The sequence below is a fragment of the Diospyros lotus genome, chromosome 5 (assembly GCF_014633365.1).
Source record: "Diospyros lotus cultivar Yz01 chromosome 5, ASM1463336v1, whole genome shotgun sequence".
In the NCBI taxonomy this organism is placed as follows: Eukaryota; Viridiplantae; Streptophyta; class Magnoliopsida; order Ericales; family Ebenaceae; genus Diospyros; species Diospyros lotus.
In genome coordinates, this window is record NC_068342.1 from 29733528 (window position 1) to 29877706 (window position 144179).

Genomic DNA, 144179 nt, shown 5'->3' on the forward strand with positions numbered 1-144179 from the left:
AGGTGTGTTCATCGGGGTTTGGGTCCAGACCGTCAAGTCATGGTAGCCAGTGCAGAGCTCTCCCAAAACTAGATCCTGGGTGTCATCGTGTCTTAATAAGGTTAATGTTTATGTTTTCAGAGTTTGTCGCATGTTATGTAAGCCCAAGTGGGGCCCAAGTGATGAATGGTTGTAAAGATTATGATGAGATGTTATAATAAAGAAAAATTATGATTTCAAAAAGGGTTATGTGTGTGTTGTAGGTGCGTCATTGTTCGATATCATTTTTATAATGACCCTTTCACGGATCCTCTATCCGCGGTAGGGGCTCCGGGAGGCGGGCCGTTACACTTTCCCTCAAAGAGAGATGCTACAAACCCACTTCTCCAAAAGGACAAAATTAACTTAAAGAAACCAAGTTTGTCAAATTTGGGACAAATATGACAGATTTCTCTTATACAAAATTTAAAATTTATTTTTTTAGGGAACGTTTGTTAAAATGAGTAAAATAAGAGATATTAAGATAAACTTAAAATATTTTCTGGAACAAAATAAGATTAGGAAACATACTAACATTTTTATTAAATTGTTTGTTATTTTTTTAAAAATTTACTGATAATTGTACTTTTTCTTTTTATGTGTTTGTTAATGCATATGATAAGTATCAAAATAATTTTTTTATCAAAATATCCCTATTACTAAATTTATTTAAAATTATTTTTTAACATCAGTAACAAATTTATAATTAAAATAATATTTTATGATTAATATGAATTGTCAAAAAAATAAAAATAATGTTTTATTTTCTAAATTCATGTTCAAAATTAGATTTAAAAAGAGTTGAAAAATAGAAATAATTATTGTTGGAATTAAAATAATTTCATTAGATAATTAAAAATGGCTAAAATATATTTTCATAATAAATAATAAAATATAAAATTAAATAAAATAATTTAAAAATTAGTAAAAGAAATTGTATTAGTTAATAAAACATATATATAGAGAGAGAAATTTAAATTTTAAAAATTAGTGAAAGGATTAATGTCATTTAAATTTTAAAAATTGTCAAAACATATGATAATTTAAAAATGTATTAAATAATATTAATTATAAGACTTAAATGAATAATTTGACATTAACTATTCTATAAATGGCATATAGGTAATTAAGACTTATATGCAAAATGTCAGATAAATTTATCTGATAGAGGAAGTCAGATAAATTTATCTTGAAAAAGAGAGATAAGAGGTCACGTGAGGGATTTTTCGAAAATAGTCAAATAAGTTTAACAAATACGTTGAAAATGCTAAACATCCGGCATGTTTTTCATATTTGACATTTTTTCCCTCTTATCTTTGTTAACAAACATCCCCTTAATAATAAATGGATATCTCAAAATGGGGTTAAGTGCTTAAAACTAGGGGAAGATCTATTCCCCACCCTATTTTGGGGTTCAAGTACAAGTGGAGAGAGTGAGCTAAGAGGTAGAGTTGGAGGGATTTTAGAGTTTTGACATAGAATTAGATTGTTTCCTAATGTAATGAGCATTACTCAATTTTTTAAAGCTAAGTTTACTCTCATAAATGAACCAAGAAGATAGTCGAAGCATTTTGGTCAGGTTTTTAATATTGTTTAAACTATCTTGGTAGGATAACTAACTTCTAATATCATCTTTGGTAAATACTTTGAAGGAATTCATGTATGCTTGTGCAGGTAAAATTTAAAATTTTAATGTGTATTAGACATACGTAGTGAAAGTTATAAATACACTTACTATACACAATTTAGATATTTAAGAAATATGTTATTTTATCATATGAAATACAATAAATAAATATCTGATATCTGATGTCAGGTTGGATAGAGAAACTATTTTTGTATCGAGATCGAATCCATCTCACATTGTGGTGGTCCTAATATGTCCATACCTAGCGCGCTTTTTGGTATCACTCCAAGCATCTCTTGCCATGTTAGCCTGAGAATTCTGTACCACCAGCACATTTGTGTCTCTTCTTCGCATGACTCTCATGCCCAATTAATTTTCTTGTAGTAGAATAGAAACAAAAAAAAACAAAAGCAGAGAATTGTGAAGCAAAAGCCAACAGAAGCTCCAATTTATGCTCCTTAAACCCCATCCAATTTCACTTCACCGCCACCCCATCTCTACCTTTCCAATTACTTGCCATGTGGAATGCACAGAAAAGGCTGAGACGGCACCGGGAGTCAACTCCTATCCACTGCCACCCAGACATGAGGCACTCGACTCTCGATGCTCCAACAAGTCAACCTTTGATCCATTAATCGTTATTAACAATTAATGACATACTTGAGACATATTAGGTACATAGTGCTGACACTGATGCAACACTCTATGGTGTGCGACTTTCTAAGTTCACTGCCCACTAGAAAATATATATCACCAAAACCCATTTGACACTAGTCCATATCTTGACCCATCATAGGAATCTCTCCATATCCCGGAAATGATCTTAAAGGTCCTAAAAAACACCTAACAGCAGTTTAGGACAATATAGAAGACATTGAAGTCTCACTTTAAGTGAACATATTATAATTGACAATTATCTTGTACTATAATCCTTCAATCACCTAATGTCCCGACTGAGCGAGAATTATAGAATGATAAACTCACAAATTCAATAAATATGTGTAAGATCTTATTAGAGTGACTATATGACATCTCAGAAAACAAATTTCCTGATAATTAATCTGCACTGGACATGAATTATCATGTCACACTAACAATAGACCACATAAGATGTTCACACTATCAATAACAACAAGGGTGGCAGATTCTATCCCTGAACACTTATCTCTATATACTAGTAATGCATAACCACATAGATAAACCTTTCTATTTCGCAATTGGATGGTTTGGCCTATTAACAAATCTCGCACACCAATACACAAAACAACCGTGTTAGTTCAAGTCTAAGGATCAACTACACTATCACAATTAAATGACATGACCATTATCCACAATGCTATATAGTTAGTCATCGACATCACATTCAGTGTGTTGTTTTCCAATAACCACCCACGAATTTACTAGAGACATCCCCATGTCAAATGACACGTGACTCACCATCTTACGATCAGTAACTCATATTGATCGAGATAGTAAACTCTGTGCAAGTCCACACTCAACTAATTAGAGTCTCCATCCGATTAATTTAAAGACCAAGAATAATTTAAAAAGTCTTATCACCAGATAATCTTATCACATATTCTTAATAACTTAAGAATAAAACTCACAAATAGAAGATCTAAGGACTCATTCATATAGAAAACTAGAGTTTATGAATGAAGATAAACTCGCCTTTTATTAATATATAAAAAGATATGACAAATTTATTTATTACAAGCCTGCTAGACGTAATCTAAATCTAGCATTAGAGCACACTGCATTAATAATCTCCTACTTACATTAGTGTTAATCTACAACAGATCTACAACTAGTGCTTCACCATTGGCAGGTATCAGATGCCTATTTTCTTAAGATACCAATCCAGTTGTGATTGAATCATAGTCTTGGTGAGTGGGTCATCTATATTATTCGTTGAATATATTTTTTTGCAACTGCATGTCTCTATGTGCTATAATTAATCTCTCGAATAAGGTGAAACTGACGCTTAATATGTTTAGACTTTTGATGAGACTTAGGTTCCTTTGCCTGTGCAATAACTCTATTATTGTCACAATACAAGGGGAGTGGTGACAGAATGGACGGAACCACACCAACTTGAAATAAATTTCTGAATCCAAACAACTTCCATAGCAATATCACATGTCGTTACATATTTGGTTTCTATGGTTGAATCCGTTGTGATTTCCTGTGTAAGAAATAAAAGACACCCAAGAGGGGGTGAATTGGGTTTTCAAAAACTTTTCTTAATTTTAAAGACTTTTTAAATAAATCAATTTGGAATTTTCAAACTATAAACATTAATGCTTTAAATATATCCTTGACAGAAAATGATATGAAATAAGTGCAAGATAAATTCAATATAAGAAAACTTATCATTTTTAAGTTTTAGAAAGCTTTTGTTGAAAGTAAAATATGAATGTTGAAATAAATAAGAATGAACAATGCAACACACACAAAATTTTAAAAGAGAACAATTTTTGCAACCATTTAAAATGGGAAAACAAGATTATTTGAGAAATTTCATACCTTGTTTAGATATTTCTGCCTCCTTGAATGTGAGTAACTTGGCAAAAAATTACAAAGATTAATTGAGAGCAATCCAACACAACAGATGGGTTTTTCAATTCAGAGTATTATGTCTAAAAGTCGATTGGAGTTCAATTAAGAGGTGGGTTCTTGAATCAAGAGCATTGTAGTTGCAAATCAAATTAATAGAGAAGGAATTTTTGTGAGATGTTGATGGAAGAGATTGTGGGTAGTGGTATTGAATAAGAAGGAAGACGAAATTGAATGAGAAGAGAAGATGAAGATATGACTTTTCTCTTGTTAATTGCATAATGAATTTTAGAAGAAGAACGTTTTCTGCTATTAGTTTGTGATAATCACTATTTGGTGATGTGTATTAATTTGGTGACATGGCTTATTTTTGTTGGAGAGATAACTAAGGGGACAAGAAATAGGGACAACAGATCTAGATTCGTTCTCGACTATCATTAAAAGTTAACGAGGTTAAATATTGTTAAGAGTTAACAAAGGATCAAATTGTTGTTAAGAGTTAACAAAGGGTCAAAGTGCCATTAAGAGTTAATAGGGATGTCGTTAAGGAGTTAATATGGGGTTTAAGTTCCATTAAGAGTTAATGAAAGTGCTGCTAAGAGTTAATAATGGGCCTAAGTGCAATTAGATAGAAGTTTTAGTAGGAGACACTAAACTATTGGTTGGTTCTTCAAATCAATCGATTGAATCAAACATTTTGAGAAAATTGTCAACCAATCCTTAAATACAGTCGACAATTTTGTTTGGCAAAGTTTTCAAAAAATGAGGCTAGTGTTCCATCTTTTCTGTCATGAGAGCATTTAATGTTCTAAGACCTTCATTAAGTGAACTGAGCAGTGCAGTTAATAAAGAGAGAACAAAAAAAAAAAAAAGTAAAAAAAGAGGGAAAGGAGAATAATTCTCCATGCTTTTGAACTCTCTTGATAGATTTTTCTCAAAGATTCCCAACTTTTTCTCTTTTTGTTGTTTTCTTCTTTTTTCTTCTTGACCTTTTCTCATGAGATAAGCAAATCTTCTTGAAAGAAACTAATAGCTGGCTTAGTATCATCTTTGTCTCGGTCTCGTTTCATAAGTGACTAGAAAAAGGTTTCAGATAGCTTGTTTGGCGTGGACTGACTTAGTCCTTTACACATGTGGAGGAAGCTTGTTGAACCAAAGAAAAATCAAGTACAAAAATGATCATGAAGAAGGCGTGAAGTTGTTTGTGAAGGAAATCCAAAGGGTTTAGAACCATGTACAAAAGGGACAACCAGCAACAACTTTTTCTCGATTAGGAAACCATTACTGTTTGACTTTCATTGTGAATGCAAAATATACACATTGTAGAAATATTTGAGTTTGCAAGAGATTTTTGTTCCATTTCTATTTCATTTTATGTTTTTAAAAAATATTGTTGAAAACTCCATTGAATCTCTTACGATGCATACCTAGTGTAAGCGTACCTTTCAATTAAAAACCCATATCCCTAAAATGAGAGGGGTCGATCCCTATTTATACCCCAAGATAAGGGTACAAGAATAAGTGGCATGGCATGTGGTACAATCTCCCTTGCCATGCACATAGAGTGATTCAGTCTAGTGGGTTAAGCATGGATTAGGTCAAAGTTGCCTATTGAGGCATCATTCTAATATAAGAGATGTTTTCTCGGAGGATTGCCTTTTGGTCCCTTGTGTGAGGGAGATTGTCCTTTTGCTGAGACATGGCATAAGGATATCCACGACTCGACACCTTGTGTTGGATGAGGAGGCTATGGCCCCACTTTTGGTATTGGATCATCTAACTCGGAGATGAGACTATAATTAAGCTGGGACCTTGTCTTGCACAAGTTGTTAGCATCTTATCTCTCCCACACAATGTATCGGGATCTTGTCTCGCATGGGGTCTTATCTCACACAAGGTGTGACCTTGTCCCGGATAAGGCTTTCAAACCACACAAGGCTAGTTTATTTGCCTAGTGAGCATTCTAGCCCTAGAGAACGTTGTACAAGACATAACACTACCATAATACTTAAAGTCTTGAGTAGGGGCAACAAGAGTCTTGGTAACCTGACCCTTGGTTTCTCTCCTCTTAAGTGTCAAAGCAAAATCTCCCGAGTTAGTAACACAATTCATGGCACCTTCACCTCCTCTCTACTAGGATGATCTTCGAGAAATAAGGAAACAACAAGATGTTTAAGCATAGAGGAAAAAAGAACAATTGTAAATAGGGAAGATGAAATCTTACCTCCCTAGGGGCCTAAGCACATCCAAAGTCCTCTTAGTGACAAAGGTGACAGCTATCACAAGAGGCTTGTGAACCTCCAAGTCACCTATGTGGAGGAAAAAACAAATACCTCAAAAGAATATAAACACCAAATTCTTACTCTAAATACTTTCTTTTATTAACTATAAAATTGAATTCTTTATAATACAATGATTAAAACTGAAAATAACTAGTCTTTTTATAAACTAAAATAATCTAAAACTAAGTCTAGGATTCCGCAACTATATATAATTATGATCCAATTACAATTACCACATACTAAACAGTTATTATCTTTAACTACAATTACCAAAATCAACTTGATAATTTTAAATACTCACCCTTCAAGTATTTTTTGAAAACTAGATCATGTTGGGATATCTTCCCATAGTAGGCTCTTGAAACTTGCATTTCCCCAAATAGTCTTTCTGAATTTCCACCCATAATCAAGATGCTTATATGGAAATACATCTAGGTAGTTGGTCCATATAGATGCCCCTACCAAGTTTTCCACCTTGAAAGAATCCCGTACATTCAATTACCACAGTTTCCAACCTTTAAAAGTTGTCAAGGCATTCATTGTACAGATTTTGAAATTGGCCACGTTTTTATTTGCCTTCCACTTGCATAAGACCAGTTGTATGTCCTTGGGTTTGAAAGAGTTAAACCCTTTCAGTTGCAACGTGCGGGCAGAATTTTGGTGGTATGGAATCCGACCAAGGTTAGTCTTGAACTAATCAGCATGTCTCCCTAAACTATTCATTGTCGTGTCACATGCTAGGTATCCTGTGTTTCCTTTCATATAAGTTTTGTGTATGCATATCATTCCATTATTAGCAGGAGGTCCCTATGGGATGATCTCTCTAGTTTTGGCTTGACCTTTTTATCTCTACGGCTTCTTCTTGGTGACTTTAATAATGTCTTGTTGAATAGTGAGAAATGCAATGGCCTGGCAGTCACCTCCTACGAGCTTAAAGATTTTCAAGACTGTTGTTCTGCTTTAGGCTTGTCCGATCTTCCCTCGGTAGGCTGTTTCTTCACTTGGAGCAACAACTTTGTATAGTCGAAATTGGATATAGCCTTGGCCAACTGCCAATTGTTCCTGGCCAGCTTCTTCAGCCAGGTTAATTTCCTCCCTTCAGGATGCCTCTCGAACCACTCACTTTGCATTCTATCTCTCCTGCATCATGACAAGCCCAATCATTGTCCATTTAAATTTTTTAATGTGGTCCAACCATGAATCCTTCTATAGCCTAGTAGATGAGGTTTGGAGTCAGGATGTCACCGGCACTGCTCAGTTTATTCTGTGTAAGAAACTCCAAGGATTAAAGAGCCCCCTCAAGAGGCTTAATTCCATGCATTACTCCCATATCTCTGTTAGAGCCGAGAGGGCAAATGCCGCGCTCAAGGAAGCTCAGCTTGCTCTTCATGATTCTTCGCATAATTCTAATCTTCAAGTCAGTGTTCTGAGCTCAAGAAGGAGGCTCTTATGCTTAGTGAAGCTGAGCTTCATTTTTATTATCAGAAGGCCAAGTGCTCGTATCTTAAAGTTGGGGATAAATGCACCATTTTTTTTATCATTTGGTTAAGCGTAATGCTAAGAAGAACTTCATTGCTTCTATTTCCTTGGACAATGGCAGTTCTACTACTTCTTATTAGCAAGTGGCAGGTGAATTTGTCCGGTTCTATGAGCATTTGTTGGGCACTGAGTCTCCTTGCGAGCCTGTTGTCAATGACATCATCTGTAATGGTCCGTTGGTTTCGGAGGATCAGTCTTCTATTTTCACCAGGAATATTTCTCAGCAGAAGATTGAGGTTGCGCTTTTCAACATCAAAGACGAGAAGGTGCCTGGTCCAGATGGTTTCACTTCTCATTTCTTCAAAAAGGCCTGGCATTTGGTTAGTCCCCAGTTCTCCCAAGTAGTTTAAGATTTTTTTGCCTCATCTACCTTACTCAAGCAGATGAACCACACTCTTATTGCCTTCATTCTGAAGTCCTCCCATGCTTTGAGTGTTAGAGATTTTCGTCCCATATCATGTTGTAATGTCTCTTATAAGGTTATCTTTAAAATCCTTACTAACAGACTTGCCCCTATGCTCAGTTCCTTGGTTGATTAGGCTCAAGCGGCGTTTATTGAGGGCAGGAGTTTGTCTGACAATGTCCATCTCGCCTAAGAATTGCTTAAGAGTTACTCTATGAAGCATATATCTCCTAGATACGCCATCAAGATGGACCTGTGTAAGGCTTTTGGCTCAGTTAATTGGAACTTTTTGAAGCACATTCTGCTTGGTCTTGGCTTCCCAATTCAGTTCACTCGGTGGATCATGGCCTGTGTTATAATTACCTTGTTTTCCCTTTCCATCAATGGTAATACTCACGGTTTTTTCAAAGGTAAAAAGGGGCTCCAGTAGGGAGATCCTCTCTCGCCATTCCTTTTTGTGCTTTGTATGGAGTATCTTTCCAGGTTGCTTAAGGCTGCTACGGCTAACTCTGACTTTAATTTCCACTCGAAGTGTGGGGGCCTTGCTATTTCTCACATTACCTTTGTTGATGATCTCGTGCTCTTCACTAGAGGGCACTTCACCTTGGTTAAGATCGCCATGGATTGTCTTTCACAGTTTGGTTCAGTTTCTGGTCTAAGAGCTAATGGTTTGAAGTCTACCTTATTCACTGCTGGGATATTTGGCCAATAGCTTGCTGATATTCAGGGTTTGGTGAACTTTCCTCTTGGTTTCATGCCCTTTCGTTATCTTGGTATTCCGTTTGCAACTGCAAAGTTTAAAGTGACCCACTTTGCTCCTCTCATTGTTAGGATTTTTTGTCTCATCTCGGCCTAGCCGACTGCCTCTCTGTCTTTTGCTAGGAGAGTCGAGCTTATCCGTTCTATCTTGCAGGGCGTGGATTATTTCTGGATTTCAATGTTTCCTACCTCGGCCGCTGTCATTGACCATATCACCCGCCTTTACAGGGTTTTCTTCTAGCAATCTAAATCCCCCCTTGTGGCTTGGAAGGATGTTTGTTTGCCGAGGGCGCCGAGGGCTGAGGGAGAGCTAGGGTTCAAAGACCTTAAAATGTGGAATATTGCTTTGCTTTCCAAAGTCCTATGGAATATCCATAATAAGCAAGATTCCCATTGGGTGCGATGGGTTCATCATTTCTACCTGCATGGCTCTTCCATCTGGGAGTGAAGTCTTATGAGGGATGATTCCGCTCTTATTAAAAGGCTGGTGGCTATCAGAGAGCACATCTGCCAATCGAATGGCTCATTTCTAGGGGCTATCAGACTATAATCTAGTTGGGTCGTGCAAGGGCGAATCAAACTCTCCAAAGCCTATGATTACTTCTGACCTAGGTGTTTAAGGTAATCTGGGTTTCGGTTGTCTAGGCCCCTTGCAACACACTGAAGCACTGCTTCATTCTTTGGCTTGGCATTAAAGGCAAGCTTTGCACAAAGGACAAGCTTCTTTTTCTCAACATTGACAGATCGTGCAGCCTTTGTGGGGCAGTAGAGGAGTCAACCAATCACCTGTTTTTTCAGTGCCCAGTTAGCGTCATTGTATGGTCCAATACCAGGGGTTGATTGGGTATCTCACGTGCTATGTCCACCATCTCGAGTGCGCTAAAATAGATTAAAAAGGAAGCCAAGGGATCCTCTTAACTAAGTAAAGCTAAGAAGATTGCTTTGGGAAGTTCTATTTACCATTTATGGACGACTAGGAATCACATGATTTTTGAAGGCCTAAGGCCGTGTATTTTGAGCATCATCTTCAGCATTAAAACTCATGTATACAAAATTATTTACACTTTGTATTATCAAGTTTTAGTCCATTGAAACTCTTTTGTCTTGGGCCATGAGTCTTGGCCCTCCTTGTATGTTTCTCCTGGATATGCTCAAGAGTACTTTGAATATTCTCTCTTGATTTATCTAATTTTTACCGTTCAATCAAAAAAAAAATTAACTACTATAATTTAAAAATGATCAAATAAATTAGTGTACTTTTATATAAGAAATCTCATTAGACATCATGGTAAATGTCATCATAACGTCAACAACATTTTAATTCCATTAACCTTAGTTACAAGCAAATCTACCTTAACTGCAATCGAGATTCTAAGAACAATTGCAAATGCCCAAGTCAAACCCCAATCCAAAATTTGAAAGGCCCTCGCAAAACTACAAACACCTCATAACACAAGAAATCTATATTACAATCGCTTAACACTTTTCTATCTAGTTATTTGGAATCTGATATTGGATCTAGCTTTCAAATTAGGGTTGGATTTGGAATAGAGTTGATGCCATTAATAGAATTAAAATGCTACATATGACGTAATGATGGCAGATATCAAACAGAGAGAGAGAGAGAGAGAGAGTGGGACCCACCAAACTCTTGAGTCAGAGGGCAGGCCTTATTATTATTGAATTATTAATATCACAACTCAAACGGTGATATTAATTTGTAAAACTGGGAAGAAAGAATATCACATTCTAATTCTCTGATATGACAATACTAAATCGTATGGGATGGGAGAAACGAAATTAATTATTATCTTACCACATTTGTCTCACAAGACAAGAGTCAGCAAGTGACTAGTAAGCAGTACGTATTAGAGTGGTGGTTGTTAGTAGTAGTAGTCATTTTAAGCAAGCAAGCAGAATCAGTGAGTCAGTGAGTCAGGCAGGCAGTCAGTCGAGATTGGCGATCACAGCATCAACAACCTCTTGTGTGGTGCTGTCCCCGCCAAGATCTTTGGTCCGGCATCTGCCCTCCCGGATCACCCGTTTCACTGCAGTCTCCAGCCGATCCGCAAACGAAGGAAACTGGAGATGTCTCAGCATCATAGCAGATGACAGAAGTAGAGCAACCGGGTTGGCCTTCTTTTGTTCCACTATCTTCTCCTTCCCCACATTTCCTGCCGACGCCCCTTGCTCAAACACTGCATGATCTGCTCCAACATTACCTGCATCCATCCATCCATCCATCCATCCCCAAATCTCATCAATTAAGCTCTGTGTGTGCGTGTGTTGTGTGTTATTCCCCTATCATCAGCTACCAGATATATATATATATATATATGCATGTAAGTCATGGTCGAGAATAGGTTAGGAAATATTTTGAAAATTCACGAATTCTTTGGAAAATGATGACTACCTCCTGGCATGACACCCGTGCCTCCAGCAATACCGGCGGCTGTATTGGCCACTAGATTGCCATAAAGATTAGGCGTCACCTACAAGACATGATAATGGTCAGTCAAAAGGCTGGTGGGAAGGAAATATTCAGAATTATGCACCAGACAATGATTGAGATAAGAAAGTAACTGCTAAAATCAATAAGGCTCCTCAATCTACTATACAAGAGTTCAGTGAATACGCTCCAGTCCAATACTCGTTATTTATCATTAACTGAGATTTCTAGAGAAGATTACTGTAACCTGAACTAAAACAACTTAACATACAGTCTTTTCAACTTCAAAAATCTCTTTGATAATATGGCAAGGTTGCCTTAAAATTACTGAAGAGAACACATAGGTACTGGATTGCAATAAAGAAAGAATAAGAAACAGAGAAAGGAACTCAGAATAGACATTAATCCTGCTTGGAAAGCTTCATTATGCTACAGGTATTATTCCTCCTGATTGAAGACTCGAAATTTCGCTAGTGCATATGAGAGTATTACACGCACCTACTCAGAAGCAAACAGACAAAAGGAAGAATATGGTAGAAAATAAAACTAAATGAATCATGGATACACTCTCTTAAAACATCAATTGCAACTTGGTCTAATAAAAAGGAAAACAAAAAATTTCATGTGATTTGAGTCACTTAATTCATCAGTTAAGACTAGAAACAAGCAATGAGAGCCAAACAAAAACAACATATTAATGAATGGTTTCTGTGTGCCAGATAACATTTTAGATCAATTACCATAACATCAAATTGCTCAGGCTTTGAAACGAGTTGCATGCAACAGTTGTCTACGATAATCTCATTATACTTGATACTGGGATACTTGCTTGCAACCTCCCGGCAGGATTCCAAAAATAGACCATCAGCTAGTTTCATAATGTTGGCTTTATGCACTGCTGTCACTTTCTTCCTATTGTTAAGGTATGCATACTCAAAGGCATATTTGGCAATACGTTCTGAACAGAACTTTGTCATCACCTGCAGCATAGCTGAGTGAGAAACTGGAGAATTTGCAGTAACTAAGAAAAAAAATTTGGAAAAAATTACTATTGATATTATCAAGATCAAAACTTTAACAAAGGATAAGAATAGCTTGCTGTCTGTAGAAAGTCAGCCCACAGGACTAGCATCAACTTGAGCAAAATTAAGAGCAAACATAGTGAGTGATATATAGTAAATGACAAGAACCAAAACAACATTTTTAGATGAGCATAGGCCAAATGAATAGCTGTGGTACAAGAACTTATGTCAATATTTGGAAGAAAAAATTCAGCAAGAGTAATGACAATTTGTTTGGGCCACATGGATAGACTCAAATATACATACAATAAGTGTTCCCATATGACAGGTTTACATGTTAGGATTGAACAACAAAGCTATAAACATAAATAGAAATCAAATGAGAAAAATAATGACACAGACGATTAACGTGGTTCGGCTCAACAACCTACGCCCTCGATACCACCACAAGAGGATAATCCACTAATCAAAACCAAACAAACAAACCTCACGGCTTCAGATAACTAGTCACACCATACACCATGACTTTAGAGTGTCGCCTGCTTTAGCAGCGAGCAAGCAATGTTGGTTTCTTCTCTGGCACAACTGGATAATGGCAAATGGTGCAACGACAAATGGCGATTACAACTCCTCATTCTCCATCCATTGGCTCCTCTTGCTCAAGAGGCAATCAATGGGTCCTCAGCTCTCGACAACAGTGACAAGTTATGTTTCTTCTCTGGTGGTTGAGCTCTCAATCTCTAGCAAAGTCCTCCCTTATAAGCAACGGTGGCTTACGACTCTCTCTAGATCGCAATAGTGATCCTTTTACCATGGCTAGCAAACATGGGCTTCTTTCTCAAACTATTAGGCAACGATGGGTCTCTTCAGATCTCCTTCTCTCTCATATTTGAATGGCAGTGACCAAACAGCGAACAACCCTGCAACTCAATGCTTCAATCATCTTCTTCCTCAGATCTAATTGGCGATTTGGGCAACGATGGATCTCTTTAGCACAACCTCAACCAGTGGCAACAACGACTTAACAACTCTTTTCGAGCAGTGACAATGTGGGCCGCTTGAACCCTTCTCTACTCTAACAACAGACAATCTCCTTCTAGCCACAAAACGATGGTGGCAACTCAATAACTAGCTACTTCTAGGTGATCAATGGTGAGTGGCAACCAACTCCCTAATCCCTTTCAACAATCTGGCTCTTCTAGTAGCGGTGGCATCTCCTTTCAAACCATGGAAGCTGGTGATCCTCCTCCGGTGGTTGCCCTTGCTTCAATGATCATGGCAGTCATGAACAAATTTGGCAGCGGCAAGCTCCAACAATGGACAAGCACTCTCACACCTAATAGTGCATGGAGCTTCTAGTGCACACCCACATACAACAGAACTTTCTTTTTTCTTTTTCTATGCCCCTAATTTTCTTAGACCCCCAAAGATTTGTGATAAATCATGATGTCACAACCAAATCTTTAATAAAACTTGCTAGGATCGAATCGCATAAACCATAAACATAAACAAAAATCAAACCAAAAAAAAAAAAAAATGATAGACAATTAACGTGGTTAAGCTCAATACCTACATCCACAATCCCACCATAAGGGGATAATCCACTAATTAAAACTGTTTCGAATTTGGATCGAAAATAAACTACAATCAAACTATCAACCACACAAACAAATACATAATTTAACGTGAAAAACCTAAATAAGGAAAAACTATAGGCAAAAAGAACAAAATATCACTATTGAATATTACTATAACAAAAGTGATATTGTTACGACTAATTCCAAGGTATTGGGCACATATTTATAAACCTAAATCTTCTATAAATATACACACAAAATTCAATTTTGATAAGAAGATAATTCAAAAGGATATTTCTGCAAATGAAATAAATCCCAATCAAAATCGAATTTGACAACATCCTAATCACAACCAAATTCGAAATCCTAATCACGATTAAATTAGGAATCCCAATCACAATCAAATTTAAATTCCGGGTCACAATTATAACAAGCTCCACCTTGACACGAAATTCAAATATGGAATAATTCATAATTTTTTCTTTCAATAAAATCACAGAAAATTAATCTCCTGATAAATACCAACGAAATCCACACAACAGGGAATACTAAACAAATCCATATAACGGCTACTACAGTGGATATCTTTAACCACACTCAAAGCATAGGCAACAAAATCAGTCTCAACATATCTTAATGACTCCACATTCACCAATATAAATCCACCTTCATCTAAATCCATCCATCCAAAATTGCACGCATCTTAATTTGCTATAGCGAAAATCTAATATTCCGATCCAACAAGGAAATATCGTACTTCAAAATAGCCATCATATAACCCCGAATAATATCAAATAATTGATAAATAAGAGACCCAAATGAATACAGATCAAAATACCGGATCTGGGCAGCAAATCTGGGCAAAAACATATCTAGATATGTTTGGCGGATTTGTCGAATCTGGACTAACAAGTCAACTCGGGGCTGACTAGATCTGAAGTGGGCCGTACCTTATGGGTTGGGTCGAACCAAATCTAGGCAAGATCTGGGTTTGCTTTGGAACAGCCAACAATGGCTGAAGTACTTGGCAGTTGCAACAACGAGCAGCGAGGAAGGCTAGTGAAGGACAAAGGTGGTGGTCGATCATGGAGACAGAATCGGCCAACGAAAAAGACGATGACTAGAAAGGAGCTGTTAATGGCGAATGGCAAGGTCCGTCGGTCATGTGTTGCAAGAAGAAGACAAGGCATCTGATGGTAGATGCGGCCAATAGTGGTGGACGAACGACGATCAAATCGACGACAGTCGGCGGTCAAGGGGGTGATGTCGATTGTCAACAAGGCAAAACGCAAACGGTTGTGATCGACCAATGGCTGCTCCAAAAGTTGAAATTGACAGCAAGAAAAGAGAGAGCTCGTCAATGATTGGCGACGAGTAAGACCGGGCCGTCTGTGGTGGCAACGAAGGCGGCCATCAGCTACAGCAACGATGGCAGCAACAAAAGCTTGAAAACCATAGCCAAGATGATGAAGATGTGTAGATCTAACAATTGAGATCTGTCAAATGTTGATGGTTTGATCCAACAGCTCTAATACCAGTCTGTTACGAATTTGGATTGAAAACAAATTACAATCAAACCATGAACCACACAAACAAACACAAAATTTAACATGAAAAACCTAAATCGGGAAAAACATGGATAGAAATAACAAAATATCACTATTGGATATTGCTACAATAAAAGTGATATTGTTGCGACTAATTCCAAGGTATTGGACAACTATTTATAGACCTAAATCATTTATCGATGTACACAAGAAATTCTATCCTGATCAGAAGATGATTCAAGAAGATATTTCTCCAGATAAGATAAATTCCCATCAAAATCGAATTTGACAACATTCTAATCATAATCAAATTCGAAATTCTAATCACGATCAAATTAGGAATCCCAATCACAATTAAATTTGAATTCTGGGTCACAATTATAACAAAAACCAAACAAACATAACTCACAACTTTAGATAACTAGTTACACCACACACCGAAACTCTAGTTATCAGGCTATGCAAAACATGACATGCAACTGCAATAATCTGGATATTTCAGCACAAATTATTGGGAGCAGTCCATCAAGACAAGAAGTGAACCAAGGCTGCCTATTTATAGACCCCAAATCATAGCCATAGTGAGATTAGGTCTCCCAAGCCTATTTTAATTCCCTAATTAGAATGACTATCTAATAAGGATTATCTAAGAGGCCTTTCCTCTATCAGATTAATCTTATAAAACAATCCTAATCAAATTAGAATTTGAGAAGTTATCTCAACATTAGGTTCCGTTACCTAGTAAAGTCACAATAACATTCTAAAAATAGGATTGTTACGATAAAATCATTAGTATTTTCCATCATAAAAGAAGTTATTTAGTTGCAAGATGATTGTAATATGTTAGGGAAATCAATAGCATGGATCTATAGGGTTGCTTCAATATAATGAGCAAGAGACGGTATTTTTACCCATTTTAATTCCTTTATCTTCCTTTTTCTCTACCATGAAAACCATCTCTAGATGACTTGTTTAACATTCAATAAGTCTTGGCTAACAACGAAGTGGGCTGCATATAAATTGAATAATCCTTTCTTTTATAGTTGGATTATTTAGTTTCAAATCAAATGATTGACGCTGAAGTTCTATATGCAATTTGATTGTTTGCTATATATATGACAGATGAATTTGAGCCTTCTCAGAGGTTTTACACCAGTACCATGCCAATCAAACAGATAGCAAGTACTGAAGCCTGTGAAAGACATCGATCAAAGGGAAAAAACAGGAAACAAGAAATTCACTGGTTACAATATCTGCAATCATACTTTATTAAAAGTCTCTTATTCACCCTGAATTTTCTAAATCTAATCAGAAAGTCAATTCATCTTGTTTCAGTAACATGTACCTGAATTCCGAGTTCATTTCATATAAGACTAACAAATTCAAAACGATCTCCATCTGCGGAATTACCAGAGTATAGCATACCAAGATGGGCCCGTAATAAGGAATGTATACATATATATAGATACACATATATATTATTTATACCTTAAGGCTTTCGACGACGCCGGGGACGACTTCGTGCTCGAGGCCGGAGTACTCGCCCTCCGTGTTCTCCCTAACGACCACAATATCAACGTTCTCGTGGCGAGTAGGAAGACCGGGCAAGTTGAAGCAATTGACAAGGGAAGCGTAGAGATCGAGCTCTTTTCTGAGCTGAACGTTGAGAGAACTCACCCCACCGCCGACGGGAGTCCGGAGGCCTCCCTTCAAGCACACCTTATTCTTGCGAATAGACTCGATTACCTCCGGCGGCACGCTCTTCATGTCGCCGTGGACGTCGTAGCGCTCGAAGTAGACCGGCGCGTGCATTGCCTCCATCACCTGTTCCACCGCACCCGTCACCAGAGGCCCGATTCCGTCACCGGGAATTAGGGTGACGGCACGCGGAGCGCCGTCGCCGGGGCGGGGCATGTAGGTGACGGGTCGGGCTGAACCAGAAGCCAACCCTAATCTGAGAAGGTTGGGAAAAAGGTCAGAAGACGCCGAGCGAGCGCATAGCTGTTTGAGGACTGGGAGGCTTCGTCGGGCCATCGACGACGTGACTTGAATCCGTTGATTTTGCCCTTCGCGAAGTGTTGAAGACAGAAAGCGAGAAGAATCTTACCGAACCCCATCAAAACCGGGTAATTGATGGGACTGAGCCACTACGCTGCCCGCTCTGGGCAGAGAATATATTTGTTTGCAGGCGTACCCTCTTCCTTTGGGCTTATTCCATTTTAACCCTCCATCTTTTGGTATTCTTGAATCTGGATTGGTTTATAGATTTTCTTTCTCTTGTTCGAATATGATTTGATTTTTCTTTTTGAGAATTTTGGCTAATTTGTAATGTGTACAATACATTAGTATTTATTTATTTTAGTGCTTATTTTTAAAATTGTATCGACTTAGTATTTGTCCTTAATAGGACCTAAAGTACTAAATTGACCAATATTTTAAAATTTTAATTATTAAAATAATTCCATTCTTACCTATTATAAAATTTACATTATTTAATGCTAAATTTTATCAAATTATTTTATTTTACTTCTTTTTCACAATTAAGTAACGAAAACATGTCAAATTTAAATTATAAAGTCGTAAAATTAAACCTAAATCTAAATTAGGCAATAACTTTGATGAGAACTGCCATATAAATTAGAATATGATTAATTTATAGCCATTTTGTAGTCATTATTTTGCTAAAATAATAAATTAATTCAGATATACAATGTATTTGATTTGAATTTTAAGGTAAAAGTTATTTTAGAGTTGTGAATATATTATAATTTAAAAATAATAAAATAACACAAATTAACAGCCAACAAACATAACCTTGTCGGATTGGATCAACACGTAAGTTATAAGTTCATTTGAGTTAGGCTAAGCCAATTTATTTAAAATATTTAGTGAAGAGTAAATAGGTGGTGGTTATTGAATATCAACGTGAGCAAACATTGAATAAAATGAAAAAGAAAAAATAAAAAGAGAAAAAAAGTCAAATTTATGTGTATTCAAATAAAAATATAAAGATACGGATCATAAACTTTAAATGGTGATATTATATGAACAAAATAAACCTTTTATTCTTTATTCTTTCAATCACATGATTTTATAGAAGGTGAATGAATAGCAATGGAAAAACACAATACATTTTTACCTCTCAATTGAATTTGTCACCTCAAACGTGCATTTTACTCGTCACAAATCACAATCCATCGTAGTAAATAAGTCATAGCAACAATTCATCTATATTATTGAGTCAAATATTTATATCTACACATTTTCAATAATTATAAAGTCACCCAAAACTAAAAAATAAAAGTAAGAAATTGAACTATAAAAAGACAAAATATGAAATTTCATAGTCCTAATGATGGAAAATATATCCCAAGATGGGGTGAATTGGAATTCGTATAAATTTTTCGATAATTAAAATAATGGTTGATGGAAAAATACTATGTTTCGAAACCTACTATGTTTCGAAATATACCTCACTATTTTGCTAGTTTCGAAATATAGATTGTATGTTTCGAAATACACTTTTCTGTTTTGCTTAATTTGAAATCTTTTTACTTGTATTTCAAAACAATGATTTATATAAGTAAGAGTATACCAAAAATATTTGTATATCAAATATATGTTTTATGTGAATATGTATAAGTTTATACTTAAGAAAACAATGTATTAGAATTTGAAGGCAATTCTTTTGAAAGCATGTGCAATAAGTAATAATGATAAGTGAAAACTAAAGAACACTTGCACACAAAATATATAGTAGTTCAGCATCCCGCCTAGTCCACTACTTTAAAGTTTACTCACTTGAAGGATTTTTCAATCCCAATAACTTTTTATTAGTGATTACCACAAAAAGGGTTTTACCACGGTTCACCATAAAATCTTACAAAGTGAGTTTTTATGAGCTCAACTCAAACCTACTATCAAGTGAGTTTTTACGGGCTTAACTCAAACCTTACACCAAATGAGTTTTAAGGCTAAACTCAAACCTTTGGCACAATGAGTTTTAGGCTAAACTCAAACCTTTGGCACAATGAGTTTTAGGCTAAACTCAAACCTTACAATATTTACAAGATAAATAAAGTTTATCTCTTACAACCAAATGAGCAATAAATGCCTTACCGGATGATGTACAAACCTTTGTACCGGCTTAATTAAGATAAGGAGAGCTAGAGATGATGAACTTCTTGTTTTAGCTTGCTTCTCCTTCTCACTTTCAATGCATAAGAGAAAATATGTGTGTGGATCTTCTTTGAAAGCTCAAACAAACATTTTAACAATCATTTGTGCTTGAGTGTGTGTCTCTAGTGTGTGTTCTCTTGTTGTATCTTGTTCTTCTTAGTCTTGTCTTCAAACACCTGCTATTTATATCAAGAGATAGAAATCTAATCGTTTCATAGCCGTTAGAGACAAGACAGAAATATAGATTTCGAAACATACATAATAGGTTTCGAAACATCACAATTTTACACATAAGTTTCGAAACATACTTCACATGTTTCAAAACATACATAATTTCCAGTTGTATTTGCACTTAGAGACAATAATGAGTGGGAGACATAATCTATTCCCCACTAACATATAATAATGATTTCCACTTCAAATTTGAATTTGAATTTTGCAAATCATGGATAATGCATTAAAAAATGTGATTGAGAAGATTTTAGATAGATACAAAAATGCAAAGCAAAAGCATCTCGATTTTGAATAATCTACTGACAGAAATGTCAGAGGTTTCGAAATATGATATGTATATGTTTCAAAACATACCTTTCTGGAAATAAGGTTTCGAAACATGACATATAGGTTTCGAAACATAGTCCATAACCTGAAACAAATGCTAATACATAGATGTTTGAAAAGGGCATGCACACTTTAGAAAACATGAAAATCTTTTCAAAGGGGTTTCGAAACATGCATATAAACATGATAGATTTTCAGAAGGATATACTTGAAAGTACAATCCACAGCATGTATGCATCACAATATATTTACATTTTCTTTTATTTATATTTTACCTTCCATTTACTTTAATACATAAATGTAAATAACAAAGTACCACTTATTTTGATTCAATAAAAATATCTAGAAAATCAAAATCAATAAGAATAAGAAAGTAGAATTTGAGTTTTAGTACAAATTTAGGATTTTGTAATTTTACCATCTCCAAAATATATACTTTCTATTTAATAAAAAATTTATTAAAAATCATTTTAGCCTTAATGAATGTTAGATATCAAAATATCGGGATATAGTTTTTCAAAATAAAAACATTTTCTTATATGTCTCCTTATAAGGTGCTAACCTTCCAAACTTAGTCAAAACAGGGTTTTGAAATCTTGAGACTTGAAATTCTTTTGGTTTCATTTTTACAAAATAATACTTGATATTGAAATTGATATATATTGAAAACCATAGTCTTGACTCATGACTTAGGGATTAAACTAATATATGTTTTTCATCATTAAAATTAATATACAAAAAGTGCAACAACAAAATTTACTCTATGGCGATCATATGATATAGGTCATTCTAAATAATTATATCAACCTTATTGAAGTTTAGGAAAAATCTCTCAAAGAACATGAATTCATTAATTTTTAATTAGTTTATTTGAAGAGTGTAGTTTTAACCTATTGTATGCATTTGAAATTTAATTTCTGCACACCCATATAGTATGGTTATAGGTTTTTCATCATTACGGTTTTGTTGTACAAAACCAATGTGTTAAGATTAAATTGACTGATGTTACAATTCATAATTGAAGGTAGATCGAATGAGAGAGAAAAAGAAGGGGATGCGATGTGAGATAAGAAAAAAACCCAAAAATTAGATATAAAAAGTTCACTTAAATTCATCAACCAAATGGCTGTGTAATAACTTGAAAAGATTGAGAGAAAATATGCATGAAGGCTTTGATTTTAGATGAAAAAATGATAAGGGTTTGTGATGATTGTTTTTCAATCTTTCTTTTCTCCCATTGTAAAACCCCCTCCCCCAAGCTACTTTATTTTAGGGGCACAAACTAGAAGAGAGAGCGCTATGAATCATGAAAGGATTAATAACTAGATACAAGCATACATACACGAGGCATCCGTGACAAAACTCACATCAATATAACAGACCTCAAGGATTACAAGCATAACTATACTTAGGTTACATAAAACAAAATAAGTTATGTACAATTACAACATCACCTCCCAAGACCTTTGATTTGAGAGTAGACCCGAGCACACATTTTACTACCCATCCTTCTTGCTCGACTGCTTGCCAGCTATTTATTTACTTTTACCTGAAATGGTGAAGAGTACAAGGTGAGTTACAAAGCCCAATAAATATAAAAAACATCAAGGAAAACCATGGCAGATAATAATGTGACAAAGGTCAGGTGAGTGGTGTCTGATAAGCATATAGATGTGGATGACAGACTACAGCACATGGACCACCCACCCACGAGGATAATGCCATGCATAGCATGCATAAAAGTTGATAAACACATAATTGGCTAGTGGCCTCACATAACAATATAAAATGCACCATAATACATACCAGCCTCTAGCTGATACCTGTAACTAGAGAAACTGTGATAATCTGTTAACTGTAGGTTATATCTCATATACTCGGCTATAGCTATACATGTATATATATATATAATCTCACCCAGGGTCGTCATCTCTGGGTGCGCCACTCAGTCGTTATCACAGGAACATAACCCCAGTCAGGCTAGTGCCTACTGGTTTTGAGGGATATATCTCGGCGGTACATAACCGTAGCGCGTATCATCTCTGTCCATGTCTTTTCAATGCACATACAACACATAGAGTGACCACATACAAATTGCACGTGTGACAAAAATAATAGTCTATGCTCTTGCTCACCCATGAGGTATCTTGATATGTTGCCAAATGGTTATGATTGATTCGATCAGTTGGAACATATTGGAAAAGCAAGTTAATTAAAAATTTAGAGAATCGAGAAAAGAGGAAAAATCATTTCAAGTCATCATATTTTTTGTATTCATTGGTCTACCAATTATATTTATCTTAGTGATTAAATATAATTATGAATACAAGACATGAGATCAAAGAGGGTTGGATATGATAAATGATTTGGGGTACTACATACTTATCTACTCAATTTCAAGATGTTATATACTCCTAACCGTTATATAGCAATTAAGCTCTTGAAGCATGCACGGTCGCACGACCTATCTGCCTGTATGAAAGCTATAAGAGGAATGAGAAATTATGGGAATGTTGAGCTCATTATGTGTGAGTAGGAGATGTTGGAGAACTGGACCAAGATCCGGGTCTAGGATTCGGGTCGGGTTGCTCATAAAGGGTTTTGTATCCAAATAACTAGATCTATTTATGGATCTAGCGATAACTACAGAAAACTGCCCACTTCCTCCATATGTGGAGAAGATGGAATAATGACGATTTCTCTCAAAAACTGCATATAAAATAGTTTTTTCTCATAATTGTAAAAAACGAACGTTGGAGTTGGTTGGCAAAGAGTTTTTCTTCTCAGATTTTCTTTAAAAGTTTTTAGGCTGTGACTCAAGGGTGATTTCCATTTTGTGATTTCACTTGTGACCAGTGATACAATTATTGTGATTAAACTTTTACTATGCAAGTAACATGTATGTTATTATTGTTATGATTCCTGTTTCTTTTTCTATCATCTTTTATAGAGAGGTACATTTATTTTACACCAAACTCATTTAACTACCAAACTACTTCTCGTATCATTACATCTATAGTTTGCTAGCTAATCTATTGCAAGTTCTATACATTTCCCAAATCACTTCATTTAATATTCAAAAACTTCCATTCATCTTCCACACAATTGCACCATTCAATGCCTTATATAATTATGTGACCAACAATCTCGTATGTTAATCAATGACCAATTAAATTCTTCTACCCGAAGTGATTTACACTAGGTGAATTTAAATCTTCTGCATTGTAACACTCCGCTTTTCTCTTACCGAACGTGTCACTATGCTGGGGCCCAAAATATGCATAAATTATTTTTTTCTTTTTTTCTCGGTACATAACTTAAACCTTAAGTATCGAATTCCAAACAAAACCCCCAATAAATCATTCATAATGAGGAAGCGATAATCGAAACCTGATATGATAGATACTTGAATTCACCTTATATTATATCATAAATAATCCGTACCATATATTACATCATATTCTCAAATATAAAATACATGGAGATTCCATAAACATTCTAACAAGATTAATCATCAATAAAGCATAAGCTAAAACATATCTGAATCAGCTCGTTGAATCTATCGGCCACGCCATAATGTGCCGTCTCTTCTCAACCTGCTCCTTGCCTAAGCTGCAAGTCTAAACTGGAACGTTGAATGTTCCAGGGGTATAACCCATTAGAAGATAAAACTTCTAGTGAGGGTCCAAAAACATATATATACGAATGCATGATGTAATAACATGAACAACATTTGCCCTTGATGTAACTTCCCAGGCTCACCAGCCCGGCACGGAATCCTAAGCAAATCTTGAACCTCTATAGGATAAGCCTAACGTTATTCCATCATTGCCCTAGGAGAATTATGGTTACACTCTGGGGCGACATTCCATTCCCATGCACAAATATCAATGTGACAATAATATTGTGCCATGCAATTATCACGACTTTCCATACAATATGACAAAATGAATATTGCACTCATAAGTAGCATACATATATAACAATCATATCATAAATATAAGTTCTTGTGAGAAAACCACTCACAAAATCATGTTTAGGATAAAATTACTCACATTTACCCAAAGATCAAGACACCTCAAAAAGCGTGCGACACCTCAAAAAGCGTGCATCACCTCAATATGTGTGCCTGACCTCAATTTTCGTGCCAACTCTCAAAAGTTGCACCCATCACATCTCCTCGATCACCTCAATCATAAAAATGATATTTCATTACTAAATATCTCAATATTCCATTTTCTTCTTATTTTCCTTCATTTTCATTCGAAAAATTCCAATAAATACCATCGAGACTATTTTATCAAATCTAACTCTACAACAATTCATAATATCATATGAAATTCAAAAGAAAAATACTAAACTCACCTGGATGTTGCGTTTTCACACAAAATGAGGATTTTTATGCTAAAATCGAGACATCAGAATCCCAACTTCAAAACTTTTTGCACGGACATCGATAAAATATTTTTCTAGATTTTTCAAGATTTTTTTTCAGATTTTTCAGAGGCCCCACGTGCCTGCACACGCCTAGGGCGAGTGGTGCGCGTGAAGGACTAGCGTGTGATCGGCACGCGCCGGTCGTCTTCTCCGGCGCCGGAACACCGGCGTTTCTAGTTTTCTCCACCACTTGCAAACCCTTTTCTAGTCGATCCCTTTGGCATGTCTTGGAACTTGAAAGAACAACTGGAAGGCTTCCGATTTGCCGACTAAAGGCTTGGGTCGGCCACCTACCTCCATCTCCGGCGAAGCCTCGAAACCCCTACAAACTTGCACCAAAATGCTTCAAACTTACCAGAATTCATCCTCAGGGCGTGGGCAACAAAAGCCCCTTATTTTGGAGCGCCAATTTGTTCAATTTCGTGGCCGATTTGAAGCCTCAATCCCTGCCATTTTTGGCCTTCACGAAAGCCTATTTATAGGCAAAATCGAGCTTCCAAAAGCTCTTACTCAGCCAACCCATTGTCCTAGGAGCATTTGCCTACCCTAGATCAACCTGAAATCACCCTCACCCGACTGCAAAAGCAAGTTGTAGGTGTGCGACAAATCGGTCGTGGCCGAAATCGGCCGTGGCCGAAATCGGCCATGGCCGACTGGCCATGTGCTGGTCAGTTTTCCCCATGCTGCCATTTTCGAGTTTCTGCACTTTTACCCCACGGATTTTGTTTTTCTCATTTTGGCCCTCTTTCACCAAGCCCCTCGACTTTTGATAACTGCCTATAAGTCCCTCAAGTCCTAAAATGTCCATTTGACCCCTGAAGATTCTGAAAAAATATCGTTTTAACCTTCATCTGGCAATTTCAGAAAACTGCACTTAGGCTCGAATCTTTGTTTTGGCCTTAAACTCTTTCGTTTCTTCCTGAAACCACTGAAGGGTTGTTTCTTATGAAAAATCGAAACCCCTTCAAGCTTCTGTTGATTTCCTGAAAGTTGTGTATAATAATTCGGTATTGCAGGCTAATTAGCAGCTGCATTTTAGCTGTACTGAAGATTGTTCCTGATTTCATTTTTTTTATGCCATAAATCATGTCTTGAAATACTCATCATGGATATATCATTTTCCCTTGACATCTCGGCTCCAGGGCATTCCCTACAAGTCGATTTGGTTAATTTTTCGGACTATTTAGATACCAATCTTTCCTGAAATTTCATTTTTCTAATAAAACGCTTATTTTCAAGTAATCCAAATTTCTTGGGTATTACATGCATGCTGCTCAACTATAGACCTATAAACGTCTTTACTACCTACTAAGCTCAACCAGTTCCTCTGTTCGTTCCATAATCAAATCGCACGCTGTGTTGGGCACTTAAATAGTAACCTCAAACCTGGAAGTATATATTTAAATTCTAAGTCTCCAGTAGTTTCAAGCCATTAAATCTATGTTTAACTCCTCACTTTGATAATTCGTCTAGGTTTCCTTCCGTACATATCCATAAGATTCATTTTATAAATCCCTATCAAGTATATTTAGGTTGAGACGATACAAAACTTTCCTCTTGTTCTTTTATAAATACGTTATGTCACATCAACTTGTGGTCACGAGATAAGTAAGATTACGGTCATTCTAACTATGGAAACTAATTGTCCTGTAACCCATCTTCATTTTCAGTATCACAGCTTAACTCAGACTTATCGTAATTGCACTATCATAGCCAGGGACACACTTATAAGATACCATAATTCCAAAAAAATCAATAACTAATAGCTTAAACCACAAATTAATGTCAATATTAAGCCCCTTTCTACAAATTATCATTTTCCCATTTCTTGTTAAACACAAGGCTTTTCCCACTGTGTCGATTTACTTTCCAATTCGGGGAGCCCTCTTCTCGGTTCTAACTTCACATTACCAAATTTCATAATTCATTTACTAAACCATCTAAGGGAGGGTCTTGACATAACGTATACTTCTTTTGAGAATTTATGAATCAAAAATTTCCCCCTAACTCTTATAATCACAGATATCTTACATATTCCATCTTTGCCTAACTCTCAAAAATGCTCCCTAGGAATTTATTTACTGTACACCGTATAATCGCAACAAGACTAGCGCAGCATAAAATTCCCATTTCGACCATAATTATGCACGTTATACATCTTTATCCCTTCCATATATACATGCATTCTCTTACATACACGGGCCACATCTCCACTTTAAACTCGTGTTTTAGTACCATTCAACCTACAAGTTCTTCCTTTGGAGTATTCTGGGGCATTTCACACCACTATACTTCTTTACTAACTATCCTATCTACATACTTTTTGACATCATAATTCTCTGTCTATATCATGTGCACACTAATCAATATGTTCCTTTGTCACACTTGAAATATCACAACTCAAAACTTTTATCTTTGTTATACCCGCTTATACCATGTATACTCCCCCATTTGGGTACATATACTCCTTATAAACATATGCTCAACACATAATAACATCCTCACACCACCCCGGACAGGTAGTACGATTCAACCTTGTTAGACAACATCCTTCCAATTTTCCTTAATATAAATTATCTCTTGCCTTTGGGGAAATTCTCAAATTTTTAACTCTTTAATTCCATATTTTAAGTGAAGATACTCGTATATATATGTGTTTTAATTGCACACTCGTCCGAACCATACTGGAAATAGATTATCCCTATTTCGCATGTTACATCACAATGGCATGGTTAAACCTTTCAAATCTATTTCATCTATTGCCAATGGTGTAATACGCTAACACATATTTTTCTCAAGAAGATCTTCAGTCGGTTAGACCTCCTTTCCAATTCTTTTATCCTTTCATGCACCATTAATGCATTGGGGAAATCAAGTTCCACAGTCGAACGATTGACAGATTGGAAGGAAACGGGCAATCGTTGGCCACCGATTGACTGTTCCTTACTGCCAACCGACCGCTAGTCTACGGTCACTCGATTCTTTTTTTTTTTTTTTAAATCCTTTTTACCCTTCAAATTCTGTGAATTCTCATATGTGGGGGCATGTACTCGGCTTTCCACGCATCTGTCCACCATGCTAGAATTTTAAGTCATCATTTAATCTTACCCTAGATTGCCAGATAAACACTTAACTCTACCCAACTATCCTATGCGTGCGGGGTCACTTCTCAAACTTGCTTTGATACCACCTTTGTAACTCCCCCTCCCCCAAGTTACCCTATTCTCGGGGCAACTTAGAAGAAAGAACGCTATGGATCATGAAAAGATCAATAACCAGCTACAAGCATACATACACAAGGCATCCACTACAAAACTCACATTAATATAACAAACCTCAAGGATTTCAAGCATAGCTATACTTATGTTACATAAAACAAAATAGGTTTTGTACAATCACAACATCATCTCCCAAGACCTTTGATTTGAGAGTAGACCCGAGCACACATTTTACTACCCATCATTCTTGCTCGACTCATCGTTAGCTATTTCTTTACTTTTACCTGGAATGATGAAGAGTACAAGGTGAGCTACAAAGCCTAGCAAGTATAAGAAACAAAAAGAAAAATCATGGCAGATAATAATGTGACAAAGCTTAGGTGAGTGGTGTATGATAAGCATATAGATGTGGATGACAGACTACAGCACATGGACCACATACCCACCTATGAGGATAATGCCATGCATAACACACATAAAAGTCGATAAACACATAACTGGTCAGTGGCCTCACATAACAATATAAAATGCACCATACCATAATACATACCGGCTTGTATCTGATACCTAAAATAAGAGAAACTATGATAATTTGTGAACCATAGGTCCTATCTCATATACTCGGCTATAGCCATACATGTATATATATATATAATCTTGCTAGGGTCGTCACCTCTAGGCGCGCCCCTCAATCATGACTGCATGAGCGTAACCCTAGTCAGGCTAGTGCCTACTAGTTTTGGGGGATATATCCCAGTGGTACATAACCGCAGTGCGCATCATCTATGTCCATATCTTTTCAATACACATGCAACACATAGAGTGACCACATACAAATTGCATGTGTGATAGAAATAATAGTCTATGCTCGTGCTCACCCATGAGGTATGATGCTAGAGATCAAGCCAAGACGTGCTCATGATGCACAATTACCATACATTCAAGACATGGCATGGCAAGAAGTAACATACCAAATTAAGAAATTGTTCTCAATTCATATTCATGGCCGTCAGTTATTGAAAAGTACCAAAATTATAGAGGAACTTCATGCTCAAGTCTCAAGGTAAGATAAAACATTTTTAGGCATACGAAGCGATAATAGGGCATGGGGAAGAGACAAGCTTCCCATGCAAAATTTCCAATAACATCACCATTCCTTAAGAATAGAAGTGAAGGACAAGCCCCTCCTAGCTATCAAAACATTTACGGAGGCTGAACCGAAAGTATTTAAATGACAGTCGTGTGAAACCCACAACCTAACGAGAATAATAGTGTCTTTCTCTCATGTTATACAACCTCAACTACTCTCTCATGGTCCTAAACCAATCATATAGAATTTCCCTCGTCACCCCTACTCCCCCAAGATTAACTAGGGTGTTTATGCCAAAGCCCCAAAAGCCTGAACCAATCTTGTAGAGAAATAAACTTCAGGAAAAGGAAAGGAAAGGGAAAGAACTTGCCTACTTTAGCCTTCTGTGACACTTGACAAAGGCTAGAGATCCCTTGAGAAGTAGATTTTGGCTTGGTGCTGAAGAAGGGAAAGAGGATTTGAAGAGTTGTAGAATCTTATGAGAGAGAGAAAAAGATGCTCTGATCAAGTGATATTTTCTCACAATTTCCCTGTTTTATATTTTTCTCATAAGTTATGCTTATCCATTCATTTACTTCCTCAAATCTAGAATTTTCTATGTGTTTCCCCAGTCAATGGCGGTTCAGATGATATATATATACACACACATGCATTCATGTTATGTGAGATATTTGGATGCAACAGTGAACCATTCGGATATATCATAGGTCATTCGGATGAAAGACTCAAGCATTGTGAGAGCCATTCGCATGAAACAATGAGCTATTCGAATGGCTCACTTGATTTTACACTTGGCCTATCCGAATAGAAAGATGGCTATTTGGATGAATTTGAAACAGTTGGATGAAATGCTGAAAAAGAGAGAAGGCCATTCGGATGCTACAATTGCCTCATTCGGATGCATTTCTTAATTTTCACTTGGCTCATTCTGATGGAAGGGTGGCTATTCGGATATAAGGGTTTAATTTGCTGAAAACTGAATTCTGGAAAGTTTTGACACCTCTTCGAATTTTTGGCATAACTCTCTCATCCGAACTCCGATTAAAGTGATTCAAGATGACATGGAACGAAAAAGGAAAGATCTACAACTTTCATATTTTTAGTTTTGAGAGATTCAGACTACAACTTGGTCAAAATTAGGCCTTAATGTAAAAACCGCTCAGAGGCATCATAGGCTATCGAGATAACTTAGCTCATATCCAGATGCTACTCACAAAAATTCAAAGAAGTCATCCGGATAAGCTACTATAGCATCCGGATGACACTTACAAACCATAACTAAATCTTAATTATTATTATTATTCCTAAGTCCCCAAAACACTAACATACATACTTATTCACCCACCTGAATCCCAAGCTTACTTAACAAATAATTCTACCTATGAAACACAAAATAATACCAAATTATTTATTACTATCGGCCCCCATCTTCAGGATGTTACACCCAATATGCTTGTCCTCTCTTATCTTTCTTTCTTTTATCTCTCCAGGGGTGAGCTTTTGAAAGAATTCACAAATTTTGGTTTAATAATTTGAAGTAAAGCCTTTGAAATAATCAAAATGTCGTCAATATTTTTACCCTTTTTTCAACCATGCTAATTAGTAACTTAGATAGGTTAACTTAACCAACAAGACCAAAGGTTTTTTAATTTTTATTTTAAAAACAAAAGTAAAAAAAGAAGTTGTTGCTTCTATGCCCTTTTTTTTTTTTAGTTATTGCTAATTATTATTATTGAAACCATTTAAATCACTAAACTATGCTTTGTGATTTCAAGTATATGCTGGTTTTATTTAAAAAATACATTTCAAATTACCTAAATTAACCATTACACACCTCAACCACTTTCTTATTTTCTTTTACTCTTGCGAACAAAAGTTCAATGAACTTCGCCACCATTGTGATCACAATTGAATAGGATTTACTTGTAGAGTCCTATTGCCTTTGTGATTGACATTCCAATGGGTCCATTGAGCCTTCATTAGTGGGTGACAAGAATAGGGTTCAACTTCATAACTCCATTGGCATCGTGATTGTGATTGTGATGAGGTTCGTCAAACTCTCGTTGGTGGGTGACAAACAACCATCGCTAGTTTATTTATTTATTTCCTTAGGTAGCTTTTGTTAAAACGAGTGAAATAAAAATGTAAGACTGCGTTCTCTTTGTTGTTTTCAAGATATTTTTAGTTTTCAATTTTCTAAACCAATGAAAATTCGTTTAATTTTTCATTTTTAAAAATACATTTTCGAAAATAAGAAAAAAAATTGTAAAAAAAACCCAAAACAACAAAGTGGTTGTTTTCAGTCAAAACAATCTCTAAGTCCAAAACATGGAAAACACAATCCATTTTTCATATTTTTCCTCTAAAAAAGAAAAAGGAAAAGAAGGAAAAAAAGTATTCTTACATTTTAAAAATAAAAAAAAATATTTATTTATAATTTAAAAAATATAGTATATCTATATTATAATTAAAATATATAGGATAACATATAGTATACTATTAAGTATATTATGCATATTATGTATAATAATATTTAATATAAATTATCATTAGATGTTAGCAATTTATTAATCAAATTTATTATTTTATTTTAATAGTAAAATTTTATTAAAAAGAATTAATTTTATCATTTAATAATCAAATTCATTGAATAAAATATTATAAAATAATTTTTCTCAAAATTCTAAAGGGAACGAGTTGTCTAATTTTTTGTTTTAAAAAACAATTTTTTAAAATGACAAAATAACACGTTTTCAGTTTTCTGAAAATAGACTATCAAAATAGAAAATGAATTTAAAATTTAAAACTAAAGATTAAAAATGTAAAGAGAACGTACCCTTATACTTTCCGGACCAAAATATGAAATTGTCAATATAGGATGGGAAACATTTTAAGATTTTTATCATAATACTTGTTAAATTTTTTGGAATACATTGAGAGTCATATGGGTTATTTTTTCTAATCTATAAGTTCTAAAATAAATTTATCTAAATGAAGGAGATAGGTAAATTTATCTAAAAAAATTCAAATAAAAAATCATGTGACTTATTTTTCTAAAAATTGCTAGATAAATTTAACAAATATAATAAAAATCATTTTTGTCTGGAATATTTTCAATATATTACTTTTTTCATTCCATATCTTGATTAACAAATACTACCTTAAAGGGTAAATTTTACATACAATCCTTAAGATTATACTAAATTGAATAATTAACCTTTGTTTTTTAAAAATTACATAGATTTTTCTTAAGTTTTATAAGTGTGGATCACTTAACCCTTTATCTTAAATAACACATTATTTTTTCTAAATTTTCAAAATACCATTATCCCACAATTATTATAAAAACAAAAAATTCAAAAAAATAAAGAGAAGTTACAAGAGATTGGTGATACCATCAACCTCTTATGAATTTGGGTTTGACAAACCTAGATAACGAATCTAGAAATCTAGGTTCAACAACTCAGATTTTTAGATTTGAACAAGTCATTTTGTAATTGGGATTTTTGATGAGAACTTATGTAATATCCCATGTGTGTATGAGGTTTCCAGATAATTTCGATAAGTTTAGAATACTGAAAAATTGGATTGATAGCAGTTATAAGTACCAAATTGACTGTCGGGAGTGCTTTGGAGTGAAATTGTCTAAGAAAAATGATACGACATTGATGAATATCTCGAGATAGGATTTATGGTACCGAAAGAAATCGGATCAAAAATAGTTTTCGGTACAGTTAAAATACACCTGCTTTTTAGGCTGCAAAATCGAATTGTCATAAGGGACTTTCGAGAAGTCAACGGAAGCCTGAGGGGGCTCCAATTTTTCGTAATGAGCAACCCTTCAGTAGTTTCGAGATGAAACAGTAGCCTGGTGAGGACACTAGGGCGAAATTGTCATTTTCAACTAAGTCTTGAATTATTAATTTTGGATTTTCAGTATCGGAATGAAATCTAATTCAGTGTTTGAGGCTGTAATTGCAATTAAGGAATTGTCCTAATGAATTTAGGATGAAATGTGAGGTTTAAATGTATAAATTAGTGTAATAGATAATTATATATATATATGTATACACGTATATGAGGCCATTCACAGCCATTCCTCTGTAACTTCAAACGCATGCTTTGCATCTTCAAGCCACACCCTGCAAGATTGAAGCCACGCCTCTGCAAGTTTTGGAAGACTTTGCACGCAATAGGTGATGGCCAAAGCAGGCGTGACAGGCCGTGGTGGAGTCTATAAATAGAGATAAAGTTGGAGAAGAAATGGAAGCAAGGCGGCATCAAGCTTGGCCGAGAGAGGGAAGAGAGATTGATGGAGATCGAGAAAGAGTTGGGAGTTGATGTTGGTCAGCCGAAGGCAGCCGCAACAAAGTCGAAAATCGATGCTAGAAGCGCTGATGGTCAGTGATGGCAGCTCGATCGTGAGCTTTCAACAAGCAGCGAACGGGCAGCCAATAGCTTCAGCGACGACCCAGTATGGTTCGCGGTGACCGACAGCATCGGTGGAGGCCTGAGAGGTGGCCGGCGGAAGCTGGCGCGACCATGGAAGCCATGGCCGCAACCAGCCGTGAGCAGCAGCTCAGCAGTCGCAGCAGTAGTTGGGGAGGCCAGCGACAAGCGGTGAGGGCAACGGTAGGCCGAAAGGCGGGTGGGCTCATGCTCTGTTCGCGCGTAGGCGAGAAGAAGAAGAAGAAGAAGAAGAAGAAAGGGAAAATAAAACGAGAAAAATATCAAAAAATCTTGGAAAAATCCCAAAAAATAGGATTTAGATATTTATTAATATTCTGGATATTTTGGGTGAGGAAATGGTTCGGGCACGCATTTCGAGGATATGACACGCATACAGAGAAAGCCTAAAAGGCTAAGTTAATGTAAGTAAAAATTCTCTAGAAAATTTCAAAAATTCGGGAATATTATTTTATGAATTTTTGTAGTGAAATATTTGAGAAATATTTAGTTTGGATTTATTGAGGAAAAATAGGAAGAAATAGAGAGAGAAAAAAAAGAAAATGCAAGAAATTATGAAAAAGAGGTTTTAATGCTGTTGAATTTTGACTTAGTAGTTGCTGATGTGGTTTGAAGGAGTCAAAATAAATTAGGATTATCCATAACCAATAAATTAGTAACTATCTAATATTGTTTGTTAGCTTTTTTGGCTAGATGTTATGCAATATTATTTTCCATTTTATGCTCATTTCAGTTTACATTTTAGCTGTATAAATTGAAGTTTATGATTGAATAAAATATATGACTTTTGTTTTGCTGTTTTTTCCCTTCTCTTTTCTTCTTTCTTCATAAAATACCAACAAATGGTATTAGGGTGTTTTTCTTGAGGGACTTGTTAGTTGAGAGAAAACCAACACCGACGACCTACCATGCTACACCTTCAACAGTAGCCCAGCAACATGCCATCCTACTATGCTAGTATTAGCCGAAATTCCCCGAATACAAGAACTTCAATGGATACCAATAACTGGAGTTTTGCTCAAGATGCTATTAAATCTATGATGGATATTGGAAGTTCTGGTGCTGCTTCGAAGACCCAGTTGCCACCCAATGAACGACAAGAGGTTGCTAACAAAATTGTGGACACTTTGAAGAGGCACATTCCTTTTTCTAGACAAGAGGGACTTCAAGAACTCAAGCAAATTGCAAATAGGTTTGAGGAGAAGATCTACACCTCTGCAAGAAGCTAGTCAGATTATCTGATAAAATTATCTCTGAATATGCTGACAATAGAGTCCAAATCTCAAAATACCATGGCCACTTCTCTACCAGACAACTCTTCCATTAATAGTAAAATACCCAAGATGAAGCCAAAGTAGCAATGAATAGCTAACCAGATGAGGAGGAGTTATTCTAACTCTACTCAAAATCATATTCATGCCCATGCCCCATAACCATACATATGCCTCATAACTATAAACCATAAAATGCCCCCATAACCATACCTATGCCTCATAACCATAAACCATAAAATGCCCATATGCCTATATCTAAGACATGCCAAAATTTAAAATTTGCATTTGCAACCTCAAAGTCAAGGAGGAGTGTTGAATTTTGACTTAGTAGCTGCTGATGTTGTTTGAAGGAGTCAAAATAAATTAGGATTACCCATAACCAATAAATTAACAACTATTTGATATTGTTTGTTAGATGTTTTGGCTGAATGTTATGCCATACTATTCTCCACTTTATGCTCATTTCAGTTTCCATTTTAGTTGTATAAATTGGAGTTTATGATTGAATAAAATATATGACTTTTGCTTTGCTGTTTTCTCCCTTCCCTTTTCTTATTTCTTCATAAAATACCAACAATGCTTATTTAATCAAATATGGTGATTAGGATGCTTTGAGGCTTAAAGTTGAATTGACTTGTGCGAATTTTGAGATTGATATGCAAATTAAGGCGATGCATATATTTCGAGACAATACACGAATATTGAGGTAGCCCGATAAGCTTGAGAAGGTAAGTGGTACTTCCCAACTTGATTTAGTTTTATGGAAAATGCTTGATTTGTAAGTGGTTCAACCCAAAACCCGATTTTAAGTAAATGATTTTATCATGTTATCATACCTTGATATGAATATATCATGTAGATTGCATTTACATGTATTGATGATGAAATGTGCATATGTTCACGATGATATTATTGATCATGCATCGCATAAGGGTTTGAGATATGGACTGGCACTGCTGCTCTGTCAAGGGTGCACCCATACACCTCGGCTTGGGCTGTAAAAATGGGGAGCAGCAGTTGGGTGCGGTCGACTCAAACCGAAATAATATGGAAATGACATCTTGCATTCATGCATGAAATGTGTTTATTGTTCCCTTACTTAGATGATTCATCATCTAACTTGGGTTTTGTCCCTAGAATATTCAAACGTTTCAGTTGGAGATTGTAGCAGAATCGAGGATGAATGGGGCATGAAATGGCACTTAGTAGAGTGCATGATGAAATGGCACTTAGCAGAGTGTATGTTATATAGCCCATGTATTTAAGTTCTGTTATTTTGAAATCTGAACGTTTTAAGAAATAATGATGTAAAACCCTATTTAGGGTTAATGTTAGTTGAGAACTTATGCTATGTATTAAGTTATGTTGAGGAACGATGATGTAAGAACTGATTTATGATTAATGTTAAGATGTTAGGTTCGATCTTTACTTTCGCATTTGATGTGTATAATGATTCTTTTTCGAGAAAATGTATGGAAATTTTGGGATAGATATGAGGTATGATGCGATTTAGCTTTAAGTTTGAAAGAAAAAAATTATTATCCCAGAATTATCCGAATTTATAACGTTCTCGAGAAAACGGGGCGTTACAACTTATTGACAAAACAGAGAAAGCCTTTGAAAAACAGATAGAAACATCTATATAAATAAAGCACAATGGTTTTTGAAAATGTATACATTTTAATGGCTCAGATTCATTTTTCTTAGATGAATGGTTCAAATCAAATTTTTTCATTTTTTTCCCGGCCAGTGCAATTACTTCCTCTCTCTCTCTCTCGCTCGCCTAGTCACTTCCCCTCTGTTTCTCTCTTTCTATCCCACTCTCCCTCTCTCTTTCTCCCACCCACCCGCCTTCCTCAATCACTACATTTCTCTCTCTCCCCTTTAGTTTCCCTCCCACAACACTCCATCGCGGCCGGCCGCTTGAAGCTCTCCATCGTCGCCTCCTCATTGCTCCACCATCTCCAACTCCATCGCCTCCGTATTTTGTGTGTGCGCGCGTGTGTATGTCTATGTGTGCGTGTGTATGTATATGTGTGTGTATTTACATTCTGCTATGTGTGTGTGTGTGTTTATTTACATTTTGCTATGTGCGTATCTATATGCGTAAGATGGTGTATATCTTCATGAAAACTCCCTTAAGAAGCTTAAAGAATGAGGATTTTGTCGTGCTTGCATATATAATAACTATATATTATAAAAATTAAAAAAGCAAGGAAGCACTCTGCCGTGAGTGCCCAAAAAGCGCATAGTGTGCGTCTTCTTCTTCCTCTAATTTCAGAAGTGCGCTGTGCGCAAATAGGGCTCTCTCTCCCTTGAGGCAATGAGCCTAGGCAAAACATTCTGTGTGTGTGTGTGTGTATTTACATGCTGTGTGTACGCATAACTGCTATATATTATAAAATGTGTATACATGTATAAAATGCTGTAACTGCTGTATAGATGTGTATATATTATACACATTATAATTTTAACAAAAGAAATTTTATATGCGTTGTAGCAAAATTTTTAGTGTATGTATACGCGTTGTGTGTCTGTGTGTGTTTCTAATGCAAAATTTTATACCCATTCTGTGTGTCTGTGTATACACGTTGTAGCAACATTACTTGCATTAGATATTTATTTCTGTGTGTGTGTGTATACGCGCTGTATATTTTTAGTCATTCAACTCATTAGAAACAAAGATTGGGACCAAAAGCATAACAGTCTATTATTAAGCATAGGGAATTATGTCCCATTCAGATCAGCATTCATATATGTAATATCTATCATCATCATGGTGATGGTATTACAAGTCCCATGTATATGTGTGTATTTTGTAGTCATTTTGTGTCTTGTAGTCATTTTATATGTATTTTGTGCATTTTTTAGAATGGGCGTATTGTACTCTAAAAGGAAGTTTGTATGTATTTTAATATTTTGTAATATAGTTATACAGAAGCCCAACATAGAGCCTGTCACTGCTTCGGCAGCCCAACTCGCTTGGGCTTGGCGTGGCCCAACACAATCATGTAAAATAATTATGAATACGAATTCATAATGTAAAATAATAAATATGAATTCATAATAATTTAGTAATAATTTATAATAATTTGTAAAATCAAATTAACAATTTAGGTAATGGGCCATTTGATTTAATTCAATTAAAATGAATGAAAATTGTTTAATTAAGTACCTTGGTCAAGGTATTAAATTTCATCTCACCCATTCATATATATTTCCATGTAATATAGCTTTAGTTTTAATTGATATTTTTTTATATTAATTTTAATAATAAATTAAATTTAAATTATAAATTAGTGTAGTGTCTATGTGTATTAATTTTAATAATAAATTAAATTTAAATTGTAAATTAGTGTTATGTGTATGTGTATCCATATAAAAATTGTAAATTGTAATTTTTGTCATCTTTCTAGAGAAAGAAATTTAGTATTGGAAGCACCAAAAAATATAAGAAAAGAAAAAAAAATTATGACATTGGGTACACTTTTATTCAAACATTTATTCAAAAATTTTAATTTTAACAATTTCTAACATTGGGTACAATTGAGTTGGATCCAAATATACAATTTTATTTTTTAAAAATTTTATGGGACGAAAATGAGTTGGATCCAATTATATAATTTTGTTTTTTATTTTTTTCATATGTGTTTATGTAGGTCCACTCAAATAAAATTATGTGTTTATACAATTTTATTTTTTTCATAAGTTGGACCCAAATATGTGTTTATTTTTTTTTATATAATTATAACTTATTTAAGTTTCTCTCAAAAAAATTATAACTCATTTGAGAAAACCCATACTTAAAATAAAAAATTATAACTTATAGGAGTAGTGTACGTAAATTAAATTAAACAACTAAAAACAGTCTCTTCATGGAATAAAGGTGAAAACTTCAAGGCAAAAACCAAATAAGTCCTTTATCAGGACTCAATTTGCGTGAAAGCCCATTTAACCCAACATCAATAGTAATTTCATGTACTTGAACATAATAAATGCTATTTTATTTTTAATTTTATAAAAAAATATTGGGTGTAAAAAATCAGGGTCGTCATTTTTCTTAATTTTACTTTCCAATTATTCCTCTTAGACTTTTCAAGTGATAATTATTCATACCAGGTTTTGATTTTGGTTTTAATTTTATTTATATAAAATTGTGCTCCAATTTCAATTTTATCATTTTAATGTGATTGTTAAAATACATCTATTCTAAACATTAGCTTGGCCTTTTATCATTTTTATTTACATTTTTTTTCTTCTTCTCATCATCTATTCTATCAATGGTAGTTATTTATTTAAATAAAATATTTAATTTTATTATCTGATTTGATAGTAACTGATTTGTTTTTTAGGTTAAAGTGTAACAGTTATGGACAATATTACTATATTTGGTTAAGTAAGTTTTTTTTTTTCTTCATATAAATTTAATAATGTAAGGCCTATTTTTTAAAAAAAAAATACTTATCATATCTAATTTTTTTCCTCATACTTTACAGGTGGATGGAGATTTACATCGAACCGTAATATCAACTTCATTTACTAAATTTTTTATTTATGTATATAAAATTTTATTTATCACTCTAAAGTATTTACATGTATAGGTTCGATTTCTTCAAGAAAGAAATGTTAATGTTGTTATTCGCGATGAACGTGACTTTAATACTATTCACATTCGTGAGGTAAGCCTAAAAGTCACTTCAACATTGGACATGCATTTTCTTATCATTTAAAAAGAAATTATAAATATAGTCTACTTATTTTTTATTATTATAGACAAAGGCAAAGGAAAAAGAAAAGCCTACCTTTTCTGGCAAATGGAAGAAAAATGCCCATCCCATGGTATGGTTTCTCAACAATTTTTTAAAAATTTCTTTTTTAATATTGTCATATAAAGTTTTTAAGGAATTTAGTGTCATATACTCTTTCTTATGTATATTTTTAAAATGTGTCTTTTTCAAATATTTAATTTGAATTTTATTTTTCTGAAGCATGTTAAATTAAGCATTAAAAATATGAGAAGAAAACGAATATATGATGAAAAAGAAACTACATTTTTTTAATTTTTTTTTTATAAGAAGTTCTTAAGGAAATAATAAGAAAAGTGAACAGAAAAGTAGAAAATATTACACGCTAAAGAGATGGGTAGTAAGTTTGCAGTTTTGTGTGCTTAATGTTTATGTGAGTTTTCATTAATATATGTATTGGTTCTTATGTGACTAACAACTCAACGGAGTGAAGAAGAAAAGTTAGTTAAAAGGAAGAAAAAATACAATCTTCACATTTTATTCTTATTTTAGGCATACAATGATAATGTGTTATCAAAAGCTGCATTGGCCCAATGCCTGCGACTAGAACGAGAAATATCAAAGGAATGTATTAACCCAAGACAATCTTCTTTAACACGAAATATTGGTGTGATAATTCGTGATGAGCATGACCTTAATGTTATATGTGTTCATACGGTAAGTACAAACATTGTGTTCGTGCGGTAAGTACAGATGGCTCCTTTTGACAAGAGAATGACAAATGTATGTCAAATGATATTAGTGCATAAAATAAATTTGTTGTTTTGTGTTATTTTTGTGGAATGATTGTAATATATTTTCCTGTAACTTGCTATTATTTATATGTGTTTTTCAAATTTATTTATTTTTATCTTGCATGGATACATGTGCATTATAATATAATGCACCATCCATAAGTTGTTACTTATATGAAAAGAATAGCAAAAAACAAAATGCACGAAGAAAGAAAGAAACAAAGAAGATAGTTTCATTTTGCACCAATGATAAAATATTTTCATTTTAGGCACAAAATGATAATATAATATCAAAAGCTACATTGGCCCAATGTGCATGGTGAAAGCGTGAAAAAAAATCATAAGTCATACTTTGAAATTCAATGCTTGCAACGAGAACAAGAGGGAATAGAAGAATGTGTTCAATTAAGACAACATTCTTTAACACCAATTTGTCGCGATCGCACTCGCTTGGAGTTGGAAACAATAACTAATGATTCTCATTCAGCACAAAAACGAACAATGGTTACCCATCAGTTTACACGTTCGTTTTCTATGCCAAGCACATCTTTGGCTCCACAAAGGAACCGGTAAACTACTGTGTATAATCTTGAAATACATATTTTTACTCATACCGTTTTGTTTTACAAATTTTTATTTATACACAAATATTCATAGGTTTACTTCTATAAATCGATTTCTTCAAGAAGATCTATGTACTGATGATGAATTAGAAGATATGCCTATGAGTACATCAATTGATGCCCGAGCACACAAAGATTCTTGCCGCCATTATCTTGGCAAAATGGATGTATTATGTCCTTATTGTTCAGTCTTACATTGGATGGATGAAAAATTGACAAAATCATCTATGAAGCGTCCATTATTCAGAACTTGCTGTTTGGAAGGAAATATTAGGCTTTCTTTATTTTTTACACCTCCTCCACTACTTCAAGCGTTGTATGATGGGAATAATGAGCAATCAAAATCCTTTCGAAGTTATCCTCGAGTGTACAATGCGGCCAATACTTTTACGAGTCTTGGTGCTACATTGGATCCTAGAGTACTTAGTGGAAGGGGCCCTACATCATTCACAATTCATGGGGAATTACGACATCAAACAGGATTACTACAACCACAACCAGGGTAGGATGCGAGTTATGCTCAACTGTATATCTATGACTCTAATTCAGCTTTAGAAATTCGTAATCATAGAAATCCTAACTTGAGAATGGATATTTTCAAAACTATTCGGAATAGTTTGTTGCAAGTCAATGCATTTGTAGATAAATTTCACCAGACTCATGCCATTTTACATCAATTGGACTCGGCATGACACAATCTACCTGCTCATCTTCATTACAATTCAAGAACTGATCGACGTCGATATAACCTTCCAACCACAGATGAGATTGCGATTGTAATACCAGGTGATAGAACAAAGGCAAGTGGAATGAGAGATATTATCTTACATTTTCGAGGAAATAATGAGTTGATGCAAATTAATGAATGTCACCCAGCATACTTGCCATTACATTATGTTCTATTATTTCCATATGGTGAGCTTGGATGGGAACCTGAGTTGAAATTGTGAAATGTTCAGCATGATTGACCTTCAACTGTTCGACTTACTGAAATGAATTTTTATAGTTATCCTTTGTTTGAACGACCCACAGAGTATTCAACAATTTTGAGAGGTGGGAAACTATTTCAAGAGTTTTTGGTAGATGCTTGGGCTGCAACTGAGCAAAATCGATTGACATGCTATAAGCTTAATCAAGGAAAATTCCGAGCTGAACTTTACAAAGAGTTGTAAGATATGGATCCAGATTATGTGCGACCTGGTCAAATTAGTCAAATGTTTGTTTTACCATCTTCATTTACTAGTAGTCCTAGACATATGTTTGAAATCTTTTAAGATTCAATGGCTATCATGCGATACAACTAACACCCAGATATTTTTCTTACCATGACTGCAAATCCCCATTGGCCATAAATTACTTCAGCATTACTATCACTTCAAAAACCAATTGATCGTCCTAATTTAATTGCCTGTGTTTTTGAGTTGAAGAGAAAATATTTGATAAAGGTGATAGAAACAAATAAAGTGTTTGGGTATAAAGTTACATATGTTTTTACAATTGAATTTCAAAAACAAGGCCTCCCTTATATGCATGCACTTTTATTTCTTAAGGGCCCAGACAAAATTTGGACATGTGCTCAAGTAGACAAATTGGTCTGTGTAGAATTTCCAGACCCAAAAGATGATCTTATGCTTTTTGAAACTATCAAATGTTGTATGATACATGGACCGTGTGGTGCTCGAAATCCGCAAGCACCATGTATGAAAAATGGTAGATGTACTGAGAGATACCCTCGAGTTTTCACAGAAACAACAACTATGGATCAAGATGGATACCTTATCTATCGTTATTGCAATAATGGTCAAGTACATACTGTGAGGGGGCAAAAATTTGATAACAGGAATGTTGTACCATACAATGCATATATTTCTAAACTTTTCAACTGTTATATAAATGTGGAAGTTTGTGCCGGGATGAGATGTGTCAAGTATATACATAAGTACATTTATAAGGGTTATGATCATACAACGATGGTGTTAGGAATGATAAATAAGATTCAACAATATCTCGATACAAGGTATATTGGACCTCCAGAAGCTGCTTGGCAAATATTTGGTCATCCTTTGCATGCAGAGATGCCAACAGTTGTACGATTGGTACTTCATTTACCTGAAATGCATCACGTTGTTTTTAACCTAGAAGAGTCATTAAAAACGATTCAATCCAGAGCTAGTCAACAAATGTTAACTCTTACTGGCCTTTTTGCATATTGTGCTGACAGTGAAGAGGAATGTCCTTTCACTTATCAAGAATTTCCATAATATTATGTTTGGCTCAAATCGAAAAAGAAATGAAAATCAAAAGAAAGGGGATATGCAATTGGTAGAATGTATTTTGCTAACCCTAATTGTGGTGAAAGATTTTATCTGCATTTGTTACTAACCGTTGTCAAAGGACCAAAGTCGTTTCAGTCTTTACGCACGGTCAATAATGTTGTGCATGATACATTTAAATTAGCATGTGTTGCAATTGGGCTTTTAGAAGATGATGAAGAATGGATATAATGTTTGAAAGAGGCTACAGTTATGAAAACTGGATATCAATTGAAGAGATTGTTTAGTATTATTCTCACTCAGTGCTCTCCACTAAATCCATGCGCATTATAGAATCAATTCTCAACACATATATGTGATGACCTTGCACATAAGATTCATACATTATTTGCCATTTCTAACCCAACTAAGGCTCAAATTAAAGATTATGGTCTCTATCTTTTGAATCAAATGCTTCAAGAATCAAGCAAAAGTTTAATTGACTTCCCACCCATGCCACAATCTACTGCAAATTAGAGTACAGTAGTTGATAATCGATTGATATTTGAACATCAACAACTGCAGAGTGAGGCACAACAGACAGATCCACAAATTACTATTGATTGTTTCAACAATGGATAACATAATGCTTATAACACAATCACTTCTTCAGTTTTTCAAAATAAAGGAACTATTTTCTTTCTGAATGGGGGTGCTGGAACAGGGAAAACATTTCTGTACAATACGATTACATTAAAATGTCGCAACCTTGGGCATATCGTTGTTATTATGGCTTCATCTGGAATTGTATCATTGTTACTGGTAGGAGGTTGCACTGCACATTCAACATTTTTCATTCCGTTAGATGTCTTGGACAATTCGAATTGTGGTCTTAGCAAACAATCATTACAAGCTGAGTTATTTAGAGAAACAAAACTTATAATTTGAAATGAAGTTCTTATGCAACATAGATATTGTGTGTGAGGCGGTTGATCGTACATTGAGGGATATTTGTGATAGTGAAAAGCCATTTGGGGGTATTACTATTGTTCTTGATGGAGACTTTCGACAAATCTTACCAATTATACCCAAAGGAGTTAATGAGCAAATTGTGAATGCATCATTAAGACACTCTGTTCTATGGAAACATATACATATCTTAACTTTGAATTTGAATATACGCTTGAATCATGAAGGTCATGAAAATGCTAATTTTGTAAATTTCTTGAAGGAGGTAACACTACTTTAACTTTTTTCCTTATTATATAGATTATTTTAAATTAATAAATTGTGTTTACACTCTTAATTTTTTATTGATTTCACTTTTTTTATATTGGGACAAATTCTCAAGAAATCGTTAACCTCCTATCAACAATACACAAATGTTAAGATTTGAATGAATTACTCTCTACAGTTTACCCACAGTTGAATATGATAGAAACGTCAACTCCAACATTTTTAACTAAACGCACAATTCTGTTTGCGCGTAATGATGATGTCAGTGAGATTAATACTATTGCGTTGAATATCTTTCTAGGGAGATTATGTACTTATCTTACAACAGATAAAATGTCTGAAGATAATGAAATTGATCCTACCATTACAAATAGATATCCTAATGAATATTTAAATTCATTAGATCCTCCTAGGCTTCCAATTTTTGAGTTAGAGTTGAAAATGGATTGTCTTATAATATTGTTGAGAAACATTGCATCGAAAGATGGACTATGTAATGGTACAAGATTGATGGTTACTAGGTGCAACACTCGCATAATTGAAGCTCAAATTTTAACTGGAGAAAAGTTTGGTAATTTGGCATTCATACCAAGGATATCTTTGACACCATCTTCTTCAGAAATGCCTTTTCAAATGACAAGACGTCAATTTTCAGTTCAATTGGCATATGCCTTGACCATTAATAAATCTCAAGGACAATCTGTTCAATTTGTTGGGGTTGATTTGTGCATGTCAGTGTTTAGCCATGGGCAATTATATGTGGCATTGTCCAGATGTACATCATTTGATCGTATAAGTATTCTCCTCCCTAAAAATAATTTGGATTCTACTACAAATATTGTTTATCCTAAAGTGTTGTTATAGTGTTCTATATAAATTAAATCACATTTTATCAAAAGGTAACCATGTGCATTTATTTCTATTGATTATATAATTTTTTATAAAATTTTAATTTAATAATAATTTGAAATATTGACTTTTGTAGGATTGGATTGAAAAATTTATAGAGCTTAAAAGGATAAATACGACTAGCTTGCTTCAATGGGAATGTAATAAAGTAATTTCAATATCAAAGTATTTTGATATATGTATATTTTCAATAAATGTACTAATCTATATTTTTTTTGTTTCCACAAATTACCAGATTATTGTGCATGTTCCTCATTGGGGATACATACAAGTTGATACAAAGACTTTTTAGAAAGTAATGAGGAGAAAGTTTGGGCAAACACATGTTTGAAGACATGTTATTGAATTTTTTTTTGTAAATCATACATATTTTGGAAAGGTTTAACCCATTTTTTGTAAGGTTTTAACCCATTATTTTAGTGTATGACAATATAATGTTTGTTTTTCTTATGTAGTTATAATTTGATGTCAATAGTACTAATTGGTGTGCATTTTAATTTTAATTTCTTTTAGATTGAATAGTACTGATTGTTGTGCATTATTTAATATTTAATTTTTTATATTTGATTTGTTTGAAATTGTATAATATAACCTGGTATTTAATTGTAGAATACAGGCTGATATTATTATATTTAAATTTATTACAAGTTCTTCACAAATTTCAACAGAATACAAGCTGAGTATCCACTTTTTGACATTTTTTATTTCACTAAAGTCATGACATTAAAAATGAGCAAACGATTTTCAATTTAATGTATACAAGGCAACATGAGTTTATATGTGTCTAAATTCAGTGTTTGATTATTTCGTGTTCAAATTTAATGTTCAATTCTTTTTAGTTGCACCGTGCCTGAAGGCACGGGTTATTCCTAGTTGAACTTATAAATCATGATACAAAATTATTTGAAGAAAGGTTCAACTTAAAAACTTGGATTCGTTGAACCCAAAAATCTATGTTCGTTAATTTTGAAAATGAGACTAGTGAATGAGAAATCCACTACTTGAAAAATCATTGATAAGAGACATACACACATAGAGGGAACACGAACTTACAATTGAAACTATTGTCAAAAGAGATGTATGCATGTACACAAAAGAGATAAGAGACTATCATTGATATAGAGGAAGAAGAAGAGATGATGGGCGATGAGTTAGTGATGTAGAAGAAGAAATATGATGTAGAAGAAAGAAATTCCATGAAAGTGAAAAATGGAGATGAGTTTTAAATTAGGGACAAAATGGTCAATTTGCATCATCAATTAGGGAAGTGCATGTTATTCCTACAAATATAGGAATGGTCAAAGCAATTTCACTAAATCTCATGGAGTCATTTCATAAAAATATATATATATCTTATATTTGTAAATAGATTTGAGAATATATTTTAAATATTTTAGTAATTTGAAAATGTAATTTATATTATTAGTTTTTATATATTTGGTAGTTAAAATATTTAAAAAATATATATATCTATAATTAAAAATTATATTTTCATTCATATATATATTGTTTAGAAAATATAAATATATGTTTATCAAAAAAAGAACATATAAATATATATATTTAGTTTATATTTTTTGGTCATATATATGTTTTAGATAATATATATTTATTTTTAGTTTATATATGTATTTAAGAAAACATGTATCTGGTTCAATGTAATTAAAATGTGTTTTTTTATAAGAAATATATATTCCATGTAAAAAAGTCGAGTGAGGGAGAGAAAGAAAAGATAAGAGGACAAAAAATTAAGAGCAAAATGATTAATTTACATGATTTATTAAGCAACATGGGAGGTTTCTATAATTTACAGAAACACAAGTGTTTATATGTAATTTCACTCAACCTCAAGGAAGTTTGGTGTAATTATACGTAGGTTGTTTAATAAAAGGATAAATTTGTCATATCACTCCTAGAGTTTAGCTAAATTTCACTAACCATCTTATATTTTTAAAAATAGCACCGATCGTCCTTTAAATTAATTATTGTGCAACACGTATCCTTGATTATTAAGTGACAATAGTTAATTTTGTTAAAGGCCCCAAAATGCCTTTACTAACAAAGAAAAAAATAAAATACTTGTAAAAAGTCAAAAAAACGATATAGAATAGAAAACTCTAAAAATCAAATGAAATCATTGACATGCCTTGAACAAAATTAAAAAATCTATGTAGATGATCTTATTTGGTTTTGAAGATCTTCAAATACTTGATGATTTAGAAACCCAATTGGCATTTGAATTTCTAGATTTTCAAGAGTTTGAAGATCTAGAAACCTAGATCTTCATATGGGTTTTCAGATCTTGAACCTAAATCAATGCAAATTTGGGTTTGAAGATCTTTAAGCATTATACAAGAGAGAGAGATGGGGGGAGAAGAGAGAGAAAAATAATAAAGAAAGAAATACTTATTGTCGCTGCCATCATGTGGTCCTTGAACTAGTAAGGTCTCAACAAACTTTATCATGAAATAGTGATGGTATTTTTAGCAATTGATTCAATAGTGATCGAAGTCAATAAACCTTGGTTATTGTTGAACCAAAAAGAGAGATAGAGAAATAGTTGTTTCATTTACAAACTATTTAAGATTTGGAACAATTTGGTCTCGATTGCTCTAGATTTGGAATGACACGAGCAAGAGAGAAAGAGATGGGGAACCATCGCTAGATGGTTGCTGAAAGACTTATTGGATCAATATGTTGACTTTTAGTGACAGAGGTAAGAAAAGAAAGATATGGAAAAAATGAGATAAGAATAGAAAAAGAAATATAAATACAGGCTCGACTCAAAGCATAGGTCTTACTGGCCTATGCCTAGGGCATCCAAAAAAGTGGGGTTCCAAAATTAATAATTAATTAATTTTTTTAATATTTTAAAATACAAAATTACTAATTTTATTTTATGATGGTTTTATTCGAATTCATGTTCTATTTATTTTGTTATTTTATTTGAAGAAGGAGACCCTCCAACTCCTCAAATTCATAGATTATTTCTCAATATTAGATAATATATAATGAAATGCCATTTAAACAAAGAGACCTTAACTTTTTAAGTCTACGGATTATTTTTTAATGTTAATGATGAATAATAAAGTGTAAATTAGTAATATAATAAAAAAATGGACAAAAAATGGTATTATTTTAGATGGATAATTTGATAAAATGATTCTTTAGACAACGAAAATTTCATCTAGAGAATCTACATTGATCTGGATATTAAAAAAAAAAACAATAAATTAGTAAATTTTTAATTTGCAAGACCTATTTATAAACTCTTCATATTTTTTTACTTATTAAATTTTTACGTTTTCATATATATATATATATATATATTTTTGTCTATATTGTCAATTGAAAAGGATTTATTTTTTAAATTTGAATACAAAAATTTAATTAGTAATTTTGTATCTCAAAAAATAAATAAAGTAAAAATTAAATAATTTTTAATATTTATTTATATTATTAAAAGACTACTAAATTAAATTTTGCCATAAATATTTTTAAGACGGCCCTGTATAAATATGAGCGTAAAATGTTCATTTTAATGCTCTGTTAACCTCAAGAGAGGTTATGGCCATAACCTATGGGTGGGTTAGGTAGATAAAGATGGATAACTTCATGCAACTATGTTATATATTGCCGTGGCCACACATAACTCAAACACAGGAAAGAAGACAGATGGATCTGTTGTTTCAGATGCGCTGCAACAAGCACAGCAAATATAGAGTCGGATCAAATGGTGACATCTGATCTGAGTTTTCTGCACGATACACAGTCGTTGAACACATGCTGAGGCTGAGTCTCCAATGGGTCGGATCAAATGGTGCTCCTCTTCCCGACTGTCCCAGAATACACGCTGAGGCTGAACTGATGTCGGAAATTGCCTTCACAAACAAAATTGCAGCTCTTGTATCCTCTATGCTATTCAACTATGCCCAGAACCCAAGGCCAATACAATTATAAGAGGGATCGACTGACACAATTTCCAACAGTACTTATGTTATGCCTGCTGCACATTTCCAGCGGGAACTCAGACTATGCTCAGGTTTGGAAGCTCAGCTTAAATCTAGGAGAGCCTTCAATAATCATATCGACTCGAGATATCTGACCGAAATTAACGGTCAAATATTGTGCCATTATGGTAACATTCCATTTTAGAGGTAGTTCACTTAGTGATGGTTTCCTATCATGCTCCAAGTCTGTAGTACAAAACAAAATGCTAGAAATTAAGTCATTTCCCAAATTCACTAGCATCTAAAGAAATGCTTGCTGGTGTCATAACATGCCATCAAGGCTTTATCACATACAAAAGTTGTTTTCATGTTCATGCAGAGGTCTATCACACATATGCTAATGCAAGATTCGCAGTTAACTGCAGGTTCAAAGTAGTGCCTAGCTTGTAAAAATTGTACGGCAACATTCTAGGAAGACATTAACAAGTCCTGAAGTTTTTGGAGAAGGAATTATGGTTCAGTTGAACAACCAGGTCCATACCTGACCATCATCTTTAAAACCAATTAACAGTTGGTGGATGATTCAGTTTACAATAATTATTCATATTTCAGCTACACTCCCAGTTACAAAAACAATCACTTAACGACTTCAAAAGAAATGACTAGATCACTGCTATTGTTCAAGTCACAGCCAACTGGTCACCAGTTGGTCTTGATTGGTAATGTTAAGAGTTTATGCATAATGAGAAAGTAAAGAGAACAGTTCAAGTATTTTCACTCCTAAAAGGATAAAACTTTTCCTAAGGTCAATTTCAAAAATTTCAGCGCTGGGCTCCATACATCTGAGTTGAATCATACTGGGGATAGCCTGGTTGGGGTGACAAACTTTTCCCATGACCGACAGGCGCACTCCCTGCTACATTTCCATAACCACCTGAGTGCGGAGCAGATTGATCATAGCCTGGTTGTGTTTGAGCTGGTTGAGCATAACCAGCTTGCCCGGTTGGCGGTGCACCATAAGCCGAACCAGGAGCACTGACATAGGCAGGGTCTGCAGCACCTTGGTAACCATAGCCTAAATTATTTTGAGGTGCTGGCTGCTCAGTGTAACCTGGTTGTGAAGATGGGAAAGAAGACATATAACCTCCAGTAGGACCTCCTTGAGCATATCCAAGAGCCTGCGGTCCCCCAGGCTGACCATATCCTGAAATAGGCTGACCGCCTTGCTGGGGATATACTGGGGCAGACCCTGAGGGAGGCTGCATCTGATTGTACCCATCAGCAGCAGATGAACCATATGGAGGGTAAGATAATAAGATTGCTGCTGCATTGGCCCACTTCAATATGGGTACCCCTGTTGAGGTGAAGCAGTCTGACCATAAGGCTGGGTTGACGAGACAGGACCTTGATACAGTATATCACCTGGTTGACTAGCCCGAGGCTGGCCATAATGTTGGGAAGGAGGTCCATGCGGCGGCATGCCATAAGGTGGTGGCTTACCATACTGGTCCTGAGCATAGCCTGGATGTGTTCCTTGAGGGTAGACCCCTGGCTGTGAACCTCCATGTCCACTGTAAGGAGGCTGACTGGCTGCCTGATTTTCATATTTGGTCTCATTGTATCGATGGACATAGCCCTGCGGAGGAGGTCCAGATTGGGAGTATGGAGCTGGCTGCCCATACTCCGGAGCATGTGGTTGCCCATAATTGTAATTTGCATGTGAATGTGGGCCCATAGCAGTGGAAGGACCAGAACCATGGGCACAACTTAGCAGTTAAACCAATGTAGATATGAAACACTGATGAAATGTGAACGCATGTGCAAATTCGCACTCTAAAAATATTAATATCTTTTTATTACTATATTATTATTATTTTCAACCTTACAGAAAGCATCTCCTTTGCTCAATAAAGGGAGGAGTTCTGTCATTCCAGGTGTTATCCACGCCTGGCAGAGAGTATTTCTTCCTGAGTATTCCTCAATTATGTTGTTTTGAATAAAGCTCTTCTTTCTAACTCCGCCAGGTAACAAGGATAACACATTTTGTAAAAACTTTTGTTTTCAGTTTATGAAGAGAAGGGCACAGCCTCACAGGTCTCATATCCAATCCCTCAAGGTGGTTATTGCAGGCATTGTTGGTTTGTATTGAATGGAGTTATACAAGTCTCAAGTTGAAAGGGTAAATTCCTCAGGATGCAGTCCAAAGGGTCAAAAAGGTTTCTTATAAGCTATCTTCAGACCCCAAGTACTTGGAATTCAAATCTTTGCTCCAAAGAGATCAGTTGTCTATGATCTTTTGCCATGAACATCAGAAATGGCAGAGGCGCAAGCATTCAAGTTGGGGTCCTTTTTGAGTTGAGTTATCTAGACTCAAGACTTGGAACAAGTTTTAAACTTGTCTGATGGATAAAAAGTCTCTTTCAGCATCTTAAAGTAGTTACTCCTAGAATTCAGAGGTCCATGATTTTTTGAACAGAGAAAATGATCCTATTTCTTTCTTTCCAATAGTTACCAATAAGATGCATTACAAATAATTGAAACAAGTAGGTAGTAGACATTCCACAAAATCTTATGTATGAGATGGGGGAAATATTAAGAATCATTCTATGAATGCCAAAAAACAGCAAAAAAGATGGAAACCATAAGCGTAGAAATCTACCACTTCCCTTAAAGATCAGTATTCGTCATTACTAAGTACCATCATTTGCGCTTGAAGTCATGAGGAATTATATGGCGATAGTTCCTCTCCATTGCTTCCATTTCAACAGCTTCAAGTGTACAATGACCGCATTGCATGATGTGTTACAGAGCACATTCTTTTTGCACGTACTGACCAAAAAACAGTATGTTTTGAACTAAAATATAACATGTCATCTTAATGGGCTGATGGAGCACCACTGCTGCCTAATCCCATCTTCTTTCCCAGAAGTGCAAGCTGCTCAACAAACTCACTGCCAGTCAGAATTTCTGTTGTTCCATATATTACATGTTTGGCTGGCTGCTGATGGTGGGCAAGCTCCTGCAAGCTCCCATACTCCACATAATTGCCACCACCAATCATAAAAACAATAGCTTCTTTAAATGGTCCTTTCAGATGGCTACTACTTGTGCCAGAGCTTGACTTTGGAGCACGAGGATCAAATATGAGATAAGAATCAATTTCAGGATTTGGTTTACCTTCCATCAAGACTTCAACTGTCCTTGTCAGTGCCAATTGATGATCACTAGATAATAGATTCTTCATACCAGCAGTGACAGCACTAATTGACTGCCCATAGAGCTTCTCAGCCCAATCCACGATGTTACTCCTACTAGCTGAATTTGCAGAAGCCAATGAAACATTCAGTGACTTGATCTTTTTAACATACTGAAATGCGCTGGTATCAACTTCAGACTCCCTCAGAGCTGATTCAACCATTTCCACTTCGGATTGAGGAATGCTTTCAGAAGAAATAAGATACATGATTGCAAACCGCAGCTTATCTAACTTCGTTCCTTTACCCTTTAGCACACTGAGAAGCTCATTCCTATCGATGCCACCTCTAACCATCATGTCACTCTCCTTCTTGGCAAAAGAATCAAGTGACCTCTCCTTGATCTCACCCAACAAAACAGTGGCAATGTTAGTATGCTTATCAATCACCTGCTTCCGCTCAGTCAACTCAGGCAGAGAATTAACAGCATTCATCAAATGCTTGGTGTTGCCAATCAAGTCTGTCCCATCAAACTCAGCCCCCTCATTTCCGCCAGTTCTCCTGTTGACCTCATCGACATCCTTCTTATATTTGTTCAATTGAGTCTCAATCTCCACAGCTACTTCAGGAAATTCCAAGTATCCATTTGCCACCCAAAACGGATCTGACCTATCCAGTTCATAAGATTTCATCCCACCCTTCTCTCCTTGCACACTCAATCTATTCAGCTTCAAACCTAGCACATCATGAACAAGCGGCCTATACCTAAAATCGTGCTGTATTGCAACTGACAATTCAAAATTCCTATCAAATATACATAGAATGGGCCTCTGAAAAGAACTTGCAAAATTCCCACCTTCTGAAAACAAATTATTCTTCGCCAGTAAATGGTCACGCAATCGCTGATCCAGCAATGAAGCAACCATTTCTGCAGGCCCACCCCGAGGGCACCTGATAATAGGAACCACAGCAAGTGTGGCCAGCACACAGAACAACCCACTGACAATTTTCTCAACAATGTCCTCAATTTCACGGTCTCCGGCCGATGGATCATTTAATTGAACATAACAAGGTTTATTGGACAGTGAAAACAAGTTATCCTCTAGGGTTACAAACTCCAAGTACTGATCGTGTACCTTGGAAATCCGCTGAGTGGAGTCGGAATTGAGAGTCCCCGAAGCGAGATCTTCGAGCAGCGGCCGAGGGATCGAGGACGAGAAATTAAGGTGGAAGGAGTCGTAGAGGGATCTGGAGGCGTCGGCGACGATACGCTGGACGTTGATTTGGGTCGGCTGGACAAAATACACTGCCGGGACGTCGTGGACAGGCTTGCGGTCCTTGTCAACCAGGAAGTATAGGGTTACGCCGTGCTTGCGAAGGTCCTTGACATGGATCAGAGGAGACAGAATATCTTGACAGAACCTGTCGTAGATCAAGATCTTGTACACTTCTTCGTTGGCCGTCCCACTCGAATTCACCGGTTGGTTCAAATTCAACATCCGAGTTATGCACTCTGCAAATGAATCCAAAACCCATATAGAAAATGAGAAAATTCACCATTTACTCATACGCGTACTGGTGCGTCTATGTTTGAATATAGCCAAAGTCAGATTCAAAGATACAGAGAGATCTGGAGAGTTACCGGTTTGTCTTTGCCGGAGATTGAGTGCCATTGATGCTCGGAATGAAATTGGAGGCTACTTTCGTTTTCTTGCTTGCGAATTTTGCAACCAACAGTCGGCAGAAAACTCTTCTTTGTTTTGTGTGTGGGGGGGGGGGGGGGAGGCGTGTGACTGGAGGCGAGATCTGCTGTCTCAAAATGCCTTCCTATTGGCTGTCCCTCCAATCAGAAATTGCCACGTCATCAAATAATTAAACACAATCAAATTTGCTGTATCTTCAACTTAATGGCAGCAATTAACGCCATCTTCCAAAACTGCTCTCTCGACCTTCACATGGCTGTCTTCTCTCCTCTGGTCCTTCACATGGCTCTCTTCTCGATCCTCCTTCCGCCACACTATCCACTCTTACTGCGCCATGGCCTCCTTCCTCTCTGCCCGTCAAATACACTCCCAGGCTCAGGATCTCATCTGATCCGTCGTCTCTCGAAAGGGGAAGAACTCCGCTGCTTCCGTTTTCGCATCGTTTCTCCAAACCAGAGCCGCCCACCAATCCAATTTCGTGTTCGATGCTCTCATGAACGCTCACGTTGATTCTGGTTTTGTCTCTGACGTGATTCAGTGCTTCCGTTTGGTTCGCAAGCATCGAATTGGCGTCCCGTTTTCAAGCCTGTGGCCGTCTTCTTGACTTGTTGATGAAGTTGATTTCGTCTGCGGCAGCTTGGGCGTTCTACTCGGAGATTTTGGATTGTGGGTACCCTCCTAAAGTGTGCAACTTTAACATTCTGATGCACAGCTTGTGCAAAGAAGGTAAAATAAAAGAAGCCCAGTTGATTTTTGATCAAATTGGGAAGTGGGGTTTGAGGCCTAGTGCTGTTAGTTTCAATACGATGGTTACTGTAAATTGGGAAATTTGGAGGAAGGGTTTAGGTTAAAAAGGGTTATGGAGGACATAAATGTTTCTCCCGATGCAAATGCCTATACTTACAGTGTCTTGATTAATGGATTTTGCAAAGATAGTAGGTTAGACGATGTTTGATGAAATGTGTGACAGAGGATTGGTGCCAAATGAATGTTATTTTTACTAATTTAATTGATGGGAACTGCAGGCATAGAAGGGTTGGCTTTGCTGTGGAAATGTATCATGAGATGTTAAGGAAAGGTGTGAAACCTGATTTAATTATGTACAACACCCTTCTCAATGGCCTATGCAAGAATGGACAGTAGAGTGATGCGGCCCGATGATGCTACATTTACCATGGTCATTGATGTGTTCTGTGTGATATAAAAATGGGTTTCAAGTTGCTAAAGGAGATGCAGAGTGATGGACGCATCCCTGATGTTGCAACCTATAATGTGCTTATGAATGGGCTATGCAAAAGCAAGGCTAGATGAAAAATGCTAATATGCTCTTAGATGCTTAGTCTCGGAGTGGCTCCAGACGATATTACATACAACATTTTACTAGAAGGGTATAGCAAGCATGGAAAGCTGGAGGACTTTGATGAACTACGCAATGGGAAAGGGCTAGTTTTTGATTATGTTGCTTGTGAGATTGTGATTATGGCTTGGAGCAGACAAAAGAACCCACACTTGTACATGTATAGATTAGAAGCAGACAAAAGAACCCACACAAATGTAAGTCTGTAACCAGGAAATGATATTTCTGGTTACTCACAAATGTTTATGTTTTTATACAAGTAGCAAATAATGAAAAATGAGTCCTTAATGTACTACTTAATAACCAGCAACTGGAACTAGCAACAGCAACTGCAACCAGCAACAGCAACTGCAACCAGCAACCTCAAGTCTTCTTCATGCTCCTATAAAAATGCTAAACAATATGAATCCAAACTTTTAACATCCGAAGTATATAAAAAAAACACTAAACATTTACAGTAAAGAGCAGCAAACCTGTTTTAATAATTCAAAAAAATTTAGCAACGTAGTAAGATCTCCAATATCAACATGAGATTCAATTTGTGTATAGTACAAGATAATTACTTACTTTAACAAATGAATTTTTGTGAATAAAGATAAAAAGTATTTTTGGATAATGAAAATATACTTGACTAGTGTTAAGTGTTGGTGTGAGATCCAAGGAATTCTGTGAAACTTGTAGCACAAAAAAAATATTAAAATTGTAAGGAAGTTTTCAGAAATGTGTAGCACAATCTTAAAATTTAACAGAGCAACACTAAATTAACTAATGGTACCTGTTGAGATTAGATAATTTTTTTCTTTTTCTTGCCCTTTCAAGAGCACTTTTTGGTCTCATAGAGCTGCCTTGAATTATTTCCTTATGCTTAATTCCTGCTATTATACCAAATCCATCAATAATATTATTCTCATTGCAGCTAGACATAGTGGTTGAAGTAGAAGACTGCATTTGTTAGGTGAATGTACTTATACTGATAGTTTTCAAGATCCTATTAAAACTATGAATAACAATATTATACGCTTCTTTGGTTTCCAACCCCCTTGTTGCTTGTTGCTATTTGAGTTAGCAACCTACACAACTCTTTATAACGCCTTGCCATACTTGTCTTAGGATTTTTATTGGTTGCACTACTTTCATAAAGAGCTCATGCAGTCGTTTTTGTCTTTGTATTTTTTCTTCATCTTCTTAGAATATATTATTCGTAAATCTTTATAATATTTTTGGAAGACAGAACTTTAAGAATATGTGAGCATAAAATACTAGCAAACTCAAATTTTTTGCAACTTCACCTCATTAGTAAGGTGATATTTAACAGTGTGACAAGAACGTTTACCAAAAAGCCTTCACCCATTGGAGACTCAGCTTCTTCTTGCCAGTTTTGTTTTTCTTGTCTTTCCCCTTCTTGTCGTCCTCTGAGGATGGAGGGGGCAGAGGCTCAGGGTCCCATTGATCAGCCATGACAGGCCATTGGACATTATATGTCCATCTCTCCGTGTCCTCCTTTCTCTACCCTCCCCCATTTTTGGCTTAATTTGGTTGTAGCAGGCAACCAGCACAAATAAGGAAGATGAAGAGATGTTGTAATTTATATGACGATGCAACACAGCCCGCCCATCCCTTCACTAATTAACTGCTATGTGTCTTAACTTGGCAATTGCCTATTATTACATTTTACTAATTATATTGCTCAACTAGTCTTTTTATTGCCCTTTATTGAACAATTGTGGATTAGTTTTGGATTAATTTTTATACAGTTCCTTATATGAGAAATCAACATGAAAGATGACATGTTTTTAAAATTCAAAAGTTCATAAATTTAAATGAACAAATGAAATAAGAGTAAATAAAAAAATATTTGTTGAACTCCATAACAAATATGGAGTTTCTAATCTATAATTAGAGTTTGCTCTAATTTCTAATATATATATATGTACAAGTGTGGGTTCTTTTTGTCTGCTCCAACCCATAAATCACAATCTCACAAGCAGCATAATCAAGAACTAGCCCTTTCTCATGGCGTAGATCATTAAAACATATTCAAGAACAATCTCACAAGCAGCATAATCAAAGCCAACACTTCCATGCCTGTAGTCCCATTAATTAAATTAGTAAAAATAACATCATTTGGCACCAATCCTCTGTCACACATTTTATCAAATAGTCGGTTTGCATCATCTAACCTACTATTCTTGCAAAATCCATTAATCAAGACACTGTAAGTATAGGCATTTGCATTGGGAGAAACATTTATGTCCTCCATAACCCTTTTTAACCTAAACCCTTCCTCCAAATTTTCCAATTTACAGCAACATTTATTAACGTATTGAACTAACAGCACTAGGCCTCAAACCCCACTTCCCAATTTGATCAAAAATCAACTGGGCTTCTTTCATTTTACCTTCTTTGCACAAGCTGTACATCAGAACGTTTAAGTTTCATTACAGTACCCACAACCCCAAATCTTCGAGTACAACGCCGAAGCTGCCGCAGGCGAATTCGACTTCATCAACAGGTCAAGAAGACGGCCACGGGCTTGAAATGGGACGCCATCTTTGGAACAACCATTCGGACGCTGCCGAGACGTCGCTGTTGCGGGCTCTGGTAGAGAATCTCGACCAGATCTGGGTTGACGACGGCGGTGGCAGTGCTGATCGGCTTCTTTTTCTAGTGCTGGGGCCGACGCCGGTGATTGTGAAGCTGGACCCTGAGGTGGAAGAAGACGACAACAAGAAGAAGGTCTGCAGAACAGATTTTAGAAGATGCGTTAATTGCTGCCGTTAACTTGGAGGTGCAGCAGATATTTTATTATGTTTAATTATTTGGTGACGTGGCCATTTCTGATTGGAGGGACAGCTAATGGGACAGCATTTTGAGACAGCAGATCTCGGCTCCATCTCCGATTATTATCGTTTGATCAGACGATTCCTCAAATTGAGAGCGTGAGAGCGCTGAGAGCCGACGGAGAGCCAGATGAGATAGAGACGATGTCGTTCCTTAGAAACAAGTACTGGGTGCTGAGACATGGTAGAAGCATTCCAAACGAAAGAGGTCTCATTGTTTCCTCTATGGTTAGTCGTCGTCCTTTCAATTGTCTAATTGCATTTCTACCGTTCCGAAACGATTCCTTTGTTACTTATTTGGTTTAAATTTTTTTTACTTGTTAGTTTGCTGATGGGTGCTTCTCCTTTAATTGTACAAGGAGTTTTTTCGAATGGGTTTTACCATATTGTTGCTTTTCACTGTTACCTGATCATTTCTTTTGGTGAATGGTCTAGTTATTAACGAGTGCATTGACAATGTAAAATCAATTATTTCAGATTATCATACTCATCTTTTATCTTCTAATACTGGATTGTACTGTACTCTCAACAACTTGAACTGGATAATTTGTTATGTTAGAGAGCATTTGGGTATCTTTTTATATCTTGGGAATATATTCTTGTATGATCTTGACGATGCAAAAATATCACCAAAAATTTGATTGTTGACTTGGGCCAACTGTGGGGCTTTCTACGTTCAATAGATGATCCTTTGACATCGATCCTCCGTCAGTGCCTGCAACCACAAGAAAAGGATTGACTGGGGCAAGCCCCGGAATGGCCCTCGATGCTTAAGTGAGGGGAGGCTTAGGGAGTAGATAACGTAACTGACAACTGCAGAAAAAATAAACAGGAGATAAATGTAGATTGAGAGAGAGATTAGATTGTTTGAGATAGATAGATAGAGATGCCCTTGTGAGTGGCAAATGGCTAGCATCTATGAACTCCTAGAAGCAGAGTCTCTTTAGGAGTTTGTAGCTCCTGGGTTTTTGTGTCATTATCTTGTCCTCGATATGATAGATGATGAACCATATCTGATGGGGATATTTTTGTCAAGACCCTAGGGTTACTACAGTAATTGCTGGTTGTTACATTTACTACATTGTATTTTTTCTGTTACAACTTGTAACTTCTTCAGTTTACAGTTACAACTGAAAGCAACTTGTAACTTTCAGTTACAATTGCAACTGAAAGCTAGAAGGCCTATAAATAGGCCACTACTTGGAGGATGAGAGAATATGATGTGAAATAACAAGAATTCATTCTCTCTAATTCTCTCTGTCTTATCTCTCTTTCTCTTTCTGTTCTCTCTCTGTAGAAGAGATTAATGTTGTAATTAGTTTGTTGCAGTGTTGCTGTGTATTTAGAAGACTGTTAGTTAAGCTGTTAGTATGGTTGCTGTAATTTGTAATAGTTTGTTAGTAAGGATAGCTGGTATATGTATATCCAGCTATGCCTTATTTCTTATTCATTCAATCAATTCAGGCCTACCGAAGTTCATTTACGACTTCTTCTTTTTGTCTCTTTCTGTTTTACATCTTGAAACCCTAGATTTACATGGTATCAGAGCCATTGACCGGTGTCCATGGCTACTAATCATGAATTCAGTTCTTCTTCCTTACCTCATCCTTCCTCCTTTCTGTCATCGGAATCACAATCCGATTTCTCCTCGGTTGCAAAGGCCTTAAACTTTGTTCCAATCAAGTTGGATACCAGCAATTATCTTTTCTAGAAGGCTCAAATTTTGGCAACAGTTAGGGCATTTGATTTGATGTCGTTTATCAACAAGTCTCCACCATCAGTGAAATATATTCCAAATCCTGCATGTGATGGATCTGATTCTCCAACAGTTAATCTGACCTATACCAATTAGATCTGATCAGATTAATTGCTGTTAGGATGGCTCTTCTCCACCATGGATAAGGAGGTACTTGTACAGGTGATTCATTGTGAATCATCTGCGGAGGTATGACTTTCACTTGAGAATCTTTACTCACAACAAACGGTAGCCAAGTCTTTTTAGTTGAAGCAACAATTAAGATCGATTAAGAAGGATTCTGTTTCGGTTAATGAGTATGTTTTGAAAATCAAAATCAAAGGTCATGCCCTAGCTGCTATTGGTGAACCATTGAGTGATAAAGATTTATTGCTAACCATTCTAAATGGACTTGATCATGATTATGAGACCGTGGTTAGCCTCATTACATATAAGATGGATGATATAAATTTGGAGAAGGTTTAACATTTGCTATTAATGCATGAGTAACGTTTAGCAGCCAAAAATTTATCTGTTTCATCAGTCAATTTTGATTTTGCTGCTTCTTCTTCTATGAATGTCAATGTTGCTTCATATTGGTCTAGAAGTGGTAATGGATCTGGTAATAATAGAGGAGGATTTATATCTCGAGGAGGCAATTATCAAAATAGAGGAGGAAGAAGTCGTGGTAGGTTTGGTGGTAGAAGAATATATTGTCAACTTTGTGGAAAACCTGGACATTTTGTGGACAAATGTTATCATCGGTTTGATAGGAATTTTCAATGAGTTCCTAATCAGAATTTTGGTAGAGGCAGTTCATTTGTGCAGTCTGATCCTCAAGTATATCTTACTAGTCAAAATGAGTCTAACGAAGCTTTTATGGTTGAAGTAGGGTCTATGTTAGGTACTCAATATGGTCTTTTGCCTCAGTCTCTTGATTTTCAATCTCAGATTTCCTATTCTGGCAACTCTCCTTGGTTTGTTGATTCTGGAGCAACCAACCACATCACAACCAATCTTAATAATCTGTCACTTCACTCTCCATACACTGATGCTGATAAAGTTGCCATTGGTGATGGTAAGAGATTGTCCATTTCTAATGTTGGTATTAGTCAATTATCCACACAAACTAGTCCAAATTCTTTCATTTCCTTACCTAATGTTCTTCATGTTCCTATTATGAAGAAGAGTTTACTCGGTGTCTCTTAGCTCACTAAAGATAATAATGTTGTTGCTGAGTTTAATTCTGATTCCTATTTGGTTAAGGACAAGGATTCCGGACTGGTGCTACTTTGAGGAAATTAAGCATTTTTTGGAGACTAAATTAAGTATTATTCGGAGAAAGCTAAAAGGAAAAGAGAACAATTGTGGCTAAATTAAGCATCTCCTGACACCCTCACTGATGGTACTTCTTCAAATTATGAGGTGCGCATTGGGTCCTCAATGATGTGCAGAGCCAAAAGCATCTTTTCGCTTAAGGCCCGGCGGCCCGCCCAATAACGTGTCCTTAGATAGGTGTTGGTCTCCAGTCACCTTGCCAACCCCTTTAATGGTAGGGAATTTCATCTTTAAGTGAAGGTAGACACCACAGCCTCTAAAGCATTCAGTAAGCCTTCCAAGTATGATATTATAGGGGCTAGACGCCTTTAGGATCATCATGTTCACCATTACTATCTTCTGGTCAAGATTGGTTCCTACGGTCTCAGGTAGCGAGACCACTCCCTTCGGTAACACCATTTTCCCATTAAACCCCACCAATTGACTTCTAGACTTGATCAAGTCTTGATTGAGGTTCATCTGTTCAAATACCCCAGAAAACATGATATTTGTGGAGCTTCCCTTCCCATGTCAATTAAAATTGTGTATCTTGAAATTGGCAATGACAGTCCCACCACCAATGTGTTTATGGGGGATCTAGATTCCTTTGAGGTCCTTGTCAGGAAAGGTGATGAGCTTTTATTGATCGTTAGGGGTTTCGTAGTAGCTTGATAGACTTCTCCACTGCACACGTAGGTTTGTTTACCTCCATTAGAGATTCCTATTGCAGTTTCCCCACCAAATATGAGCGTATAACTCCTGCAATTGTGGGCTTAAGTTGTTGAAGCTTGCAATCAGATCCTTGCTCTCTGTGTTCATCTCTTGGCCTATCTTCCTCGTGATGTTAATCCAGTATGTATCTCCTGAAATGGCCAAAATGGACATGGTTCTCAATTTTTTTGTGTGACTCTCGTCACTCCATTATTGTGTCTGTTTTGTTTATGAAAGTTGCAATACTTGTTGATGTTTAACTTGTTTGCAGTAACCTTCGCTAGATGGGGCTATGAGAAGCAATTCATGGCCAATTTCTGCAAGGATTTGGGACATTGGTTTTGAGTGTACCCCACCACACAGGGCTCCCAGTAGTCGGGTTGGTCCTACTTGTGCCTTTCCTTCTTGCTTCCGCAAGGCTCCTTCCTTCGTCAATCGGTGTTGAGATCTTTGTTCCTCTCCCTCTCTTTTGATATCTCCCCTCATGCTTTGCTGCTAGCAATTCTGCTTAATTCATATATTTTTGCACTCAGTTGAATAAGTTTGTTAGGGTCTTTGGAGGGTTTTTTGGATAGGGAGAAACAAAATTCCTTGTTCCTTACACCATTGGTGATAGTTGCGACAGCTACCTCTTCTTCCAACTTACCAAACGATAGCCGCTTAAAGCTAAGCCTATCACGAGCAGCTTCGCTGCTTGACTGGCAAAGAGGAGCATCTCAAAGTATGAGGTAAAGGATCAAGTGCTTTGACTTTGCCCCCCGGGATCCACATAGGTTGGTTTTGAGAGCCTTGTGATGAGAAACTATCCAACACGGTTCAAAGAGCACTTTTAGTCTATGCTGGTGAATGGAAGCCCCCCTACCTAGCAAGAAAGAAGCGGCTCTTCCTGTAATATCCCGCATTGAGCGATAGGAAGGACCAGAACAACTTACGCTGATGGGCCTACGCAAACTTCCCAGGGGGTCACCCATCATTGAGTTTCCCTAACTCAAGCACGCTTAACCCGAGAGTTCTTTGTCTACATTCAGTCCAAAAGATATTCAACTGGCGTTGTTTCTTTCCTTACTTATCCTCGATATATACTATCATTTTTTGGGCTCTAGGGGTATTATATTCTCCCCCCTTCAGCATATGACGTCCTCGTCATGCGACCTTACAACTGGTCCCAAATCTTCTCCCCTTAAAGGGTTGCCATCCTAGAAGTCTGCTAGGAGCCGCTTCTTGTACAGGCCCTCGCACATTGGCGCCACTCCCCGCCCTCATCGGACTTCCTTCACCAAGGGTTGGATCTGATACCACCTGTAACATCTTGTATCGAGTGATAGGAAGGATCAGAACAACTTATCTTGATGGGTCTATACGAACTTCGCAGGGGGTCACCCATCCTTGAGCTTCCCCAGCTCAAACACGCTTAACTCGGGAGTTCTTTGCCTACATTCAGCCCAAAAGGTATCTTGTTGGTGTTGTTTCCTTCCTTATTTATCCTCAATATATATTACCATTCTTTGGGCTCTTGGGGTATTACATTTCCCATGACAGAGTCACCATTGACTCTATTTATTGTTTCCTGCCTAGCTCCCCTAAAAAAAGGAACTACCTTGCTCTTCGGCACACGATTTGAAAACAACCTCAAATTGAGCTTTTACCTCTCCAACCATTGCCCTAACGAGTGGGAAAAGGGATCAGGAACAACAGCTACAGCAGAATGCTCACTTGTTTCATAAGCATTAAGACTAGCTTTATGCTTGCACTCCCTGTTCAACTCTTGCATCTGTAGAAATACTTGGGTATGATGACTGTTTCTAATGGCTGAATTAGTTAAAATGTGAAATGCAAACTATAATCACAAATAAGATCAAATTTATTGAAGAATTTCTTTTGCCAAACAGTTTTCATGTGATTTATATGGTTGTACAATTTCAGCAGACTCAAGTTTCTGTTAATACGGCAGTGGTCAATCTAAACAGTGACTGATATCTTAACAGGAAAATGGAACACTTGAGGAATATAAATTAGCCACTGAAGGTATTAATCAAGCACATTTGGCAGGAGAATTGTTCCGCAAGGTAGGTGTTCTTATAAAGGTCTTTCTTTTCAAAGAAAAAGGTATATATATCACATCCAATTAGCCCATAGTTGATTTTGATTCTCTGAGATATCTTTGTCTGTGAGTACGTGGACACACAATTGCATGAGTGTGCATGTATTAGTGGTTTTTATATTTGTATACTATTTAATTTCTAAACTTGATAACAATTTACTCATTCTTATTGTTCAGAAACTTCCATATCAGATCCTGGGCAGATTTTATGGTTAATTAACTTTACTACATTAATATTACATGGATCAAAAGGCCTTATATTAATCCAGCAAAAATGTATAGTTGGTAATCTTGTGGTCAAACTTTTTACCAGTGTGGTTTACTTTTTCTACCTTTGGAAGTAAGTGGAATGAGGAGCATCACTTGAAAGGTTATCTTTTGCATTCCTACCCCTGCCCGCATGGGCTTTCTTTTTTTAATTAAGAATGTGCTGCATAGCCCTGGTGCTAACTGACATGATGGTTAAGCAAGGTAAAAAAATTTCCATTTGGTGAGTCCAAACTTGTGCCATGGAAGATGATAGTTTTCCCTTTACTTAGTGATGTAGAACAAGGAGTCTAGAATAAAATTTACCAAGTTATGGATAGAAAATCCTGAGAGAAGAAAGGTAAAATAGATTTGAAACACGGCCTAAAGTGATTGATTCTTTAGCCAAATAGGGGCTGGCATCTGGTCAAGCATCTAGGAATGAGGAAGGCAATTCTTTTGATAGAAAAACTGCCAAAAATTAGCTCTAGGGAAAACATTACAACTGTTTAAATAGTCCTCATAACCCACAAGGATTAGGATTTAATTTCATAACTCCACCCGGAGATGTTATCCATTGCCGGTTCCAAGCTCGGATAAAGGAAGAGGGTTGTGTTAGGTAGTCGACAGCTAACGTAAAATCTAGTCAGATCCAAAACATGAACTCTAGACAAACTATGAAAAATTGTTGGGGCGTAACCCTTCATAGCGATGTGCTATACTGCCCACGTGTAGTGTCAAGTGAGCTAGGGCTGTTGCATTAGCGCCCGGAGGTAGTGACAAATGAGCAAAGGTCCTCGCATTTGCTTGGACGGATGTGAGTAAAGAAGTTAGTCTAAAATAAAAAAAAATAAAAAAAAATAAAAATAAAAAACAAAATCGAATTCAAAACCAAAGCTAAAATCAAAATCATAGATTAAGAATTGAGTTATGGAATATATGGAATATGGAAGTGATAAATGTGATAATTAGGAGAAAGATTAATATTATGTGCCTTCAAGAGACGAGATGGGTAGGGATAGAAATAAAAACTTTATCAGAAACTGGATATAAAATATGGTACACAAGAAATGATCGAGCGAAAAATGGAGTGGGGATTATTATGGATAAAAGCTTAGTAAATGAGGTAGTGGATGTAAAGAGAATAGGGGATAGAATTATTATGGTGAAAGTTGGTCTAGGAAGAATGACTATGAATATCTTTAGTACATATGCACCTTAAGCGGGGTTAGGTGAGGAGATAAAAACAAAATTCTAGAAGGACCTAGAGGGACTCATATAAATGATACTAAGAGGAGAGAAAGTGATTATAGGAGGTGACTTAAATGGTCAAGTGGGTAGAGACGGAAACGGTTATAGAGAGGTACATGGAGGGTATGGATTCGAGAAAATTAATAATGAGGGTAAGTCTATTCTAAATTTTGCTATGGCATATGGGCTCATTATAACCAATACTAGATTCAAAAAATGGGACGGACACTTAAATCACATATAAAAATTGTCACGTCAAGCACCCAAATAGATTACTTTCTCATGAGACATGAGGATCGGTTATGTTGTAGGGATTGTAAGGTGATACTGGGGGAGTGTTTGACTACTCAACATAGACTTTTGGTACTTGACGTCCAAGTAAAAAATTGGAAGAGAAAAAATCACATAAAACAAAATCAAAGAATTAGGTAGTGGGATTTAAAAGGGGAGAAACAATTAATCTTCGAAGAAGAATTAAGGGGTAGAAGGGAATGGAATGGAGAAGGACAAGCAAACCAAATGTGGAGGGAAATGGCTACTGCCTTGAGAAGCATGACAAATGTTGTCCTTGGAGAGACAAATGGTAAAGCCCCAAACATTAAGGAGTCTTGGTGGTGGAATGAAGAGGTACAATTGAAAATTAGAGATAAGAAAACTTGCTATAAGGCTGCATATCAGTGCAACAATGAAGAAGACCTAAAAAATTATAAAGAAGCAAAAAAGGCAACAAAAAAAGCTGTTAGTGAAGCAAGGTTAAAAGCACATGAGAATCTATATAAACGACTTGATACAAAAGATGGAGAAATAGATATATATAAATTAGCTAAAGCAAGATAAAGAAAAACAAGGGATCTAAACCAAGTGAAATGCATAAAAGATAAAAATCAAAATGTATTAGTGAATGAGGGAGCGATTAAGGAGAGATGGAAGGAGTATTTCACAAAATTATTCAATGATGGTGGGGACACAAGAGTTAGGTTGGGACATCTTAGTAACTCCGAAGGGAACGTGAACTATACATTTTATCGATATATAAGTTCAAAATAAATAAGGCAAGCATTAAAAAAGATGAAAAATCATAAGGCGGTGGAACCCGATAATATACTAATAGAAGCATGGAAATGCATGGGAGAAGAGGGCATTTCCTGGCTAACGAAATTATTTAACGCAATCTTTAAATTGAAAAAGATGCCAGATGAGTGGAGGAAGGGTACTTTGGTTCATATATACAAGAACAAAGGAGATGTTCAAAACTGTGAAAATTACAGAGGAATTAAGTTAATGAGCCATACCATGAAACTCTGGAGAGAGTAATGGAGCAGAGGCTTATAAAAGAAACAGACGTATCGAAAAATCAGTTTGGTTTTATGCCTGGTAGGTCAACAATAGAAGCTATATACCTATTGAGGCGTCTAATGGAAAGGTATCGGGATCATCAGAAGGACCTGCATATGGTGTTTATAGATCTAGAAAAGGCCTATGATAGGGTCCCTAAAGAAGTATTATGGAGGGTTTTAGAGAAAAAATGAGTTCGAATAGCCTATATACAAATCCTTAAGGATTTGTATCACGGTGTAGAGATAAGGTTCAGAACATGCGGAGGGGACACTGAACTATTTAAAATTACAATGGGACTACATCAAGGTTCTGCACTAAGTTTATACTTATTTGTTTTAGTAATGGATGAACTCACTAAACACATTCAGACAGAGGTGCCATGGTGTATGTTATTTGCAGATAATATAGTGTTGGTGGATGAAACAAAAGAGGGAGTGAACACTAAGCTTGAGTTGTGGAGAAACAATTTAGAATCTAAGGGATTTAAATTAAGTAGAAGGAAAACAGAATATATGGAATGTAAATTTAGTAAAAATGCAAGAGTGGAGGATGTTATAATAAAATTAGAAGACCAAATTATACAAAGAAAAAACCATTTTCGATATTTGGGATTAGTGATTCAAAAAGATGGAGAAATTCATGAGGATGTTACGCATAGAATTAAGGCAGGTTGGCAAAAATGGAGAAATGCATCGGAGGTGTTATGTGATGGTAAAATTTCATTAAAACTGTAAAGAAAATTCTATAGGACATCTATAAGACCAGTTTTGTTGTATGGTTCAGAATGTTGGGCAGTCAAATCCCAGCATGAGTAAAAGAGAAGTGTGGCAGAGATAAGGATGTTAAGATGGATGTGCGGCTATATAAGAAAAGATAAAATTAGAAATGAGGTTATTCGTAATAAGGTGAGAGTAGTGCCAATCGAGGAGAAGATGAGAGGGACTAAACTAAGATGGTTTGGTCATTGTAAGAAGAAGATCAAGAGACGTTCCTGTGAGAAGAGTTGATGAAATAGAATAATTAGTCAAAAAAAGAGGTAGAGGTAGACCCAAAAAGACTTTGGGAGAGACATTAAAGTTTGATATGAAGTGTATGGATCTAAATGAAGATATGAGAAAAGATAGAAATACATGGAAGTTTAGAATTCATGTAGCCGACCCTACATAGTGGAATAAAGGCTGGATATGTTGTTGTTGTAATAATAATTTTTTTATTACTCTTGCACCACTTAGCTAGGCAGACCGTCCACTAATAAAGATTACATGACATGTTTCAGTTGAAGGCTATCACATGAAGACCTTTTAAATGGCATAGTGCAACATCTAAAACACATGCCCATGTGGCAATGACATGACGAAGAAATGATAATGTTGAATGAAGTTCTGATTTTGGTCTTGATTTGCTCTTTTGACATTTGCATGTGCATAGAAGTGGGAAATCCCTCTGTACTCATATTTTTGCCAATGAATATATCGCCATGTACAACTTGCATTTTACAGGAGCAGTCATTTGCAGGAACTGGAGAAATATGTCATACCTCTGGAAAATGCCCGGATTTGCTACTCTCCCTTCTCAAGAACCAGCCACACCGCCAAAGTTGTTGCATCTTCTCTGGATATACCCTTTGAAAGCCCTCAATGTAAGGTATGTGTTATAGAAACGAGATCTAGCATTCAATGTTGTAAATATAGAAGGCTTGAGACAGTCAACTATGTAAATATGGAAAGTAGAATATCCTAAAGTATAATCATAGGATCTAGACTGTATATATTGGTGTAATGTGCCTCTGCAATATGAATATACAGAGTATTTTTTGTCCATCTCTTACATGGTATCAGAGCAAGGTAGTTCACCCTAGTTGAGTAAAACTATCATCCCAAAGTTGAAGCAGCCATAGTTGTTCCCGAAGATATGGTCACAAGGTGCAGCCCTGTCGTCCCCTAGATCGTGAAGTTGAAGCATCCCTGTATGAGCGTTGTCGTGCCCTAGATTCAGTCGTGAAGTTGAAGCAGCCTTGCTGTGCCCTAGATCCAGTCACGAGATTGTGAGATCCGAAACCAACCGCAGATTGTCTGCCTACTTTGCACCCTGCTGCTTCTGCCTTGTGTGTTTCTAGTGACTGCTGTGTGCAGCTGCTGCGTGTGGCGGCTTCTGCTCCAGCCCCCTGCGTTCTCTGGCTTCCATCGCCCTCCTGCTTACTGCGGCTGTTTTGCAGACTTGCTGGCAACCTGCTCTGACCATGTTGCAACTCACTGAAAGAAGCCCTTTTGCGTGCCCAGGTTGCAGTTGCGTTGTTATTTTTTTGGCAGCCAGTTCCAGGTTTTGTGTCGTTTCTGTTTTTGGTGGTGACTGCTGTTGAGTTGCAGTAGCGTTTTCATTTTCTGATCCGGTTGAATCAGTAGGGTAGAGATCTTGATGGCAGCCCTGGAACCAAACACCACTAATGCTACCAAACAAGTGAATGCTAAAGGGGTCAACACTGTCATTTCTGATGTCATTCCTATGACAACAAAAATCACGAAGCACAAACCTAATGATAAGGAACTATTTGGACTGGAGCAAAACTGTTCGGATATATCTTTGCAGCATTGAAAGAGATGACCATCTCACTGATGAACTGCCCTCTAATGCTGCTGCAAAGAAGGTATGGCTGCGTGAGGATACCACGATATTTCTGCAGATCCGAAACTCTATCGACACCGAGGTAATTGGCCTAGTGAACCGTTGTGAATTTGTTAAGGAGCTTATGGATTACATAGCCTTTCTATACTCCAATAAAAGTAATCTTTCGCGCATCTATAATGTATGTAAGGAGTTTTACCGCCCAGAAAAATAGGATAGGACTCTTACAGGACATTTTATGGATTTCAAACGGGTGTATGAAGAGTTGAATTCTCTTCTTGCCTTTAGTACTGATGTAGAAATGCAGCAATCCTAGTGTGAGCAAATGGTTGTTATGAGTTTTTTGGCAGGCTTACTAGTAGAGTTTGATGCTACCCGCACATAGATTTTGTCCATCCTAGAGCTTAGATCTCTCCGTGATGTCTTTACTAGGGTTCTACGAGCCGAAATTTCTCATCCTCCTCCAAGTACCAATTCAACCCTTGTCAATCAAGTAACTAGACTACAAATGGACATTGTGGTGGAAAAGGTGGTCGTGGAGGAAAGCATAATGGTGATACTAGTGGAAGTGGGGGTCGTGGTTCATATACTAGCAACAGACCTACATGTTATCACTATGGTGAAGCTGGTCACACTAAATGCACTTGTTGGAAGCTTCATGGGAAACCTTACAGCCATCTGTTACCAATATTGTTACTTATGATAAGAGCCCTTTTGAACAAACAGTTTTGATCTATGTTGATGAATATGCTCGTTTGACCCCAATACTAGGCCTAAATCATCTATTAATGCCTCGAAAGCCATTGGTGATAGCTTAAGTAATCCTACTACATGTCTTATGTCATCCTCTACCAAATGGGTCATTAATTTCGGTTGCACAGATCATATGACTAGGAACCCAGGTATCCTTTCATCCATTGATTCCCAAACTTCTTTCCCTAATGTGACATTAGCTGATGGGTCTATTGCATTTGTAGTAGGCTTTGGGCTTGCCCATCCTACTCCATCTCTTTCATTGTTCCTTGTTTTATATCTACTTGATTTCTCTTTGAATTTACCTTCTGTTGGTAAACTTACTTGTGTCCTTAACTGTTGTGGCTCATTTTTCCTATTCATTGTGTCTTTTAGGATCTTATAGCGAAGAAGATTATTAGTAGAGGTATTGAGTCTGATGGCCTATATTTTCTCGACAATACTACACCATCAGTTCCATAACCTGTCACTTGCTCCTGTGTCCTCTCTCCTCTTGATCTCTACTATCGCTTGGGACATCCCTCATTATTAACTTTGAAGAAGCTATCTCCTCATTTTTCTTCTTTATCTCATTTAGAATGTGAGTCATGTTAGTTTGCTAAATATCACTGTGTGGCTTATTTCTCTCACATTAATAAACACACTTTGTCTCCTTTTATGTTAATCCATTATGATGTTTGGGGTCCATGTCCAGTACCTTCTAAGTCTAGATATCAGTATTTTGTAATCTCTGTTGATGATTATTCTTGTGTTATGTGGCTCTATTAAATGAAATCTCGCTCTATATTATTCTATATATTTCGTTCCTTCCTATCTGAGATTCAAAAACAGTTGCATACTAATATGCGTGTTTTATGTATCGATAATGCCATTGAATATTTTTTTGGCTCCATTTACCTTTTTTTCTATCACAACATAGCATTCTTCATGAATCGTCTTATGTTGATAGTTGGTACCCCACCCCAGAATGGTGTTGTTGAAAGAAAAAATAGACACGTCTTGGAAAATACCTCTGCTCTTCTTATCCACATGAAAGTTCCTAAATCTTTTTCGGCTAATGTTGTCTCTACTGCTTGCTTCTTGATTAATCACATGCCTTCATCTGTCCTTGGGGGGGCATATTCCCTACTCCATCTTATTTCCTTCTCAATCTCTCTTCCCTCTTAAACCTTGTATCATTGGTTGCACTTGTTTTGTCTGTGATGTCCGTCCTCACTTGTCTAAGTTGGATCCAAAATCTTTTAAGTGCGTTTTTCTTAGATACTCTTGTACTCAGAAAGGGTATCGTTGTTTTTCTCCTACTCTTGGCTTGTACTTGGTCTCTGTCGATGTTACCTTCTTTGAGACCACACCATTCTTTCCTATCTCCACTAAACATGAGTATGTTTATGAGGATGATGATATTTTGGTCTACACTATGACCACTCGCATTGCTCCTCCTGTATCTCCTAACCCATTTATTTTTCAGGTGTATTCTCCCAGGGCTTCGGCTTCACATCCTCCACCGGCTTCTTCTTCGTCTGCAGATCCTCCTACCACCACAACTACCCCCGTTCTTCCATCTTTGGATTTGAGCCTTGACCTTCCCATCGCTCTTCACAAAGGTAAATGTCAATGTACTCATCCTATATCTTCATTTGCTTAGTGCTTTATTTCATCTTTAGATTCGGTCTCGATTCCTAAATGTTTATCTAAAGCCCTTTCACACCCTAGTTATGCGGGCCTTGGATGAGAATGGTACTTGAGATCTAGTTCCTTTACCTTCTGGGAACACAGTGTCAGGTATTGGTCTGACAGTAGGGATTCTTCCGTAAATTGGGAGGAACAGGCAAAGGCGGGAAAGGATTGAGAAGGAGAAATGGGGAGAAATTAGATAATAGAGCTAGAGAAGAGAGAATTGAGAAATGAGAGGGAAAGGAATTTGTGGATTAATCCTCTTATAATTCCCTATCCTCAACTTATCTGGTATTTATAAAGGGGTTACAAGAATTGGCGCGATAGTTAGAGAATTTGCCTGTGCACGCGCCTTAAGGAATTTGAATTATCCTTACACTGTTTTATTACATCAATGCCACTACTCACCTCTAATTACAATCATACCCTTGGTCTATGACAATTCCCCCCCCCCCCCCCCCCCCCTTTAAAACCTTTCTTGTCCCCAAGAAATTAAAGTAGCCTTGTCATCCTGGGAAACCGTTGCAGGAGGTCAGGGAGATACTCCCAAGTGGTGTTGTTCGGGTGTAGGTGAGACCATTGCACGAGGACTTGAGTCAATGGAGCAGTGTCGTTGTAGATCACCCTTTTGTCAAGCACTGCCAAGGGCTCACCCTTCTCCTGTATGTCTTCAATTGGTACTAGCAGTACACTACTTGCTACGTTTGCCAGACCAATAGACTTCTTCAGGAGGGAGACGTGGAACACCGAGTGAAGTCTCACTCCGTTAGGCAACTGGAGATGGTAAGCTACAAGACCCACCTTAGTTAAGATTTTGAATGGCCCATAGAACTTGAGACTGAGTTTAGAGATTGGCCCTTTGCAGAAAAGGTGCTGTTGGAACCTTCTGACCTTTAGATAGACCTCATCTCCTTCTTCAAACTACCTTTCTATTCGGTTTTTATTTGCCAATTGCTTCATTCTTTGACTTGCTAGGGCCAATTTTTGCTTAATGGTTAGTAGAGCTTCTTGTCTGTCCTTTAGATATTGATCAGCTGATGTTTTCGTGGGAGAATAGTGCATTACAGCCGGAATGATGGGGGGCAGGTATCCAAACAAAGCTTCGAAAGGGGTTCTTTTGTGTGTTGTATGATAGTTGGTGTTATACCACCATTGGGCTAGAGCTACCCATCTACTCCAACTTCTTGACTTGGAGACACACAGGCACCTAAGATAAGTCTCGAGACATTGATTGACTCTCTCAGTCTGCCCGCCTGTCTTGGGATGATAGGCAGAGGAAAGATGTAGCTTGATTCCTAGCCCCTAGATAAGGTCTTCCAAAATTGGCTGGTAAAGACCTTATCACGATCAGACACTATAGCCTTAGGTAAGCCATGAATTTTAAAGACCGAATCCATCAATTTCTTAGCTACTTCAGTAGCTGTAAACAGATGAGCCAACGTGAGGAAATGGTTGAATTTAGTCAGTTTGTCCACCACCACCAATACAGTGTCAGCCCCCTCTGATTTTGGTAATCCCTCGACAAAGTCCATTGAAATCAGTTCCCACGCTTGGGATGGTATTTCCAACAGTAGTAGGAGGCCTAGATAAGGGATTTGCTCATGTTTGCACCTTTGATAGGTAGTGCATTCCATGACAAACCTGGTCACATTCTTCTTTAACCCTTTCCAGTAGAAAAGTTGTCTGACCCGCCGGTAAGTTACATTGAGTCTTGAGTGCCCACTTATGGGGGAGTCATGCAAGCACTGGAGGATCTTTTTCTTCAACTGTTTGTCATTCCCAATAACCACTCTGTTTTGGAACCTCAATAGTCCCTCTTTTAATTGGTAGTTAGGGTCAGAACTTGCCTGCACTGAGACCTTAGGAAGCAAATCTTTGATCCAAGGAGTCTGGTCATAACTGTGGGTAATGTCTTGCACCCAATCCGGAATTAAGGCCGAGATGGCTTGACAGGAGGCTGTGCCATCTCTCCTTGATAGAGCATTAGCTGCTCTGTTCTCTTTCCCTTTACGGTAGAGAATGATGAAGTCAAATCCCATGAGTTTGGTGATCCCCGTTCTTTGTAACTGATTATGTACTCTTTGTTGGGATAAGAATTTCAAACTTTCACGGTCTATCTTAATGGTGAATTTCTTGCCTTCTAAGTAATATCTCCATTTCTCCATAGCTATTAATACTGTCAATAGTTCTTTGTCATATATACTCAATCCCATGTCCCTTGGGGCCAATGCTTGACTTAAATAGGCCACCGGTCTTCCTTCTTGGCTAAGCACAACCCTTATACCCGTGTCAGATGCATCCATTTCCAAAATAAACTCCTTGGAAAAATCTGGCAGAGCTAATGTTGGGGCCTGAGTCATGGCTGCTCTAAGAGATTCAAATGCTTCCTCTAGTTCCAGTCCCCAACCGAAACTATTCTTCTTTAGCAGATTGGTCAGTGTCTTGCTAATCACCCCATAGCCTTTTATAAACCGTCTATAGTACCCGGTAAGGCCTAAGAATCCTCTCAGTTACCTTCAGTGTCTTAGGCCGGGGCTAACTCTTCATAGCTTCAATCTTGTGAGGATCGGTACTAACTCCATATCTAGATATGACATGGCCCAAGTACTCAACATTTTCTTCTGTGAATGAACATTTAGACCTTTTCACATACAATTTATGGAATCTAAGGATCTGAAATTCCAGCTTGAGATGAGATAGGCATTGGTCTAGGGTGGAGCTGTATATGAGGATGTCATCGAAGAATACCAATATGAATTTACGCATATAAGGAGCAAAGATATGGTTCATTAATCCTTGAAATGTAGTAGGAGCATTAGTTTGGACAAAGGGCATTACCAAGAATTCGTAATGCCCTTGATGGGTTCTAAAAACAGTCTTAGGGCAGTCAACCGGGTTCATTCTAATTTGGTGGTAATCGGAGGTCAAATCAAGCTTAGAAAAAATGGATGCTCTAGTTAATTCGTCCAACAGATCTTCAATAATGGGAATAGGGAATTGATTCTTGATGGTTAGTGAGTTAAGCTGCCTATAATCCACATAGAACCTCCAAGTGCCATCTTTTTTTTTTTTTTACTAGGAGGACTGGTGAGGCATATGGACTTTGGCTTGGTTGTACCAGGTTTTTGGACAACATTTCTCTTATAAGTTTTTTTATTTCTGCCTTTTATATAGGAGAGTATCGGTAGACTTTTATGTTTACTGGTTCACTGTTGGGTTTAAGGTGAATGGAGTGGTCAAGGATTCGATGGGGTGGAAAGGTTTGGGGTGTGGCAAACAGATCCTCAAATTCCATTAACAAATTGTGAATGGGTCTAAGAGGATGTACCTTACTGTCCTCAGCTTTCAAGGGATTGTCCATGTGTGAGGCATGCTTTTGATCTCCAATTGCCCTTACTCCAACGTCCACAACATAAATTGAATGTAGTTGTCCCACGGTTGTACTCCCCTATTCTAGCAGCTTTTGAATTCTTTTCCTTGATACAGCCTTACATTCCCCAGTTTCTTGACTACCATGTAAAGTCACTTGTTGGCCCTCCCAGTTAAATGTGACCTCCAGGGTGTTAAAATCAAACACTAAGGGGCTTACTGTCTTCATCCAATCTACCCCTAAAACAACATGACACCCTCCCAGCTTGACTATTCTCAAATCAGCTGAGAATTCACGCCCACTCATTAGCCACTTGAATCCTATACACCTGAGTTGACTTACCATCTTAGTCCCATTGGCTATTAGGACTGAGAGAGGAGGAGTTTCTTGTAAGTTGCATTACAGGCTGTTGGCGGTTGTCTCATTTAGAAAGCTATGAGTGATGCCACTATCGATCAACACTACTAGGTTCCTTTTTCGGACCAACCACTTCACCTTAATGACCCTACCAGCTGCTTGGCCTTGCAGAGCATGCATGGAAATTTCACCACCTTCGTTCCCCTCTCGAACCTCTTCATTTCCTTCTATCCCAGCTTCCTCCTGTCCTTCCATAGTTAGGAGGAGTTTCTTACACTGATGGCCCTATCCATACTTCTCTCTGCAACGAAAACATAGCCCTAACTGTCTCTTTTGGTCCACTGTTAGGTTCCTTGGCTGTATAGTAGGTTGAATGACCTTACTTGTGGGTCCTCCTCTCAGCTATTGTGAATTTTACCCTTGTGATACCCCCCATAGGTGTGATCCTCCTGGTTGCTTTTAGACGACATCCTATGTCTCCTAGCAAAGGTCTCCATCGATAGCTCATGTAAGCGAGCTTGTTCAGCCACTTGAGCCATAATTGTGGGGTACAACATCTTAACTGTCGGCCTAATTAACTCCTCCAGCTCACTGATAAAGCTTGAAACAAAATATTCCTCATCTAAGTAGGGATGAGACAATGAGAGTAAGGACCTCAACTCCTCGAATCTAGTTTGGTATTCCTCCACCATTCCATTCTGTTTCAATTTGTTAAACTCCTCAATTACATCAGATTTGGTCTTCTCTCCAAACCTTCGGCACAATTGGCTAACAAACTCCGACCAACTCAAATCCATCCTACCATGGCTCCAATTTTGGAACCATGCATCCACCACATCATCTAAGTAGGAAGTAGCCATACATACCTTATCACCTTTAGCAACTCGATGTTGATAGAACACCCATTCACATCGGTGTATCCACCACTTCGGCCTGTCCCGATCAAAGGCTGGAATCTCCATTCTCGGACCGGAATGGGGTGGATTAATCCCTCCATAATACCTATGATTCACTCCTTCCCCTAATTCAGTTTGATCTCCTCCACACCTTGGCTCTTGAGGTTGCGGTCTGTTCACCGGTGAAGTCAGGATAGGTGTCGATGTTGTCCTCGGGGGAAACTCAGTTGGCAAACCGACATTCGGCTGCTGAGCAAACATGCTCAAAGCTGTTGGCAATTGCTGGCTAAGTCCAACGAATTCTTCTCGAATTCTGTTCACTGCGCGATCCAATGTGGTCTTGTATTCCAATCTACTTCGGTGGATCTCCTCTTGAGTGTTTCGAATTCCCAACTCCATCGTCTCCAATCTGTCATCCACCTGCTCTTGGTGTTGTTGCAATCCTAATTCGATCGCGTCCAATCTGTTCTCCATCTGCTTCGCATGCGTACCGTCGGCCATCACCTCTACCAGGTCGCTGGCTCTAATACCAAGTGTCAGGTACTGGTCGACAGTAGGGATTCTTCCGTAAATTGGGAGGAACGGGCAGAGGCGGGAAAGGATTGAGAAGGAGAAATAGGGAGAAATTAAAGAATAGAGCTAGAGAAGAGAGAATTGAGAAATGAGAGGGAAAGGGATTTGTGGATTAATCCTCATATAATTCCTCATCCTCGACTTATTTGGTATTTATAAAGGGGTTACAAGAATTGGCACGATAGTTAGAGAATCAGCCTGTGCGCACACCTTAAGGAATTTGAATTATCCTTACACTGTTTTATTACATCAATGCCACTACTCACCTCTAATTACAATCATACCCTTGGTCTATGATAGACTGCTATCGGATGCAAATGGGTCTTTGTTGTCAAAATTAATTTTGATGGTTCTATGGCTCGACTTAAAGCTCGTTTGGTTGTAAAAGGGTATGCCCAGACCTATGGTGTTGATTATTCTAATACGTTTTTTCTAGTGGCTAAACTTACTTTTGTTCACCTGTTTATCTCTCTGGTTGCTACTAATGATTGGCCCCTCTATCAATTCGATGTCAAGAATGCTTTTCTTCATGGTGACCTACAGGAGGAAGTCTATATAGAGCAACCACCTAGGTTTGTTGCTTAGGGGGAGTTAGGCAAGGTTTGTAAACTTCGAAAATCTCTATGTGGTCTAAAATAGAGTCCTCGTGCTTGGTTTGGGCGGTTTAGTGAGGTTGTTCAAGAGTTTTGACTTAAAAAAAGTCTTGTGATCATTCTGTGTTTTATCAACAATTGAAGGTTGGTATAATATTATTAGTCTTATATGTTGATGATATTGTTATCACAGGGAGTGACAATTCAGGCATTGTAACTCTTAAGTCCTTCATTCAATTGAGATTTCAAACCAAGGACTTGGGAGAGTTGAAATATTTCTTGGGAATTGAAGTAATGAGATCCAAAAAAGGTATCTTTCTCTCTCAACGTAAATATATCCTTAATCTTTTGACTGAAATAGGAAAGTTGGGGGTTAAGCCATGTAGTGCGCGAATGATTACAAACCTACAACTTACAGCCGACGAGGGTGAGTTGTTTGAAAATCCTGAAATATATAATGTATAGAAGGTTGGTTGGTAAACTGAATTATCTAACTGTGACTCATTTTGATGTTGCTTATCCTATCAGCATCATAAGTCAATTTATGTCCTCTCCTAGAATGGCTCATTGGAATGCTTTAGAGTAGATTTTGTGTTATTTAAAAGAAGCCCCAAGACGTGGTATCTTGTATAAAAATAATGGGCACTCTAATGTTGAATACTTCATAGACGCAGATTGAGCTTCTTCTAAGGTTGACAGGAGATTGACAACATGATACTGTGTCTTCATTGGTGGAATTTGGTTTCATGGAAGAGTAAGAAGCAAAATGTGGTAACTCGGTGTAGTGCAGAATCAACATATCGAGCAATGACACAGTCAACATGTGAACTTATATGGATCCATTAGTTGATGAGTGAAATTGGATTGGGCAATTCTTTACCTATAAAGCTATGGTGTGATAATCAAGCTGCTCTTCATATAGCATCAAATCCAGTTTTTCACAAGAGAACCAAACACATTGAAGTTGATTGTCATTTCATCTGAGAAAAAATCTAACAAAACATTATATCAACTAGTCATGTGAAGATAGGCAAACAAGTAGGTGATATATTCACAAAGGCATTGAATGGTTCTAGAATTGACTATATGTAACAAGCTGGGCATGATTAGCATCTATGCTCCAACTTGAGAGGGAGTATTATAGAAACTAGATCCAGAGCATACAATGTTGTAAATGTAGAAGGCTTAGGATAGTCGACTATGTAAATATGGAAAGTAGAATATCCTAAAGTATAATGCTAAGATCTAGACTGTATATATTGGTGTAATGCGCCTCTGCAATATGAATATACAAAATATTTTTCGTCCATCTCTTACAGTATGTTATCCAACCTTGATAAATTGTTTTTGTGGACAAGGCTTAGATGGCAAAATGGCAAAGGTTTTGTTACTCATTGGAGGATTCCATAGAAGTTTTTTTCTGTATCAGCACACTTGCGAAATGTGAATGTCCATCCATTCAATATAAGTTATCTTTGGCTATGTGAAAGATAACGAGCCACTCTGAACCCTGATTGCAGCATTACTATGGTGGTTGGAAAGGCAAATGATGTTAGGCAAAGGAAATGGAAGAAATATGTCGGATTAGAACGCACTGGAATTTTTGTACATCTGCCTTTGGGTCTTTTTGTACATCTGATCTTTTTAACTCCCATGCATCTACAAGTTCTTAATATTTCACATCTGTTGTAGCCTTTGGGGTGCTGAAAGTTCTCTACAAAATTTAAATATGTGCTTATGGACTGTTTACCCAATTATTTTCCTTCAATGGAAGGACATGTTCCTGAGGTAATAAAATTCCATCCCCATTTCTTTTGAACATCACTTCAAGGTCTTACTCCTTCTACTTGGAATATAAATCTTGTTCATTTGTAGCTGTTATTTTAAATGTTTCTCACCTTCATTGCCTCAAAGCTGTGGACTTTTCTGCAATAACATAATAATCTGCTAGAAACTACCATTGCTACCCTGCATGTCATTATTGAGCTTTTCCGATATTGCTGCAATTTCCAGAGAGAGAGAGAAAAAGAGTTTCTGTTACCAAGTATTTCTCAGGCAGGCTGACTATTGTCTAAATTCGCTGGGCAGGTGGTGGAAGATCTTCGTGAACGTTTCTTTGGTCCTTCTTTTGAGCTTACATCTCATGATAAAGTAGGTATTGTTCAAGGGTCTAAACTTAAATTTTATGCCATATTGTGAAAGAGGCTGATGATGAGCTTTGAGTTCTTGGATTTATAGGTGCCGTGTTGAGTTGATTCCTGACCAAGCACTGATATAACTATCTGCTATGCTCATAGACAAATAACTATCTTGCCACTATAGTTTCTGTTCACACTTCATTGTCTCATAATCTTTTGATATACAGTATGCAGAGATATGGGCCCTCGATGAGAAAGATCCATTCATGAAGGCAGAAGAAGGTGGAGAAAGCGTTTCTGATGTTGTTTCTAGACTCACAAATGCTTTACTAACCATCGAGTCACAGTTTGAAGGGTAAATTTTTCTCTTCTACTTAAAGTGTCGGGGGGGGGGGGGGGGGGGGGGGGGGGGGGGAGTTCATCTTTAAACCTGAGTTACTGTGAATCATTTTCTAGATCTGAAATGAAACCAGGCCGGGAGGCTTTATTTGTGTACATTGGATTAGCAGCAAACTGAGCAAGTAGGAAGTCTGGAAACACTGATGTCCACTTTGTTTGAATCATAATTCCTTGCTTGAAATAACTATTTCAGTTTTCAATTTTTGGCCAATTGGAACTGGGTCTACGTATCATGTTTTTGGACATCATCCTAGAAGGATACAAGTAGTAGTAACGCTTTGTGTTGTTGCAGCTGTGCAATTCTGGTTGTTAGCCACGGGGACCCCCTTCAGATCTTGCAGACAATGCTCCATGCGGCTAGAGAGCTTGGCAGACCCGACAACGACGACGATGATTTGGCATCGAGGATACAGGCAATTCTAGTCCCTCACATCCTATCACAGCACCGGAAGTTTAGCCTTCTTACTGGAGAACTCCGGGCCGTTGTATGAATTGGTAGCTTTTCTAGTTAATCGGCATGTGGCCTACATTATATGGCCAATTAGCTTGTGAAATGCCACATCTTTTTGATAAATTTTGTTCAAAAAGGTGATGTGATCTCTTGCTAGGATGTGACGTTTGGCCAAAATTCTTCACCAAGGTTTAATTACTGCAAATTGCTAGGATGAACTTGTATTCATTCCCCTGCAACAACAGATGGGTATTTCTGCCATAATTTTCAATACCATTTTGAGCAAAGTATTGGATTTGCTATTGGTATGATATGATACCAGTAACGAACGACGCTGAGTGAATACTGTTTTAGATTTATAATTGAAGCTTAAGAGGGGGGTAAATTAAGCCCACCCTAAAAAAATTATACAAATGAGTAACACAAGCAGCAAGTTAAAAACTGAAATAAACAAATGCAGAAAATCAATTTTTAAAGTGATTCGGTCTTAACTACCTACCTACGTCCGCTACCTTAATATATTGTTAAGGATTTGAATCACTTATTATTAAGTCTCTATGCTTCTAGATTTTACAGAGATTGCATTTCAAATCATATTTCGGCTTGGTTTTTGTTTTAAACAATTTTCCAAAATTTTTGTGATTTCCTTCAGTTTAACCTGTGGCTAGTTTGGTCATAAAATTGTTTTTGATACTCAAATTTTATCTAGAATTTTGCTATTAGCAGAAAATTTTGATAAAACTAGCTTAGAATTTTTTAAATCTGTTTCAAGAATAAGATTTTGTTCAATTGGAGTTAAATTTTTTGTTTCTAGGCCTTTGCATCTTTCTCTAGATTTTTTTTTTTTTTTTAAATTAAGCAAAAGTTTCTTCCATAATTTTCTAAGAGTACTGTTGATTTCATTTTCTTTTTTCACTAGACTGTGAATAGTAATTAGAAGAGGAAGAGTCATTTATCTCATATTCTTCTTGTGCCATCAAGCACATGTTTGCCATCTCCTTTAAATCATCATTGGATGAGGAGTCGTCTTTATTACTTTTGGCTGCAAGCACTTTTTTTCTTTTTGTCCTTGTTCTTTTCTTCTTTATGTAGGTCTGGACACTCGGGCTTGATGTGTCCTATCTTGTTGCATCCATAGCATCTCGTATCCTCTTTTCCATTCTTATTATCAGCTTTGTCAAACCTATTTCTACAGAAGTGTCTAAAAATATTTTCTTTAGAAATTTTTTGACTAGTAAAGCAGCATGCTCTAGGTTACTAGAATATGTTTTCTCTTATTTTTTAGTTTTTGTTACTTTTAAAGCTATTCCTCTAGATTTATTTGTGAAATATCTTCTTGTCTTCTCATAGTTAACTTATGAATCATGAGTGAGCCAATAAGTTCATCCAGAGATAGCTTTTCAAGATCTGGAGCTTCTTGAATAACTGTAATCTTGAAATGCCATTTTGATGGTAGACATTCTAAAACCTTTTCAACTATATCTTCATTTAGCATAGGTTTTCTTAGGTTCTTTAGTATTCTGACTGTTATATTTAACTTAGTATACATATCTTTAATAGACTCTCCAAATTGTATTAAAAATAATTCATAATCGTGTTTAAACATTCTAATTTTGGACCTCTTTATTTTAGAGGTACCTTCATAAGTTACTTCAATTTTGTCCCATATTTCTTTTGCTATCTCACAGACTAGGATTTTGTTGTACTCCTCAACATTTAGAGCAAGCTGCAACATGTTCATAGTAGCAACATTTAGCTTTATCTTTTTGATGTCTTGGTCAGTCCAATCCTCTTCTAGTTTTGACACAACCTTATTCTCAATGGTGATAGTGGTGGGCATACAGAAGCCTGATATGATGATTCTCCATGCCTCCACATCTCTGGATAGAATAAAAATCTTCATTATGTTTTTCCAATATGCATAATTTGTTGGTCCATAGGCATAGCCCTAGTGGATTCGTAAGACTGCTTGTTGTGACCTGGGAAATAGAATTGCAAACCCATAATGTGGATATGGATAAAGAGTTGCGCCTCTACTAACAACTATATCTTTTGGCACGGTAGTAAGCGTTTAGTCTTAAAGGTTCCTAGTGGAGTTCAACTTAATTGTTTTCATCAAAGAAGGGTGGCTTGTTGCATGATTAAGTTTCTTGAATGCTGTAACTTGGTGCTTGAGCCATGTTGATTTTTTCTAAAGGCTATTAAACCTGTAGCTTTTGAGTCCTGCTCTAATACCACTTGAAAGGATGATTAGCTTAAGAAGAGGTGAATTAAGCTCAACCAAATTTTAAAATAAGAAAGCAGAAAACAATGATTTATAGTGGTTCCGTCTCAATTGTTTACTTTACTACCTTAACTCGTTATTAAGAATTTTGAACAACTTATTATAAGTACCTTAACTTTTACACAACTTTTAACTGGATGTAGCTAAAACCTTTATAATTTCTGCTTTTGTGGATCAAGCACTTAACCTTTCAACAAAGTAAGCAAAGAGATTTTTCAAATACAACACTCGAAGAAGCTAAGTAATTTTGCACTCTAAGTGAGTGTGGCTTCTTACCTGGGTTCAAATAATAAAAGATTTTTCTTTTCCACACTATCTCTTTGAAAATAGAAAACAAAAGATGTAACTTGAGGAACTTTTTTGAATTGGGACTTCAATTGCTTTTCTCAAATAAGCATTCTCTATTGGTATTTATCGCTTGCTATCTTCAATGCTTTTGACAATTTGTCCAAAGGATAAAGTCTTTGACCTGTAAACCTATAAAGAACGTTCTTGTCTTGTCGTTCCCAATGGTTAGTAATCAATTTGAAGACCAAACATAGATAATTTTAATAAAAGAATATTCAAACAACATTTAATAAAGAGTCATGCTATTTGTACATCATTTATGTACATCTTAGACTACACAATACACATAAATAACATAAATATCTCTTGTCTCACTGTGCCTCAGCACTTTGTTTGAGGGCATTTTAGACATTGAGATATTATTATGTAGCCCAAGATGTACACCATGATGTATCAATATCATTTTCTTTAATAAATATCTAACTGTCTAACAAAAAAGAACAATCGCATTTAATGTAGTCCCAATGGCTATATTTTTTAAATTTCTAAGACTATTAGTTGAGTAAGGTTGATCGCTACTCAAGTGAGATAAAAGGTTACTCCAGTGATTTTAACATTTAGTCGATTAAGTGATGCATTACTTGACTATTGACTAATCTTACTTATAATGATAATACTCAATTATAGATATTTCTTAGTTGATTAACTTTTTAACTATCTTGTTGTTTTAATATATTACTCGATTATGTGATTTATGATGCTCGACTAAAGAATTTCTTTAATCGATTAAAAATTTCTCTTAGTTAATTAAAACTTTGAGTATCATTCTGTCCAAGAGTTATTGCTTGATTAAGAAGTTAAATTACTTGACTAAAACAAAATATTATTCAATTAAATAATAACTCTTAGTTGATTAATTCCTTGAGTACATTTTTATTCAATTATAATTATTATATTAAAAAATATGTTATTTGATTAAGTAAGATGCTACTCAATTAAAGAATTAACTCTTTGTTAATTAATCTTTTGAGTACTTTTATCTGCTTTAGAATATTATTCAATTATGAAATTGAATTACTTGACTAAAACAAAATGTTACTCAATTAAAAAATAATTTTTAATCGATTAATCTCTGAGCACAAAGAAGTAATATTCAACTAACACACATAATACTCAACTAAAGTAATTCTTAGTCGATTAATTATGTTTTCAGTATACTTTACTCGATTAAAGAATGTTTATTACTCAACTAATACAAAGTTGTATTCGAATAATATTTGAATGTCAGTTAAAACTGAATTTCCTAAGACAATTATTCGATTAACATCTTGCTTTCAGTTTTATTTTACTGGATTGTATTTTTATTATTCTGAATAATATGTTTTGGAATAAACATCAAAATCAAGAGTTCAACAATATATATGTTATGTTGGCGGAGCTTATTCTTCTCTTATTAGGTTGTATTCAATGGTCATGACCTATTCTAACATTGAATCAATATCTCCTCCATTTAAACTTTCTTCTAATTATGTTTCACATTTGCGCATTGACATGTTCACATGACTTACCTTTACTACATCAACTGGTAAAGAAAAAAAAAAAAAAAAAAATATTACTATTGAGTTTTGGAGAAAGTAGCTCTCTTGAGTACATACTCATAGTCATTTTTCTTACATAACTTAATATTATTACTCCATGTATAGCACCTAAACAGTGTAGTTAATATATATATATATATATATATATTGAACATGATTTTTCAAGTACATATGACATAATATTTGCATCATTTTATAATAGTCATGAAATGTCTCATTGATTGCGGGTCCTTGTGAGTTCATATTGTCAGTAGTATCAATTTTCTAGATTTTTTTAAATATGATGTGCCTCTAATTTTGTTATCCAACTTCTGTAGTTTTGGGTATTTAGAAGAAACACCTTTTGATTTGCTAGTCATTTATTGTGGTATTGTTTTTCTTCCCTTTACCAAATGATATTCAAAATGAAGTTAACCTTCAAGTTTAAAGAATGTTAATGAATAAGGTCAAACACCATTTACATAGTTCAACTAAGAAATGACCTATACTAGTTGAACAGAATTAAAAAGCGCATTTGAACACACTTAATTCTTTATGTGGTCTCCGAAAAAAAAGATTTTTTTTTTCTTTTACTATTATCGAAATACATGTCCTTAAGGCTAACTTAGATGGTAACTAATATTGTATGACAATATCACATTGTGGATGTAAACTAACTCACACTCCTTAATATAGTCAATCTAAATGTTTTTAAGTTGCTATTGAATTGTAGATCCTTCTTCCTTGAATCTCATTCTCACAATTTCTCTTTGTTTTTCTAGTCAATTTATCAATTTAGACCTACAAATAGGACAAAAAATCCTCATTAAAAAATATGGTGGTTGAAGGTAGAGAAGGATATATTATATTTTGTTCAACAATTTTAAAAGGAGAGTCTATGAAATTAAAATAAAACATATTTATCTTAAAACATAAGATTCTAAAAGTTACTTGGACAAGTTCTAACAACTGTCTAATGACTACATTTGCAAGTTATTGAAACTTGTTTGTTTGCATCATATCAATTTTGTTTTTATTATAATACTAGTCTACATACATCATATTCATTGAAATTTCATGGAAAGACTTCTGGAGTTGCAGATAGCTGGAAATCCAAGCCTACTAGCATCTGCATGGCTTTTGAATGAACGCACAAGTTAGTTTGCTAGAAGGTAGGCTCCCATGGCAGCCAGGACGACTCCTCACTTCACATGGGCTTCAAAAAATATCCCAGCTATTGTGGGAATTAGAATTTGCATTTGCAAATAGTTGTCTTATGTCATCCCACCATTACTTATAACTTTCATGAACTTTTCTACTAGCTTTCTGCTAGAACTAGCATAAGTATTATGATAACTTATTTGGGAAATTTGATCACTTTTCATAAGGCAATGCGTTACCGTTGAATACATAGCTATAAATTTGTTATAAATCTCTGGTAATCTTGCTACAATCCTGATGTAATAATTCCTTTTAATCTATAACGAATAGTGTCAATACAGGTATAGAGTTAAAAAAGACATTATCTAACTAGAAAGGTTTCTCCAAATATCTTTCTCATACAATCCTTCTCTTTGGAATTTATAAGAATGCTACAACAGTCAACAGATGGCACACAAATAAGGAACAAATAAAGAAGAAAACAGGATACTTTCTTCTACTGAAGATCATGATACATATACTCATCGGGTCCCATTATCATCACATTGATGAAATCACTCACTCTGGCCAGTGGATCAGAATGTCTGAAACAAATCTCAATTTATTCTACACTAACCAAACACAAGTTTCAGTACATCTAACATTAACCGATGAATATCTCCTGCCATATCATAACCAACAAATTCTTTCCATATACAACATTTGTTTATCTTAACCTGTTCCCCGGAATTGGCATCATATCCTACAATTTGCAGCTGCATAACAGTGAAAAGGGACCGGAATGTTGTCAAGTGTTAGGTAAAAATAAACAAAATAAACATATTAGAGCACAAGTTTCCAACTATCCTCTCAACCTTGGTTCAAGAGGGAAGTTCGTTTAGATGGGAACCAAAAGTTGCCAGGTGAAATATAAAAATCGAGGATATCTCCAAGGTGGTTTAAATTATTAAAAAAAAGGAACAGGAAAAAAAAAAAAAAACCCTCAAACTGATATTGTTATGTGTAGAACGCTCTAATGGAATCACAGGAATGCTAAACACAATGGCCATGGAGTTGGCATACTCACTGCAGTATATAAATTGATTGAGATCAAGAGTGACCCTGCCTTGTTTAGTTGTATCAAATGAATTAAACAGATTTCTGCAAAATAGACAACATAAACGTTGTATCTTATTGGTTAAATGAAATCCAATCATGAAAAAGAATGCATTACAGATTTACAGCTTGCAGCTGTAATATCCAAGAGTACAACCAATGAAGTATTAAATTACAGATATAATACAACCAATGCGAAGAAAATTAATCCAACAATAAGTTGGGGACATAGAAAAAGCCCACAGTTGACAGGGATTGAACCTGGGAACAAAGTTTCCCAAAGCCTCAGATTTTCCATTGAACTAAGGCTTCAATGGCACTTGCAGCCAATGTCCAATGAGAAAATTTATAGCATGATCTTTCAAGAATCAATAACTGATGCGCACAATGCATAAATCCAACTGAAAAATGAAGCAATAAAGTGCACTGCAATTTGCGGAGAATGTTTTCAACCATGTCACTACCAAAATGCCTTCAGTGCAAGCAGACCATTTAGTGTAGAACTTGGGAAACCTTGAGGATGGACCGGTGGTTCTACTATGTAATCAAGAGAACATTACGTAGCTCCATTAAATGGTGCAAGTTGGGTTGGGTAATCTGGTTGGACTAATCTAGAAGTTCTAAAGAGATCCATCAACTATGGGAGGATATGTATTCATGCAAATGATCTATGGAACAATGCATTGAATGCGAAAGGTGTAATCCAAGACATATACATGAAAATATTTCATTACATACCTTGCAGATTGCACGAAGATGCAAAGAGATATGAAATCATCAAGCCGGAGTCTACCATTCTTCTTCAGATCAAAACTCTAAATAATGAATAGGGAAAAAATCTTGTAAGTGGCTGTACAGCTCACTTTAAGGAGCCATTTCTTGCTAGGAACAGAAACACAGGATAAACAAACCATTCAAGTTGTTACATTCCTAACCACAACCCTGTATGCCAATTAGGAGCAATTTTAAAGATAATACATTCTAGGAGCATCATATAGAATAAAAGAACGAAACTGATAGATCAAATTTCAAAAAGGAAACATTTAATGACAGCCTCAAGGGAGAAAGAGGGAAAAAAACCATGTACAAGAAATTCTGAACAAAAATATGCTAAATGTCACAGCTTGATCTTACATTCATTATGTCTTGCAAGGTCATGAGAATATTACTTGGTCCTAGGAAACACAACTTACCATAAAACATCTTTTGGATTAGGGTCCAAATACTTATAGGTGCCAACTCAAACACACAATCAGATGGTACAGGTTAACATAAGTTCTAAACTAATCATGACTTGGAAACATGGTGACGCAGGTTCTCTCTTGGCAACAATATCGAAGACTAAATGGGGGCTGTTTGTTGCTGCAACATGCTAGTGTTTTGGATCACTCCTTGCATTCAAAACAAGCTAGGGATACTGAATAAGAAAAATGATCCCAATCAGGTAGTTGCCCTATAAATAAGCCCCTTAAGTATAATTTTCTTTATGTGCCACAATTCCTTAACCAGAGTCATCTAAGAGTTAGTAACTGGGTTATTTAGAGTTGTACAAGTTGGAAGGATTTATAGTTTAGTGGTCTATTCAAATGTCGTACCTTTAATTGATTAATGGATTATCCCTTTCATGAATTGCGGGCATTTGTCTATTGAGAGACCCAAATCACATTAAATGTTTGTATTCTCTTTCTCATTTCTGTGTGTGTCATTTCTCTTTAACTTTGTATATCTCCTTAAATCCCGACAGATGGTACAGAAATCTTGGATTCTCCATAACAAGTAGTGTCTTCATGAAGCCTTGAGTATACCATGTGATGCTAAGGATCCAAAAGATGACATGAACTGGTACTTTTAGTTGAGATTATATGGTGCTATATAAACCATAAACCTGAAAAAATAGCCTATCATAGGTCTCAGCCATCCTAAGAATCCAAAAGTTAACTTGAACTAGTAGATTCAACTAAAGGTATGTAGCGTTGCAATAAACCTGAAAAATAGCCTGCTAGCAGTGTGGAAACTGCAACTTCCAGATCTATCAACCCAATAAACAGTTCTCAGAGAGCAGCCAAAAGATTTAGAGTAAATTGGTCAAGGTAGTAGTTATCTACTAAATTGTCCAATTAACATTAAGGGAAAAAAGTTGCACAGAAATGTATTCAAGTTTAAAGGTCAAATTCTGGGCGTTGCTCCTTTCCAACATGACAGAAGTGCACCACAGATAATTTTCAATCGGCAGCTACAAACATGTAAACTGTACAGAGTGTCCAGGGCGGTTCTTATTTAGGCAGCCAAGAAACATGACAAAGATGAGAATCTGAGATGATCTGCTCCATGTAATTGCCTATTAACTTAATAACTACTTCGGACTAGTGACATTTTCTTTCTACATCTTGTTCATTGATGACAAAATGCTCTGAGTCCCAGTAATTCAATTAAAGGCATATGCTTTACCTCACAGACAGTGTAAAATGCAGGAGAGTCGAGGGAGAAACCCATTTTTAGCAATGCCTGCACCATGAAGCAATGAACTACAGTAAGAACAGCAGACAATGGGAGAAGAGCTGAGCGAGAATGAAGAATTAAGATGACATAAAAGAAGCATGAGATATCCACTGGTGGCATTTTAGAAGATTAAATAAAGGAAAAAACATCAGAGGATGCAGGATTGAATCAGACGAGGTTCACCCAGCCGAAAATCACATGATCTACAAAATTTACCAGATTAATCCAGAAACAAAAGGAAATCTAACCTATCAAGAATAAGAATTTGAAGGCAATACAAGGTGTCATACAGTACCTCATAAACATCATCAGGAACAAGATATCCACGATTCCTGAGACAATTATCAATGATATCAAGAGCCGTCAAGATATGCTTGTATACAGATCAAACAGTATAACTTCAGATACTTGCCAGCCGAAAGGAATAGAAATGAATAGGTAGATGGATAATACAGTGACAATGAATAGATTCACAATATAATCTTATCAAAGTGGCTTATGGTTATAAAATATATTATCATAACTTTGCAATTTTTCTTAGAATGGAAAAAGAGGAACATAAATTACTAAGGTATATCTTTTATAGATGTGAAGAATGAAAATTTCTCTGTATGTATATTGATATGTCAACTGTACATGCATCGTATATATATACAAGGAGGAGATCCAATCATATCACTAACTATAGAAACTTCCTAAGAATCTGCAATCAATCTAATCAAATAAACTTAGAAACTGAATATTCCTAACTATACACTTCTTAACATAGAAGGATTCTTGGGATATTCTGACAATGGATGATATCAATGTTTGGAATTCATATATAAGCAGTTATAAATCACCTCTCCAAGTCTGAGAAGGCTTGCTGAACCTGCAGAAGAATTTAAGACAGAAAATTAGATTGAAATCAGTTGGTGGAAACTGATTATACACTTTTGCAGCTACTTCTAGCAACACAGTTTACAGGAGAAGAACAAATTTTTCAAATATGCGTCCAATGAAATTAGTAGAGCATCTGAATTGGAAATACACTTTCACATTATCTTGAGCAACAGACCACAAACATGGAGGACAGGTTTTATATTTTTGATCAGGGGCTATTTGCATTATGCATATAGACCGATTAAGCAGCACATAGTGATGTCGTTGCTGGCTCCCCAATTAGTTCCAACAACAACAGTGACAATAATAATAAGTGGGAGAGGAAAAAATTATAGGGCTATTAATTTCCCAAGAGGCTCGAACCCACAATGGAGATTTTAAGTATGATGCATGTCACATGTGGAAGAAACATTGACCTAGAATAGAAACAAAATGTCTTGTGTTTACAGAAGTGAGCATGAAATAATATTGTGGCGTCATAACTCTACCACTATTATATTGCCATGGCATAGAAGAGTTAGCAAAACACAATTCATACGTAGGATAGGATTATTTTGGTAAAAACACAATAATCAAGAAAGAAGAAACCCAAGACCCGTAATTAAAAGCACCAAACTCAGATATACATGAAGATGCTAACCTTGAGGAGAAACTTGTTAAGGGCAACAAATTCTGTAAAAGAGAAAACTGGACTAAGTTAAACAATATGACAACTCACGAAGCAAAAGTCTAATCAGAAAACATCCACAATAAAGGGGAAAGAAAGAAAGGGAAAACCACACGGATTTCATGAAGAATATATAGAGCCTTGGCAGGTATATAGAGAAGGAAAGTAGTCTAAATTAAGGAAAAGAAAAACCGGCAATATTGCTCAAAAAAGAAAATTACAACTCGCGTGAAGCTGCTGATAGAATTTAAGCCAAATGCTGAAGCAATATCCATATACAGCCCATTGAACTTTATTTCTTGAGGCCAATTCATAAAGATATCATCGTTTTACCTTCGAAGCTCATAGTCCCATTCCTATCGAAGTCATACATCCTGAGAAATGTCCTCAAAACCTCAATTTGATTAAAAAAGAACAATAAAATGTGTGCATGTAATTATCAAAAGAGGATATGAAAGTATGGAAGAACCTGATCATTTGCTGAACAATGGAGATGGAGAATTCTAGGTTTCCGGCGGAAAAAGCACTCTGGTCGCCAAAAACATTTGTCGATTTTTAAGTCCAATACATTAGGAGCGGCGTACAATTAACAGAAAGCCTAAGCAAGGATTAGGGTTGTGAAGTTGGAAGAGACAGAAGAACCTTGAGCTGAATCGCTGTGATGTTTCCGGTTTTCTCCGAGTCGACTCGGTCGAACCACTCCCTCAGAAACCCCGTGTTCTCCATTTCCAGGCTCCTCCTGTTCTTCGCTGTCCGCGTTATCTCTGCTCAGCTCGGTCAGACCCATCTGGTACCACTCTTTCAAATATATATTCGCGTCGAGGACCATAAATTGAATTTTTTTTTTACTGATTTTACCACTTTCTAAAAGAAAGAATTCATGAAATTCGATCAGGAAAAATCATTTATCAGAATACTACACTCTTCGTAATTCGGATAACAAATTACTTGTTACACAAGCAAATTTCTTTTTAACACATAAAAAATCAATTATGTAAGACTCCTATATGGTATGATCGATGACTTGTGTTAAAAAATTTAAGAGTTTGACAATCTCACTAACGATATGAATGTCCAGAAAAGCTCTATCCCAAAATGAAGAAAGGACATCTTTATAGTCATATTTATCATAAATGTCAAAGGTGGACACGTGTCACTTGGGTGTAAGGATAATTGTTATTGTTGAAATATAATAATTAAAATTTATTAATTTAAAAAAAAAACTTAACATGTAATCGATAAGACTTGGCAAGCAACAGGATATGCCTTACACATGTACCAACTGAAGAGAGGCTAGAATAAGAGCTCAATCTGTTGTCTAGAAGAGTTGGTGTGGTGCCAAAGAATAGATAAAAGCTATAATGATTCAGAAGGATTGGGAGAACATTTGTCGTCCTTGAGGACAATCGCAATGTAGATGAAAGAGATCCTACTAGACTAAAGATAATTAAAAGGCATCTAGGGATTTCTTCTTCACATACTCTCTAATGCTTAAGTCAGATGATGACATGGTGAGGCAAGAGACAATGCATAGGAAAATGTAGTGAATGGTGTGTTGGATGCAAGGTGGTGTGCGATCTCTAGAAAATGTTTCTAGAGGTGGAAATGTGCTAGGGTCAAAGGTATAAAGGAGTCTTCAGAATTTTAGGGAAAGAACCCCTAAAATGAAAGGGTTAATGGGTATTTAAACTAGTTGATCAGTGACAGAGACACGTGACACTCACGTGCAAGAGTGCGATGCATTTCTTAAGCTTGAAAGGGCCTTCAGGAGAACCCTCACCTCCCCCCCTCCCGTGGTAGCAAAGGTCCCACAAAAGAAAAAAAGAGCCTAGAATAGGCAGGCCATATTGTTGTGAAACAATGTGAGGGTAATGCAGGCTGGAGACATGTCTTCCTATGTTCATCTCAGGAGCATGGCTTGACTAGGCGGAGACTATGACATGTAGGTTTGGGAAAGTGGTCCTGGATGGATGGTGATTTCTCTAAGGGATATGATCTGACCCGAGAAAGGTTTCAGAATGATACCTCATCTTGGTCCACTTGATGCTCCAGGGGGACTTCTTTTCGAGGGTTTTGCAACAACAATGGCTCCTTACTCTTTGCTCTAATTGAAAGTCAGAGGGAAGAGTATACCGAATGAGGGGAGGTTGCCCTAGAGAAACCAGGATTGATGCTAAGGGTGCATTTTAATTTAAGGATATGAACCAACTTGGGAGGGAAGGGTGTGCAGTTAATAATAACGAGTTACTATGCCTCTTTACCTAGTTACGAGATCTATAAATAGTGGGGGATCTTTCCCTACAAACCTCTTTACCTCTCTAAGGCTGTTGGCGTACTCTAAGCTTTCCCACGAATCACATACTTTTGCTCTTGGATTTTTGTGCTAATGGAACTAGTCCCAAAGAAAGAATCTCAAGCAACCCAACTCTCAAATGGTAAGGATAAAGTCTACCATTGTTTTTAGGGATGAGCTTGAGGGTTATCCTTCTACCCTAACAACAAAGATATGGAGATAATCAAGGAAGCTTTTGGGATACCAGACTCTTGGGAGCCTAGGAAGCCTGAGAAAGATGAATGGAGCTCCTGAATTGACGAGGTATATGTAACTATCCATGAGGATAGCCTGAAGATAGGTTTGAGGCTCACGCTCCATCTTTTTGGGATTTTATGTATATGTAACTATCCATGAGGATAGCCTGAAGATAGGTTTGAGGCTCACGCTCCATCTTTTTGGGATTTTATTCTTGAGGGAATACAAGGTGGTGCCTACTCAATTACAAGCTAATGGGTGGGGTTACATTGGTTCACTTTTTTGTCCTCTACAGTTATGACTATGAAAGATAGAGAAAAAAAAGAAAAAGTGTGAAAAAAAATTAGATTATTGATTTTTCCTTGGAAATGATTGGCCAGGAAGTGATTTGGCCAAGGATCTTGATGATTGCGTTATTTTTTAGGTTGGCACGCAAATCGAGGCAAGTCGAATTTCTGTTTTAAGGTGAGTGGTTTTGTCCCTGTAACATATACGATATGATTACCTTTCTATGCATGATATCTACGTATGTTATGATCATCTTCATAAACTGTTGCATGAGAAGTCGTGAGGTATGCATGACATAATATTATTGTCATATTAAAACTCATACATGGGATTGGGATGTCACCCTAAAAGTGTAGCTGTAATTCCCCAAAGGCAATTGATGGAACAATGTTAGGATTATCCTGTAGAGGTTTGGGATTCTGCTTAGGGTTTCGTGCCGGGCTGGTAAGTTAGGGAAGTTACACTAGGGTATTTGTTTATAAATGTCCATACATCATTCATTCATTCATACTTATATAACCTTCACTTAGAAGATTTCATCTTCTAATATTAGACTATATCCATGGAATATTCCACATTCCAGACGAGATAAGTGGCCAAAAGGGCAAGGAAGTGATGGAGGCATGAGCTTGACAGAAATTTGTGGCCCCATGTGGGGGTAGGACTATCTATTACATTCAGTTGTATTGTTTAAGATTTTAGCAATATTTGTAATATTATGTTGGGTGAACGATGTGTATGTACCATGTATGTTATGTTTTCAAGGTTTCTTACAGGTTCTGATCTTGCTTCCACTTATGTTTAAAGTGTATCACTCTTTCACTATGTTTGGGAATGTTAATGTATAAAGGTTATGTTGAGGATTTATTGTTGGTTTATGTTTGATGTAAGAAAAAAAAAAAATCCTAGCATATATTAATGCCCTGTAAGGCGGGGTGTTACAATACTACTTATATGTTTGATCAGTGTCGCCGACAAAGACCCCCAGTGTTCAAGGGAAAAGTAGAAGATGACCCTTGCATGGCCGAGTTCTGGATGGAGAAAATCAAGAAGTTGCTCCAACATTTGCAATGCAGTGACAAAGATAAGGTTAACTATGCTACGTTCATGCTAGAGGAAGAGGCTGGACAACGGTGGCAATTAGCTTAGCGAGCTTTGCAGAGGATACCAAGGCAAGTGGAGCAAGATCCAAGGCCGAGGCAAGCTCAATCTGTGACTTGGGTAAGATTCAAAGAAGCGTTTGACGCAAAGTATTTTCCTCGAAGTTGGAGAGAAGAAAAGACTTGGGAGTTCATGAAGTTGAGGGAGATTAACGAGATGTCGGTGACTCAATATGATGTCAAGTTTACTCAACTGATCAGGTACGTGCCTATGTATGAAGCCAATGAGTGGCAGAAGGCACAAAAGTTTGTGGGTGGACTTAAAGTGGGACTGTAACAAGCTCTTAGTTCATAGATGATGGACACCTATAACGAGGCACTAGATAAAGCCTTGTCCACTGAGACTAATTTACTGCGTGTAGGATTGATTCGATCAGACGATAAACAGAAGGATCCGAAAGGTGGGGAACATAAATCAAGTGGAAGGAACTCCAAAGGCAATGAGCCGTGACCCCGATGTAATAAGGTACACTCAAGGAGACAATGTTTCCTAGGACATGTCCGCTGTTTTACGTGCGGCGAAGAAGGACACAAAGAAAAGGACTGCCCTAAGAATAAAGAGGCATCTTCGATCGGGAATCAAATGAGGATCGCATGTTTCATATGTTAACAACCCGATCATTACTTGAGTGAATGTCCAAAGAGGCAAAAAATGGAGCAATTGGGAAAAGTTAATGAGGCACAAAAACCTCGCCCTGGACGAGTTTTCTACCTGACAAAAGAGGACGAAGAGATCTACCCGACAAAGGAGAAATGTACGTTGAGTTAAGCTCAATTAAATGTTGGTAATTTTTGGCAATCATGGCATATGCATTAGCATAAGAGTGGGTTGGGAGAATTAAGAGTTAAACAAAATGTATTTCCGGTGACACAGAAATGATGTCAGGCATTATAAATTATTTTGAGATATGTGTAATCGCTTGTGAAGAGCTACAATGGGATATTCTGGAAAATAAGAAACAAGCCTGGTAAGCATGGATCATGTTAGGATGTGAGCTAAGAATGGTTGCCAAAGATTAGGAATGATATTCTCAGGACATTTCAATTGGGAGTCATTAGCAATAGCAGTGATTCAATTATCATGGGCCAAATTTCGAGGATGAAATTTATTAAGGAAGGGAGAATGTAATACTCGAGAAATTCTTAAGGATATAAATGGTATTTTATGAGGGGTATAAAAGGAATTTTCAAAATAATAAGGCTGTAGGGTACACTATCGCAGTTTTAAGTGACTGAATCAACCGAAGGGAGTACCCCGTACCCTAGATAGCTAAAGAAAATGGAATAGTATCGACGAGCAATTTGAGACGTGATTTTAGGTGATAAAATAAACTGGATTGGGAACAGTTTTTGGTACAATTATTAACTGGGCTGAGAAAATCAAATCGATGTAGGGATCATCTGAAAAGTCAACGGAGGTTGAGGACCAATATTCTATGTGTAAAACAATCCTCTAGCAATTTCGGGTTGAAACGAAAAGACGTAGGGTCAAATCGATCAACCGGGCCTAAGTGTAATTTTCTAATTTTGCCCGAAGGAGGTCAAAACAATGGATTTTCGAGAATTTCAAGGGTGAAATGAGGATTACTAAACTTGTGGGCCTTAGTGATATAGTTGGATTAGATCAGGGGTGCTTGGAAAATGGGCCAAAATGACATTTGAAGAATCAAGGGGGCTGAAGTGCAAAAAAACAAAATTAGGCAGTGTGAACGCAAGGGAGAAGTTGGCCGCTGCCTTCCACTGCACATGGTCATCGTTTCCGGCGATGGGACGACCAAGGGAGAGTTGGGGGAGGTGGTATACGACGTGGGGTTTCTTGTAGGCTAACCCTTGGCCGATGATTAGCCGAATGATGGCTGGATTTTAGCTATAAAAGGGGCAAAGGTTTGGCCTAAATTTAACAAGGAAATCGGCCCCGTTTTGGTGCGATTTTGAGAGATTTGGTAAGGGGATTTTGATCCTTGGAGGTAGTAGATCAATTCTGGAAAATTTGGGAAGCAAATGAGTGCGTTTGATGCTCGTTTGAGGCTCGACCGGAAAACCCGAGATGGACCACCTCCGTCGCCTGCAACTCGTGATTTGGGTCACTTTTCGGTGTTCTTTCAGCCAAAAATCGGTGCCACTAGGATCGATTTGCTGAGGGCTTTAAGGGGGTGCAATTAGATCGGCCATCGGAGCATCCGTCGATGGCTGAAAAATTGAGGAAGAAGGTCGAGTGTGATCAGCACAGGCCGCACTCCACGCACAGCCACGCGCTAGGTGTGTGAGGGAGCGTGAGAAGGGGTATTCCCAGTATTTTTCTTCTAGTATTTTCCTTAAATTATTTTAGGATTTATCGTGTTAAAAAATTTGGAAAAAAGTTTGAGAAGATAATTATTTTTGAATTATCGAGGTGAAAATTGGGAGAAAAATAGAGAAAATTATGAAAATTGAGGAAAAATGGATTTTAATGCACTTTTAATTAAATATGATGTTTAGGGTGTATCGTGGCTTAAGGTTGAGTATAAGTTCAGGTGTTTGTGATTTGGCACGCAAATCAAGGCAGTGCACGAGGATCGAGGCAATCTGAATACGTTCGAGGTGAGTGTTCGCCCCCAAAACTTGTTTACTATGGGTGTTTCTGCCCTAAAAACTTGGTATATGTGTTACTTAAATGTGATGTGGTTTTATGCCAAATGGTTTTATTGCATGCGAACGGTAACCGGTGACGGTTGGTTTTATGAGGGAGGTTCGTCCCTAAACGTTTTGAACTTGTGCATTGCATTTTATAAATGTTATTTATATGATGTATTAAATTGTGAAATGTGTTATTGTCATGCGTTTTGTGTTGTTGATATGGAATGTCAGCTGAGAATATTATCTGGATAGTGTAGCTATAATTCTCCAAGGGTGTGACGGAATAATAGGGGTATCTTGTGCTGGTGTGCATGTCGGGATAGTCATCTTGGTTTCCATACTGGGCCGTTTGGTTAGGGAAGTTGCACTAGGATGACTAGGTGGTCCATATTGTGTTGTTTATGTGGGATATCAGCCTAAGATATTGTTTGGATAGTGTAGCTATAATTCTCTAAGGGCGTGACGGATTAATAGGGGTATCTTGTGCTGATGAGCACACTGGGATAGCCGCATTGGTTTCCGTGAGGGGCCGTTTGGTCAAGCAAGTTGCACTAAGATGACTAGGTGGTCTATGTGAAATTTGGAGTTGGGATTGTGTGGTAGTTCATGGATGTTTAGAGTGAGAACGTAATCTCCAACGTAAATGTGGTGAGTCGGGTTCCTGCGTTGATGTGATCCTCTTGGGCCGGGAGTTGGTAACGATTGTTCTCGAGATGTTGAAGAGATGCGTTGACTTGTCTCTCTTAAGCTTGAATTGCGCCGTGTCGGTGTGTTAGAATGGTGGTATGGCTTTTAGAGAGATTGCTCTTTTCCCGTGGTAGGGTTAAGCATTGTGGGATTCTCTTAGGCTAGGGCTTACTGAGTTGTGTTTGTTTATTTCATGTCTTGCATTCATTCATGAAAACGTGTTTTGAATTCTCACTTAGATGATTCATCGTTTAATATGGACTATGTCTTTAGAATATTCAAATGTTCCAGGTGAAAGCAGCGGTCCGAAGGGAAAGGGAATTGCCGAGGAGTGACGGCGATTAGTGGATGTTTTATATTATGTCATTTCAATTATATTGTTTAGTTTGAGGACGTTATGTAAAACGTTGGTTTAACTTTATGTTATAAATAAAGTGAGTTCGGTTATGATTTATTGAGGTTTCGATCTAGCTTCCGCATTTGAGGTGATTTACCCATCTTATTTTATTAATAATTCTAAGTTGATTTTCTGAGAAGGTGTAACGAGATCTTCGGGGAATGGTTGTTGGTGTTGAGTTTCTGTTGGAAAAAAATATATATCCCCGAAATCTTACGTCACCTAACGCCCTAGGAAGACGGGGTGTTACAATGTTATTAAGCCTGGTGTATCGAGTCAGGTAGATCATCCACTGGTTTCCCATAGGTCTGGTTGAGTGCCCTATTCTCCGGATGAATGGCATGGTTTGTCAATGGAGGAGATACATGAATTATTGTTGTATGGGGATAGTGACAAGTTAGTTGACCCTACCACCTATGAGGAGGCGATATGCGATATCGATGCCATGAATTGATAGATAGCTATGGAATTTGAGATGTAGTCTATGTACTTTAACCAGATATAGGTCTTGATGGATCTGCTTGTGGGAAATCCAACATTGGAACTCTTTCCAATCTCATGCTCACTCTGACCAGGGGATTTACAATCACCACCGAACACAGATAACGAAGGATGTTTGTCTCCATTTAATGGAGGCTAATGGATCCTATCGACGAGCATCTGCTTCCATACACCACTATACAAGGACCATATAGAGAGTATTTCTACTTCTTACACTGGATGGTTCCATTCAATGGCAAAATCTCTGACACTAGTGCACAAGATGTTATGTTGCCTCTAGTCTAAGGACCAGATACACAATCAAGAGTCAGCAATAGATCATTAATCTTTCAAGCCATGTGATTTGTCGTAGGCATCACATTCAGTGGATGTTCTACCAACACCCACCCGCATGTCTACTATATGCGTCCCATGTAATGTGGCATGTGACTTACCACCCCATTCCCATTAGCATCCCATGTTAATGATGGTAGTAACTCATGTGTCAGTCCACTGATCGTTAAATCATATTACCCTTTTGATTTATATCTAAGGACCGAGAATATCTTTAAGAAATCCTGAACTAGAGATCACGTTCAACACACAAATTATACATACTATGTTACATTAGTTTTTTTTTTAACTAATTTTATAAATCAATAATCATGTTATAGTGTTTTTGTAATCAGGTTTCAGGTTAATTGAGTTAGATATTCAAGAAAAACCAAAAGATTGATTTCTTTTTCAAGAAAATAAATTTTAACCGAACTAGTACGTCTACTCCATTGAATTCAAGTATGTCTTTTATTTTTTTATGTTAGATAATGAAATTTCATTGCATAATGAAGAATATTTAATTAATTAAAGCCCCTGCATTGGATCTAAAAGAGGTTAACATAAATTCTTAAGAATGTAATCTTTTAAAGTGCCAACAAATATATATGGAGTTATCTTGTGAACCAACAAGATGAAATTGATCAAGTAGATTATTTCCAAATTGCACATTTCTTATCTCATGTTGGAAAGAATCCAAACTGTTTGCATAAGAGAAAGAGAGAGAGAGAGAGAGAGAGAGAGAGAGAGAGAGAGAGAGCTATCATGCATTAATGTAGTGATCTAATTATGAATCAAGCACAACAAATTTTGAATGTTATCAAGAAGTCCATCTCCCAACAAGTTGAATTGGCAAATGAAGGTAACTTTCTTGAATTGGCAAAGTTAATTACTAGCTACCATCTTAATTATAATGGATGAATGAATGAACATGTTTCTTCAGTTGTGTTAGATAATGCTCCTCAAAATGCATCTTACACATTACATGGAACTCAAGAGTAGTTATTATAAGTTTGTTTTTTTTTTGCAAATAATAAGGTAAGAAATGTTGTTTGCAAGGATATTGGTGAATCAACATTTTGCATAATTGTGGACAAATCAAGATATGAATCTAAGAAAGAACAAATGATGACCATTGTATTCAGATTTGTGAATTAAGTTGGGTGGGTTTGTAAAGGAACAACATTTTGTTAACTTACTTCATATTTATGATACCACCACATTGACCTCAAATAAATAGATAATTAACGTCATTTGTTTATATAATCTCAATGTGAGGGATATTTGTGGTCAAAGATATGATGAGCCTAGTAATATGCATAGAGAGTGGTCAGGGTTGCATGGTCTTGTCTCTAATTAGCGTCCATATGTTTATTATATACATTGTTTTTTTTTATTGGCTTTAATAGCAGCATTTTGAGAGGTTATTCCTATCCATCAATATTTTTTTTTAAACTTAATTGTAATTATTAATATTGTTGCTTCTTCTTACAAATGACACGATTAGTTACAAGCAAGCCAAGCTCTTGAAATTGGAAGACTTACTTCCATTTGATGAGTTGGAAAATAGAAAAGGATTTAACCAAATAGGCACATTAAAAAGAGATAAGGCTACTACATGGAGTTCTCATTTGAGCTCCTTCAAAGTTTAAAGCTACATGTTTGGTTTTGAGAAACTATGGGCCCAATCTTTCCGTATTTTAATTTTTAGTTTTGAATTTATTTTTAATTTTTTTATTTCAGTAGTCTGTTTTCAGAAAACTAAAAATGCGTTTGGTTTGTCATTCTGAAAAACTATTTCTTTAAATATAAAACTAGAAAATGTGTACTGTTTGAAATTTTAAAAATAATTTTTTATTGACATTTTATTCAATAAATTTGATAATACACCGGAAAATATGACCCTCAAGTTTCAAGCAAAGGTATACTAATATAGATATGATCATATCTTGATATTGAATATTCTTCTAAACTTTCTGTTTGAAATATTTAGACACCAAAAAAGTAAAAGTAAACAAACAATGACTAGATTGTTGATTAAGCACTAAAAAGAGATGAAAAGAACAATAAAAACAGCGTAAACCAGCCACAACCATCACAACCAATGGTCGTCGGCGACCACTATCAGCTAAAGATTCTCACGATCAGAATCAACCATTAGAAACACCAAGCCAATGGTGTTATCATACACAAAAAATGGACCAGATTTAACAGTTGGATTTTATAGATCTAATTTTTAATTTTTAGCAAAAACTGAAAAATGCACTAGCAGTTGCCACCAGCAACCATGGCTGGTGGTTTCCAATAATCAAAGACAACCACTTGACACCCTTATCCCCATCTATCAACATATCAAAAAACCAGCAAGATCCAACGACCGAATCTCTATAGATCTAAGCTTAAACCTTTAGTCAGATACAAAATCAGTGATTTATAGAGGTTGTTAGTCGCAATGCAAATGGTGATCGACGGTAGCTCGCGGCGGTGATGGTAGTGGCTAGTGCGGTAGACGATTGAGCCTTGAAGAGAAAAGAAGAGAAGAAAGAAGAAAGAAGAAAGAAGGAAGAGTCGAACCTGGATGTCTTTGGGAAGATGGAATGCGTTTTTTGTGTTTTGGACTGAAAGAACGTATTTTGGCTGAAAACAACCAAAACGAGATTTCGACGTTTTGAGTTTTGTGTACAATTTTTTTTTGTGATTTGGAAAATGCATTTTTGAAAATGGGTAAGTAAACACATTTTGAGTGTTTTGGAAAACTGAAAATGGCTTGAAAACAACAAAGAGAATAAGGGCTAAATTTTTAAAAAGGGCATCTATTCTAGGGAGATGTGGATGGAGCTTATAATTGCATTACATCATTTGCATTTATGTTCATTTACACCTTATAATTGGTATCATGGAAATTACATATGATCTTTGTCAACCATTGCAGTACAAGTCTCAACATATTGTAAATGTTAGGTTGCGCAAACTATAACATCACACACTGAAGAGGGGGTGAATTGGGTGTTATAAAAATCATTGAAGTTTTTAAAATTTTTGCTTATTAATGAGGTTTTTTTAATGATTCGTTATTGGCTCTATGTTATTATTAATATTTTATTCTATTTTGACGTATTATATATCTTGGCATTATTTAAAAATTTAAGGGTGGAAATAATTTATGTGGCCCATGAGTCAAAAATAATGAAAAGAAATATTATGTTTAAAAGTCTAGGTGATGAAAAATTAATTTAGGTGTAATTCCTAAAGTAAATTTATGAGATATTGTGGGTTGAATATTTAAAGTATATGCGTGTAAATTAGAGTTGAAAGATTAAAGTTTCGAATGTGTAGAAATGGAAATAAATGGGTTGAGCCAAGTGTTGAAAAGCCTAATAAAAGTGGAGGTTGAAAATTAAATAAAATGGATTTGGGCAACTTGAAAAGTAAATCCATTGGGCCTAAATAGTATGGGTTAGATTATTGAATGGGCTTGAGCCTATGTGCAAATATTGTATTAAATTTAATAAAAAGGAAAGGAAAAGGGAACGGGGAAATGTCCAAAAGGGGTATGTTTTAAAATGGGGTGTGTGTTGTGTAGAGGGGTAAGATGGTCAAATAGCAAAGGAGTGGTTGGGGTTGGATGTGTAGCCCACTCTTCCCCCATGCTTTTCTTTCCTTCTTGCTTCATTCTTCTTCTCTCCAATTTCTTGCTACTGATGGTCTCCTTCCTCTTCTCCATCTTCTTCTCCATCATCATCATCATCTTCTTCATCTGTTGGCTTGGAGCTTTAAGGGTGGATTTTTAGATTTGAGGGAAAGCTTCTTCTCTTTGGTCTCTCACCATCAAAAGGGCAAGTTCTTCTTGATTATTTCTCTTCATTTTGAGCACACTTTGCTCTCCTCCTCTATTGCTATAATATCATTTCTTTTGATAAAATGAGTCTTTGTTTTTGGTTGTGAACATTTTGTAAAATATCTTGAATATTAATGGGTTTTGTTGAGGTGTTCATTTGAGACTTGATTTACTCTAAAAATCCTTCAAGGAATGGCATTTTTATTGGTTAGATTAGAATGATGCAAACATTGTTGATTTGCATTGCATTCTATTCGCCTATTTTCGATTTTGGGTCTTAAGAGTTGAATATTTTGAGTGAAAGTCAACTCTGTATGAAAAGTTATCAATTGGATCGATTAAGTTGATGTAGAAGTTGATTTTTTCTTCTAAGAGTCGACTTTCCAACTCCAAGAGTCAACTTTTCATTTCAGATTGTGCATGTTGTAATCGTGTGGATATAATTTTCTGTGATTATATTCGATTTGAGATTTGTTTTTTGCATTGTAAAATAGACTCAATAAGTTTCGTTTTGATATAGAAATTAGATTATTTGGATAAGTATTGAGCCTATAAATGCTCTGTGAAATACTCATTTGAAACCTGAAATTAATTTCTTGCGATGTTATCCAAATTGAGATTCACTTTTTTTTGCCATAATCTAGACATTATAAGCTTTGTCTTGGCATATTCCTAGAATTATTTGGTTATGTTTTGAATCCGTAAAAGCTCAGTTAAACCTTGCTTAAATCTGGAAATTTTGCCTATTTGCTCCCAATTTTCATTGTTACCTAATATCAAATACATCCATCAAATCTAATATTGATTAGTTGTCTTTTGGGGGTAAAATAAAAACAACCATGGGATTTCATGTGTGATGCATAATATGATTATTATCTTTGTGCATATATTATTTTGCGCAGCAACGATATCCGTGGTGAGAAAAAGATCTCCTATGAGCGCTTGATGTGGGTTGAGGTGGCCATGAGCCCAATAGGCGATGCTCAAATTTCAGTTGCTTGTTGATTTATTTTCATGATGTATGTATACATGCATGGACGTGGTGGCATTAGGAGCCATGTGGGGTATGTGGAATTCATTACTATTAATGCATATGCATGAGAATGGAAATGAATACATGGCATGTATGATGATCACGTCATGAAAATGGTTTGTGAATGGAAACTTATGATTTGTGTCCTACTTATATATTTTCATAGTTGCTATCTATGTCCTGTATCCTATATTTTCATGTTTTATATATATATATATATATATACTTGCTGAGCCTCGTGGCTCACGTTGTTTACTCTTATGTCATTTTAGATAAAGGTAAAACAATTATTGAAAGCGAGTCCAGTGGGGTTAGAGCCTAAGTCTAGAGGTGTACAAACAAAGACATTCCAAACTAGAAGGTCCGTGTTAGTAGTTTTGATAAGGGCATGTTGTGAAGAGATTTTATTTTGTTAATTTCATTAGTGCCCTTGTATACATTTTGTATAGGCTATGATGCCAAGATGAAAACTAATGATGAAGTAAATTTTTATCTTGGCTTCAGCTGAAAATATCTAAGGATAGAAATCTGATGTTGAATTATATTATTCTATATTATCTTTGTGATGACCTTCTTTCAGATATCTTATGCTACCAGAAATATTTGGGAGTGAGTCCTTACAGTTTTAGTGCAATAAAATAATGATTATAAGATGATGCTTGTAAAGATTGAACAACTAAACAATAAATATGAAAATGACACAAGTGATATATAGTGGTTCGACTTAACTGGCCTAATCCACTATCTTAACTCCTCGCTAAGGATTTTTGAAAATCACTAAAATCTCCTATTTGATGATCCCAAGTAGGCCCTCTAGTATAATCACTAGGATTACAGCCTCCTGCTTATACAAAGTAGGCCATTTAGCAATCTTGCTAGGCAATATACAATAATCTTGAAGAAGAAATGCTATGAGAGATGAATCTCTTAGTTATAATGTCTCTTAAAATTATGCAACATGCTTAAACAAAATGATAGAAATGATATACAAAACCTTTTTGAGAGAAAAGATTGAAAACGTGAGTGCATTTGAAGAGAACAATATGACTTGAAGCTTATAATAGTTTCTCTAACCCCTCAATTGCATATCTTGCTGGTATTTATAGGTTTCTCTGGGCCTTCGAATTTATTAGCCGTTGATGGAGCCGTTGGATGCATTTAATGCCTGCAAAAACTAGTCATTTAAGTTTGTTAGAGAGGGAACTATTGATAGATACATAATTTGGTCGACAGTTTTTATCAATACATTTGAACTATCACAAAGTTTTTGAGAAACAGTTGACATTTTTGAGATAAAAGTCGACTTCTTTGAATAAAATGTTGATAGTAGAGAACAATAAGTCGACAAGTTTTAAGAAATTTCGACACTATATAGTCACTATCGACTGATTTTGAACTAAAATCAATTGGACTGAGAGTATCAATTTTGGCTATCAACAGATCAAGGAAACTGTCGACTATTTTAAGCTAAAGACTAAAAATCGTTAACTTGTTCTTTAAGAAAGTCAACAGTTGATGATTTTAGTCTTCAAAAAATATTGATCCAAATATTAAAAGAAGATATACGGGACCTTTTGTTTGAAAAATTGAAGTCAATTATACCTAGGAAAAGTTAAAAAAAAAAAAAAAAGAGAGCTAGAAGCTTTGGACCTCCCTGCATATCTCCTCCATCAATTGGTAAAGCACATCAATGAAAGTGTGGAAGCTAGCACTTACAACTTTAGTTAACCTTAAGAACCATGTGAGAAAAAAAAATCCACAGTTGAGCAATTCCAAAGATGTTGTATGTCAGCATTAGCTAGATGTAGAATGTTGTGGTTTCTCAAGATAGCACAACACATCTTGGCAATTAAATGAAAGGGTCAGGTTGGAAAGAAGGACCAAGCCTAAAATATGAAAAGAAAGACGAGTTAGCGCTCGCTCAAACAAGTAGACCGAGGAAACTGCATATGTTGCCTGCGCACAATCTATCGTGGAAAATAACTTGACTTTTTTTCATTGATAGCATTTAACGTCTAGTTTTGAAAGCTTCTATCACTTTTGAGTAATAAAACAGGGGGCACATCCTCTTTGATTTTGATTATGGGGCATTCAATGTACTTGATGTATACAAGAAAGAAAAGGCTTTCCTATTGGTTGGGTTGGAAGAGTAACCACTTTTACACTACTTCTTGGGTGGTGCAGCTAAGCCAGAGAGGGCTCAGTAGTCGAACTATGTTTCCGAGCACACGCTTGAGGTATGTGTTAACTAATCTGCCACTCGAAAGCTAAGCACTAGAATTTAGTGATCGATCCATCACCAATGACACGTAAAATGAATAGCTTTACTTTGGTGATCAACATGCATATATTCTTCAGAGTGAGTCTTTGGGATCTCCAATAAACCCCCATGATGTAAAGGGAGGATATTAGGGGAAGTAGTAAGTGGACATTCCCTTGCAGAAAGTCGAATAAGAGGAGACTTTCACGTCTGTCAATTTGAAGGAAGGATATAATCAACTCGTTGATTGTTTGGAGCTTCCACTTTATATTCGAAATATGCCTTTTGTAGGAGCATTATGATCTACAACTCAAATGTTCCCTTATGAAGTCTTATTGGTGTTGCCTCTCCAAATCCCCTGTTTGCAAGATCTGTTCTTACTTCTTTGGTTTCAAGTGATCGAAATGGAAGCTTTGGCTTGGTTAGTCAACTCTGAACTCACTTGATTGAAAGTCTAAAATCGGCTTTGGTCCACCACCCAGATAGGCATTAAAAACCTTTAAAATGCCTTTGAAAAAGATAATAGGAAGAGCCCTTGGCCTTGGATCCTTATTAAAGCGGATAAACTTTTTAAGGGATTTCATGCCTATGAGCCGCTATAACTATCCAACAAGAAAACACTTGAAACTTTACGCTATATACCAACAACTATACCAATAAGTAGTAGGTAAAACAATAGTGAATAGCAAAGTCAATTATATATAGTAATAGCTTGAAAAAGTGAATGGGATTAAGCTAAGTGGCAATACTTGTGAAAAACAAAGGACTATTCACACTTTGGGGTGGGCCTTTCATTAAGCCTAAGTTTGGATAACTTCTCACGGGCTCAAAGAAAGTTTAACTGGCAGCATTAACTTGCAAATGCAAAAAATCCATTTTTGCAACTACAAAAAGCGTGAGCTGTAAAAGGTCCTTGCCCTTAGTTCTTAAGGAGAGGCTTGTTCATTCATGCATTCTTTTGTAGATAAAATCTTCAATGAGTGGAAACAAGCCCCATTGTATAGGTTGGGTAGTTGATGATTTCCACTAAGAATTTGATTTTCAGGTCGTGTTAATTCCATACAAATCAGTATTGAGAAGCATGTGCCCATCACTCTAACAATGGCACCCAGTTCCTACATAAGGTATGTGTGGAGAAGTATGTTCTCCTCCCTCATTTACAAGTGAAATGGGCTATGTAATCATTGGAATTTCGACTTATTTTCTTTAATATAGTTGGTTAACCCTTTCTTTCAATCTTGTCAATGATCTAACTAAAAGATATGAATTGAGTGCCATTTGATGAGTAATTGAGAACAAAAGGAGCTTTGTCCCGAAATCTAGATCCCCTTATTGGCATAGCCCATTGATTTGCTTATGATCAGAGCATCAAACAGGTGCATAGGGTTGATCCCCATGTGCTAAAAAAAGGACTAAAAAGTTTGTGTTAAGCATATAGTTGGTCCTTGTCTTGTTTAGGCATTTGGTGCCCTCTCTTGAGAATTGTGTTTGTCAAGAGTCTTGCAGATGGATATTGAATCATTGATACCATAGTTAGGGCTTTCACTTAGTGTGGTCGAAGAGGTGAAAAGGCTGAATGTTTAGTTTAGGTGAAACTCTATTGGAATCTTGACATAAAGTATTATGTCTCAATTAAATCTCCAAAAATGATCTTTAAATCGATTTTTAACTACTTAAGAAAATAGGAGCAAAATGTTTTAAAATGCAAATGGAGACTATCGACAGGTTCCAAAGAATTGTCGACCATCCTTGCCCTTGCTGTTGACCAACCTCTTAGGCTGTAGACCGCCAAAAAGCATGTTATCTGTAGTTTGCCTTCTTTTGACCCTATAACAGTAAGTGTTGACCGTTTTTCATAAATTGTTGACTGTTTTTTAAATTTGTGAACTAACTTGTCAACGATTCTTTGAATTTGTTAATCGTTTTTGTTGCAGAAATGTCCAATGACTAGTTCTCAAGCGCATTTAATGCACCCTAACCCCCCTCCAACGACAAAATGTTTGGATGCATTCGTCTTCAACTATAAATACATGGTTGGTGTAGCATTTATGGAGTTAGAGAATCCATTGCAAAGTGTCCAAGGGCTAAAAACGTCCAAGTGCTCTTCAATTTTTATTCTCTCTTAAAGGCTTTGTTGTTTCTTTGTAATTAAAATTTTCAAGCCTCTATCTTCTTGAGAGAAATTGTAGCTAAGAGGTTATTTCTCAGATCATCTAATTTATTTGTATTCTTATATTTCCTAGTTAAAGTGGTAGAGGGCCTACACTAATTATAGGAGGCTTGTAATTCCTAGTCTTGGGGACTAGATGACCTACTTGTGATCAAGTAGGAGACAATAGTGAAGGTTTTAAATTCTTTAATTAGGAGTTAAGAGAGTGGATTAAGCCATTTGTGTGAACTATTATAAATCATTCACTCTATTGCTTTTATTCCTTGTTTTATTTTTTGTGCTAAGCAATCCTCCATTCATCCTTATTTGCATTAAAATCTCATTTTTCAGCAAAAAGATTTCAAGTTTAATCAATTTTTTAAATTAACCCAATTCACTCCCCCTCTTAAGTTGATGCTATTGCTATACTATTATATCACATAAGTTAATCTCTATGGAATAGTTTATGAGAGTAAAAAAGTATAGTTAGAATAAAATTCTAATCGTACCTCGATTAAAGGAACCACTTCTTTATTTATAGAGGTAATCAGAAAAATATCTACATCTTTTAGGATCATCTATTCTAAATTTACAGACAAAGACATTGGAGATGAGTTGACATATTTTTAGACCTAAAAGAGGCCCCAGGAAGGCCTCCTAGGGGTACCCAGAAGTGGCCTCCTAGAGAGTGTCCCGAGAGTGTTTTGTCAAGAAGGCCTCCTAGGCTTCTCTACTTAGAACTTTTTCCTCTTATATTTATCTTGAGTTTAGACCCACTTTTTTAGACCCACCATAAACACTAATTCAAATCAACATATTTCAATCCTACTATTTAACACCTTCAAGTTTCTCGCGTGCCCGCTTTATCCAAGTAAATTTGCCCAAAAGTACATTGTTGGTCATCATAAACTAAACTATCGAAACATGATTCAATCTTAAAAACTCCAATTGCTTTCTCTCTCTAATCCTATATATAAATAATAAAAGAATAATATATAAAGGTAAGAAAATGAAATAAAAAACATGGTAATTTTTCTTTAATAGCTAGGATGTACATTCAGATGTCAATCGCAATCGTACCAACATTTTGTCTTTGGGTATTATATGGAATGGAAACAGCCTAGCTAGCTAGCTAACGCATTTTTATCAAAAAATGGAATGCAACTCAACTCATCCTTCTCCAACCTCACAACAAATGAAATGCCAAAACTACCAACCACTGTCAGCATATCCCCAACCTTCAGCCCGTAGCGTTGCATCCCTTCCCCCAGTCTCATTGATCTCATATACAGCGAGTGCCCACAATGCAAGCTTCGAGTAGTCGTCCTCGTCCAGAGAGACAATTGTGTGTGAATCCCGGTTAGTGGCGCCTCAATCAACGTGCTGAAAATGGATGGATGCAAGTCAGTCGATGCTTGCAAGCAAATGGCAAGCCACACGAAGACACTGGCGTTAACATGATGTATATCCGATTCTATGGAAACAAGCATGATGGGCAACTACTCATGTTGACAACTCATGGAAAATCTATCCAATTATACATAACTGAGTTTTTCAAAGACCAAGTATGGAATTAGCTTCAACGTTTTAGTAATAGCATAACCTAGAGTCCCTCAATGAAGAAGTGAAGTTGGGAGGCATGCATGCATGGCTGCACCAGAAGCTATGTTGAATTATAATAGGTTGAATGTGTTTCCAAGGTGGCTTAAGTTCCATTTATTTTGAAGTCCAATACTCATTTCCCATTCCCCATGCTTTAACAGTAAAAGAGAGGCAAATATTTTGTAAATCAAAATAGGTTGGTTACATTAAAATGTGGAAAATGACTTACCAACAAAATTTTGGCAAGTCATTTAAAGTTTTGAGACCAAAACTAAATTCTTTTACTATTTTGACCACAAACCATACATATACATACACAATAGTGTCAGATCTTCTAGTATGAATTTTTTTATAGAAATTATTTCTATATAAAAATAAGATAAAAACTATAACTTTGCATAACATAATTTTTTATACATAATGTTTTACTTAAAAATATTTCTCACCAAAAATATTCTGTTTGAAAAATATGAAAAATAAATTGTTTTCTGTTAGGAAATAAATTTTGTCACACCCACACAAGATGAGAAATTAAAGACAGATTTAATGTGGTTCAACAATATGCCTATGTTCATAGGCGAAGAATGAACATTCACTAATCGAATAATGGGTTTACAGAAGAGAAATCATCTCACTCTCAACCTCAAAATCCTAATGTATCCAAACCCATAATCTTATTGAGATTCATCGTTCCCTAAACATCGCCCTCACTGATTTACCCCATTCTAATATGATAATCAAATATATGACTTTATTTATAAAGAGAATATATTTATTATACGTTGGGTTGGGTTGCCAATGTCTAAATTCAAGACAATCTCAACATTTTGACATATATAATTTAGGGTACATTACACTTGATACTCCTAGGTTTTGGCATAAAAATATAGAGTACTCTAGTATGAGAAAATACAACCACTACACTTCGCAAACTTTATTGTGATTTCCTCCCTGCCATTAAAATTTTAAAATCCCCAGAACGCACCCCTCTCTCTCCTTGAGCTCCCATGGCAGCCAAACCCACCAACCAAACTAGTCAATTCGGTTGTCATGATTGGTGGGTTAGGCCGTGGCAATTGAACGGACTAGGATTCAATGGGTTCGACCACCATGGCTAAATGAAGAGGGTTTAACAGTAGTGGCTAAATCCTCCATCTCTCCATATCTCCTCCCTCATTCTCTCTTATCTCCCTCTCATTATATATATGTATGTGTGCATATATATATCCTCTATGTCTTCCTCACTCCTTCTCTATGGTCAAATTTTTTGCTGGTGAAATCTCCCTCCCTTTTTCTCCCTTTCTCCCCCCTTCTTAGTGATGCCCAAAGGTTTGACCATCAATGAACCATTGAGTTTTAGAGAAACCTTATTACGAGATGGGGTTTCTAGGTTTCTACCCCATCCCTATGGGGTAGAAAACGAAAATGAAGAATTAAGTAGAAAAAAAAAATAAAAAGATGTAGATGAAGAAGATGGAAAAGAAATAGAAGTTGCCTTTCTCTCTCTCTCCCTCTATCTCTCTCTTTTCTCCCTCCATCCCATCCCTATCTCACTTCTCTCCTCTCTCCCTCTTTGGTTTAGTTGTGATAGAGTTGGGTTCAAATGGCGTCGCTAAGTTCATTAAAACTCAACACTACGGCCAAGAAGTCCATCAAAGCCAAGCCGAGTACAATACCAAATCCTAATTGGTCCATCAGAGCCAAGTTGAGTACAATGCCAAATCCTAATTAGACTTTATCTTGGATGATCATTCAATATTTCCTTCACCATCCAAAAAGTATCCAATTTCCTAATTCTCTCTCTCTCTCTCTCTGCTTTGCTCTAAGGGAAAGAAAGGCCCATACTAGTTTAGATATTAGAATGGATAGTAATAGTGTTGGGAAATATGAAAGTCCATGTCATACAAAGAACCACCTCACTAAAGCTACATTGGAATTTAACTCCACATTAACTCATGGTTTGACCTAAACCAGATGACCATATAAGGTTTTTAATAGCCACCTAACACTAAGACTATGGGTCAAAGCTAACTCTTAAATCACCCGGAGATTAGCAGGCCAAAGGAACCCAATCCAAGCAAAAAGTAGGCATCAAAATATCCTCCAAAACAACTTAAGGGTTAACCCTACAAGCACAATCCAGGTAGGATAAGGTCTTGGAGGAGCTATTAAGCCCTCTCCCAAAAGGTAACTATTCGATAAGCCCTATACTCTAGGTAATCCTTAGGATTTGGGAAATTGATAAATCCAAACCTTGTATGGAAAATCATATGATAGACATTTCAAGTCTCCTTGATGCCACGCATCCCAATCTCCATAAACCTAAGACAAGACAACTCACTCATCCAACGATTTCATTTCAACTCAATCCCAAACTCACGAAAACAGGAGGAACAACTAATTCTTTGCAACATGGGTGGGAAGACTCATTCTCATTGTGATCCTCATCATAAAATTCAACCCAAAATGTATATAAGGACCTCAAGCGGTAAGCCAAAAGTATGACACTCAACATTATTATCAAATGCATCCAAGCTCTCCCCCAAATTCCTTGTTGACTTAAGCATTGGAGTGATGTTATCTTGGTCAAGCCTCGGGGCAGTCATTCTTCTTTTGTCTATGCAAGCACCCTAAGTCTAAATCAACTGGGCATGCAGTCAAGATCTTGTTAAATCCTATAAATTTAATTAGTGACTGATCCCTACAACATGAAATAGGTTGATAAAATTGGTAAGCACAAAATGCAGCTCCAATTTAAAAGCATCTGACCAAGTTCTAAAAATAAATAATGGGAAACCACTTCTAGAGAACAAATTCTAAATTTATTATAAGAAAAGAAGCATTCACAATTTATGAAAGGGAATGAGGGAAAAGAATAGAAAAAACCAATGATGCTCCTAGCTACGGATAAGAAAGAATTAAGTTATTAGTGTTAGTCCCTTATCAGTTATTACCAAAATAAATAACTAAAAACCAATGAATAAAAACCACCAACCTGAAATCTTGTCAAGTCCTTGTGCAAAAACCACCATGGACCATTTTTTGATAATAACCTGAAAAAGTCAGTGACAGTAAATATAAGTGGAGAGAGAGAGAGAGAGAGAGAGAGAGAGAGAGATCTACTAAAAAATTCATGGAAAGGTGTCATGATATTAGAATCAAAGCAACTTCAAGATCAACAAGTATAAGTATCTTATACAGGACTTCAAAGCATTATGATTATTTATTTCCTAGAAAACAGTTCCTAATTAGTCTAACAACTAGCAATGTTACTGCTCTTTAACAACATTGTCATGATAATTGCAGTACAAAGTAGCAAAACAAACTTCAGAGTGCTTCTAAACTGCACAAGGTAAAAAAAAAAAAAAAAGTTATTAGAAAGTTGACTCCAGACAATGTAACTGCTATCCTATCTCTCATGCTACAATTGCTTTGATAGAACTTGTACATCAGCATTTTAGAGTCAAGAAGATATCAGATGATGTTAACTGAATTGTACATCAATCCGGAACTAAAAACAGCAAGGGGATGAGATTGGGAGCTGAAACACAAGACCACAGCTTCTAGATTGTAATAGGTTTATAATAGAATTCATTAATGTACTTGCAGAAAATATGTAATTATTCAGTTTTGAATTTTTTATTTGAGTGTACAGTTGGCTATAATTTTATTTCTAGGAGATTTGTTTTCCTACTGCCTTCTTCAGCAGTTTCTAAAATATAACCAACTCCTATGAAGGGGTTACATCTGTACCATATATATGAATTTGTGAATTTCAAATGGATGAATATCAGTTTTCTGTAAAAAACTACATGATATCAGAACAGTCCTAACACCGATATGTTCATTCCAAATCTGCAGCTGATTTCATTCCAAACCTGCATCTGATAACTTTGGTTTGTTCTTCTCAATTCTGTATCTGATTCCATTTCTTTTCCACTAAACATTTGGGCCTGTTTCTCTTGTGTTTTCATCTGCAATGGCACCCACTGTTGAAGTTTCTTCTTCCTCTCAAATTCCCTCAATTCTGACCCCAACGAGAGGATCTGATTCCTCTGCTCTTCTTATTACCGAGCATAAACTGAATGGCCACAATTATTTGCAATGGTCTCATTCAGTCATGATGTTCATTTGTGGCCAAGGAAAGAATGATCATTTCACTGGTGCTACCCCTAAACCCAAGACCGGTGATCCAATGTACAAGGTGTGGAAGACAAAAAACAATATGGTCATGTCATGGCTTATCAATTACATGACAAATAAATGAAGTTAGTGAAAATTTTATTCTCCACGAGATGGCATAAGAAATCTGGACAGCCGCCAAGGAGACATACTTTGACACGGAAGATGCAGCAAAAGCCTTCGAAATTAAAGGAATTCTAAATGATTTCTGTCAAGGGGATCTCATCGTCACCCAATATTTTAGTGGACTGACAAGATATTGGCAACAACTTGATATGTATGAGACAACATGGGAATGTCAAACCAATGCTGGAAAGTACAAGAAGATTGTTGAGAAGAAGCGAATTTATAAGTTTTTCCTGGGTCTCAACAAGAATTTATATGAAGTCCGGGGGTGGATATTGGCCATCAAACCTCTACCAAATCTGCATGAAGTTGCCTCAAAAGTGCGACGTGAAGAAAGTAGAAAGAAGGTGATGATGGGCACTGCAAATCAGCCACTAACAACTAAAGCTTCTGCTATGCTTTCTTGGGGAACATATGCTCACCGCACCAAGAAAGGAAGACCTTGGTGCGATCACTGCAAAAAGGCAAGACACACCCGAGATACTTGCTGGCTGGAATATTCATGGTAAGCCCACTGACTAGAAACCAAGAACTAAGAAAGAAAGTCATGGACACCACACTGCAACAGAGGAGAGTTCTATTGCAGTTCCAAATGGTCAATTAAGCAAGGAACAACTGAAAATTCTTTAGCAGTTCGGTTCCAAAGCTCAACATACATCAATCACTCCAACCACTGCCAATTCAGCAACAGCTACAGTAGCCCAAAAAGATAATTTTCTGACTGCACTTAAGGCTAAAAAAGTGGACAGCAATGGTATTTCGATAGTCGATTCTAAAGCTTCTGATCATATAACTGGTGATATATCTCTAATTCAAGATTTCCAACTTTGTTGTAAAAATTATACAGTAAGTATTATTGATGGTTCCATATCAAAAGTGTCTGGAACAAGTTCTGTTATCTGTTGGAAGAAGATAAAGATTTGGAAGAATGAGTTGATGGATGAGTAGATAAGGATCAAGATTGTATGAAAAGATCACAACAATTCAAATTTAAAGATAAAGAGAAAAAGGGATGAAGTAGCCTCGGGAATCAGATAAGGATATCCAAGTTCCTACTCATCCAAATCTGTAAAATAGCTAGCTAAATTTGTTGTAATCTACTCATATATATTAGGAGATTTTTTAGAAGATTTTGTATATATAAGTCACACCAAGATCAATGAAAAATTCACGAAGGAATATTCATAGTTCTCCTATTTAGTTTCTCATGGTATCAGAGCCACATTCTTGTGGTGGCTTATACCTTGTTTCCAACTGCATATAGGATTCCTAAGTCCACAATATGGCTGAAAATCAATCAGCTAGTGAGACATCCACTACTAATCCTCTTCCAATGAAGAATACACAAGTTCCAATCACTCCAACAGCCCTTGATAGCCATTCTCTCCAGATTACTTAGAATAAGCTGAATGGAACCAACTTTAGAGAATGGTCCCAATCAATCCTACTAGTAGTTCGAGGAAAAGGGAAGGTAGGCTATTTGATAGGAGCAATTTTAAAGCCTAGCACCGAGTCAGCATCCTATGGCATGTGGGAGGCAAAGAATGCTATTGTTATAGCTTGGTTGGTTAATTCCATGGAACCAAAAATTAAAAGAACCTACCTATTCTACAAGACAACCAATGAAATTTGGAAAGCTGTACAAGAGATATATTTAGACATGGAGAACACAGCCCAATACTTCCAGATCCGGTTATTTATTCGAACTATAAGGCAAGGTACAAATTCAGTCACTGAATACTACAATATTCTAACTAAATTGTGGAAGGACATAGATTTATTTTATGAAATCACGTGGGAGTGTTATGAGGATGGAAGAAAATATAACAAGATGGAAGAAAAAAAGAGAGTATTTGACTTCCTACATGGCCTCAATTCGGATTTAGATGAAGTAAGAGGCAGATTACTTAAGACAAAGCTCTTTCTGTCCGTGAGAGAAGCTTTTGCAAAGGTGAGACGAGAAGAAAGCAGAAGGAAGGTGATGTTACCTGCATCAAGGCCTTCTAACAATGAGGTATGCACACAAACCTCAGCCCTAAACACTTCACAGGGTAAAATCACCTATCACATCTAAAGGGGAGTCTCAAAAAGATAAATAGTGGTGTGACCACTGCAATAAGCCTTACCATACAAGGGAGACTTGCTAGAAGATTCATGGAAAGCCAACAAATTAGAAGCCAAAGAATCAGTAGAAAGGAAGTTAATATACCTATGTGGTAGAGGCTGATGGGGGAAAACCAACAAATTTCACTTTGTAAGCCAATCAGTTGGAGGTGTTGCAGCAGTTACTAAGCCAAACTAAGGTGAATAAATCTGAAACTGCAGAAAGTCCTAATCTGATGGTATCTCTGACCAAACAAGGTAATGCTATACTCCTTACTCTCTCATAAAGTTTCTACAAACTATTGGATCATAGACACGGGAGCACCTGACCACATGACTGGTTCACTTAAGATGTTGTCAAATTATGAACCTTGTGATCAAGGTATTACTGTTTTTATGGCTGATAGTACTACATCCATGGCTCATGGAAAAGGAACAACTTTTGTAGGTTTAATCCTAAAATCAGTACTATATGTGTCTGATTTAAAATGTAACTTGGTATCAGTAAGCAAACTAACTAGAGAAATGGGTTGTTTGGTGACATTTTTTCAATCTCATTGTGAATTTCAGGACCCATCTTCGGGGAAGATGATTGGTAGTGCTGAGAAGAAATGAGGACTTTATTGAATTCCAAGGCTTAACCATTCTACTGAATCTAGGTCATCTATTCAATCCTCCTTGTCTACTGTTTCAGAGTTTAAAATCATGTTATGGCATCATCATTTAGGGCATTCTAATTTTGAATATCTTAGAGTCTTGTATCCTTCTTTTTCTATTAATAAAAGACAGAATTTTCATTGTGAACAATGTATCCTTGCAAAACAAACCAAAAGTTCACATCCTAATCACATCTGTAAGCCTTCAAAGCCATTTCATTTGGTTTATAGTGACATTTGGGGACTGGCTAGGACTCCCAATTTAACTAACACTCATTGGTTCATCAAATTTATAAACGATCATACAAGGGTTAGCTAGGTGTTTCTCATGAAAAACAAATCTGAAGCTTATTTCGTTTTCAAAAGGTTTCATCAAATAGTACAAATTGTCTTTCAATCATCTATTCATGTATTACGTTCTAATAATGGCCGAGAATACTTCTCAAATGAGTTCAACCATTACCTAATTGAGCATGACATTATTCACCAAAGCTAATGCCCTTACAACCCTCAACAAAATAGGGTAGTTGAAACAAAGAACCGCCATCTTCTTGAGACTGCAAGGGCCCTAATGTATACTCATTCAGTCCCAAATGCCTATTGGGGAGAAGCTATCCTTACAGCTGCTTAATCTTATTAACCAGCTTCTCTCCAAAGTTCTAAAGTTTAAGACTCCCTTAAGTGTCTTCCTTAACTTTTATCATCATACCCGAGTCTTAAATTCTCTTTCCCCAAAGGTTTTTGGATGTACTATTCTTGTACACAAAAACCAACCTATTTAATCCAAGCTTGACCCTAAAGCTCTCAAGTGCATCTTTGTTGGTTACTCTCCCACTCAGCAAGGATATAAGTGCTATAACCCTACTACCTGACATTTTATTGTGTCCAGTAATATCTTTTTTCTCAAGCATCAACCATTTTTTCATAATATTTCTCTGCCGGGGGGCACTCCTAGCATAGCGCAATATTGGGACTCAACTATGCCTATCCCTACTTGCTCTCCTCCTACTTCTTCTTTTACTTCCTTACCTGCTCCTGTCCCTATTTTTGAACCATCTCATCATATTTTTGACTCAATTCCAGTTCTTGTTTCTCCTATCCAAAGCCATCAAGGGGGAGATAATAAGAACATCCAGATTCAGGAGGATGATCATGTTTTTAATAAACCACCATTGGTTTATTCCAAAAGGCCTCGTGATTCTTAGCCAGTCACATTGTCTAATCCGAAGATAAGTCTAGATAAGGGGGCTATGAAAGATGTTGATGCAATGTACAGTTTGGAAGACAAAGGAGGTGATGATTTAGATATCCCCATTGCACTAAGAAAAGGGGTAAGATCATGCAATAGACACCCTATTTCAAATTATTTGGGGTACTCAAAACTATCTCCTCAGATTAGAGCATTTACTATCAGCATTGATGATATGGTTATTCTTAGAGATATGTACCATGCACTACAGGATGGAAAGTGGAAGGCAACAATTATGGAAGAAATGCAGGCCTTAGAAACTAATGGTGCTTGGGAGGTTGTGACACTACCAAAAGGAAAGAAAATTGTACGCAATAAGTGGGTATTTACTGTGAAGTATAAATCAGACGGAAGCATTGACAAGTACAAGGCTAGACTAGTAGCCCAAGGATGTACCCAAACTCAAGGCCTTGACTACGAGAAAACTTTTGCTCCAGTAGCCAAACTAAACTCTATTCAGGTATTACTCTCCTTGGCTGTTAATCTAGACTAGAGACTACATCAGCTGGATATCAAGAATGCCTTCTTGAATGGTGAGCTAGAAGAGGAGATCTATATGAGGATACCACCTGGTTTTGAGGGAAATAATACAAGGGGGGAAGGTATGTAGACTAAAGAAGTCATTGTATGGTCTCAAGTAGTCTCCTAGAGCATGGTTAAAGAGATTTAGTGATATTCTAAATTGGCTTGGATACAATCAAGGGGAGGTAGATCATACTCTATTCACAAAGCTTGAAGCTGATGGAAGGAGAACAATCCTGATCGTGTATGTAGATGATATCATCATCACAGGGGATAACAGCTAAGAGATTGAAAATCTTAAGAAGCAACTAAAGGATGCATTTGAGGTAAAAAAGATTTGGGGGAATTGAGATATTTCCTTGGATTGGAAGTGGCTAGAAGCAAAGAAGGTATTTTCATATTCCAAAGAAAGTACACCTTAGATTTGTTAAAAGAAACAGGAAAACTCAGGTGTAAGTCTGCAAGTACTCCCCTAGAGCCCAATTAGAAGAATAAAGAAGACAACAAATAAGAATACCAAGTGGACAAGGGTAGATACCAACGCCTAGTGGGAAAACTAATCTAGGTATCTCACACTTGGCCAGATATTGCATATGCTAAGTATTGTTAATCAATTCATGCACTCACCCACAAAAAGACACCTTGAGGTAGCAAACCATATCCTCAAGTATCTTAAGGGAACACCTGGAAAATGACTAATATTTAGAAAGAGTCAAGACAGAGGCATTACGGGATATGTAGATGCAGATTGGGCTGGATCCATTGAGGATAGCAAATCTACATCAGGATATTGTACTAATCTATGGGGGAACCTAGTTACATGGAGAAGCAAGAAACAAGGAGTTGTTGCTTGTAGTAGTGTAGAAGCTGAATATGGAGCCATTGCTCAAGGTATATGTGAGGTAATTTGGTTAGGAAGAGTGATGAAGGACCTAAGTATACCTATATCCTCTCCTAAATAGCTCTATAGTGACAGTAAATCAGCTATAAGTATTATGAACAATCCAGTACAACATGACCTAATGAAACATGTCAGAATTGACCGACATTTTGTCAAACAAGAGATTGAAATAGGAGACATAAACCTCACTTATGTTCCTACTAAAGATCAAGTTACAGACATTTTGACTAAGGCAATGCAGAAACAAGGGTTCAAATCACTTAAAGGCAAGTTGGGAATGATGGATATCTATTCATTAACTTGAGGCGAAGTGTTGGAAAAAGATAAAGATAAGGAATAATGAGTTGATGGCCGAGTAGATAAGGATCAAGATTGTGTGAAAAATCACAATAATTCAAATTTAAAGAAAAAGAGAAAAAGGGATGAAGCAGCCTTGAAAATCAGATAAGGATATCCAAGTTTCTACTCATCCAAGTCTGTAAAATAGCTAGCTAAATTTGTTGTAATCTACTCCTTTAAATTAGGAGATTTTTTAGAAGATTTTGTGTATATAAGTCACACCTAGATCAATGAAAAATTCATGGAGGAATATTCATAGTTCTCCTATTTAGTTTTTCATTATCCTTTCCAACAACCTTACACTTGAATCAGTTTTATTGGTTCCAAAGTTGGATTGTAATTTACTATCTATTAGTCAACTTGCTCGGGAAAAGAATTGTATTACTAATTTTTTCCCAGATCATTGTGTTTTTGAAGATTTGAATTCGGGACAAATGATTGGCAGTGCTAAGTTACATTCAGGACTCTACATGTTCAAAGTGACCGAGTCCTCTACAAGACAAACTCAGAAGATAGTTGATGGGAAATGTTCTTTTTCAACTCTTAGGTCTAGTAATCATAGTGATATTATGTTATGGCACTATCATTTGGGTCATTGTAGTCTTTTGTATCTCATAGAACTCTTTCCATCCTTATTTAATAAAAATTCAATTGATTTTACATGTGAAGTCTTTCAATTATCTAAGCATGTTTGCAATTCTTATCCACATCAAACTTACCAAGAATCTCATCCTTTTTCATTAACTCATAGTGATGTTTGGGGATCTTCTAAAATTAAAAGTGTAAACGGGGCAAGATGGTTTGTTTTGTTCATAGATGACCACACTCGTCTCTCCTGGGTATTTCTCATGAAAGAAAAATCTAAGGTAGGTCAACTATTCAAAAACTTCCACATCATGGTTCAAACTCAATTCAATGCCAAAATTCAAATTCTTTGTACTGATAAGGCCAAAGATTATTTTAATTCTATTCTTGGGGCATATCTAGTTTAAGAAGGTACAGTCCATCAAAGTTCTTGTCCTAATACCTCTCAACAAAATGAGATTGCTGAAAGGAAAAATAGACATTTGTTAGATGTTACTCGAACTCTTATGATATGCTCTCATGTTCCTAAAATTTTTTTGGGGGGATGTTATTCTTACTGCTACATATCTTACTAATCGAATGCCTTCTCGAGTTCTCAAATTTCAAACTCCATGTCAAGTCTTTCTCAAAGCATATCCTACCAATCGTCTCATCTCATCTATACCTCTTAAAGTGTTTGGTTGTACTTCTTTTGTCCATATTCCTCATCAAAGTCAAGATAAATTTGATCCTAGAGCCATTAAATGTATCTTCCTCAGTTATACTTCAAATCAAAAGGGATATAAGTGTTATTCTCCTCTCACAAAAAATTCTATGATTCTGTCAATGTTACTTTCCTAGAAAAACAACCCTATTATTCCAAAACAGACATTCAGGGGGAGAGTGAGAATTTAGAAGAATTTTGGTTTTGGGAGTTTGAATCATCTCCTTTAATTGTCCTTCCTTCTACTCCTAGTCCAAAGTCTCATGTCACTGAAAATCAGTCAAATTTACAACCTTTGAGTGTTCCCTTACAGCAATTCATCCTCTTTCAACTGTTAACAACAAAGAGTTAATTGTCTATTCTAGAAGGAAGAAAGATCAAGGACATGTAGAAGAACAAGTGTAGCTCACTATTAACCATGAAGCAAAACCAAATTCAATTCCAAAAGACACACAAAAAGGTAACACTGTTTCTAATTTGAAAGAGGTGAATTTAGATGATCTTGATCTACCAATTATCCAAAGAAAAGATGTAACGTCTTGCACTAAGTATCCCATCTGCAATTTCCTATCTTACAAGAGATTATCTCCAAAATACCGTGTTTTTACTACTAAACTCACAGATATTCAGGTTCCTAATAATAAACAAGAAGCTCTCCAGATACCAGAATGGAAACAAGCTATAAATGAAGAAATCAAAGCACTTGAAAAGAATGGAACTTGGGATGTAATCAATTTACCTCCTAGAAAGAATCCAATAGGATGCTAATGGATTTTTACCATTATGCACAAAGTAGATGGAAGTGTTGAAAGGTTCAAAGCCCGATTAGTTGCTAAAGGTTTCACACAGGCTTATGGTATTGACTATCAAAAGACTTTTGCTCTTGTTGCTAAATTAAATACAATTTGAGTACTTTTATCTCTTGCAGTGAATCATGACTAGAAATTACATCAACTAGATATCAAGAATGCTTTTCTCAATAGAGATTTAGAAGAGGAGGTGTATATGGAGATACTTGTAGGTCTTGAGGATCAAACAAATTCAAACAAGGTCTATAAGTTAAAGAAATCTCTTTATGGTCTCAAACAGTCTCCTAGAGCTTGGTTTGACAAATTTAAGTTTGGTTATTCACAATATCAATCTGATCATACTTTGTTTAAAAATAATTCTCCTAGTGGAAGAATGTCCATTATTATTGTGTATGTGGATGATATAATCCTAATAGGAGATCATGAAGAGGAGATTAGCAAATTCAAGAGGTTTCTAGCAAATGAATTTGAAGTTAGAGACATGGGGAATCTAAAATATTTTATTGGGATGGAAATTACAAGATCCAAGACAGGTATTGTTGTTTCTCAACGTAAATATGTTCTTGATCTAGTTAAGGAAATTGGAATGCTTGGATGCAAACCCTCGTGTTGTAATTAAAGATAGAGAGGAAAGGAAAAATGCTCCTGCTGACAAAGGAAGATATAAGAGATTGGTTAGTAGACTTATCTATCTATCACATACAAGACCTGATATTGGTTTTGCGGTAAGTGTAGTCAGTCAATTTATGAACAATCCCACTGAAGAGAATATGAACCGATTGCATCATGTTTTGAGATACCTAAAGAAAACTCTAGGGGAAGGTCTATATTTTAAGAAAACTAAAAGGAGGAATATTAAAGTATTTACTGATATAGATTGGGCTGGTTATATTACTGATCGGAAGTCAACTTCTGGATATTGTATTTATGTATGGGGAAATTTGGTAACTTGGCGTAGCAAGAAGCAAACAGTTGCAGCTCAAAGTAGTGCAGAAGCTGAATTTAGAGCAATAGCTCATGGAATAATGTGAAGGAATGTGGTTAAAGCGATTGTTTCTTGAACTTAAAATTGTATCAGGTGATCAAATTAACATATTGTGTGATAATCAAGCTACTATAAGCATAGCTAAAAATCCAGTTCATCATGATCAAACTAAACATAGCGAGATAGATAGGCATCTCATAAAAAAAAAAAAAAGTTGAAGATGGAACTATCAATATTTCCTACATACCTATTGTTCTTTAGATTGCAGACATTTTAACCAAGACTCTACCAAAGATTAAGTTTGAGGATATGAGATCCAAACTGCGTTAACATTTTCAACCCAGCTTGAGTGGGAGTGTAAAAAATATATAATTATTTAGTTTTGAATTTTCTATTTGAGTGTATAGTTTGCTATTATTTTATTTTTAGGAGATTTCTTTTCCTACTGCCTTGTTCGGCAATTTCTAAAATATAACCAACTCCTATGGAGGAGTTACATATGTACCATATATATGAATTTGGGAATTTCGAATGGATGAATATCAGTTTTCTGTTAAAAAAAAAAAAGCCTACAGTACCACCAGAATGAGCAATAGATCCCCGCCACCGTTTTGCTTCAAAAAATCTGTTTGGATCATCCATCGCTGAAAACAATTAGACATTCAGCAGAATAATGTATCCTCTTCTACATGTAAAATTTCCAGAACTCATTTCTATTATCTTTTCAGAATCACTCTCTAGATCTGAATTCATTATATTTTATTTTTTTGTCCTAAGGACATGTTAACACTATTGTTGGTGTTGACATGTTAGAAGGGAAAAGAAAGTGAAATTCCAGAAAGTTTTCCTACATTTGGTTGTCAAAAAACAATGAGAAGGAAAAGAAAGTCAACGCAAAACTGAATTAAAAAGTAAAAGGCACTACAAATCTTATTTCCACTCAAAGCAAACAGAAAATTGAGCAAGACAGCAGGAAATTTATTAGTCCCAACTTCCCACCTCCAACTTATTATGCCTTCAACCTGATGACTGCCTGGCAATTTGACAATTGACAATCACCTAAAACTAACCATTAGCACCTTGCATCTGCCAAAAACATCTCATCACATTTAAAACCACCTGATTTGTTCAGATTTCTTACTCTCACTTTCAACCTCTGCGAAGAAAGTTATTTGTCAATGCATAGAGCTTTATTCTACTTGTCATCATGCATAAGTAGTTATTTTGAAAAGCATAAAGTAACTATATATGCATATGTGTGTTTGTGTGGATATCTATTTGCAAGACTTTGTTTCTTTATATTTTTCCCACCAATGAGATATAGCTAGAAAAACACCAGCTAAAATTTTGCAACTACTGTTCACTTGTTGCCTTCTATCTTCAGGTTCATTCTCAAACCAATAAAGCAAAGTAATTCATAATATCCCTCCTCCCCTTAAAAACAATTTCCTTTCTTTCTTTTTTTTGGCTAGATATTTCCCTTTATTTTTCATATTCAAAAACTATGTAAGTGCATTCTACCATATTTCGGTGTTTTACTGCTTCTCTGTTTTGTTATGTTCCATTCTTGTTTGCATTATATTTCTCCTCTGTTGCTTATAAATGTATTCTAGTATACTTGCTTTATAGACCAAATTTATAATGCATATGACTGGTTGAATCTGTGGTACAGGGATGTTTCCCTTTTATTGGCCCATTCTGTAATGCTCCACCTGATAAGCAATAATAATGCATTTTGAGGCTGCAAAGCAGAGAGATAAAAAAAAAAAAAAAATGCATTCGAAATTCCACATGCCACTAACCATCTGATCTGCATGAGAATATTGGATCATATAAACTAATCAATATTAATTAGAAGAGTATTAACATTTCAGATAACATTAACTAATCGAGGCTCCTAGAGAAATAATGACTACAATGACAACAAGCCTTAATCCCATTAGGTGGGGTCAACCACATGAGTTCTACCTCACTAATTATTTCTATATATGGCCACATCTTTTGTAATGCTTTTATAACTCATATCTTACCTAAGAGTTTCCCACCAAGTTTTTATTAGTCTTCCTTCACCTCTTTTGCTAATGATTAGTTCCATACCATCCACTGACCACTACAGCTTCTATTGGTCTTCCTCACATGACCAAACCATCTTAACTATATCTCACACATCTTATTTTCAATAGAAATCACTCTGATCTTATTGCAAATAACTTTAGTTCTATTTTTATCTTTTCTTGTCTGGTTGTACACCCATCATAACATCCTCATCTCCTATTTATATCTTCTAAGAGAAATTTTATAAATTTAATGAAACAGAAATTTCTAAAAGGCAACCTCATAATAAATAGAAGATGGTATACCTAATACATCCTGCCACCATACGCAATCCCATAAAAAGAGCCAATCCTGACCACACGCCATGAAGACCAAATACTGAAGAAGAATATAGCAGAAATGCAGAAGATATTGCCCCCACCACCATCTGCCATTTACTTAAAAAGAAGTTAATAAGAGGCATCAAGCAATCAAGATTGAGTTGAGCTATTCAAGTTTACCATTGAGCAAGCAGCATATGAGAAGTCTGAAACACCATAATGGAGACCGTCAAAAATAAAAGCTAGAGCATTTACAGGTTGACTTGCACTCACAAACTGTAACAATTTCAGACGACATCAATCAGAATATAGCATTAGAACTCTGCCAAGAACTAATATAAGGGAACATGGCAAGAAAACATACCAATATGCCTGTTCCAACAACTCCTAAGACCTCAGCATCCTTGCTAAACAAGGTGACTAAAGAACTAAAAGATACACCCAAGATCACAGCCAAGGAAGCACCTGTGAGAAATCCAACCTGCAAAAGCATGTAAATGAGATTTTTAACAATATTAAAAAAATTGGGATGTAAACTTGAAGCCTCTGTGGCTTTAGGTTATAGAATCCCAATGTAGAGAGACATACAAGATGCAAACCTTTAACACAAACAATGTAACCTCCCTCAAAGTTCTGTAATCACCTTCAGATAAGAAACTTGCAATCAAGGTCTGCAACAAACAAATTTTGACATCAAGAGGGAAAAGAACAGACTAAACTTTGCAGTCTGCACATAAGATGGCATGGCATTTTACGTGAAGCCCCAATTTTAGATGTAGATTTCTTTACAGAAGTGCCAACTATGTGCCTTAGTAGGAGAGGAGAACAGTATCAAGAACACTCCCATTGAGAGAGAGAGAGAGAGAGAGAGAGAGAATCTTAGCACACTGTCAGTAATTTTAAACATGTAATTTACACCTCTGATTTGAAACTTATAGTTTGAGCTCCTAATGATGACAATTCTGACATTATTGGATGACATCAGTATGAACAAGTAGTCTTATGTTAATTCTGACAATACTGGAAACTTAACAATGGAATTCAAACATTCTTCAAAAACAGAAGTTAGACCTGGCCAGAAGCTGCAAATGCGTCCATGAGGAGAGATACAGACAACCATATTTGCAAGCATATCTGATGAGCAGCCATAGCTACTGGACCCTGACGAGCAGCCATTGAGGTTGCCAGTGTCATGGTTATAAGAACAGCAAGAGTTCTCCCAATAAGAAAACCACCTAGAGAAGCAAAGAATTTGGAACAACAAGATAAATCTACACGAAGAAACATTAAAAAGAGTGATATTGTGAATTTTTTTATCTGGGGTAGTGGTAATCTAAACTAGCTATAAGTTTCACAATCTAATATAGCTGTAACTTCCTAATTCAGTGCATATAAATCTCAAAATAGGAAACTAGGAGATTTAGTCTTCTATATATATATATATTCCAGTAAGACAGATGAATAATATTATCTCTTCCTACCAAAATTTCTACAGTGCCCAATCCTTTTTTTTTTGTGTGTGTGTGTGTGGGGTGGGGGGGGGAGAAGTTAAAAAATAGTAGAACAGCTTGCACAAGCGTTTGACACAGTATGGATACTTCTTCATCTAGTGATGAAAGTGTTGGAGAAAATTATGGGGAATTGTATATAATGTGACTTTGACTGTGATGACTGTCTTTAAGGTGTTATTTGCCCCCACTAGAATTGCTACAGGGTTATAACAAGCAAATCACCCCCAAAGTTATCAAAGCCATGGAATCTGCAGCCAGCAATTTTTGAAGATTTTTCCCTTTAAAGCAACTCAGTAAATTTTCAAAGGAGGAGATAGAGAGCACAATCAATCTAAATCCATTGACATAGGTTTGTCCATTTATAATGAGTGAAAAGAATGTCCTATCTGAAAGTTGTACCCTTCTGCTATAAGTATATGGACACATCTATTTCTGAATAGGTTGGGCCCTCTATAAATAGACATGAATAGTGACGTCTCTAACTTCTAAACCAAAAGGTCTCTCCCTTGAATGTTAAACCAAAAGCCCTGTCTCTTGACTTTAAACCAACAGACAGGTCTCTTGACATACGATTAAATTCAAAAGTCACAAATCTTTATAAATAGTCAAAGCTTTCCGGAATAGTTATGTCTATTTACAAAGAGTTATATCTCTTGAAAATATAACTATTTAACAACAATTCTTTTCCTTCTCTTATTTAATAGTGTAAATTATTCCAACAGAAAGGTGCAAAGGTACACACCACAGGGTGAGGGTGACTCATACTGCTAAACTATAAACCGCATATCACAAATATTAACTCAATTATATCCCAACTCAAAAGGTTCAACTTCAACTAAATAGAAAGAAGGTACTTGTAGGTCAGGCTCCAATGATTAAACTTCTTAAACCGAAGGGCTCTTTATTATACTACCACCTCAGATAGAAGCAACAGGCAAGAATGTATGGATTTAGAGAAAAGATATGACAAATGGATTCCACCACAGAAAGTCCATTAAGAATGCACTTGAGTTGCATTAGCAAGGTTGGCTGGAAAATTTTAACAAAATAGCCTATACCATATTCTGCCAATGGATTGATAAAATTATCAGAACTAATCCCCTCAAAGAGAAGCTATGGTCCGGTCTAGTGAAACAGTAATGGAAAAAACTGAAACTATTGATATCTATAATCAAGGTGTGGAATCAGTATACATATAATAGCATAAATTGCATCTGTGAGGCATGCACCAACTGAAATTGTGGCCCCTGTTTGAGAAAAAAGGACAAAAATGATCCATGCAGCCAAACCCAAGCAGTTATCAGAAAAGTTTACTTGAGTTGAGTGGAGTGAAGCCACATGCCAATAAATTTTAATGAAGTTTTAACCAACTCAAAGCACATACTTACCAGACTTTATATAATTACCAAATTGCAGCTCTGTCAACTTTGGAGGCAATAATACAGCTCTCTGATTAAGATGCCAGATCATTAAGAAGGTAACTATATATCTGAAACATAGAAAATCTAGTATGGTCATCGTTCTGTGAAACAAAATAAAGGTTGAAAAGAGACCAGATGTAGAAAATACATACTGAGAGACAACAGTGGAAATGGCTGCTCCAGTCACACCCAACCGAAAATAGTATATAAGTATGGGAAACAAAAATATAGCCAAAAAATTACCAATGCCTGCAAAAATACACCTCAGTAAATTACTGAAGATGAGAAGAAAAGAAACATATAAAACAGAATTATACTTTAATTTCCAATTGCATGTTCATTGCATCAAAAATTCAAAACATCATAAACCTTTTCTTCCACTGTGCTCCAAAGAAATATTTTTAAAGTCTGAACAATTTTTCTAGGCATGCAATATACGTAAATCATAGACTTGTGGGATTTGTGGTACCACTGACCACATATCTAACCAAGCAGAAGAAAAAACAACCCCTGGACTTCAACAAATACATGCCTTTGATAACATGAACATGGCTTATGGTATTGTCCAAAACTATAATTTTGTTTCCATGTGTCCGTAAAAGGCGGAGTTGTAGATTCATGGGAATTGCCAGTTTCCTTCGGGACAATTACCAAACTTTTGATTACTTAAAATTGTTGCAACTGGCAGACAAATATTTTATTTTAACATTCCATACATTTTTTCAGTGATAAGATGGTGTAGAATTCCAAGTATACATTCTTTGTTTTATAATTGAATGACCTATTTCCATCTCAATACACCATGACTGTAAAGCTTGCATCCTGACACTTTTAATTTGAGTGTATTATCGTTGTATGTACACTCCTAGAAGTCTAAAATGAGGTTGTTGAACAAGTCCAACAATTAGAGGCATATCATTAGCAAAACCTGTAAACAAGTCCACATGACAGAAACTAACTCACAACTTCATTACTAACAAAAATTGTACCAGAGGTATAGTGAAAGAGCTGGCAAGACAGTGAGACTAAAAGCAAGCATTTTTGGAGTTTCAAGTGATATCAAGAGGAGAGCAAGCCTTAGCAGCGATGGTAGTGTTGCTCCTACCAGAAGATCACGGGTTAGAGTTGTGAAAACAGCCTCCTTGCAAAAATGCAAGTGTAAGGTTGTGTGAACAACAACCCTCCCGCAACCCTTTGCAAAGCAGGCAGCTGCATGCAGTGGGAATGCCCTCTTTTACAGTGATATCAGAACATAATTTACAATCTTTATTCTTCTCTCAGTCCAAAGTAGAGTAGAGAATACCACTACCATAACATGCAGTAATAGTAACAAAAGTTTGAGACCAGACAAATGGCAAAGAATGTTTTAATCCTTAGGAAGCAGGAAGGTTGTGTCCACAAGTCATCGTTTCAATCATGGTATTTGTTGGTGTACTGGGTGTCTATGGCAAAGAAAGTGGAATTTCACTATATAGAACAAATTAGGATAAAAATTAACATGGGGACAAAGAACACAAAAGCAAACATAAGAACTATTAAATGCTAATCGAAACATGTTTTATAATTTCCACCAAATTACAAAATATTCTTCTAGTAAAGCAAAACTATAATACTACTACAAATGAAAACAGGTTAAGAACAAAATAAGAAATGGATAACAAAAGCTCATTTTCCACTGTGATTGGAAATTTTAGCATGAGCTACTAATTCCACTATGTTATAAAATTAAAAATAAAAAATTTTATGAACTTCTGAAGATTTATGAACCTTGGATTAGGGGCCTTGGAATTTGGACAAGAGATGTATACAGGCACAACAGTATGAGAATATATATTGAATTTAATCTTTTCAACATACAAGAAAATCACCAAAAAATAACAGGAAAATATCTCAAATAGGTCAGATCTGGCAATCAGAAACAACTAGCTATAATTTCAAGACACCTGCAAGCTTGTACCTCAGGTATAACTTTTATCAGCCAATTAGCATATCTAGACTACAAAAATTGGTTTGACAAGTTAGGAAGTAATAACAGTAAGAAAAGAGTAGGGAAGACGACCAAAATCTACTGCCGTCTTTTTTTATGCCAGAGACATAATGGTGAAAATCTACTGCTTCAACAACAGTTGTGGTGAAAATCTATTGTCACAATTTTGCAATATTCAAACCATTGTGCTAGTCTCTGCCTCAGAAAATAGTCTATACCAAGCTAATTGGAAGATTTAATAATTAACATTTACAGGTTAAAACGAAAGCTTGCCTAAACATAATAAAGGAGTTTTTGTATCCTTAAAACCACGGAAAATGCCTTGGAGAGCCAAAGAAACCACAAGTGCAGGAGCACCAAGGGCTCTAAGACAGAGAAATTGCTGTGCTGGAGAACGCATGGAGGAGTCCTACAAAATAATAATAATAATAACAATAATAAAATAATAAGATATTTTACAGAAATGAAGAAAGCAGACATGAACACAACCAGAAAGGAAGTGAGACAGTTTTTAGAAATCATGACATGTAACCAGAACAGAGAACTGGAACTATGAATGTAAAATTCTTGAAAAAGGCCATCCCTAAACCACTACCCACCTGTTCATAGAGCAACCATACCACAATTTTACACCACTAGAGAGGAAATATGTACAGTTATCTTGCTATAGTTCTTGGAATTAGTACTTATCCCAAATATTTCTGGATCCATTGCATCAATGGTTGAGAACAAAACATCTCAGCTTTTTTTCATCTCAAGTTTTTTTTTTCTTTTTCCTTTTTTTTCCATAGTAGCTAATTTGGTCTAAGCACAAGAAAGAGTTCCACCACACTCTAGGGCTACCCAAGTTGAAAATATGATGGGTACCTAGACATGGCCACACAGCCAAGAAAAGGTGAAATTATTCATTTTTTTTTCCTAGCAAATTGTTATTTAAAGCTTTGCATCACAAGCCCTTTTCCTATGGCATCTTAATGGGGAAACTTTGTCCATGGAGCCAAACTTGAGTAACTCAGGATCAAGGCTTTGTTAAGATGCACATGAGACACTCAAACTCATGAAGGTGTGCAAATGCATGCACACACACAAACACGTGCACAGGTGTGTGTGTGTGTGAGAGAGAGAGAGAGAGAGAAAGGGGGAAGGTGTTTGGTTGGGGGTGGGGGGTAAGGGTGGGGGTGGGGGGGAGCAGCTGCAATCTTAGTAGAACTTGATATATCTGCAGCTTACCAGTGATATCCCCATCAAGTTAAGAAACAGTCCAGATCCCAGGGACAGGGCTAAAGCCTCAAAGACACCAATGGCAACTGCTAAAATCAAAGCAGATGATACAGAAGACAGTTTCAGCCTTCTAGTTAGCCCATCAAAAGGTTTGCCATTGATGCTTTCTGATTGGGAACCCTCTTCTGTACCAAAACTTTCCCCAAATTAGAATTCAAAATGAAGAGGAAAGGAAACATAACATGAAATAACAATAGCAGTTAAGTCTTCAAACATCATTTAGTTTCACCTGAGATGGAATTCCTGCTTGCTGTCTTTGAAATGTCTTCGGCCACAAATGAAGTAGCAACACTGAGAAGAGGCATGTTAAATAGTTTTGATATTATGTTAAAGATTGACATGGAAACACCAGCTGATGCCAACTCGACAAGGCCTACAGATACAAAATTTGAAATTGTGATTGTTCCACAGAGGTAATTCATGTTTGGCTCCACATGTTGAAGTGAGTAAAGCTATATTTCATGAAATATATAGCAAAACAAAGACCAAGATTCAAAACCTTAAGATAATTCGTGAAATATCCAGGAACCTAAATTCCAAGAGTGCACCGAAAATGGTGAAACAACTATGCCAGAACTTAGACATTTAAAACAATAATAATAGCAATGTCCTTTGACTTAAATTTCTCCTATAACAACAAAAACCAGCAGATTTCTTGGTAAATGCCCAAGTAACCAAGGTTGTGATTCTGCACAATATAATACTTTGCATAGCATGTATATCAGCTTCCAAAGATGTTCAATTTCCAACTGACAATGTTATCTTAATTTAGGATAAATATTAACGCCATAAATGAGCATGTGTTCCTGACACAATATCCTGACAGACTAATTTCTACAAGATCCATCTCCAAAAGAAGAATTACCAAACTCAATGGCAGTAACCCAAACAGTGCCCTATATTAATATCCAAAGTAAACGTAGCTTAAATTGATGGATTTATCCTCCTAGAAGATAAGGAGAACTAGAAGTGACCGCAACATCATATCCACATTTTCTCAACAACATGAGCAGCCACAAATCAATATGACCGTCCATTCAGGATGCAAGTTCCCTCCAGAATCAATCAACTCAACTCAAAACCAATATTACTGCAATTCAATGAATTCATTCAAATATCATAAATTAATGATTCACAAACCAAGACAAAGGTCAACAGAGTTTTCAATTATAAATGGACAGGAAAGTGCGAAGGCCAAAAACAACAAGGAATGCATTATTTCACTGCCTGTGATAATTAAGTGATAGAAGATCTCATGCTTAAACCTGAAGCCAAATAAACTAACAAGCAGGAAGCATCCATTACAAATTGCAGTCGAGAAAAACTTACCAAGGTTGTAAGAAAAATCCAGTAAACTGAAGGGCATGGTCATTTCCATAGTTCAAATAGTAGGCAACAGAGAAAATTTCTAACAAAATTAGCATCACTACAATGCAGATATTCAGATGGAAGTGGGGAGAGAGAGAGAGAGAGGATTATAGTGAATCAAGACCCATGTAGCCAATCCTGAGTGAAAAGGCAAGGAAAAATGATGTGAAGTTTGGTTTGATGAATAAAATCCCATAATCTACCTCCTTGATCTCTTCTGCAACCCATCCTCTCATTCCCCCTCTTTTGAGGGTATTATACAAAATTGAAGGAATTACTCAAACCAAATAAAATGCAAAAAACTATTGTTAGTAGGACAAAGATGCTTGTCAAAATAACACAGTTGATTCGAGGCTCCCAAGTGTTTCTCAATGTTTTGACCTTCCTCACATCAGAAGAGCAACTTTCATAAGATGGTTTCGCATATTCCTAATATTTGAAATGAATAAGAAGATTTCATGGGTTCAATTATGAAGCAAGAGCTTCACAATCGGAAAGAAGTAGACAATCAGAGATAGAAAAATACCTCGAGAATGTTATTGAAATGAATGAAGAAAATAACAATCAATACAAAGAGAGAACTAACTGATCCTTATATATATACATCAAATTATGAACTGCCAATCAGCCTAACTAAACACCAGAACAATCATAACAAATATAATAAGCTGCAACTGAGAGCACAATTGTAGCCTGCTGCCAACGACTTATGTCTTCCACATTCCCCCTCAAAGCAAGCTCCATGGATGATGAAGAAATAGACTTTGTAGTATTTGTAGCCGGCAAACTTTCTGTAATAGCAGCAAAAGGATCAGTATGAGAGTTAGACATAGGTGACCTCTTGAGCCCTAGCTTGGTACATAAAAACACAAATCTATCCCATGATAGCCCTTTAGTAAAAATGCCAGTCACTTGATGAAGTGTAGGCACATATCGAATATCAACATCTCCACTTTCAATCTTTTCTCTCACAAAATGCACATCAATCTCAATGTGCTTTGTTCTAGAATGGAATACAGGGTTTTCAGCCATACTTTTAGCTGCTAGATTATCACACCAAATAACAAGAGTTTGAACACAGGAATAGCCTAACTCTGATAACAATGATTTAAGCCACAATATCTCGGTCACCCCTTGGGTAACAACCCTATACTTTGCTTCACCTACTGATCTGACAACTATCGATTGTTTCTTGGAACCCCAAATCAACAAATTATAGCCAAAGAATACACACAGCCCACAGGTTGATTTCTAGTCACCTTACGGCCCGCATGGTCAACATCTGTGTGGATAGTTAATGATAGGTCCTTAGGTGACGAAGTAAACACTAAACCAAGATTAATAGTCCCTTTAAAATACCGCAGCAACCTTTTACATGCAAGCCAATGTTGTTGCTTAGGAGAGGATAGACATTGATTTAACTTGTTGACTACAAAAGTTATGTCTGACTGGGTGTAAGTCAAATATTGAAGGGAACCAACAATAGTTTTGTAGAAAGATGGGTCAGAAAACATCTCACCCTCATTAGTCAAGGACATGCCCAAGGTCATTGGTGTTCCACACGGTTTACAATCTTGCATTGCAGCCTTTTTCAATAAGTCCAGTGTGTATTTAGACTGTGTAAGGCATATACTAGTGGAATTTCAATATGCTTCAAATCCTAGGAAATAATTAACCGACCCTAGAGTTTTAAGAGCAAAATGTGTGTCCGTATACACCCTTGAAGAGCTAAAGAATCTAAACCAGTCACAAAGATGTCATCAACATACACCAAAACAAACAGCACATACTTAGAAGTTCTCTTAATGAAAAGTGAAGCATCAGAAACTGCTTTCTTGAAACCCCAATCTTGTAAGGCAAACTTCAACTTTGTGTACCAAGCTCCAGGGGCCTATTTAAGCTCATAAAGGGACTTTTTCAATCTACATACATGTGTGGGAAATTTTGGATTAACAAACCCTTCTGGTTGAGTCATAAAAACTGCTTCATTTAGGTCACCATTTAAGAAAATATTATTGACATCAACTTGTTGAATGTCCTAACCAAATATGACAACTAAGGAGAATAAAACCCAAATGGTCAGAGTCTTTACAATGGGACTAAAGGTCTCAGCATAATCAATTCCAAGATTTTGAAGGAAACCAACCCTTAGCTACTAATCGAGCCTTATGCTTAAGAATAAAACCATCAGGATTGTACTTAACACAGAATACCCACTTGCAGTCAATTAAATTCATCTCAGAAGAAAATGGAACCAGATCCCAAGTTTGATTTCTTTGAAGAGCTGAGTACTCATCATTCATAGCACTAACCCACTTAGAGTCTAAGAAAGCCTCTTGAACAGAATTGGGTTCAGAAGAACTTACTAGGGCATGAGGTGAGGAAACAACAAGGTGTTTAGACTTGGATATGGTAATCATAGGGTGAATTGAATGGGCAAGAGCAACTTTGGGTCTTGATGATTTTGACAAAGGAAAAGACAGATTAGTACAATTAGGTAATGAGTATTCTGCAGCTGTAGGTAAAGAAGGTCCAGTAGATGAATCACAAGATATGGGAAGATCATTAGGAGTTAGGATAGAGGACTGTGCTACCCGAGAGTTGGAAGAACTGCTAGGAAAAGAATGAATAGCATGAAGGACAAAACTAGACTGACTAGTAGAGCTTAACTGAGGGGAACGAGAGGATGAGGTAGAAAACAAATAAGGAAAGGGAAATTCTTCTGAATTAAAATGAACATGTCTTGACACATATATCCTTCCCAAAGGACGCAAGCACTAATATCCAGCTTAAACATGGCTATAACCAAGAAACACACATTTAGTAGAATGAAATTGAAAATTATGCTTGTTATAGGGTCAAAGAAAGGGAAAACAAGCACATCCAAAGGGTTGCAATTGCATGCAATTAGGTCGTTTATTATAGAGAGCTTCAAATGGAGACTTAAATTTTAGTGTCGATGCTGGTAATAGATTTATGGTGTAAATAGCAGTTTTAAATGCTTCTACCCAAAACTTCAAGGGCATGTGAGCATAGGCTAATAGAGTAAGACCCATCTCAGCTATATGTCTGTGTTTTCGTTCTATTGCACCATTCTATTGGTGTGTATGAGGGCAAGTGAACCAAGGTCGAATGCCATAGGAGGTAAGATAGGGTAAAAGGGCCTTAAATTCACCACCATTGTCAATTTGAAGAGCCTTGAGTTTAGATTGGTATTACAGTTCAACAAATGTATAAAAAGTTTTGAAAATGGCTAAGGCATCAGATTTTAGTTTCAATAGATATAACCATGTATATCTAGTGCAAGCATCAACAAAGACTATGTAACACCTATACCCCTCAGTAGAAAGAACTGGAGCAGGACCCCATAAATCCAAATAGACCAATTCTAAGGGAGCCTTTGCAATAATTTGATAGTTTGCAAAGGGAAGTTGATGCATTTTTCCTACTTTACAAGAATCACAAAAGGACAGGCTCAAACTAGAACAAGGAACACCAACTTTATTCCATACCAATTGAAGTACACGAGATGAGGGATGCCCTAGCTTGGCATGCCACTATTGACAAATTTTATGAACATTTGAAGATACACGGAAAGAAGACAAACAGGACAAAGAGGACAAATCTTGTCCTTTACATTTATTTGAAGAAATAACATTGGTAGAACTAGAAGGAGCAACTGGTGTCCTTGACTCAACAGAGAAAATAGCTTTGGAATCAACATGACCAAATGTTGGAGTGAGCTAATAAAGACCATCTTTAAGGATCCCTCGAAGTAGCACTAGTCCTAATCCCTTGTCCTTGAGAAAAAACAAGAATCAAAGTGAAACTCAACAATTAAATTGTGATCTTTAGTAAGCTGAGAAACACTAATAAGGTTCTTTTTCATGTTAGGAACATGAAGTACATTAGGTAAAGAAATGAAAGATTTAGGAGTAGTTTTGAGTATACAACTGACTAAGGCTGATATTAGAAATAGAAAGCTTCTTACCATTGCCAACTACAACCTTGTCACTGCCATTGTAAGGAGAGTGGAGAGAAAGATTGCTAAGGTTGGAGGTTATGTGGTTAGTGGCTCCGAAGTCTACAATCCAAGAAGGTTCGCTATGATAGGATGAGGTAGAAGAAAATTGGGACTGTGTTTCTGAAGGCTAAGGCAAATAGCCATAGTAAGTTCCAGGATCAGACCCTAACTCAGTCAAGTAGGCTTCACTAGAACCTATGGGATGAGCTATAAACAACTGTAAACCAGATTGCAACATACCTCCTCCTCTACCAAACTGTGAACCAAAATTTGGAGTGAAACTCCGTTGAAAATTCCGATCAAATCTATGATAGTACCTGTTTACAAAATGACCAGGTTTCCCACACAGTTGGCAGTATATTCTCTTAACTAAGGATCTGCCACGTCCTCATTCTCCTCTAGAATTACCTCCTCTAAAGGAACCTCCTCTATTTGAAGAACCATCTCTATTCAGTCCATTCTCATTTCTAGACCATTGAGAGGCTAAATTTACATTTACAGATTCAAGACTAGAAATTAAGGAGTTAGATATATTCTTGGCAACAAGCCTTTGTTCATGCATCAGTAACAAGTATTGAACCTTTTCTATGTTAATTTCATCCATTTGATATGTAACAAGACTCACAACTGTTTCAAAATCATTGTCCAATCCGTGTAAAATTGCCATCAATAATTCTTTGTCATTTAAAGGTTCTCCAATAGCAGCTAGGGCATGTCCTATGGTCTTGATTTTCAGAACATAATCATTTATAGACAAATCATTCTTTCTTATAGATCTAAGTTGTTGTTTCAATTGAAAAGACTTAACAACCGTCTGTTGTGAGTAAAGAGTCTTAAGAACATTCCAAACTTCAACAAATGATTTGCAATGAATCACTTGCACCAAAACTTCTTTCTCAATAGTAGAAAACAACCAACCTAAAAGTAATTGATCTGACCTTATCCAATTGAGGTATTTGGTATTTACAACCTGAGCCTCATGATTGGAATTTCCTGGATTGTTGATGTACTTCGAAGGCACTGGAGACTTGTTGATGTATGGGAGCAAGTCAAACGCCCTAATCGTGGCCAATATCTAAGCTTTCCAAAACAGATAATTGCCAGAATCAAGTTTGATCGGAATGAAATTGAATGCTTTTGCTATTGTTGTAAAGTCAAACTAAGCCAATGACAACGTAGAAGCAAAGTTAGGTAAGAAGGAGGAGGAAGAACTAAATTCACGATGGGAAGCCATTGATGCTAGTCGATTGTCTCTGATACCATGAAGCAAGAGCTTCATAGTCGGAAAGAAGTAAACAATCAAAGATAGAAAAATACCTCGAGAATGTTATTGAAATGAATGAAGAAAGTAACAATCAATACAAAGAGAGAACTAACTGATCCTTATATATATACATCAAATTATGAACTGCCTAACCGCTGCCTAATCACCTAACTAAACACTGCAACAATCATAACAAATATAATAAGCTGCAACTGAGAGCACAATTGCAGCCTGCTACCAACAACTTATGTCTTCCACATTACATGCGTATCACCCAGCACTGTTCTTTTTGTTCTGATTGAGGCTTCGCATCCTGCTTGAGCCCATGGATTCTCCAAAAGTACGAGAGAAGTCTTGCCAGACCTCCATTCCTTGAAATAAGTAACAAAAATAAAAGTAACAGGAAAACTGAAATTGTCACACCGACCATCAAAAACCGATACTGAATATCAAAAATTAGGAAACACTTCTTACCCAGTCTACCAATATATGCTGTCTCCATCAGTTGTGTCAATGGCTCAAGAGCCTGCCCAGCAATCCCCGGCAGTGAAAGCATTATAAGCTCGTGTTTCACATCACGAGAACGTCTTTCCTTGATAGGGTTCTCCTTCAACTCACTGTAAACAGAATTTCAACATTGATAATTAGAATTCAAGGGCCACATTTGATAAATCCACTCACTACAAAGTAAAAACTGGCACTAGAACGACAGGATAATTTCAATATTAATAGGACAAAAACACGTCCTCCAGTTCATAATGGCATGACTGATAAAAGAGGGGTAACATAAAAGATGAAGTCTCACTAAGCTCCTTGGTTTGAATTGGCTTGACGGTGTTCTTCCAAAGTAGAACTTGTATCCACATAGCAAGGATTCAGTCCACAATCTGAACTCAATTCATTATTTACCGCATGAAAGTTGTGCTTTCTTCGACAAGTCAGTGGTGAAGGCAACAACAATAATCTTTTATGGTTCAAGGACAGACTGTTGCAATGCAGAAGAACACCCTCATATCGCAGTCGCGACTGTCCCAAACAGAACAATCCTGTTTTCCTCTGTACGGCGTTCCATTCACTGCTTTTACTATTCAATCCACCAGAGAGCGCACCACCAGTTAGCTGGGCAGCCGTCATATTGCAAATTCGTAGTTAGACGAGAAGTCCCTGCGAATGAGTAGACATACTCAATGAACTTGTCGGAATTACAACAAAGATTCAAACAAAAGAGACGTAAACGAATTTTGGCAGGAACGTCAAGAAAACGAAAAGATAAAACGCGCAGCAGGGAATTCGAAATTCATTTCTGGAATTCTGGAATTCCATACGAGGAGCTTGCCATCGCGAAAAGAAGAAGAAGAAGAACCAGAAGATGATGATCAGAGTATAACCTGCACAAGAACTCTCGTCTGTTTGTTTATTGGTTCTTGAATAATTAGTTAAACAGAGGGTTTGGTTTGGGTTTTTGTTTTGAGGAGAGGAGAGAGAGAAAGAGGCCGTGGTTTGGTTTCTTTCTTTCGTATTTTAACGAAGGAAGGATCGGCGCAGCGTGCTGGCCAAGACGCCCATTTATTATTCTGCTCTGCTTGGCTAGCTGATCATGATGCTGAGTCAGCAGCGCACTCCTACTAGCAACAGCACCCAGCGCAGCGCAGTTGTCATCGGAGCTTCGGTTTTTCACCACTGGCGGCGGCGGCTAGGTTCATGACTCATTGTAGTCGGCTCAATTTAATTTGGTTCCACTTCATTCAGTTCAATGTCAAACCTACCACGTACTAATTGGTTAATGATGTATAAATGTGAAAAAAATAAAGCAAGCTCAGCTTTAAAATAATAAAATGTATATCATATCGGTTTTATAAGTATATTTATAGACTAATTAATATAATATAAAAGATAAGCTTGATCAATTTAATTGATGGTCGACATTATATACTCTCTTCTTTTCATCATTGGTGCAGCTATTGCTGTTAGTCTAGTCAAATGTCTTATAGTGGCAACCAAATATTCTTAGTCTCCAACCATAGCTTCTTTTGTTATCGTGTGTGTATTCCATTTCTTGAAAGCAAATACAATAATTTTGTGAATTTGCCTCCACCCAGCCAAAGTTGTTCAAGAGCAAAAGGGTGAAAATCTCCTCTAAATGGAGTCTTTTAGTCTCTCTATCCCTTATGAATTTCTAAAAGAACTATAGACTTGACGGAAAGTCACAGATTAGACCAAAAACCCATGACATTTCATAATTTATTTGCATTTCTTCTATCAAGAAATTAAGCACAATAAATTTAAAGGTTTACTATTTTTAGTTTGGATTGCACTTATTTTTTTGCAGTTTGGGTTATGAAATGTTTAAAATGTCCCTAACAATTATTTTTTCCTATCATTTTATTAAAAGGCATTTAAAACATTTCATAATTCAAATTATAAAAAATAAGTGTAGTCCATATAAAAAGTAGTTTTATTCATGGGAGTGACTATCAAATCCCACAATAATATAAGAATAACCTATCACATTCCTTAATATCTTCATTTACTTTGAATTGTGACAAATGGATCATATAAAAAATATTATACTTCATAGAATATATTTATAGTATTCTCCCACTTAGATGTGATAACCTATCATAAAAACAAGTGTAGTTCATATGACACAAGCGCCAATGTACTGACTAAATGTGATAATCTTAATATGATCATTATTGTGTATCAATTTTAGTCATAGTATTCTTACTCATATAAAACATGTAATACCCAAATCAGAGCAATTGTACTCTCTTTATAGAATATTCCCTTCTACGTATTACATAGCATAACACCTTCCAAATGAGCACTTTATAATCTACAATATTTTAGAATTGAACTTCTTATTGCCAGATGATAACAATTGAAATTAATTTGTTTCGAGAAAACTTAGTAAAAAGTCAACATGGCTAGGCGAGAACACAAGGGTATATCCGAAAGAATCCAACACAATCGAGAGGGTGCTCGATTCCTTGTTTGGGAAAGTAGAGAAACATCTCTAAATAGGTCGTCCAAAAGGGTTGTTTATAAGCCAAAAAGCAATTAAAAGACACGTGGGGATTTCTCCTGCACAGGCCCTCCAATGCTTAAGTCAGGTATTATTATAGTGGAGAAAGTATGTAGATGCAGTGTGGATGACGTATACAATTGGTGGTCCAATCCAAGTTCATAAGGATTTCCTTGAAGAGCTACATGAAAAAGTTGTTCGGGTCACCTGAAGAGTTAGGAGGTATCAAATCCAAAATTAAGAGATCAAAATTGAAAAATTTAGGTGGTGTTCTCTTTGTGTTTCATTTTTCAGTTTTAAGTTTTGAATTCATTTTAAATTTTGTGTTTTGAGTGTTTATTTTGAGATTTTAAAAACACATTCTCTTTGTCATTCTGAGAAACTGTTTCTCAAAACTAAAAATTGAAAACGTGGTTACTTTGAAATTTTGATAAAAAAATATTTTATGATATTTTACTCACTAAATTTAATTACTATTTAAATTAAAATAGTTTAGTGCTAATAAACTATTAAAATTTAATTATTATTTAAATTTTAATAATTTAATATACAAAACCATCAGATAAGACAACATAACTCAACATCCTTAGATGTTTTCGTTTTACTTCAACAGTAAACCCCATAGAAATTCCTTTTTCTCTTCTCATTTATCTGGGTAACCAAATAAGAAGCACAGAGTTATAAACAACATAAATCACCTATGTGCGCGTGTCTGTGTTGGGAGGAACCTCTAAAATAATCACCCAACAGCTAACAATTAAACAAACTAAGGAAGAGACGGACGGATTTGGTTAGAGGAGGCGGTGGTTGAGGACGAACGGTGGCCGTCGAAGGGGCTGATCTTAGGCAATGGTGGCTGGAGGAGAACCAACAATGGCAATCAGAAGAGCTGATCTTGGTCGATGGTGGTGTTCTCTGTGGAAGAGGAGAAGAATGAAGAGAATACGGAAGAGAGAGACATAGAAGAAAATATAGAACTTTGAAAGACAGAGGCAAAAAGTGGACTGAAAGGCAGAGGCAGCATTTTCCGTGTTTTGGTTTGCACCTTGTTTTTAGCTGAAAACGGCTAAAACGTGTTTTTGGCATTTTCAGTTTTGTGTGTTAATTTTTTTGGTGTTTTGGAAAATGCATTTTTGAAAATGGGTAAGTAAACGAGTTTTGAGTGTTTTGAAAAACTGAAAACAGAAAACAACCCGAAAACAACAAAGAGAATAGGCCCTTAAAGTCCTTGAACACGAAAGGTTGAGGGGTATTTATAGGCACTAGTTGGTTGGTGATTGAGACATGTGGTACACGTGTGGGGAACACACGACTTCTCGAATTTTGGGCTATGAAACTCTCTAGGCTGCAAGCGACTATCCCATGGTTAAACTTGGAAAGACCCTAGTGAGAAACCCCCTGAAGGAATGATCCCCCAAAGAAAGCAGGCTCAAGGAAGGGTAGGCCACGTTGTGTGGAACAATGTAGGTTATGCAGTGCGGGAGATGGGTTTCTCTAAAGACTTTACCCGAGAAGATTGCTCAATCGAGTGATGCACACAGAACAAGCTATTGGGGGATTAGCCCCGAAAACCTCTTCTAGGAGAAAGCATTTTCTCAGGATTGATCATCTCCCCCTTAAGGATTCTCCTCAAAGACTTCTCGACGGAATTGAATATGATCATTATTGAATAATCAATTTTAATCATAGTATTAAATACGAGCACTCACTCATCTTCTTTTCATATCTCATATAGAATGACACAAGACTGACCAACCTTCACTTTCAGTATCTTATACTAAATAAGGAGGAAGATGATGTACTA

General features: G+C 36.2%; 6 protein-coding genes and 1 pseudogene across 11 annotated transcripts; 2 read left to right on the plus strand and 5 right to left on the minus strand.

Moving 5' to 3' along the window:
- Nucleotides 1-10809: 10809 nt before the first annotated feature.
- On the minus strand, nt 10810-17919 carry LOC127802835 (isocitrate dehydrogenase [NAD] regulatory subunit 1, mitochondrial). 2 transcript variants are annotated; one of them, XM_052338883.1, is made up of 4 exons: nt 17268-17915; nt 12374-12613; nt 11598-11676; nt 10810-11406 (listed from the first exon to the last, which is right to left on the minus strand). In XM_052338883.1, exons 1-4 carry the CDS (start codon nt 17811-17813, stop codon nt 11132-11134), a joined length of 1140 nt encoding a protein of 379 aa, XP_052194843.1. In that variant the 5' UTR covers nt 17814-17915; the 3' UTR covers nt 10810-11131. The 2 variants fall into 2 exon arrangements, with proteins under 2 accessions (XP_052194843.1, XP_052194844.1); XM_052338884.1 differs by lacking the exon at nt 10810-11406 and adding an exon at nt 11434-11495 and having other exon boundaries at nt 17268-17919.
- Nucleotides 17920-50335: 32416 nt separating this feature from the next.
- On the minus strand, nt 50336-51249 carry LOC127802185 (uncharacterized). Its single transcript, XM_052337892.1, has 2 exons — nt 50919-51249; nt 50336-50868 (listed from the first exon to the last, which is right to left on the minus strand). The coding sequence occupies exons 1-2, from the start codon at nt 51247-51249 to the stop codon at nt 50336-50338; spliced, it is 864 nt and encodes a 287-aa protein (XP_052193852.1).
- Nucleotides 51250-52065: 816 nt separating this feature from the next.
- Nucleotides 52066-54629, minus strand: LOC127800976 (SEC1 family transport protein SLY1-like). Its single transcript, XM_052335694.1, has 2 exons — nt 54351-54629; nt 52066-54221 (listed from the first exon to the last, which is right to left on the minus strand). Exons 1-2 carry the CDS (start codon nt 54379-54381, stop codon nt 52390-52392), a joined length of 1863 nt encoding a protein of 620 aa, XP_052191654.1. The 5' UTR covers nt 54382-54629; the 3' UTR covers nt 52066-52389.
- LOC127802186 (putative pentatricopeptide repeat-containing protein At1g09680) lies at nt 54393-56813 on the plus strand (annotated as a pseudogene).
- Nucleotides 56814-58693: 1880 nt separating this feature from the next.
- On the plus strand, nt 58694-81450 carry LOC127800977 (uncharacterized). Of its 3 annotated transcripts, XM_052335695.1 has the most exons (6): nt 58694-58836; nt 64357-64437; nt 68823-68951; nt 80234-80296; nt 80511-80638; nt 80975-81446. In XM_052335695.1, exons 1-6 carry the CDS (start codon nt 58753-58755, stop codon nt 81171-81173), a joined length of 684 nt encoding a protein of 227 aa, XP_052191655.1. In that variant the 5' UTR covers nt 58694-58752; the 3' UTR covers nt 81174-81446. The 3 variants fall into 3 exon arrangements, with proteins under 3 accessions (XP_052191655.1, XP_052191656.1, XP_052191657.1); XM_052335696.1 differs by lacking the exon at nt 80234-80296 and having other exon boundaries at nt 80975-81447; XM_052335697.1 differs by lacking the exons at nt 58694-58836; nt 64357-64437; nt 68823-68951 and adding an exon at nt 68967-70011 and having other exon boundaries at nt 80975-81450.
- A 5463-nt stretch (nt 81451-86913) lies between these two features.
- LOC127801423 (uncharacterized) lies at nt 86914-92372 on the minus strand. The gene is made up of 10 exons (XM_052336578.1): nt 92229-92372; nt 92056-92114; nt 91920-91960; nt 91560-91591; nt 90880-90908; nt 90333-90369; nt 89987-90043; nt 88277-88353; nt 87510-87583; nt 86914-87198 (listed from the first exon to the last, which is right to left on the minus strand). Exons 1-10 carry the CDS (start codon nt 92310-92312, stop codon nt 87179-87181), a joined length of 510 nt encoding a protein of 169 aa, XP_052192538.1. The 5' UTR covers nt 92313-92372; the 3' UTR covers nt 86914-87178.
- A 13342-nt stretch (nt 92373-105714) lies between these two features.
- On the minus strand, nt 105715-141032 carry LOC127801422 (protein DETOXIFICATION 45, chloroplastic). 3 transcript variants are annotated; one of them, XM_052336576.1, is made up of 15 exons: nt 140739-141032; nt 140156-140514; nt 139825-139967; nt 132924-133067; nt 132644-132816; nt 131687-131822; nt 129579-129675; nt 129394-129494; nt 127566-127729; nt 127094-127165; nt 126859-126975; nt 126675-126770; nt 126480-126601; nt 113955-114012; nt 105715-106113 (listed from the first exon to the last, which is right to left on the minus strand). In XM_052336576.1, the coding sequence occupies exons 2-15, from the start codon at nt 140482-140484 to the stop codon at nt 106078-106080; spliced, it is 1788 nt and encodes a 595-aa protein (XP_052192536.1). In that variant the 5' UTR covers nt 140485-140514; nt 140739-141032; the 3' UTR covers nt 105715-106077. The 3 variants fall into 3 exon arrangements, with proteins under 3 accessions (XP_052192536.1, XP_052192534.1, XP_052192537.1); XM_052336574.1 differs by having other exon boundaries at nt 105936-106113; nt 132644-132819; nt 140739-141029; XM_052336577.1 differs by lacking the exon at nt 105715-106113 and adding an exon at nt 110368-110740 and having other exon boundaries at nt 132644-132819; nt 140739-141025.
- Between the last annotated feature and the right edge of the window lie 3147 nt (nt 141033-144179).

Bases quoted from the DNA above. Each gene is read 5' to 3' on its own strand.
- LOC127802835 (XM_052338883.1), bottom strand. From the start codon at position 17,813: ATGGCCCGACGAAGCCTCCCAGTCCTCAAACAGCTATGCGCTCGCTCG. The intron at 11,677-12,373 runs GTAATTGATCTA...CATGTCTTGTAG, and splicing joins CTGAGCAATTTGATGTTATG to GTGACGCCTAATCTTTATGG. The intron at 11,407-11,597 runs GTAGTCATCATT...GGATGGATGCAG, and splicing joins CACGGGTGTCATGCCAGGAG to GTAATGTTGGAGCAGATCAT.
- LOC127802185 (XM_052337892.1), bottom strand. From the start codon at position 51,249: ATGGGCCCACATTCACATGCAAATTACAATTATGGGCAACCACATGCT. The intron at 50,869-50,918 runs GTCCTGTCTCGT...TCACCTCAACAG, and splicing joins AGGTGATATACTGTATCAAG to GGGTACCCATATTGAAGTGG.
- LOC127800976 (XM_052335694.1), bottom strand. From the start codon at position 54,381: ATGGCACTCAATCTCCGGCAAAGACAAACCG. The intron at 54,222-54,350 runs GTAACTCTCCAG...ATTCATTTGCAG, and splicing joins TCTCCGGCAAAGACAAACCG to AGTGCATAACTCGGATGTTG.
- LOC127800977 (XM_052335695.1), top strand. From the start codon at position 58,753: ATGTCGTTCCTTAGAAACAAGTACTGGGTGCTGAGACATGGTAGAAGC. The intron at 64,438-68,822 runs GTAGGTGTTCTT...AGTCATTTGCAG, and splicing joins CAGGAGAATTGTTCCGCAAG to GAACTGGAGAAATATGTCAT. The intron at 68,952-80,233 runs GTATGTGTTATA...TTCGCTGGGCAG, and splicing joins TTGAAAGCCCTCAATGTAAG to GTGGTGGAAGATCTTCGTGA.
- LOC127801423 (XM_052336578.1), bottom strand. From the start codon at position 92,312: ATGGAGAACACGGGGTTTCTGAGGGAGTGGTTCGACCGAGTCGACTCG. The intron at 90,044-90,332 runs GTACTGTATGAC...TTCATGGTGCAG, and splicing joins TTCCTGATGATGTTTATGAG to GCATTGCTAAAAATGGGTTT. The intron at 88,354-89,986 runs GTAAAGCATATG...TTCATTATTTAG, and splicing joins CATTTTACACTGTCTGTGAG to AGTTTTGATCTGAAGAAGAA.
- LOC127801422 (XM_052336574.1), bottom strand. From the start codon at position 140,484: ATGACGGCTGCCCAGCTAACTGGTGGTGCGCTCTCTGGTGGATTGAAT. The intron at 129,676-131,686 runs GCAAGCTTTCGT...GTATTTTTGCAG, and splicing joins AACTCCTTTATTATGTTTAG to GCATTGGTAATTTTTTGGCT. The intron at 127,166-127,565 runs GTCTAACTTCTG...TGTTTGTTGCAG, and splicing joins CATTTGCAGCTTCTGGCCAG to ACCTTGATTGCAAGTTTCTT.